At 35.3% G+C, this 144179-nt stretch overlaps 2 protein-coding genes across 3 annotated transcripts; both read left to right on the forward strand.

Moving 5' to 3' along the window:
• Positions 1 to 20404: 20404 nt before the first annotated feature.
• LOC129740300 (RNA exonuclease 1 homolog) lies at positions 20405 to 112203 on the forward strand. 2 transcript variants are annotated; one of them, XM_055731933.1, is made up of 3 exons: positions 20405 to 21301; positions 97808 to 98122; positions 107764 to 112203. In XM_055731933.1, the coding sequence occupies exons 1-3, from the start codon at positions 20770 to 20772 to the stop codon at positions 110085 to 110087; spliced, it is 3171 nt and encodes a 1056-aa protein (XP_055587908.1). In that variant the 5' UTR covers positions 20405 to 20769; the 3' UTR covers positions 110088 to 112203. The 2 variants fall into 2 exon arrangements, with proteins under 2 accessions (XP_055587908.1, XP_055587909.1); XM_055731934.1 differs by lacking the exon at positions 20405 to 21301 and adding an exon at positions 73396 to 75657.
• An 18833-nt stretch (positions 112204 to 131036) lies between these two features.
• On the forward strand, positions 131037 to 140227 carry LOC129737637 (transducin beta-like protein 2). Its single transcript, XM_055728798.1, has 4 exons — positions 131037 to 131055; positions 139097 to 139696; positions 139755 to 139940; positions 140013 to 140227. The coding sequence occupies exons 1-4, from the start codon at positions 131037 to 131039 to the stop codon at positions 140225 to 140227; spliced, it is 1020 nt and encodes a 339-aa protein (XP_055584773.1).
• The last annotated feature ends 3952 nt before the right edge of the window (positions 140228 to 144179 follow it).

Below are 144179 nucleotides of genomic sequence, written 5' to 3' on the forward strand. Positions count from 1 at the left end.
TTCAGATTCATCCGCTTGGACATATCTGTTGCAGCGCGCATACTTTGATTTTCAAAGCGCGCATACTTCAATTTTATCACGTGAGTCATTCGATATTTTTTAAATATTTATAATGTTCTCTCGGTAGAAAAAAAAATCAGTTTTATTCTTAACGATTGTTTTTGTTTTAATTTTGTTTCAGGGCCAGGGATGCTTTCCTCCGTGGTGTTTTAACGGAGCCGGAGAATTTCAACACCGCAGTATTATTGCCATTATTGCGCGCATACTTCAATTTTATCACGTGAGTCATTCGATATTTTTTAAATATTTATAATGTTCTCTCGGTAGAAAAAAAAATCAATTTTATTCTTAACGATTGTTTTTGTTTTAATTTTGTTTCAGGGCCAGGGATGCTTTCCTCCGTGGTGTTTTAACAGAGCCGGAGAATTTCAACACCGCAGTATTATTGCCATTAACTCTCCGGAGAGATTGTTAGTTTTTCACCACTCTCTATCTGCCCACGAAGTACTCGAGTGTCATATACACTAACTTAAACTCGCACCGCCACCAGATCCTCACATTGGAGCATAAATGTTTGCACCGTAGAGCTCCGTAGAGTGGCAAATTTCCTCACCGGCGAGAATGACCTGCGTTTTTTTGTGACTTGGCTTTGCCGAACGTAAGGAAAGCAGGAAGTTGAAAGCAATGTACCATAAGACAGTATCCATTCCTTAGCCATTCTTACGGGGCGTTCGTAAATTAATCGTTTTGAGTGATGCATCTGTTGATCGATTTATTTTGGTAGATGTCAAAAAACCATCCAAAGCATTCACATTTACATTCAAAAAATCACTTCAACCAAAAACATCATTTTATTTCTACGAGTAGATAGCAATTTACGAACGCCCGGTATAATAAGCTTAAAAATTTTAGTAATCTGATGAAACCGAAATCTATTTAAAAAAAAATCCATCGTTGCAACTGGAGACAATTGTCATCAAAGTGGAAAAATGTAATGCAAATATATTAAATTAACAATATTACACTTCAATAATATAAATACGCATTTTCAACATGGATCAACAAAAATCGAAGTTAAAACCCAACTTTTTTTCCATATTCTTTGCATTTTTTTAAATGATTCATGTCACATAAAATTGAACAATTCAATCAATAAGAAATGTTCCAGATTGCCCGAATTTATCCGGGACAAAACTTGAAAAAAGTTACCGGGAATAATGCAATAAGTTCACTCGGCCCGAACTTTTCAGAAAATTGTAATAATTAAAAAAAAAAGTTTTAACGAAATAAACATTTTTATTTATAGAAATCTTTAATAAGATTTGAAAGCAATAGATTTGGATTGGTAACACATTTCTTCTTCAGATAAACAAACTGTTTCTTCATAGCTAGTCCTATTGAAACTGCCGCTTCAAGTATACTATCACTCGAAATACCCCTAAATGTAGACAATCACCTGCAATGTTTACGTGTTCAAAAACTGGATCGATCGGTTTTCTCGGTGGTGTATGTGGTGAACATAAGAGCTCTCACTCTCACGCTCGTTGGTGTTGAATTCAATATAATCTCTCCGGTGGTGTTAGTCAAACATCTCCGTGGTGAAATGCAGAGAAACTCCGTGGGGAATCGAAAAACCCGCACCGCGGAGATTCTCCATAGAGAAAATGCATCCCTGTTCAGGGCCAGGGTGGCGTTTTCCGAGCAAGCAAATTATCCTTCTGGAAACGGCGTAGAAGCAGCATCAATTAAGTTTATTGCATTGGTTTGAACAAAAAAAAATGAAACTGCTTAAAACCGATAAAAAACAATATTCCCATTGGATTTCCTACTTGTCGCGCTACAAAACACCCTGGTATCAGCTTTGTCAAGCATTCTAATGCGCTCAGCATGACAGGTCTGCGCTTTTTCCATGGAGATTAAATGAGAGCAGGTATGTCGCGTAAACGTGTAGCGCTGCTTGTTGCCTCAGCATGACATCAGCCTTATTATGCCGAATTATGCCAGTAGTGCTTTTTCAAATATATCATCTTTGGCACAGTACACTTTTCAGCACATTTTCGTCACAGAGATTTGCTAGATAGGCATTGGATTTTTGAAACCTCTTCTATACGTACACCCAAAATAATCTGCACGTAGCGGCTACGAGAAAAACTACATAATTTTTATCTAATTGATTTCACGTAGATGCTATGAAATCAATATGTAAACGCTTCCCTATAAAAATTTGTGTTTCATGGTACGCACCTACGTTTTACGTGAATTTTTTGTGAGTCCAACGCGGTTTGTTTATGAAAACCATGGGGAATGATTTAAGTATCGGAATGAAAAAAAGGGAGGTTTTTTTTTACTTCTTATTTTTCATTATGACTAAAAAAACTAAATTTTGTTGTGTATAAACTTTATTTTCACAATCTTTGCACAATATATTACTTATTAAGTATTAAAAGCACTTTTATTTTTTACATCCTGCAACACAGCTTTCTTTTAGGAATCCTGTAAAAATTTTAAAGTATGCAATAGGATTTTTTGAATAAAAAAAAGTTTACCTTTTCCGTTGTTTCGCGAATATTGATCCGTTGGACATCTTATAAGGATAGTCCCACCAAAGAACGAGATCGTCATCGAAATGACACTTGCATCCAGAGCCAATGCTACAGAAAAACAAAAAAAAAACAAAAATTAGCAAATTACAATTAAGCATTATTATCGCTTACCAAAACGGCAAATCCAGAACAGATGAGTATCCGATTAAATCCTCCTTACTAACATGTTTAGCTGATGACAACAGACACAGAGGCTTAAAAAAATTTCACAACAGTAAATGATGAACCTCAATTCCATTTTCTAATATGAATTCACCACCATACGCTGGAGAAAAATGCACAAAACGGATTTGAAATCATCCACTTAGACCTAATACCCCCTTATTCTGAGCCGCGCGTGAGGTGAAGATAGTCGAGTCGAGTCGGAGTCGCGTGAGTCTTGTCACCTTATTCCCGAAACCGATGTGACAGAGCATACGATTTGTCACTCACGGTGACTACTAGATTAGGATAATAACTCAAAAAGTTAATTCTAAAAGACGTTTCTCACCTAAAGTGACTACTGGAATCGGGTGACTCGACTATCGTCACCTCACGCGCGGCGCAGAATAAGGGGGTATGTGAAATTCATGAGTCAGTTATGTGGAAGTAAAGAAGCTACTACGGGGGCGTCCTTGATACACTGTGGTTACTACAAGATTCACGTAGAATCGATAGGTGCATCAATAAGTTAGTTTAAGTGAAAAATCTCGTAGAAATAATTTCAAAATTATTTTGAATGTATTATAAAACCGGAGCCAGCGTCTTCACTTGGTCCCAGTCAAGACTCTCGTCGACAGTTCGTATTTTTTTCTGGGTCTGCCCCTTCTTCGATGTCCTTCTGGATTCCATTCAAGCGCCTCTCTGCAAATCTCGTTCTCATCTTTTCGCAGCGTATGCCCAATCCATCTCCACTTGCGTTCCCGAGTCTCATTTTTTAGCGCCCTTATTTGATGACACCGGCTATGTAGTTCCTCATTTGAGATCCAGTTGCCAGGCCACCAAGCGCGGATGATATTCCGCAGGCAGCAGTTTTCGCGTCGTTACCGCATATGTGCATCAAGTTTCGCACCCGTACATCAATACGGATATGATGTTTGAATTAAAAATTCGAATTTTCGTTCGTAGAGATATCTGCCGTGAGCACCAGATGTTCCGGAGACTCGCAAATGCACTCGTTTTTCTGATCCGAGGTTCGATGTCTTTCTTGGTACCACAATCAGGCGTTATCTGGCTACCAAGATACTGGAAGCACTCCACTTTCTCAACCTGTTGCCCAGCTACCATGAAACTGGAGGGATTTCCTGTGTTGATCTTCATCGACTTGGTCTTTCCGACATTGACTTTGAGACCTGCTGCCTTGGATCTTTCGGTGAGGTCGTCGAGTTTGCTCTGCATATCCGGTTGTGTTTGGGCAAGCTAAACAATATCGTCTGCCAAGTCAAGGTCATTCAGTTGTTCCATTGTTGAAGGATTCCACGGCAAACCTCGGTTCGGTGCACAGTCGATCGATCCAGTCAGAATCTCATCCATTACAATTAGAAAAAAGTAGCGGTGATAAGATACATCCCTGTCTCACTCCAGCAGTTACCGGGATTGGATCTTCAAATCATTCATTGCGTTGGTTTGATAAAAGTAAAAAATTAAAAGATCAACTAACTGATCAATCATCTCTTTAGATTTAATATTTGTTAAACTCTTCTTATAATTTCCACGGGTTAAGCCTAAAACACACAAAGTAGGTATAAGTAAACACTTCGCTCGGCCCACAACAAACCAGCCAATGGCCAACGAAGAAGAAGTCCTTGAATCAATATGGAACGGACCATTTCCTGATCAGATCCATGTAAAAAAACCGGTGTGGGCCGGTTCAGAAATTAAATTTACGATCAAAACACTATCATCGACTAGGTATGGACGTTGGCTGGCTAACTAAAAAGCTGTCTCCCCGTATCACGGTGCGAGAGGGGCTTGTCAAATTGTCTGTGACAATAGCGTACTTATAGCAATATCACTGTTTTTTTTGTGTTGGGATTGTTGTGCCAGGTACTGGGACGTCTAGACTGAATAGATTCAAATGCTTAACCAGAAAAGTCGAACCTAACGAGGCGCGAGCAGAGGAAAAAGTCATTTCACTTGCTGCACGCCAATTTCCAAACGACGGCTCGGCGGGCGACAAAGCCAATAAATACTTGTCAAACATGTACCGCCTCTCTAATAATGGTCGCCCGGCATGCGGTCAACAAAGTGGATAAATGCTAACGAGCCAATGCAATGGTATAGAGAGTTCAAAAAAAAACACCTCAAGTGCATAAGTAAGTAACTGCTTGCTGCAGCTCTCCTGCCGTCGTGGTCCGTGAAATGGGTGTGACTTTCACTGGATCTGACCGGCGCTGTCTAAATTGTACAACAAAATAGTGGCCACTGCGCCAGCACACCGCGCAAGCTTAGCGTCAGCACACTCGGAAGGGGATTGATAGCTAAACGATCGGGAATAGTAAACAGATAAATTAAATCGATATAGGAGCGAACATAATTTTAATCTATTCCCTATATTTCAACGTCACAAGGAGCAGCTGGTTGCCAAGGAGAGCAAATCCAAGCCCTTCGAGCTTTAATCGAAAGTCCACCTTCAATGTTGAGTTTTTTATTACTGATCATGTACTCGACGTCAAAGAATCATGGAGTCATGCCCAAAAGTCAATTGATTGTGAATTATGGGGAGACCTAAGTTGGCCTTGCTCGAGTGCAGTCGCGTTTATTTTCGACGGTCGCGTTTTGCATCGTTATTCCTCGTATTTTTTTTTCCTTCCCCGGATTCTCGAGAACAGCGTTCGTGTATTAAATGCATACTTTTTCCACGATGCTCATTGTTTGAATTGTGAAAAATGCAATAAAATGGAAATGAAAATCAATTGATCAAATCAACCAGTAATTTAAAAGTGTTAAGTTCAATGATGCCAGATAGTGAGTGTGAAATGCTTGCTGAGTAACATAATACAGGCGAAGGATCATCATCAAACCATGGAGACCTACTAGTATTAACTAACACCATTAACAACAGCTATGTTTATTTCAAATTTCAACTTTTTTCTCCCAACTGATGATCTTTTTTATAAGCATGATTATTCTAACTATTCTTAAGGCATGAATCTGCCAGTAGGTACGCTTTCATCGTAAAACGGCAGGAAAGTGTGGTTTCGAATAGAAAAATCTTTTATGTGTGGTGTGTGAACGAGCGTTCTGCGAAATCGTCCAACGGCTACTTTGATTGCTTTCTAGTTTTTACTGATACGCCAGGAAAGGTTCTTTTTTGTAATTTTTATTTAAATTGCATAATTAGAGTTCTCGGCGAAATCTTATTTGGTTTTTACTTTTTCTAAGCTTAGGAAATTTGAATACAACATTTTCAAAAATATGATAATTTCATGAAATATTTTTACACTTATTACAAATTTTTCGTTTTTGAACTGTGAAGAATCCAAACGTGCAAATACATATAAATAGGTGAGAGTAAAAGTTCCAAGTGATTGATTACAAGGGATGAAAAGCAACATTTAAAAATCAACACCAATCCAGATATCAAGTTAAATTACCAGAAACGAAAATCCCATTTTAATTGACATTAATTCAAATTAAATTTCATCGTTAGAATCATTCACACCATACGCAGATTTGTGATTGGACTTGAAAGATTTATGAGGTATTAGGGCAATTTTGTCCAAGGATAAGTAAAAAATAGTTATTCGAAAATATACATTAGGCTTTGTCGTGATGCATTTCCTAGTAATTTCGTATATCAGATCAGGCAATTGATATCCTCTATTATTTTATAAAAAAAAATTCCACGATCACATACGTTTAAAAAAACCGTTTGTTATTGATCTTGCTAACCGATAGCCTTTCTTATTCATCTTGCTGTTTTACTAGAAATAAAGAAATCAAATGCGAAATCGTTCTTCCGAAAAACACGGCTCTAATTACCCTTCTCCGAAGGAAGATTTGGGATTTTTAATGAAAAATCTTTTTGTTTAAAATTTTACAAGAAATTTTAGAAAAAAGAGACATTCGATAGTTCAGTTTTTCGATTGGAGGACTTTTTATTATACATTACATTGAAATTCGAAAACAATTTTAATCTCTCTGAGTATTTTTTTTTAAACGAGGCCAAGATTAGTTACAATAGCATATGGAAAACCAATTTCAATAAAATAATCGTAAAACTTATGAATTATTTTGAGTATGGTAAATGAATAATAAATCAGCATTTGAATATGGTTCTGATAAAGATTGATTCATGAATGATAATTCTTTCCTTGATTTGTAAAAGTAATTGTTCCAACGAAAAATTTATTGATTAAAATGATAAATTATAGCACCATAGAATTCTAAATTGATATAACCCAATCAAATCGATTGCATAAATGTGTTATCTAAAGAACATTGGTAATAAATTAAGCACTATTTGGAGTTGGTTTCAATAAGTTTAGGGAATGATTACACAATATTACGTTGCGAAAAAAAACCTTAGTAAGATTTGTTAAAATTTGCTTATACTCTCTGAAAATAAAAATCTCATCGTTTACTAAATTCGCCTCAATAGGAAAAAATAGGAGTTTCGTTAGGAAACTTAGGAATTTGAGGAGCATAGGAGCGTAGGCTTTAGTGGCTACGTCGCTTACCAAGGTGAAAGTCCATGCCACATTACCTTTACCCCCAAACACTCAGCGTGAGATTTGTGGAGGGATGGCGTACAGCCGGTCTCCGCAAAACAAATCATCACATGTGCTGCACTTCCCTTCCTTCTATCGACTACATGGACTTGGCCGGAGTCGTTATTGGTTCATATTGAATAGTGAGATTCTCAAAACTGTACAGTGAGATTGTGATGCTTGTACCCAGCACCTTTCATTTGGTTCATTGTGCAATGTTGATGATCTCGAACCAATCACGGAGTGCAACCATTATGCCATTGGCCATGGGGCCGCAGGTGGACCGTAGTTGTTAGCAAACTTAAACTCAACTGATCATGTACTCGACGTCAAAGAATCATGGAGTCATGCCCAAAAGTCAATTGATTGTGAATTATGGTTCAATAGTCCTATTTGCCGCTGGTAGTGTTCGTGATATTATGTTGGTTGTTTCACCAACACTTATCAGTTTTGGGACAATCAACCTCAAAAACAACCATGTGTGCCCATTTTTTGTACCGAGAGTTTTTGAGGTTAATTGTCCCGTCTCATCTGTACACGCTCAGCAAGTGTGCGTAAGAAATGTCAAAAACAACTCTATACCGTAAATACCGATTTTGGAAGGACGTAAAACCGCTATTCGGTTTACCGGTTTTACTATCTCTAATCCGGATCATCAGCAGAAGAAATCTTTTATTTAGGACCTGTGAGTCGAACTGAGACCTTGAAAAACTATTAAAACCGAAACAAATTCTCAGATGATCGGCTACTTGTCATAACCAGCAATTTGGCCACGTGAAGTGAAACTGGAATCAGTTTTTCAGTTTTTTTTCATTCTATGAATATGTTAACTAAACTTCGCAAACATTACGTTAAGGAGTTGCAAGCCGTATAGAACTTATCTACCCATGGCGTAATTCTAGCACTTCAGAATACGAACAGCTAACAGAATTTCTAACCAAATGAGTTTGGATTCTTTATCATCACTTTGAACCTTTCCAGCTTCCATAGCTGATTTCCGTTATCACCCAACAAAGCTGCTTGGAATTTCGCTTCAAACAATTTGTCCGGGCCAAATAATCAGTAACTGATATTATTAATAAACCTCTGGAAAATTTCTGAAAACGCTTTCCATGATTCATCTTTACCATTCTGTGTGGATTGGCCAACCACTACCACTACTTTGTGTCATTGGCAGAAAACGATGAACCCTTTTTTCTTCTCCATCGAACGCTGATCTCCGTTTATGGCGCGCTTGCTGGCTGGTGAAACATCCGCAATAAAATATTATCATGGAAACTGACTGGCTGGAAGACATCGACAGCGAAAATGGTACATTTGTTGTACATATTGGCGTCAAATTTCACTCTTTTCCACTCACAAGGGTTCAGCATTTACGTTCCGAGTTCTGGTGTAATCACCTTAAATATTTCATCATTCCTGTGAAGCTACTTAAAGTAAAGGTACCGAATAACAAGATACAAGCTCTATGTTGGAAATGTTGAATGTTTGTTACTCATTTAATAAAATAAATAAATAAATTCTACAAATATAAAAATTTAAAAATTTAAAAATTTAAAAATTTAAAAATTTAAAAATTTAAAAATTTAAAAATTTAAAAATTTAAAAATTTAAAAATTTAAAACTTTAAAAATTTAAAAATTTAAAAATTTAAAAATTTAAAAATTTAAAAATTTAAAAATTTAAAAATTTAAAAATTTAAAAATTTAAAAATTTAAAAATTTAAAAATTTAAAAATTTAAAAATTTAAAAATTTAAAAATTTAAAAATTTAAAAATTTAAAAATTTAAAAATTTAAAAATTTAAAAATTTAAAAATTTAAAAATTTAAAAATTTAAAAATTTAAAAATTTAAAAATTTAAAAATTTAAAAATTTAAAAATTTAAAAATTTAAAAATTTAAAAATTTAAAAATTTAAAAATTTAAAAATTTAAAAATTTAAAAATTTAAAAATTTAAAAATTTAAAAATTTAAAAATTTAAAAATTTAAAAATTTAAAAATTTAAAAATTTAAAAATTTAAAAATTTAAAAATTTAAAAATTGAAAAATTGAAAAATTAAAAAATTGAAAAATTGAAAAATTGAAAAATTTAAAACTTTAAAAATTTAAAAATTTAAAAATTTAAAAATTTAAAAATTTAAAAATTTAAAAATTTAAAAATTTAAAAATTTAAAAATTTAAAAATTTAAAAATTTAAAAATTTAAAAATTTAAAAATTTAAAAATTTAAAAATTTAAAAATTTAAAAATTTAAAAATTTAAAAATTTAAAAATTTAAAAATTTAAAAATTTAAAAATTTAAAAATTTAAAAATTTAAAAATTTAAAAATTTAAAAATTTAAAAATTTAAAAATTTAAAAATTTAAAAATTTAAAAATTTAAAAATTTAAAAATTTAAAAATTTAAAAATTTAAAAATTTAAAAATTTAAAAATTTAAAAATTTAAAAATTTAAAAATTTAAAAATTTAAAAATTTAAAAATTTAAAAATTTAAAAATTTAAAAATTTAAAAATTTAAAAATTTAAAAATTTAAAAATTTAAAAATTTAAAAATTTAAAAATTTAAAAATTTAAAAATTTAAAAATTTAAAAATTTAAAAATTTAAAAATTTAAAAATTTAAAAATTTAAAAATTTAAAAATTTAAAAATTTAAAAATTTAAAAATTTAAAAATTTAAAAATTTAAAAATTTAAAAATTTAAAAATTTAAAAATTTAAAAATTTAAAAATTTAAAAATTTAAAAATTTAAAAATTTAAAAATTTAAAAATTTAAAAATTTAAAAATTTAAAAATTTAAAAATTTAAAAATTTAAAAATTTAAAAATTTAAAAATTTAAAAATTTAAAAATTTAAAAATTTAAAAATTTAAAAATTTAAAAATTTAAAAATTTAAAAATTTAAAAATTTAAAAATTTAAAAATTTAAAAATTTAAAAATTTAAAAATTTAAAAATTTAAAAATTTAAAAATTTAAAAATTTAAAAATTTAAAAATTTAAAAATTTATTTGTAAAATTAAATTTAAAAATTGAAGAATTTAAAAATTTAATAATATAAAATTTAAAAATTTAAAAATTTAAAAATTTAAAAATTTAAAAATTTAAAAATTTAAAAATTTAAAAATTTAAAAATTTAAAAATTTAAAAATTTAAAAATTTAAAAATTTAAAAATTTAAAAATTTAAAAATTTAAAAATTTAAAAATTTAAAAATTTAAAAATTTAAAAATTTAAAAATTCAAAAATTTAAAAATCTAAAAATCCAAAAATCTAAAAATCTAAAAATTTAAAAATCTAAAAATTTAAAAATTTAAAAATTTATAAATTTAAAAATTTAAAAATTTAAAAATTTAAAAATTTAAAAATTTAAAAATTTAAAAATTTAAAAATTTAAAAATTTAAAAATTTAAAAATCTAAAAATTTAAAAATTTAAAAATTTAAAAATTTAAAAATTTAAAAATTTAAAAATTTAGAAATTTAAAGATTTAAAAATTTAAAAATTTAAAAATTTAGAAATTTAAAAATTTAAAAATTTAAAAATTTAAAAATTTAAAAATTTAAAAATTTGAAAATTTAAAAATTTAAAAATTTAAAAATTTAAAAATTAAACATTTAATAATTTAGAAATTTAAAAATTTAAAAATTTGAAAATTTAAAAATATAAAAATTTAAAAATTTAAAAATTTAAAAATTTAAAAATTTAAAAATTTAAAAATTTAAAAATTTAAAAATTTAAAAATTTAAAAATTTAAAAATTTAAAAATTTAAAAATTTAAAAATTTAAAAATTTAAAAATTTAAAAATTTAAAAATTTAAAAATTTAAAAATTTAAAAATTTAAAAATTTAAAAATTTAAAAATTTAAAAATTTAAAAATTTAAAAATTTAAAAATTTAAAAATTTAAAAATTTAAAAATTTAAAAATTTAAAAATTTAAAAATTAAAAAATTTAAAAATTTAAAAATTTAAAAATTTAAAAATTTAAAAATTTAAAAATTTAAAAATTTAAAAATTTAAAAATTTAAAAATTTAAAAATTTAAAAATTTAAAAATTTAAAAATTTAAAAATTTAAAAATTTAAAAATTTAAAAATTTAAAAATTTAAAAATTTAAAAATTTAAAAATTTAAAAATTTAAAAATTTAAAAATTTAAAAATTTAAAAATTTAAAAATTTAAAAATTTAAAAATTTAAAAATTTAAAAATTTAAAAATTTAAAAATTTAAAAATTTAAAAATTTAAAAATTTAAAAATTTAAAAATTTAAAAATTTAAAAATTTAAAAATTTAAAAATTTAAAAATTTAAAAATTTAAAAATTTAAAAATTTAAAAATTTAAAAATTTAAAAATTTAAAAATTTAAAAATTTAAAAATTTAAAAATTTAAAAATTTAAAAATTTAAAAATTTAAAAATTTAAAAATTTAAAAATTTAAAAATTTAAAAATTTAAAAATTTAAAAATTTAAAAATTTAAAAATTTAAAAATTTAAAAATTTAAAAATTTAAAAATTTAAAAATTTAAAAATTTAAAAATTTAAAAATTTAAAAATTTAAAAATTTAAAAATTTAAAAATTTAAAAATTTAAAAATTTAAAAATTTAAAAATTTAAAAATTTAAAAATTTAAAAATTTAAAAATTTAAAAATTTAAAAATTTAAAAATTTAAAAATTTAAAAATTTAAAAATTTAAAAATTTAAAAATTTAAAAATTTAAAAATTTAAAAATTTAAAAATTTAAAAATTTAAAAATTTAAAAATTTAAAAATTTAAAAATTTAAAAATTTAAAAATTTAAAAATTTAAAAATTTAAAAATTTAAAAATTTAAAAATTTAAAAATTTAAAAATTTAAAAATTTAAAAATTTAAAAATTTAAAAATTTAAAAATTTAAAAATTTAAAAATTTAAAAATTTAAAAATTTAAAAATTTAAAAATTTAAAAATTTAAAAATTTAAAAATTTAAAAATTTAAAAATTTAAAAATTTAAAAATTTAAAAATTTAAAAATTTAAAAATTTAAAAATTTAAAAATTTAAAAATTTAAAAATTTAAAAATTTAAAAATTTAAAAATTTAAAAATTTAAAAATTTAAAAATTTAAAAATTTAAAAATTTAAAAATTTAAAAATTTAAAAATTTAAAAATTTAAAAATTTAAAAATTTAAAAATTTAAAAATTTAAAAATTTAAAAATTTAAAAATTTAAAAATTTAAAAATTTAAAAATTTAAAAATTTAAAAATTTAAAAATTAAAAATTTAAAAATTTAAAAATTTAAAAATTTAAAAATTTAAAAATTTAAAAATTTAAAAATTTAAAAATTTAAAAATTTAAAAATTTAAAAATTTAAAAATTTAAAAATTTAAAAATTTAAAAATTTAAAAATTTAAAAATTTAAAAATTTAAAAATTTAAAAATTTAAAAATTTAAAAATTTAAAAATTTAAAAATTTAAAAATTTAAAAATTTAAAAATTTAAAAATTTAAAAATTTAAAAATTTAAAAATTTAAAAATTTAAAAATTTAAAAATTTAAAAATTTAAAAATTTAAAAATTTAAAAATTTAAAAATTTAAAAATTTAAAAATTTAAAAATTTAAAAATTTAAAAATTTAAAAATTTAAAAATTTAAAAATTTAAAAATTTAAAAATTTAAAAATTTAAAAATTTAAAAATTTAAAAATTTAAAAATTTAAAAATTTAAAAATTTAAAAATTTAAAAATTTAAAAATTTAAAAATTTAAAAATTTAAAAATTTAAAAATTTAAAAATTTAAAAATTTAAAAATTTAAAAATTTAAAAATTTAAAAATTTAAAAATTTAAAAATTTAAAAATTTAAAAATTTAAAAATTTAAAAATTTAAAAATTTAAAAATTTAAAAATTTAAAAATTTAAAAATTTAAAATTTAAAAATTTAAAAATTTAAAAATTTAAAAATTTAAAAATTTAAAAATTTAAAAATTTAAAAATTTAAAAATTTAAAAATTTAAAAATTTAAAAATTTAAAAATTTAAAAATTTAAAAATTTAAAAATTTAAAAATTTAAAAATTTAAAAATTTAAAAATTTAAAAATTTAAAAATTTAAAAATTTAAAAATTTAAAAATTTAAAAATTTAAAAATTTAAAAATTTAAAAATTTAAAAATTTAAAAATTTAAAAATTTAAAAATTTAAAAATTTAAAAATTTAAAAATTTAAAAATTTACAAATTTACAAATTTAAAAATTTAAAAATTTAAAAATTTAAAAATTTAAAAATTTAAAAATTTAAAAATTTAAAAATTTACAAATTTACAAATTTACAAATTTACAAATTTAAAAATTTAAAAATTTAAAAATTTAAAAATTTAAAAATTTAAAAATTTAAAAATTCAAAAATTTAAAAATTTAAAAATTTAAAAATTTAAAAATTTAAATTTTTTTTTTTTTTTTTTTTTTTTTAATTTTTTTATTGGCTTTACCTCTATAACATAACCGGCCAAGTGTTAATTACTCTTCTACTTACATGTCTATTTTACATTCAATTACAAAATTAGCTATCGTTTTATATAATTCAATGTCTTTCTTTTTTAGTATCAAATGAATATCGGGTGGAATTCCTTTTTTCATTAAAATTCGCCAAATAGGTCTACGAAGATTTTCAAATCTGCTGCATGCGAAGATAATGTGATCAGGATCTGCGATGGATTCGCCACAACTGCACGTCGCGTCCAATAGGATACCATTTCTAGTCAGATGAGCAGGGAGCCGTGAATGATTTGATATTAATTTGGAAAGGATTACAATTTGTCTGCGGTTGAGATCCAAGCTACTAAACCATGGTTGGAGCGAAACGTTAGAGATGATGCTGTGACAGAAACGTCCTTTAGTTCCTGCATTCCACTTTGCTTGCCATTTGTGCACTGTTGTACGCCGAATCGGAAACTGGATGTCGAATGATGTTAAAATATAATCTGCTGTACCACCATTGATGCACGCACTTTTCGCCTCTTGATCTGCCAACTCGTTCATTGGAATACCTCTGTGAGACGGAACCCATATCAGATGGATCTCGTGCCCCATTCTTTGTCCTTCAAGAATGGAAGCTTTTATATCGTACCAAGCAACGGGATATTTTTGATTGATGTTGATTTTTTGAAGGCTCGTGAGACAACTCAAACTATCGGTTAGAATAATATACTGAGCAACAGGAAGGCTTACGATCATTTTCGCAGCATGCCTGATTGCTAGAAGCTCTGCCATATAAACTGATGCTTTACTGTCGAGTTTGATCCCTTCTGCAGGCGCTCCAAAACTATTTACCACAGCATAACCTGTGCCGTGTATATCTTTCGACCCGTCAGTTGCCAAGATTTTCGCGTTGGCATACACTTCCAAGAGATAGTTTGAAACCAAATCAGCTGCCGATGAGTTCTGGTGTTCTGAACATAACCGTTTAACAGTGAGATCAATGGATATTATTGTTCTTACAACTTCACGGTTGACCATGTAGCATGGGAGATTATTTAGAGGCTGTTCAAGTGGAATAAATTCGTTAAGCATTCTTATGGCGCGGTGTATTCCCGTAGCCACTAAGCCACCTTCCAAGATCGGTCTGGAGTATTGACCATGCCAAGAAGAAAGTGACGCTCTTTTATTTACAAAACGCATGACAGCAAGTTCTCTTCTTTGTTGCAGCGGAATAATACCAGCCATCACTTCGAGTGAACCTGTGTGGGTGGTTTTTGTGGAGCCCAAACAGATTCGAATTCCTGCCCATTGTAGTCTATCCAAAACGATGGCTTCTTTTTGTGTTAACTCCGTCATAAATATGGAACCGTATTCCAATATTGATCTCACACATGACTTGAAAATAGCTAACATTGCTGCTGGATGTCCTCCCATGACTGGCCCGATATGCTTCGTAGAAAGTTAAGATACGGAGCCGTACGTTTTTGTACCTCTCTAATATGACACGACCACGACAGATTTCGTGTGAGGTACATGCCGAGTAACCTCAGGGATCTGACGTATTCCAAAGTGCAACCGCCGATATTTATTTCTGGGGGATTATCGCATTGTTGTGTCGAGATCAGAAGGCACTTACATTTCGTGGGCGAAAGTTCTAACCCAAGGTCGAAAATATTTTCCACAACTATATCCACTGCCCTTTGGAGAGATTCGCAACTATGCTCCAGCGAGGTTCCTCTTACAGCAATTGTTGTGTCATCGGCGTAATTTACGGTTATCACATCAGGAGGGACACTGTTGATCAATCCACTGATCACAACATTAAAGCATAACGGACTTAGTGGAGATCCCTGAGGAAGGCCTTTCCACGTTGTCCTAGATATTGAATCTAATCCATTTGAAATGCACAAATTCCTTTCTTCAAAAAGATGGAAGATACTTCTTACTAGGCATTCAGGGACTGTTAATGAGCGTAATTCGCGGACCAGAACATTAATTTCCACGTTGTCGTAGGCGGCTTTGATATCGAGGCTACATATCACCACATGCTCTCTTCTTTTCAAAGCTAAAGAAGCTTCATTAATCAGGGGAAACAACGCATCCATTGTTCCTCGTCCTTTCCTAAAACCGTTGATAGCTGAAGGGAATAAGTTGTTGTTTTCGATGAAATGTTCTAGTCGATCTTTGATTATGAGTTCATACACTTTGCGAAAACATGAAGCTAACGCGATTGGGCGAACAGCAGAAGGAGAAATCGGATCATGACCACTTTTAGGAATCGGTACAATTTTAAAGGTTTTCCAGCTTTCCGGAATTCTTCCTGAAGCAAAAATTTGGCAATAGATTTTTCGCAACTGACTAAGCGCCGCCCATGGGAGATGATTTATGACGGAATATGGAACACCATCCAAACCAGGAGCCGAATCTTTACCGATTTTTAAAACTGCTTGAATATCCGATACTGAGAATGGTAAACCAGTTTGAGGGCAACACGAACATTGTAGAAAAGCCGGGGGTGGATTTTTGGCAGATGAGGGAGCCAACTTGTCCAAAACATCGTTGGCCAAATTGTCCGAAATTCTAAGGTTTTTTGATGGCTCTCCGCGCCCTTTGAATCTTCTAGCCATCCTCCATAAGGTTGTGAGGGACGTAGAACTATCACAACTATCACAAAACTGTTGCCAACTTTTCCTCTTCTTCTCGCGTACCAAATTTCTGAACCTTCGTTCTGTATTAGCGTACCCTTCGTAAGCTTCGGTTGACAGCTCTCGTTTCCAAGCGCGGAAAGCAACTCTGGTGGCTTTCTTCGCTTCTGTTAGCTCTTCGTCCCAATAGGGTTGCGGTATTCGGCGAGTGTGGTTCGAGTTTACTGATGGACAGGATCTGCGCAGTGCTTGCCAAATCAGCTCAAAGAAGACATCAAAGCTATCCGGTTCTCGTTTGAACTACGGTACGTTGCACATCGTGTGTGTGAGCTGAATCGAAATCTAATTTATTTTTCTTCTCTCCTTCCACACGCTATTGTCGAGCGGTGCAATGACCCACAACGATACACCAAGGTCATCGAAAAATGAAGTTCGAGTGCGGAAATATCACGAAAATTATGCTGGGCCATATCTCGTTATGGCTGAAACAAATGTCGGAAATATATCTGCTGCGAAGATTGCTAAAAGTCTGGTGAAGAAATTTGGTGACGATTTTATACGTGCTATGCCGGTTTCTAAAACCAAAATGAAAATTTTGATGCGATCGAGGGATGCTGCTAATGAAATAGCAGGCATCGGTACCTCAAATGAAGTGCGTTTTTTTATCCCCCAACGGCTGGTGGAGTGCCTTGGGGTAGCCTATATTGAGCCGGATATTTGTGATGAAGAATTGAAGTTTGCTAATGCGTACGATAAACGCAAGTCGAATCAAGTTGATAACCCGGAGATAGTTCATGCTCGTCGTGTGCTTAGAAAATTAGCTGATGATAAAGAGGAAGCCCTGTTTACGGTGATTTTTACTTTCGCTGGGCAGAGTTTACCTACTCACATCGAGTTGAATAGAGTGCTTTATTCTGTTAAGCAGTACATTTATCCTGTCCGCCAGTGTGGTAACTGCTGGCGCTTGGGACATGATAAAAAAGGATGCAAGAGTGCTAAACGCTGTAACCAATGCTTGGAGCAAGTGGGCGGCGAAGATCATGCATGTGAAAATAGTGAGCCCCAGTGCGTTAACTGTTTGGGCTCCCATCGGGCCAATGATCACAAGCTTTGTCCGAAAATAATTCAAAAAAAGAAAACCGATAAAGAGCGGCGCGACACTTTTTCACAAGGACGTGTCGATTGGTTTTGTGGAACAACTTCAAATGAATCATCAAACTCACTAACTATCATCTCCCAACCAACAACAAAATCCACCGTGGCAGTTGCTTGCCAAACAAGTAATGTTGACAAGAATGGGTCTAATCCTTCCAGCAAACGTCGTCATAATGTCGATTCGGACGATGAGCTTCCCCAACTTGAAGTTAACATTTCTGACGGGGTTTGCGATTCGATCCGATCGACGATTGAATCTACTGAGGTCATCGATATCGTTGCAGAGGCTCTGGAAGTTCCTGAGGAAGATGTTGAAACTCGACAAAAAATTCAACAAATGGTTTTGGAGAGAATTTCGGATGTTGTAAGTGATAAAATGAAAGGATATTTTGCTAATCTCAGATTATGAAAAACACCACACCGAGCACTTTAACAGCCACCGTTCCTCTGCAATGTCTACAATGGAATTGTAGAGGGATAAATAGTAAACGCTCATCTTTAATCCAGCTCATAAATACACACAATATCAATATTTCGCTTTTGAGTGAAACACATCTCGACAATCACACAAACTTTAGTCTACCGCAGCACACCATTTTTCGTAAAGATCACAGACGAAACTCGATGGGCGTAGCCATCGCGATTCGTTCAGAACTGAATCCCGTAGCATTTCCTATTGCACTGTCAGCGGATATTCAAGCCGTTGCCTGCCAGATCAAATACATCTCCGGGTTGATCACTATTGTATCTGTGTACATACACCCGCAAGCCAACATATCGCAGACTCAGTTTGATAATTTTTTATCAACCGTTCCGAAACCGTGCATCATTGGAGGAGACTTTAACGCAAAACATCACCTATGGGGAAGCGATCATGGAAACACACGTGGAGACCGTCTTCATCAAGCCATCGAAACATCTCATCTCGTCATTCTCAACAATGGTCAGCCAACTAGGTTTGATGTAAACCGGTCGTGGGGCGCAATTGATATCACGCTGGTTTCTTCGAGCCTTAGTTTGTGCTTCGACTGGGAGGTTTTGGATTCACCAAATGGAAGCGATCATTTTCCGATAGTTTTTCATTCGAGTACTACATGCGCGATGAAATTCTACTCTGGAATCAATGTTCGGAAAATCGACTGGGAACGTTTTACCGGAAGCCTCGAGGAATCATTCGTCGAAATTTAAAAATTTAAAAATTTAAAAATTTAAAAATTTAAAAATTTAAAAATTTAAAAATTTAAAAATTTAAAAATTTAAAAATTTAAAAATTTAAAAATTTAAAAATTTAAAAATTTAAAAATTTAAAAATTTAAAAATTTAAAAATTTAAAAATTTAAAAATTTAAAAATTTAAAAATTTAAAAATTTAAAAATTTAAAAATTTAAAAATTTAAAAATTTAAAAATTTAAAAATTTAAAAATTTAAAAATTTAAAAATTTACAAATTTAAAAATTTACAAATTTAAAAATTTAAAAATTTACAAATTTACAAATTTACAAATTTAAAAATTTAAAAATTTAAAAATTTAAAAATTTACAAATTTAAAAATTTTAAGAAATAATAAATTTTAAGAAATAATAAATTTTAACATTGAAATTGTTTTTAGAAATTTTAGAGTTTAAAAATATTAAAATTTTATTTCTTTTTTTAAATATTTTTTGAAAGTTAGACTGTTTTGAAAGCCTTCATGTGCATTATTTGCTAAGTTATCCTTTTCAAAGGAACCGGAATCAGCGATATTTGTATCGAAACGTCAGTAACCCTGATGAATCTCACATAAAGGCACGTTCAGGCGCCGGATGTTCTAAACAAGCTGGCGTTCGTTTGAACTCTACGTTTTGTCTACACAAAGTTGCATTTGTCGTCTGATGATGAAACACGTTCCACTAATGCACCATGCGCAGTGGATCCCTGTAGCTACCTATTTACATCAGCAGCAGCACAAACAAAGAAAAATTAGAGAACGAGGTCATTACCGTAAAACGAGCTAGCTTGCAGTTCGATATTGCTGCCTTTCTATATCACGAAATGCGAGACAGTCCCAAACGAAGCAGGCCAGGTAAAATAGGTAGAAGTCATCGACTTGTCACCACACAATTATCATCAGCTGGCTTCGGCTTTGGATTGGCAGACACGACGCGACACAACAAACCCAACAATATGACGGTGTATGCCCGTTCATGACTTGCTGCGGTTCATTCGCTTTTTGATTGGTTGTTTTTGTACGATAAACGGTACCATCGTCAAGGTGCACCGTTTCTATTATACTAAACAGGAGGTTCGTAGGTACTTCCTTTCTCCGATAGTTCGAATTCGTAAAATCACATTGACGATGTCTGAAACCACAACGCAATGGATGGTAGCCTTTAGCCTTGAAGGATAAAGAAATTAAAACAACCTGAGTGGGAGAATCTTCCCCGAAGGCCGCTAATTCTTGATAAATTCTTTGTTTTCCTGATAAGCGCGCGGCGTGATTTAGCGCAAAGTGCATTCGATGAAGCTGTACGCGTGCATCCATGCTTGAACCAATATTTCAGCGCGCGCGTATTCTGTATACGTACAAGCATGCAAAGTGGGTGGCGAAGATGCACATCTCAAGAGTCGGTAAACAAATCCGCCCGCCTAGCCTCTCACTCAGCGCTGCCAGACGACGGACGGCCAAATCAACACGCTGAGTGCCTTCTATCTACCTACGTGTGTATTCACAACACAACACAGCTCGAACAAGAGCCAGGGAACTACGCTAAGCGTGCACTGTGCCAGGCCAGCCAACCATCTTCGACTCGGTTCATACTCATTCATTGGTGGATGGGCCATGGTGGTAGCATTCGAGCGTACATAGTGTTGGTGCGATGTGGTGTAGTCGATAAAAGCAAAAACAGTTTTTGTTTTCCACATTTACCAAGTACATTCGAACGGAGGAAGTCGGACGTGATTCGACGCCTGGAGCTGCAGTATCGGACCAGATGAATGAGAAAAAAGTGCAACTGTTTACTTTCTTACTGACCACAGTGACACGTTTCCCAAGTCAGAAACACAAAGGAAGAAAGCCAGATTTGATTGCAGTGAAATCTCAGCATCTGAGATTCTGTACATAAGATCAGTGTAGTGAACCAATCAGAATTCAAAGTGTGTATCCAAAGGTCTAACGTTGTGTTTTGCGTTCAGATTTCGAAAGCTGCGTATCAGAAGAAAAAACAAAGAAAAATTTTACCGTTGATCGGCAGAAGACGATGTTACTCATTTGCGCGAGTGAGGTTCAGAAGCACAGAAGATTCAGCAAGAACTTGGTGACACGAAAAACGCAAATGTTAGTGACCGCGGAATCAACGCCACCTTGGACGTTGACCTCCAAAACTACTGCTGAGCACCAGTGGCAGCCAAAGCTGGCCGAAGGATTTCCAACGATTGAATCATCCATAATGGCCAGCTCATCATCGCCACCATCCACTTCCATTACTAATCATCAACGCAGCAGACATGAAGGGTTCATCCAAGGAGGCGGTGGCACTAGTGCGCAAAACAACCGCCAAAATCAAGACCGTGCTGACCCCGATAAAAGTGAACAACGAAAAATGAGAATGAACTATAACAATAATTACTCTACCAGAGTAAAAAACAACAACAACAACAACAACAGCAGCAATAGTAAAAACCACGATTCAAAGAAAAACAGTAAGCAGCAGCAGAAGCAACAACAAACGAAACCCACGAACGAAATGATTTCATCGCGACACCAGCAGCCAGCGTCAGCGGGAAAACTAGGTGAGTGTTGTTTCGCGTTTCCTTATACTTAATTATTTCGTAAGTCTCTCCAAAAAATCAAAGTGTGCCACGGTTCTCTCATGTTTACAACGACCGATCATCGTCCACTCTACTCTGTTGTTTTGATCGCGAAGATGGCCAACAGCAGGCGGCGATCGTAGTATGCAGTGGACTGGTTTCTTTTCGCTACGCATCATGGTCGACTTCGACGTGTTCATATTCGAAGGTACCTACGCAAGCATTAATAAGTGCAGTAAAAACTCGAACAACCGCTGCTCGATAATCTTCTCTATTATGATGGTCTATTTGGAGAAGGCTTCCAATTGAGGCCGCGGCCAACCAAGTGTTTGCACACAGAACTTATTATAGGTATTTCCGTCTCGGGCTGAATTCGAAAATCCATACACTGGCCAAGTGTGTTGTCAGTTCCGTATTGCATTGCAAACATAGCACACAGACCAACGCTTGAAACTGAATTCTTGAAAGCGGACAATGAGTCATCGTAAGCCTGCCTTTCAAACGGGCTTGCTTGGATGATGATAGTAATGACGAAACATTCCTTGAAAATGAAAATTTATTCGGGTAAACTGATCGACTGGCTGATGATATGGGGCGATACGTCATCGGCAGTTCACCACGACGTTGGTTTCCCCAGCAACGCAGCGCGTCAATGATTATTACTACTACGCTGTTCAGACTACTGTCAGAGTCAGCAGCCATCCATCCTATCAGTCTCAGCAGGGTGGGTGGTGGTGCCAGTGAGATCCCTCGTTCCATTCACACTTCTTAACCATTCTTATTGGTCGTCGCATTTGGTAACGTATTCGGTCGTGTGCGTGTGCGCGCCATTGAAGGCTACCCAGGCTACCATCTGTTGAATGGGGTGTTGGTGAATTTGTATGGCTTCGTGAGTGACCTGAGAGGCAAAACAAACTCGGTTGGTTGCGTGCGGTTTCACAGGGGCAGTGAAATTTTTCACCGCTGAGAGGCTGGTTGAATGACTCGACGATTCACACTGCTCCTAACGGCGAAATATTTCAAGGAGTTTTCTTTGAATTTTGGTATTGTGATAAGCGGGAAATCTGACATTGTAGCATGAAATATGAAGTATAGATAAACGAGGGATTTAGAGATTTGTCAGTTTGTTTTCGTTGTAAAACATTGCATAGTTTTCTGTTATAGGTGTATAGAACATTCAACGGTTTCCAGCACACTAAAAGTTCTTTTTTCCTCCAAACGTTGCGTATAGGATCGCAACGTTTGGAGAAAAAAAAAGTCCAGTCTGGTTGGGTTGTCCGAAATTCTTATGAAAATGCCCGGATTCCGTCGGATTTATTCGCGTTTTCAGCTAAATACAAAAAAAACTCAAATGAGCGATGTCCAACAACGAAATTTTAGGAACATGTTTCATCGAACATCAAAAATCTGAAGTACGCAAAAAAAAGTATTGCGATATTACTTCAAATACCTACACATTACTTGAGTCGTAAATGTTACTTAATATAACCTCGTCATGATGTATCCGGCTGTTCGAAACCATTTGACATTTTGAGTACCGCCTATGCTAATGAGCCGAATTTCCTAAAAATGAAAAATACATTTTAATTAAATTTTGGTAGTACTTACAATCTGAAAAAAATACAGCTGAAGTCCGTAATCCGTTTTTTACTTTTTCAAATGAATATAATTTGAACGTCAATTGAGAAAAAGATTGACTGCTTGATGCGATATCACATAGAATGTTGTGATATTATTGAGATTTTTTTCTCGCACTAGACTTATTGCACAAGAATTTCGTCATTCTCCCATTTCGCAAACGATTTCTTACTTTTTTTCTCATCATTCTCATGTGCGTATCTTGATTGTACACAAAATTCGAGCATGTAGTTTCTAATGAACTTATCATCGATTTCGAAGTCACTGCTTTAAATTCTAAGAAATATGCTTTTTTTCTATTCTATTTTGCTACAAAATAAAAGTTGTCCTTAAAACATTTTCAACTGATTTTTTTTAACTTCTTCAAAAAACATCAATCGTAATGGATTTCACTGAAGACCTTTCGATGCAAGGATTTATCGAAAAGTATGAAGTGAGTGATATGCAGGAAGAATATCTTCTTGAGGATTTTGAGAACGAAACCCGAAATGTCGAAAATTAATTTTGCATCAAAATAATGGTTTCCATCAGGGAGTTCAAAGGACAATCGAATTGAAAACTTGAGGGTTTTTGGATTCAGGCCAAAAACCATCTTTTTCTTTTTTTTTATAATTATTTTGTTTTTTTTTTTATTTGGTGTTAAATCAATCCTTTCTGATTTAAAAATTAAAATAATATTTAAACAATTAAATTTAAATTTTATTTATTGTTCCATTTATTCGAATTCTATCTTCTATTCCATTTCCTCAAGTCCCTAATACTTCCTACTGTAGGATCAAATTTCCCACCATGCATGTATCCGCATTATCAAAATAATTTTGTCGAGTTCAAATTACCGAAGGAAGCAAAAATTTCTGCCACGAATTCTTTAGTATTTGCTTTCGATCCTTCTGAATATTTTCTTGCATCTCGCGCTTGGCTAGGCCGAAAAGTATCTCGATCGGATTAAAAAACGGGCAATACGCTGGCAGGAATATTGGCCCCATCCATAATCCAGAAACAGTGATGACCGGGATACCGTTCAACTTTCCCGGATTCACTTACAAACCTTCGATAATTTAAAAAAAAAATGATTTGCGACAAAATGTTTCTTCGGTGCAAAATGCTTCCAAAATACCATGTTGACCCGAAAAATACAATAGTGAAATCCTAGGTTTCCTTATAAAATCACCTCGAAATACTATTTTTTTCTTCTAACCCTACACCCTCTGCAACGTAACATGCCTTTGTTATCAAAAGTAACTTTTTAAAAAATAATAGATTTGAGTACTCTCCAAGCAACCAAAAGTCGCGTTTTACTTAACTCCGAACTCCGAAGTTCACATTTGGCTGAAAAAATGTTTTACGGGAACTTCAGGTGACTCTTGTCGCGTAAAAGTTACTCAGGAACTTCTATCGCCCTTTGAAAGGATAAACTATCGATAACGCAACTTCTAAGGGCGTTTAATGGAACTACTTTCAAGAAGGTCGATAACGTTCGCGTAACATTCTAAAACGTACCATTAAGATACTTGAAGGTGTTTTGAAGAACCTATATGGGAATTCTAAGCGACATGTCAAAAATGTCTTTCAAGAAGGTCGATAACGTTCGCGTAACATCATAAAACGCACCATTAAGATACTTGAAGGTGTTTTAAAGAACCTATATGGGAATTCTAAGCGACATGTCAAAAATGTCTGTCAATTTCATGTCATGGTATTTGTTTTGTTTATATCTGTACTGATATTTACAAATGGAATTCAAGATTTTTTCGAATTTTTCTTATAAATGTTAAGATATTCGAATACATTTTTGATGATGCGAATCATTGTTATTATTCATATTGTGTACTGAAAGTCTTTCAAACGTCATAAGGAACAAACTATTGATCAACCTATTCAATCATCTCAAATGATATTGAGTTTAAATACTTATTATTAAAATGGCAATGAACTATTGCTGGATTGCTCGAGAGGCTGGTGAGTTTCATTGCAATCTAAAGAGCAGCGGTTCAATTCCCTAGGCGTGTAAGCAGCTCTTGTAATCAAAACAATATAATTAAAACCAAAACCAGACCGGCAACCTAGCAATCTGACATTTGGTTATCAGAGCAATCTGTCAATCGGATTTTTTTTTCGGCGCGTAGAAGTTTCTTGACATTCTCTTAGAACCTGAATAGCTTGGGTTGCTTGGGTCCCGTGACCTGGCTTTGGTTGATTTGTAGTGCTCATCGTCTTTCCAGTCTTTTCCAGGTCCAGCACTATGGAGGATTTTCCAGATTGAATAAGGAGATATTTTCATACAGAATTCATTTTCAAACATCACCTTTGCTTCCTAGGGGATGAATAACACGAGAGTTTTAAAATCCCAGAAAAACAAAAAAAAAACACCTTTGCTTCGTTTAAATATAGTGTAGGGTTTTGACGACAAAGTCTTCTCGGTAGTAAATAAATTTGGTTGCATCACGTTCATATTGCATCCATGAAAAAAGTTTATCCACTTCATACAACTTTATCTACGTCGAAATGGTGGTTATAACTTTACGATACAGGATAGATATCTTCTTTTTAAACAATCCAAGAAAGTAGTATGCGTATACAGAGCATTATTAAAGGTACTTTCGTGACCGTAGTGAATTTGAATAAACCGGAGTTATTTTTTATCGTTGCTTTCAGATTTATTTCAATAGAATTTCTCTTCAGCTAAGTCCACGATTTTTGGCTGCAACGAGTCACAGATGCCCCACATTGTTTGGAAGAGTTGCATCATGTTTTAAAGTCTCCCTAAGAAGATGGGAGGGCTGCAACTCGCTTCTACAATAAAAAAAAATCAGGTGTGAACTACAGGCTTTCAATATCCTTTCAATTTCTTTTTCAAAGCATAATCTGACTTGTGAAGACTTCAAACAGACGCGTTACTTTTTATGCTTATGCTTATGATACATACACAGCCAGAATTTGTCAGCATCCCGATGAGTAGTAAAATTACATTTACTACCCATCTTTACACGGCCGTGCCCACTGTGCAGTATTGAACGCAGAGACAACTGGAACACAGGGAGGAAGAAACGTGGACAACAATACCGTACGTTTCTGTGTTAGTTTGATGTATAATATTTGGGAGTATAGACGCTAAGAGCAAGTCCAATGGTGTTGGGGAAAAGTGGTAGAAATTTTGACGTCTGTAGCACAGATGGGAATTTTTCTATCGTGAAATATAGACCAAAAATGTTGGCCGTCCACCGGTCTGATAGAATACGAAGGTATAAAATCGAAAGCAACCAGTGATGCCAAGAGAATTTGCTTTTCAGTAATTTTACTGACTTTTTGTATTTTGAATTCACCGTTTGAAAATTGAAATCAAATTCATTTTACTTGATCATTAACTTGAAATAGTAGTGTCAATATGAAAATTTTATTATTTATATGTGTGAATAAGTATTGTTTAAGTTATAATGCATTCCAATATTAAACTATATTCTGCAGAATTAGGTGTTTTGCATTGGAGTGCATTTGATAACACGAGTTGATCAAGTTTTTTTATCTCTTCCAAAAACTTTCATTTTCAAAGTGATAAATAGAAAGTATAGGTATTTCAGACACATTTCTAATTCCATGAAATCGTCATTCAAATAAAAAATAAAAAAAACTTTTATTAAAACCAAATAACTTCAAAAAAATAAGTTTGCTTTTAAAATTAAAAACTAAATTTTTGTTTTAACTTTGTTAAACTTGTTCATTTAAGGTAAAAAAAAAAAAGATTTCGGTAATCAATTCTCATTACAAAACGTATAAATTGGAGAAGCTGTATTAGGTTTGCCATGATCGAGACGTCATTTAGTCTAATTTATGACCATTGCAAATTTATGTCTCAAAGCATAACTATGTTACTGCTTGGAACTGTTGCATGGGACGATTGTTCGGCAGTTCACTTAAGATAAAAAAACTCATGAAAAACGTATTCAAATCATCAGTCAGTTGTTATTATAGTTATTCTATAGTACTGGTATTGTAACGTTCTACCAATGTAGCACACATGAAAGTGATTTTGGTATTTGAAGGACTATTCGAATATAAAGGTTTTACATATAATTTAAATAAAGAGTTTTTGTTTCGTAGCTTATCAAACAAACTTATATTTCTGGCCGTTTCTTTTTTTGTTCTTTCTTCGAACATCTAACCAGGTCACACCTGTGGAACTTTTCGATTGCAGAATCATTCCTGCCCGTGTTTGAACAGAGGGATCAGAGATCCAACCCATCGGAAGCCAAACTTGGTGCATTCCGGCAATTTCCGATATTTCTTCGTTGGAATAAGTTTCAATTTGTCCGGGTTGCGCTGGGACCGAAAAATTGATTGGAAGCTGAATTTTACTCCCGATACGACGCCTGCGTTTGATATAATGGACACTTGTCAAATTAACAGCGAGGGTTCCGTGTTCTGAAGATGATGGAACCATTAAAGGCGGCGTTCCGAACTTGTCACCGGACATTCCGACGGAATACCTGTTTCAAATTAAAAAAAAAATGAAACACTTTCCTTCTCCCGAAAACCGCTCAAACAAAACAAACAAACCGAATTTATTTATTCACACAGCTATCTGGCATCTCTGCCCCTAAAAATGCATGATAGCCCATTCGATTGGCAAGGGCATGAACAAAATTGGTTGTAAGTTTTAAAGAGTTGATTTACTTCTTTGCAATAAGTATCCAATCAAGTGATAAAAGAATTTTTTTAAAAAGAAAATACCACTTTATGTTTAAATCCTGACATTGCTAAATTTCCTTTATTTTCCCCTCAACTGAGGTTTTCAACATAAGAAAGATGGCAGCACCGAATCGTTTCATGCACGAATACTGTATTGCAACGCCGACTCTATCACTCGGTTCGGTGTTGCAAAACATTGCGTTTTTCTATCACCCTCAGCCAAAAAGTGTTATACGATACAAATTTTGCAGCGCGAAACTGTTCGAATATCAGATTTTCCCAACACCGGTGGACGGCAAATGTGTTGTGATGTGATGTAAACCATCGAAATTTCCAACTCCATCTCAACCAGTGAACTTGCTCTAAGATATTACTATGCTCCTTGATGGTCTTGGCGATTGTTCCTTCAATGGATGGAAATGAGGTTTTTCTGCACAGAAACCCAAAACAAAACGGTTCAGTTAACTAAATCAGGATATGATAATAGTGAATATTTGTTGTCAACAAATATTATTCAATTCTGCTATAAATCTGTATGTATCTATTAGTGGAATTATATGTTTTGGATTTTTGTGCACCACTATTTCTGATGGATGACTTTGGATATAGCGCGTTTACACGCTCTTGAAAAGAAACAGAAACAAAATTAGTAGCAAAATCTTTGGAATAAAAAAAAATTGTATGAATAATTTGTTACAAATATCAAAGTTCAAATTTCGAACTTTGATATTTGTAACATACAATGTTCATTGTTTTTAAACTGTCAATAAGCTCGAATCGAACTCATACCACTGTTGGAAGAATACAACTAACAATAGGGAAAATTTTATCAGTACATATCTGTAGGGACCTCGATCTTCTTAAAATAAAACCACTTAATACACGTTTTAATATGTGCACAAAACTTCAGCAATCCTTTATTAAGCACAACCACATTCGTTGGCTACCTGCCGTAAACTGACCGTTACAATTCTCTCTCCCTCGATTCCTATTGTTATCTCCCTCTTTCAAAGCTATTCAAACGGGGCGTCACTTTCCGTACTGACATAAGCCTTATATTTGTAGCATCATATTTCATTAAGACTCCACATCTCATCTCCTCCTCGAAAAAACAAAACGAATTTATTTCAATTTTAAAAAAAAAAACAAAGTAGCTCCTCAAATGAGAATAAAATCAAAGCAATCCTAAAATTTTCTCTGGCATGAAAATCATTTTCATCAAAATTTTCAGCAAGTAAGGAAGTCTTTCTATTGAAGCCTCAAATACTGAAACTGAACTAAATCTGAATTAAATTCAAGCAACATCTGCAAATGGACTTAAGCAACGACTGAGCCGAAGTTAAGCAATACCTAAGCCGCACTCAAGCACCCGAACTCGAATTGAACTTAAGTACCCGAACTGGAACTGAAGCTTGAAGAAACTCCCCAAATTCATTCCGCAAATCGAATTGGTTTCTTAGGATTTCGCCTTGGCCTCTCCTTCGAAGCTGTGCTTGGATTATCTGCCATCGTTTCCTTCGTCAAATCGGATTCAACTTTCTCGGATTCTAAAAGATAAGTATATGAGTGAATAGTTCAGGAATATTATACGTGCAGAATATATTTTAGAAACCAAACCAAATGTTCAAATATAATATGATCAACCTTACCGAACGATTTCAAAGATTTTTCTTGTGTTTCCTGATCCTTATTGGAAGAAGTGATAACCTGTCGCGGAATTGGCCAAAGCCTAAGGTGACTTACCGGACGTCGGTACACAACGCCATCTTCATTTACTACGCGTACGTCCACTCCTTTCCTTTTAATTACTTTGAATTTTTCCGGTTGGAAGCCTGGTTGTAATTTACCGGAATCGTAATTTCTTATCATCACCCTGTCTCCAACCTTGATACCGGATTTTTTTGCATGTCGACGTTTATCGGCATACATTTTTCCTTTCATTTTTTGGATCGAATCGTTGTCTCGTACTTCATCATCACGGCTCCAATATGCCTCGGTTCTTAATGAGGGCAGAAGGTCCTTTGCAGGCCTACCCGTTAACAATTCTAAAGGAGTCTTACCAGTTACGGAATGAGGCCTTGTGTTGTAGAAATAGACATATTCTTGAACTGCTTTTCGCCAATCTTGTTTCATCGATTTTGCTATGCGCAATGTACGGAGAATGCCTTGATTTTGGCGTTCAACAAGACCGTTCATTTGGGGCCAGTAAGGGATTGTTCGTATAAGCCTGATATTTTTACTGACACAGTAGTTCGCGAAATCCTGACTTGCAAAAGGAGGTCCGTTGTCAGCTCTAATAGTTTCCGGATACGTGTGAATTCTAAACATTCCTTCCAACGCATCTATAGTTTGAGCCGCATTTGTAGTTTTCATTTCTATGACAGTAAGATATCTACTATAGTAATCAACTACGACTAAAAACGTTGCACATTCTTTAGCAGTAAAAAAATCTACCGCCAATTCCTGCCACGCTCGGTCTGGCATTTCTTTGCGTATCATCGGCTCTGGAGGATGCTGGGAACTAACGGCCGCACATCCAGCACACTCTTGAATTCGCCTGTTGCCACGCTTTTTGTTGCAGAGTGGAAGGAAGAACTATTCTATGTTCTCTAATTAGAACGCCATTTATTATTCCAAGCTCTTTAGAAAATGCCTCGTACTGATACAGGTCTGGAGACCACGAACCAGTTTCAACAGCTTTGAAGACTGCCTTTAAAATTTGATCAAGCTCTGTTTCTTTCTTTATGTGTTCTAAAGTTATGGCTGAAAGGCTTTCTCCTATTCCACATATATAATGTTCGGAATTTTCATCAAACGATGTTTCTGATTGTGGGCATAATCTTGAAAAACAATCAGATATATTCATATTACCAGGTATATATTTAACCGAGAAATCATACGGCTGCAGTCTGAGTGCCCAAGCTTCAGCTCTTGAACATGCACGCTTCCCTTCGCGATGTTTTCCACCATAAATATATTCGAGAGTCTTATGATCCGTGTATACAGTGAAATGCATTCCAAATAAATAAGAATAAAATTTCTCCACAGCCCAAACTAAAGAAAGTGCCTCTCTTTGTGTTTGTGGGTACACTCTCTCTGCTTTCGTTAGTCCTTTTGATGCATAACTAATTATTCGTGGCTCATTTGTTACATTTCTTTGGACTAAAACAGCCCCAAGGCCAACTGGAGACGCATCCACATATAGTTCTGTTCTATCTTTAGGATCAAAATAACCCAAACGATGAACGGTATTCGTCAATTCGTTGCGCAGATCATTGAATGCATTAAGCTGTTCTTGCCCAAAAGAATCCACATCCCCTCTGATGAACTTCCTGATTGATTCAGTTCTGGTCGAAAGATGAGGAATAAATTGACCCACAAAGCCATTCAAACGTAGAAAGCTCCTTGCTTCTTCTTTGGTTTCAGGTGCTCGAAAATTTTTAATGGTCATAAGTTTGTCATCCGCTGGGCTTATACCGGCACTGCTTACCTTGAATCCGAGTATTTCTAGTTCTTCAACCCCAAATAAACATTTTTCATGATTTAACATTGCATTATTATTTTTGAGCACGCTTAGTACCTGATTCAATCGTTGATCATGCTCTTCTTGAGTCTTGCCGCTTACGACAATGTCGTCAATATACACTACTACATTGTCTATTCCCGCCAACATTTCACTCATGATGCGCTGAAAAATTTCAGGCGCGCAGTTTACACCAAAGTTGAGTCTTTTGAATCTCATTAAACCTTTTGCAGTCATAAAGGTAGTTATGTCTCTTGATTCAGGGTGTAATTCCACATGATGATAGGCAGAGGTAATATCTAACTTTGAAAAAAATTTCGAACCATTAAATTTATTCAGCAACGTTTCGATAAGCGGTAGGGGGTAGTGTTCCCTTTTGATAGCTTGATTTGGATATCGCATATTGATACACAGGCGGACATCATCGGTTCCCTTCGGAACAACAACCATAGGAGATATCCAATCTGCTGGTCCGATTACTGGTTCTATTACGTCAGTGTCCAGCATTTGTTGAATTTTTTTATTAACTTTATCTTCCATTGCCACAGGAATCCTTAAATACGATATTTTTCTTGGAACAACTGAACGATCAATAGATAATTTTACTTGTACGTTAGGGAATTTTGGAAATGTTTTTGGTTTCTCGTTTACATGTTGCACATCCAGACCTACTTTCAAAACTTTGAGATCTTCGGAAGTTCTCTTGCTTAGTAAGCATCTTCGAGCACCTTGTATTACAAAAAATTCGGCATAGTTTTTTGGTTTTGTTTCATTAATCGAAATCCAGGCTTCAAAAATGACTATAACTTTGAGAGGTTTCTCACAAGCATACGCTGTAAATTCCCTGTCGCATTGGAACTTTTTTTTGAACAATTTTGCGTTGGTTGATAATAACTGCCTCCAAATATTTTCGGTTACGGTATTAATAACCGCACCCGAGTCGATTAAAAAATCCACTGGCAAATGATCGATAAGACAAGTCAAAACCCCATTACTCGATGAGTTTTCCTCAGGATTCGATAAATTGTTGGTTGAATGACCACCGTTGTGATCCGCTACCGTTTCTGGAACTTCCTTCCAGCGTAAGGCGTTGGTATTCTCCGAATTTCTCCATGAATAACGATTTCGAGTGAAACTATTACGACCATTTGGGCACAAACGTAAGAAATGGCCTTTTCCTTGGCATCTGTTGCAATTAGCGTTCCTAGCTGGGCAATGTTGGTCACCTACACGATGTCTCCATGACCCACAGGCTATGCAATCTTTAGTTTCACGACTAACATCCATTTTGCGCCCACCTTGGAATGATCCACGGTTTCTTCCAGTTCTGAATACATGATTGTTACGCCAATTTTGGTTTATCGCTGCCACAGGAAATGAATCTATTTTGGATGACCCACAATTTTCCTTTTGTTTCAACAATACCTCTCGATTCATAGCGTAATTAATCAGTTCATTCAAGGTCATAACGTCTTCCATTCCCTTATCTCTAATTTTTTCTTCATATGCCCCAATCGTTATCTGATGTAATAGTTCTTTTTGCGTGCGGTCTCTAAAATCACATCGTGCCGCTTGTGTGCGTAACCTCAATATGTATCGATTGAACGATTCGCTGCTAGATTGTTTAAGAGAACGAAAGACTTCTAATTCCACCCTTTCATTTCGTTTTCCAACAAAGAAAGCGTTAAGTCTCTTGACAGCGTTGTCGTATTCTGGGACTTCTTGTGGAGCAAACGGAACTTTGGCTGGGGGCGGATAAATTTTATCTGCCACAGGTACCAGATGACAAAAAATTCTCTGAAGTCCCCGACCACCTCGAGCCAGCATAAACACAAGCTTTTCATTTTGCGATTGAAAGTTCATAAGTTGCATAACTAATTCGCAAGACCTATGCCATTCCTCCCACTCAATGCGAAGATTTGAAGAATCAACAGTATCATGGAAAGGTTCAACGTTAACAAACTTTACAGCATCCATCTGTAAATAATAGTTGATGAATTTTTTAAGGTCAAATTCGCTCCCGGTTTGCAACATTTTGAATTCAAAAATTGACTGTAATAATTTTTTTTTTAACATGACTTTAATGAATAGCCTTAATGATGATATTTTTCAAGGTTTTAATTTTCATATTTTATGGTCGGCTGAAACAAACATTTCATTCTATCTTTAATACTGAATATTATTGCCGTTACGGTGCTCAACCGAACTCGGATCTTTTTTTGACTTTAAAAACTTCGTACAATAATGAGCTTCAGGTATACCCTTTTTTTTTTCTTTGCCTCTTCGGTTATTTACCGGTCTCGGATCTTTTCTTTTTTTTTTTTTAAATATTTAACTTGATTGTCACGGTCTTCAGCCGAACTCGATTGTCTTCTTTTCTACTTCATATTTGTTTTTTTCGTTTTAGAAACCTCTTCGGTCTTCAGCCAGACTCAGTTTTTTTTAATGCCGTTTTGGAATTAAACCGCTCTCGGATCTTTTCATTAAAATGCTTCATAATTTTTTCATGGTCACTTTCTCAATTCCATCCAATAACCATTTTTATGATAACTCATTCAGTTTTCATTCGTTTCAGCCGCCATTTAAAAAAAAATCACTAATGGAACAAAGCTTCCGAAAAAAGAGGAATATGAGTTGAAAATCAAAGGAAAAATCACTCACCATCGTACCGGCTGCGCCAAATTGTAGGGACCTCGATCTTCTTAAAATAAAACCACTTAATACACGTTTTAATATGTGCACAAAACTTCAGCAATCCTTTATTAAGCACAACCACATTCGTTCGCTACCTGCCGTAAACTGACCGTTACAATTCTCTCTCCCTCGATTCCTATTGTTATCTCCCTCTTTCAAAGCTATTCAAACGGGGCGTCACTTTCCGTACTGACATAAGCCTTATATTTGTAGCATCATATTTCATTAAGACTCCACAATATCTACTTTTATAAACGTTAAATTATCTTTAGACTGCCGATTTCAATCCATTACACTCATTTAGAAATCAGTTTTGAGGCAAACAGAAAATTTCAGAAATGAAAAGTGACACTAGAGCCTCTTTGCAAATATAGCCACGTGGAAAAAATGGAAGCTTTTTTCTGTTGAGCTTTGGTTGTAGCTTTCGACTTATATCCTGACTTGTGTAGAAGTTTTAATGCAACTGGATAGTAAAATATTACATGCCTCGATCCATGTATTTGATTTGGCGTAATTTTCAAATTCAACTTCTTACGATAAGCAACGAAATTGATTAAATAGATATTTAATAAAATGTATAAATTAAAAAAAGATTACTTATCTTGAACATGAACGCATCTCTCCGCTCAGATTCTTCGTTACGGCTCACATGTTCCATTCCAGCTTTCCATGGTCGATCTGGGTGGCGTAGTACAAGCCGGCAGATGATTCCGGGAAAAAATCACTCACAGGAGACCAAATTTTACGTAGCTGCTCAAAACACTATAACAAATCACCCCAATGTAAACATCATCCGATAACAGTTCAAGTTTTTTCAATAATTCCATTACTTAGAGTAAGTTCACTGGTGTTGGGAAAAAGTGGTAGAAGTTTTGACATTTTGAAAATTTGACCATGCAAAAATGTTTTCAAGATCTCTGGGTGTTGTATTTTTTTACAACAGTGTTTCTATTTCAGCAGTAGGTGATAGAAATATTGCTGTTTTTGCATCACAGCATGCGGAAATACAACACGTGTTGTAAAAAAACTGGAAGGCGACAGATCTCGAAAATGTTTTTGCATGGCAAAATTTTCAAAATGTGCAAAAAAGGGCGAAATTTCTACCACTTTTTCCCAACACCAATGAACTTGCTCTTAAATGTAGTATGTATGTATTGTATGTATGTTTGACCCACCAGTGGCTGATAGGTCTTTCGACCCGAGTCGGTACGGGAAGTCTCGATCGCACTTTCAAATACTGTTCATGCTTAACTCATCAACAATAATTGCAGCACAACCAAGGGGTCCGTTACCACTGGCTTGGGACAGGTTTGACTCATCTTACTCCCTTCAAACTGTTCGAAACAAATAAAGAATCCTGAAAAGGTACCTAAGTTACCCACTCATGATTCCAAATTTGCCGAGATACTCCGGCTGGCTTGAACCCACAATCCATTGTACATCAGTTTTCCGTTTATTCGATGTCCTGTCCTACCCCCCACTAATCCCCAATAATAGAGTTAAGCTATTGTATAAATATATCATGAAGAAGTAATGCAATGAAAGGATACTTATCTTTTAGCTATCCAAAGCTTTTGCAGTTTTTCGGCGATCCACACAAAAAGCTGCATATTCTTCTGTTACGAAAAAAAAACTTAACGCAGCAGTCTAGTTTTTCATACCGACCCATGAACGTGCACGAAAGGATAAAAACAACAACAAGTTTGCTCGAAAAAATTCTAAGTACGCTTCACGTCGAAGCTGCAATTTTTATTTAAAATTTCTTTTTCACTCAATGATTATTTTAGTTTCAAAACAGCTTCAAAAAACACCCCCAATAAAATTGAATTTTCAATTTTTTAGATTTAGTTTTTCAAAGGCCTATTTGAGACACAATTTTAACGCAAATTTTCGCGCTGTCTGTTTTTTTTTTTAATTCTTCTGCTACGCATCACTTGAGCCATACGTTGGTATACTTTTTTTACATTAAAACACTTTTCATTCATAAAATGATTATTTATACAAAAAGTCAAATGCATACGCCATGAAAAGCATTGTTTTTCCTTTGATTTCCACCAAATATCCCTCGCTGCAACACTGAAGAACTAGGATCTATTCAACTAGGAAAACTGAGAACAACGATGATCGACACATTTATTCCACCGATGGTGTTAAAATTTCTCCTGAATATCACTGATAAACTTGCTGAACCGGCCATTCGATTTAGGAATAATTAAACTAATTTCATAATAAAACACCAGCGAAATATTAAAAATAAAAATTTAACCGACGGAGCAAAAAAAACACGTCAGTTGCCAACAAGTCATGGCTAACTTCCCCACCAATGAACTTGCTCTTAAATCAACATAAAATTGAAAATATTGCGGACGGAGAAAAAACGCGTTACTTAGATTACAAAAGTTTATTTTTAATTTGAAAATTCACGAAGTTCAATCAAAAACGTGTCTGCAGTTAAAATATTTGCCTACTAAGATAAAATATTGCTTGACCCTAACAGCAATTTCACTCGTGTTGGGATAAAGTGGTAGAAATTTTTACACTTGTAGCACATTTTGAAAATCTTACCATGCAAAAATGTTTTCAAGATCTTTGGGCGTTGTACTTTTTTACAGTACTGTTTCTATTTCAGCCGTTTGTGATAGAAATATTGCTATTTTTGCATCACAGCATGCGAAAATACACCACGTGTTGAAAAAAAAACTTGAAGGCCACAGATCATGAACATGTTTTTGTATGGCAAAGTTTAAAAAATGCGCAAAAGTGTCAAAATTTTTAACACGTTTTTCCAACACCTGTGAACTTGCTATAATATATTTATCAAAAAGTTGTTTTAAGAAAAAAAAAAAATACTCAACACAGTATCAACAATCTGAAAGAATCAAGAATCTGCGGTAAAAATATGAACCGTCCATCGTTACATTTTTTTTGCTGTGTACGATTTGAACGTTTCTTACATGCTTCAATTAAATATTTACAATTGAAGTGTTTCTGGGTGGATTTTTCCGTACATTGCCCTGTTGGTGAGCTGAAAATTTTGAAATCAAATGTCCCGATTCTGTTGAATCGTTTTTCTCATCAAAACTCACAATCAGAAATTATGTAAATTCAGAATGCATAATAAAAGTATAAGAAAAACAGAAGGAATGTCCCCAATTGCATTGGAATCCAAATTTCATCATTACACAAACGATTTGACCTGTTAATATGCTTATCCGATTAGATTTGACGAATGTCGAAATTATTTGTTGTGAAACCTAAATACCAAGACATGAATGTCGTTTAGTATGCCAATTTGATAATCTTTCAACTTTGATTCGATTTGGGTTATTAACATACTGAACTTTTCCAATAATGTTTTCGCTAGTTCAATATGCAGTTTTTTCAACCATTTTTAACAAACCAAGAATAAAGACAACACTAACATAAACAGCATCACCGATCTCAACGATCTGAAAATTTGAACAGACAGCCACGTTTCTGGGCTCCACCGCAGTATAATGGCAGCAACGATATACACCTATGCGCAAGTATGGCAATGCTAGAGAACTGAAATCATCAAAAGGTTCACATGGCCTTATTATGTTCCTTCAGCAGCAGCAGAGCTAGCACACTTTGTATAAGCGGGCGCGCGCGCATTCACATCGATGATGCGATGATGTAATTTTGTTTCTTCTCGCTGGCGTTTCTTCTATTTAGTTGTTGTTCCATGCATTTGGCTCAACATCTCGTAACTGATCCATCGCGCCGGGGTCTCAGACAGACTCCAATCCAGTCTTCAGCCTCCAGTAGGTGGTTGGTGGGTATCAACCAAGTAATGGGCCATAGTTTCGAACCGTTCGCGCCGCACCACGCCATGACACGACGCTTAGAGAAGGGAGAGAACCTACCAGCGCAGCTCTCAATACCCGGGGAGACAGGTCAAATTGGATGCTAGCAATTCAGCGATGGTTCACTTTCACTGTTGAGATTTACCTACCTTACTTTATCCGTTGAAAAATGTTAGAATATTTTAAGGTCAAGTGTTGTAAACATTTACAATAGATATTTCGATTCTAATTGAGAGCATTCTGTTCGTAGCTAACTTGGCCGAAGAGCTTATTGCACCTCTAGGTGAATTAATCAGGCGCTAGCTTTTGGAGTCTGCAAAGTGAGGATTGATTTCGTGGCTTCGAGATCTTTGGCAATTTGTTGCTCGGAGTTTTTTTCTCCGCTTTTCGCGTGACACAGATAACAAACGATTGGAGTAGAAGCGTATAGATAGATACCTGCCTCCACATCGTTTGTACAACTGGTTTTTCACACGTTGGCGCTATATTTGATAATCGAGCTTTCGACATCATCGAATCGAAACATGACATTAGCTTTCGGTTGTGATGTTTTGCTTTGGGAAATAGTGATGTTTCAAACTTCCAACAGCCAATATAGCTGAGAGCATAGATTTGGTAATCACTTGTTGGGTGGTCAAAATATCTGGATATTTTTGGTCACTAATTAAAGGGTGATACGGTCAAAATTTGGCCAAGGGGAAATGCGTGTAAATCGGTGAAATTGTTTATTTAAAAAACTAAATTAAATTTCTTTTTCAAGTTTAATTAGTATAAAATTCAGGAAAAATATTCAGTTAGGTTTCCGCTTTTCCAAATCCGAATTGCCGGGCCTTACGCTTATTCCCTGCCATCAGATTGTATACAGCCACCTTGTCCACCTTCTTCGCCGCAGAAAGCCAGTTTGCCTTGAACTGCTGCTCGTCCTTAGCAGTTTTTTTGGTCTTCTTTAGGTTCCGCTTGACAATAGCCCAGTATTTCTCAATTGGGCGGAGCTCTGGTGTGTTGGGAGGGTTCTTGTCCTTGGGAACCACCTGCACGTTGTTGGCGGCGTACCACTCCATGGCCTTTTTACTGTAATGGCAAAGTGCCAAATCCGGCCAAAACAGCACGGAACAACCGTGTTTCTTCAGGAAAGGCAGCAGACGTTTATTCAAACACTCTTTCAAGTAAATTTCTTGGTTGACAGTCCCGGAAGCTATGAAAATGCTGCTTTTCAAGCCACAGGTACAGATGGCTTGCCAAACCAGATATTTCTTCGCGAACTTTGACAGTTTCATGTGCTTGAAAATATCTGCTACCTTTCCCCTTCCTTTTGCCCTATCAAACTCCTGTCCCGGAAGCTGCTTGTAGTCGGCTTTGACGTAGGTTTCGTCGTCCATTACCACGCAGTCAAACTTCGTATTTTGTTTATCATCGCGATTTGGAGTCACTACCTTCTTGTAAGTCGACAGTCCGGCTCGTTTTTTGGCTCGATGCACGGTTGTAGACGATACACCCAGCTTATTTGCGGCATCTCGGAGAGAGAGGTTAGGGTTCTGCTTGAAACTACCGCCAACTCTCTTTGTCGTCTCAGCGGCTTCCGGTTTTCGATTTCCCCCCGATCCAGACTTCCTGGCTGTCGACAAACGTTCCCCAAAAACTTTCATTACATTTGTAACGGTCGATTTTGCAACTTTTAGCGATTTTGCCAGCTTTGCGTGCAAGTAGCTCGGATGTTCGCGATGCGCGAGCAAAATTTTGATACGCTGCTCTTCTTCCTTGGACGGCATTTTGACAACTGAAGAGTGAATTCCAAAATCAAAATAGGAGCAACATTCTACACACACATCTTTAAAATTAGGGGTGTTCAGGTTTTTTAAATGCAAAATTGAAAGAAATACGTCAAGTTGATATTGACCAAATTTTGACCGTATCACCCTTTACAATAGATTTTATCGACTTGAAGGAAGTCTGTGCTTCAACTTTTTCTGTAATACTTTGTTTTTTTTTTTCATTTCTAAACTTCATCATTCTCTCCAAAACCAAGGAAAAATTTCAGAAGTCTAATTCACACAGGAACATTCATAAGTGCGAAAAGTTTTGCTCATTGATCTTTTTACGGCAATCAAAGCAGGCTGCAGAGCTCTTCGCATCGAGCATTCAAAACAAACCCATGTGAAAAACAATATTTCCCTAGTATAATCACGTGGTTATCAATCCAAAACTAAACACTTTTTAACATTGATTTACAATTTTTCTGTATCTGGTCATTCTCCATCATTTTTAAGTTATATTTAGTCATTTTAGTCTTTTGTTTGTATTTGTTTTTAAATTCAATGAAATTTTCATTTCTTTTTTTTTTTTTTCATTTATGAGAACTTAATATGTTTTTTTATGTTTGTTTTTGTAGTTATATTTTAGTGAAAACTATAAGGTAATGTCGTTTCAAAAAATTGTTCGATTTGGATCATGTGCCAAAATCGAATATTGCCAAAATCAAATGTTGCCAAAAACGAACAGGCTCTGTATGATTCGTTTATAAGTAAATCAGATTAAAATTAAGACTTATTCAATCGTTCAAAAATGTATAGTTTACATATTAAATTATTCGAAAAAGCTTTGAATTCAGGGTTATAAAATGGTAAAGTTCGATTAGAAAATTAAAAAAAAAAAACGTTGAATAAACGTGAAACTCACCTCAAGGATGTGAAATTGATCAAATTCAAATTCTATAAACGCAGTGAAATAGTCAAAGGAATGGTGCTTTGGGTCAGAAACTCATTATCAATGCCCAAAACTGATGTTTTCTCTTTATATAAAGCTTAGTTCTTTTAGAAATGGGACACTTTCTTTTGCTGATAGCTCATCTACTAGTAATCGGATGTTCAAAGTTTTGATAGCTTTTTGCTGCCTGTAAAAAAGTAATATCCGTCCTTTTTTTTCAAAATTTCAAAATGGCGCGTTTCTGAGATATATACTATAAAGGAGAAAAAGAAAAAAAAATTGCACAGGTTCCTTCAAAATCCATCATTATCAAATTGATAGCCGACAAAAAAGTTGATTTTTCAAAGAATTACTGAGTATTAGTGGCGGAAAAGTATGCAAACACTGTCAAAAAGGTCCACAAAGTTCAAATCAATCATTGGATAGAAGCACATGATCGGCAACTACAGTTCAGGGCCTCCAGAAAATTCAAGTCTCATGCCAGATTTTAAAAATTTTGAATAAGCGAAAAACTAAGTGTAGATTGCTGAAATGTCCAAAAACTTTTCTCCGATATCCCGAAAGTGTTGCCAAGTTATGAGTCATTCAAACCTAATCTCAAAAAACAAGTTTTTCTAGTTTCAGAGCTCGTAAGCTGTATAGAGATGGTACCGAGGCAATGAAAAGATAATTTCTGATGGACGACACCCTATATTAAACAAGTTCCAGCGTTTGAATCCTATAACATTTCTGCTCGTGGCAAGGTCCCAAGCAGATTAAATTATGTTTTGCTGATTGTTTTGTATAAAACATAAAGATTTGCCAAAATTCTGCTCCTGTTGAAATGTATAACAATTTTCAAAACGAAAACTTTGGTTTTCGCTGTTTTTAAAAGCCGAAAAAGAGTAATCCTGGGTGTACCCTTCGCAACCTACGATCTATACTAACCGATTATACTTCAAGTTCAATCTCATGATGGTTTTACTTCGTTATTGACAGATTTTGCCAGAAGAAATTACATTGAAAATGCTTTTAAGTGGCTCAAAACTATTCATGTTTTGTAAATTTCGAAACAGCTGTATCTACTAAATTGCCCTTAGTTTCTTTAAAAAGGGAAGTATTGGACCGAACAGTAACAGAAATTTAAGAAGGAGTATGTATCCACCTAAAATACAGATTAGACATAGCATAAGTTGGAAAAACTGAACAATATCAGGACTGAAAAAAGTGTGCGCTGACCGATGGGAGATACCAAGAATAAAGTAAACATTTTTCTCACGAGACGACAATTTTTTTTTCAATTTTTTCATGAACCATCATAAGATTACCTTCATTTCCTTCATAGAAAGTATTTCGATCAAACGAATGGTTTTTGAGATACACGCATTTGTAACTGTCCATGTCTAAATGCACTAAGCTTTATCAATAAAGGCGCCGGCAACGTCCTAGTGGTTATATGTAGATTTAAAAAATAGAGAATCAATGTTGTAGTTTAGAAAGTAAAATCTGAATAAAGCTTACAAACCAGATAAAGTCTGGCTTATTTTACTAAAATATACTTAGTTTCAGCAATTAGAAAAAGACAGAATCATTACAAAGAATTTTAAAATTTCATTCAAAATGGAAAACATTATCGTAACAAGCGGTTACTGGGCTTTCAAATCTAAATCTATAGGCCTTCTTCAAACATCATGTGCCTTTTAAAAATTCTTGCGCGTTATGATACAGATTATGAGAGTTGAAAGGAAATATTGTAAATATCTCGTCTTCGCTTCTGTTCAGAACTAATGAAAGTGATACAACTCCACTCTGTAACTATCTCAAACAAGACAAAGAACCCTCTCAATGCCAAAAGGTGCGAAACAGTTTTGATTTTGACATTTCAGCTAGTTGTGATGTTCTTTTTTTGTTCGGTATTGTGTGAACCTTTCTGTTTTCGATGAGAGATAACATCAATTATTGACTCGTTTTTTTCCCCACTACCTATCTGTAGCCGTAATTTTTCCATGCCTACTTTGTTTGTTATCTTTAGCAATCCGGTCGGTATGCAAAGTTCATTTACCATCAGCTGCGCAAACAATGAACTCTGTGTGTTGTTTGATTCCTCAAATGCACCCTTCAACCCGCACCAAAAGAATATACCATACTCACGTAGGTATATCAATGAGCCTGGCAGCTTACACCTTAATTAAGTTCAGCGCACCACCTGTAACCTTGGCCGGTCTACGGTCTCTCTGTCTCTGATCACACATTCCACACACACTCTTTCTCTCGTTTTGAGGCCGTTCGCACGAGGAGGAGGAGGTGACGAAATTTCCATTACATGACCTTCAACTGCCGTGGCGATTGCCTGCCATACAAAAACAGCTACAACAACAATCATTCGTTGGGGATCTTAAATATTCAGCCAGCTTTCAGGCGCTAGCCACTCTTTAGCATAAGCCTTTCATCGGCGACTAGGAAAAGGCTCCCAATGGAGCCTTGTGGACATGGACGCCGCTTACTGCGATGACTTTTGGTGGTAGACCTTTTATTTCTCTGAGGCATAAAGCTGCGATCGAAGCAACCAGGTTTACCGTTCTCCAATTGAAGTCAAATGACATCCAATGTGCGCTGCTGACTGGCTGGTAGAAGGAATAGTAGTATGTAGTATGCACAACCTCTCGCGTGGCCTACTGCGATGCGAGGGATCCGATTTAGCCGTGCCAACCGTGTGTCGTTCGAATTGTTACGAAATTCGCATAAACGAACGCGGGTGGGTAGAGACGGAACGACGGTCTTGTTGTTGTTGTCCAAGTCCATACCCCGGCACAACCGATCAAAACTGGTTAAAATTGTGCAATTTTTTCTTCTGCTTCTACGTCCTCTTCTTTTGCTCGGTTAACGATGCTAAAGCGCCAAAACATGGTCGCACTAGTTGACGATGACCATCGCAGCGCGCAGAGAATAAAGTGTGACGCGAAGGAACCAACGAGAGGAGAGCAGCAGTGGCCCAGAGGAGTGTTCAGGGTATGACACAGCCAGAGAGTAGCAGGACTGCATCGACAAAAAAAACTATTCCATATGTAAGACTCTACGCTGGCTGTTACATAACTTGCAGGCAGCGACGGCTACTGACGACAACGCTCAACAAGCTGAGCTGGACCGATCGGACGGTCGCCCCAAGTCGTCGTCATCATCAGTCCTACTAGAGACAAGAGGCTGGTTTTGGTTGGTCAATCAAAACGGCCTGAATCGACTTGCAAGTTGTAGATTTCAAAGGAGCGCAGCACAGATTCAGATAAGTTTCCTTAAGTCAATATTTCCCTACTGAGGGTAAATTAATCAGAGAATTTTATGGTTCTTAGTAGCGTTTCACAATACGCGTAGCTTTCTGCTAGATATACCTACATGGCCAAGTCCAAAAGAGCTCACTCACATTTGATTCATGGAAGGATTTTTGCCCAATCGAGGTGACAGATCTGACAAATCGTTTACTAGCATTTAACAACCCACCATCATCGCCGGCTTTCGGTGAGGAAATATGACCATTGCTCAACAATTGGCAGGCTTGGTTTCGCACATAAATTAAAATATTGCCTCTAGTAGTAGGTAGAGATGAAAAAGTGCGTAGGTATTAAAGTAATTAATTGGCGCTGTTAGGTAGAGTTTGCACCATATGGTTGGAGTTGCTCAAACAATTGTTGAAACATAATGATCGAATATTTTCGGAAATATCTAGATACAGAAAATTTCAGCTGACTCATTGGGAAAGTACCCTAATTAATTGTAGATACATGACTCACGTCACAGAGAGTCAATGCCTTCGTAGCCGAAGAAGAACAAGAAGAAATCTTCCGAGCTCCGTTCCAAATTAAGTCGGCCATTGCTCGGCATCGTGCCCGGCCCGGATGAGTCATTCATTCGAGGAGCCATCCCGAAAACGGAGCTCCGCACTGAACCGGAACGAATGACTGCTGCAAAAGCCAAGCGGGCCGCGGCAGTAGCTGGAAATAAGTATGCGACCGTAACCGTTTCGCAAAACTCCTCGCTCGCGAATTGCGGTGTAAAATGTATATACACTGTATCAAAAAATTGTCCGTACAGCACGTACCTTGAAGCCCAAACAATCAAAAAGTGCACTTTTTCAGTCAATAAAAATACTACAATAACATCATTTGCTGCAGAAATTAGTCCTTTTTGTAGATCAGTATTAAAAATGTTTATAAATTAAACCTTAAAAATAATCTAATTCATTTTGTATAGAAGGTCCCAAAAACGACGTCAAAAAATTGTCCGTACACTGAGGCCTTTGTCAAATATTAGTCAAGTAAACAGTTTTGTGTCAGTCTGTCAAACGAAGAAACGTGAATTGAATCTCAGCAAAGACAATTTCCAGTGGTCTGAGCGATAAATACGGTAAAATGAACTTTATTTAGCATAAATCAGTAGATTTAAACAATTTGTGGATTAAATTAACAGGAAAATGTCTGCTCTTCACAAAAAAAAAACCCGTTGACATCCGGAAACTGATTGTTGACCTGAAGAATGACGGTGAAAGCTTGTCCGAAATTCATTTATTTACTTGTCTTCGAATTACGCATAAAATAGTAAAACGGCCATGATCGTCGGTTCAGTATGTCCTTCAGAATTTTAAGAAGACTAACTCACTGGGGACTAATCGTATAAGCTGATGGTTGGTTTGATCGTATTTTCGGGTCAGAACCAAACAATCATATTTATATTCCTGTAGACGCGTAATATGACTGATAAATCTTTTTATTTTTCTCCGTAAATGAATGTCAAGTTTCCGGTGCAATTTGCGCTGAAAGCATACCACACCATTACATGGCCACCACCGTGCTTAACTGTCGGTCACAAATTTTTCGGATCCAATTCAGTATTTGGATTACGCCATACTCTTACATGTCCGTCAGACCCAAAAATTTTAAATTAGCTTTCGTCCGTGAATATGACGTTCTGCCAGAACTCTTCCGGTTCCAGGACATACTTTCGAGCGTATTCCAGCCGCCTTTTCTTTTTTTAGCAGATATAAACGGCTTCTTCAGAGCAACACGACCTTGGTTTTTTTTTCACATGAAGTATGTTCCGTATCGTTTGAGGATTAACCTGTATATTTTCAAAATTCTTCAGGCTGTCTGCTAGTTTCGGGGCTCTGATTTTAGGAATCTGACTGATTTCCCTGCTAATGATGCGATGGTGACGATCCGTAAGCTTCAGTTTGCGGCCTCTTCCTGGAGTGGTCTCCAGGGAGTTAGTCTTTTTAAAGTTCTGAAGGACATACTGAACCGACGATCGTGGCCGTTTTACTATACCTGCAATTTCGGACAAGCTTTTACCGTCATCCTTCAGGTCAGCAATCAGTTTCCGGATGTCAACGAGTATTGTTTTGTGAGGAGCAGACATTTTCATGTTAATTTTTGTGGATTTAATTAACAGGAAAATGTCTGCTTTTCACAAAAAAATACCCGTTGACATCCGGATACACGAAAATCTACTGATTTATGCTAGATAAAGTTCATTTTACCGTATTTATCACTCAGACCACTGGAAATTGTCTTTGCTGAGATTCAATTCACGTTTCTTCGTTTGACAGACTGACACAAAACTGTTTACTTGACTAATATTTGACAAAGGCCTCAGTGTACGGACAATTTTTTGACGTCGTTTTTGGGACTTTCTATACAAAATGAATTAGATTATTTTTAAGGTTTAATTTATAAACGATTTTAATACTGATCTACAAAAAGGACTAATTTCTGCAGCGAATGATGTTTTTGTAGTATTTTTATTGACTAAAAAAGTGCACTTTTTGATTGTTTGGACTTCAATGAACGTGCTGTACGGACAATTTTTTGATACACTGTAGGTATGGCATTAAGAGCACAGCAACTGAACGAATTCGTATGATGATGCTTTGTGCACAGTCAAAAATTACGGTTGAATACTGTATTGGGAACTTACCTCCTGAGATTCCCGATCAGATTTAGATCCACTGGCCATTTAGGCCACTGGAGAGCATTCCAGAATTTTTCCAGCACGTATCCGGTCCGGGCGATTTTTTTTTTGAAAAACCTGGCGAAAACCGGGCATTTGATTTAAAAATTTCCAATCCTTAAACCGGGCAATATCCGTAAAAATCTGGGCAAAATTCATCTGTTATTGGAATAATTTCAAGAGAAAGATCAGAGATAATCACTCGCTTCCCCCTTCTGAAAGAAGTGATCATAACTAGACCGTCGCAAAAATGGACTCCCATATGTTTTCGATGCCTTTTGTGGGAAGAGTAGGCGATGGTTGAAAGTGTCAGACGCGTTTATTTCGGAGCTAGGAAATTTTCTGTTTTTTTTTTAAATTTAAATATATTTATAGTTTTTAAACGAAAATAAGTGTGAGACTTACGACGACCGGAAGTGTGTTTGACTGTGTTTTGCAGCGGGTCTAGGGTTGTGGAACTTTCGGGTTCGGTTGACTTTTTCCAGGGTGGAATAGTGCTGAAACTAAACTAAAGTATCGTGTCGTGAATGACGTTGCAGCATAGACCCTAAAATTTCAAGATATCCATGAGCTCAGCTGGTAGAAAAAATTGGAGAGATCTTTCCATTTTTATTTGTGAATTTGAGTAATTTTGAAAAATCTTTTGTTCATCAATTTTATCTGCCAAGTAGGATTTCTTATAAACATTAGTTAACCTTCATGTAAAACAGGCATGTCAAACTGGGGGTTCGCGGGCCGCATGCGGCCCGCGGCCTTGGTCAATGCGGCCCGCGTAGCCCCGTTTTAAATTATCACAAAATTTCCTACTACACAGAAGTACGCTGGCTTTTCTGCCACAAAATATAAAAAAGATTTTTTTTTGCTACGAGAGGAAATTATATTATTTTTGGAATTGAAAGATTTTTAATGCGGCCCGCACAATTAAAAGAAGCGACGGCTGAAACATAAAATTCCAATCGATACAAAATCGATTCTACTCGATCCGAGCTTTTATCTTGTCGTAGAGCTTTTAGCTTTCTAATTGAAAACTCAACCAAGGAGAGTATTGTGATTGATGTTGTAGTTTAAAAAAAATATTTTAAAGCTCGACATATGAATTTATGATAAGGAACAATTATAGCAGTCAAAAAACGCAAAAATGGTGTGTGGTTTGTGTCGTGATTTTACGAACCTCAGTTGAGAGATTCACTCGGACACGTCTGTCGCTCACAAGACGACTTTGTTTTGTTTATTTCGCCTAGAGGCCAAAATTTGAAACGTATAGCCTTAGAAATTTATTTTATATTTCTTCAGTGTTGTCGAATTCAACTTTCAATTTTATTTTATTTATTTAAAAACTGTATCTATTTTCTACATATTCTGCATCTCATCCATACAGTTTGTTCACATAGAATATGCAAAAAATCAAGGAATATATGAAATCCAAAGTTATATTTCTTGCAGTCTTCCGAAAATCAATCAAAACAAACACTCAGGATGCATTTCCTGTTGGAAACATTCAGATTGTATAATGGGATAGCGCCTCTCGCAACTGCTTCGCCTGGCTGGTATGCAATCTCGATCAGCGCTCCTATCAGCTATGCAAACCGAGTCGCATCATTCAGAATCATCGGTTTAGCAAACATCGCATATCGGAGATGAGTGAGATACAAACTGATCCATTCTGAATGTAGCTCACTCAGTATCTGCCTGAATTATATGAAATTCAAAATTATTTTTTGCAGGACGAGAAAAATCAAACAGTTGTGCGGGACAGCATAAATTCTCAGTAGTTTCAACGTGACGGACGACAGTACAACAACAAACAAATTTATTAATTTGCTATATATCAAATCAAACAAAATACGCTAATGATCGGCTTCATGTATCACTCACTCACTGCCTGATCCATTCACTCCTGACCGAAGACCAACAAGATTCGCCATATGCATTGCGCATTGGTGAGATTCCAATTTGATGATGGTGCTGCACTGTTTTGACAGCAAGCATCGTACGAGGTGATCTGTATTTTAGCGATGAATTGAACGATCGATGATCGGGTAGGTCCAGTAGCAATCAATAACGAAACCCGACCGTTGTACGTTCAGTTGCGAAGTGCAATCAGAAACATTCATTGAAAATGAGTGATATTCGGAACACTGATTTCTTGAACTTTCAGTACATCTCTGATGATATTTGAATGAAAAATTTACTCAAGACTGAAAAAATCGCTTCCAAAATTTGTATTGCTATTTGTGGTAACAAAATAACAATAAAAAGTTATGGGAGGAGTAAAAACTAATAAATTTGAAACTTCCATACAAAGCTTGCAGCGGTACATCCTCCATGAGGGTGAATGATTTGAGTATTTCACAACTTAAACGTCATGGGAGATGGTTCCTAAATTACTTTCAAACGGCTCCGACTTAAAGAAAGGGGGGCTCCCATACAAAATTAATAAAAATATGACATAGTTCGAAGAATTTTCAGAAACAACTGAACCGATCAATGTGAAACTTGGTGTGTAGCCGTATTAAAGACTGAGAATTGTTTTCAAAATACTTTAAAACCCCTCCGAATCCAAAAAGGGGGGGCTCCTTGTATAGTAAATAACAAAAATTTTACAACATCCGAATAATTTTCGTTAACTACTGAACCGATCAACCTCAATGTGTAGCCATTTTCAGGACCGTGAATGGTTTCTATAATACTTTCAAACTCTTCCAAATCCAAAGAAGGGGGGCTCCCATACAAAATTAACAAAAATTTGACACAGTTCGAACAATTTTTGGAAACTACTGCACCGATCAACGCTAAATTTGATGTGTAGCCATTTTCAAGACCGGGAATGGTTTCTATAATACTTTAATTTAAAACCCCTCCAAATTCAAAGAAGGAGGCCTTCCTTACAAAATTAACAATAATTTGACACGATTCGTATAATTATCGGAAATTACTGAACCGATCAACGTGAAATTTGGGTGTGTAGCCATTTTTGAGACCGGGAATGGATTCTATAATACTTTCAAACCCCTCCGAATCCAAAAAAGAGGGCTCCCATACAAAATTACCAGAAATTTAACACAATTTAAATAATTTTCGGAAACTTCTAAACTGATCAACGTGGAATTTTCTGTGTAGCCGTGTTCGATACTGGGAATGGTTTTTATAATAGTTTCAAACCCCTCCAAATCCAAAAAGGGGGGGGGGGGCTCTCATACAAAATTAATAAAAAAATTTACAAAATTTTAACAATGCTCGAAGGATAATTGGAAAATTGATAAACGTAAGCGTTTTGACTTAATGCGACGATTTTTTGAACTGACAAACAAGTTTTAACCAAATTTGATGATATATTGTATTGATAGACGCTTCCCATTTTAATGAAAGATGACCCTCATCTTTATATAGAAAAAGCAATTTCTGTATGTTTGTTTGTCCTCTATAGGCTCAGCCGTCTTAAGGTCTAGAGAGCTGACATTTGGCATGGATACTCATTAAGACCAGGAATGATGAAAAATGTTTTCCGATTTTCGAATGACCCCTTTTGGAGGGGGTCGTCCATACAAGACAAATATTGATGAAAATTTGCACATGAGCGTTTTGAGGGACGAGCAATCAATTCTAGGTATCAAAATTACCCGGCAAACATGAAATCGCATTAAAAATGATAACTCAAATCATTAAAAACGTTACTGCGAATCGTAATTCCAACTAACGCAAGTAAAAGGCCGTAAAAAGCGTTACTCGAACTCGGATTAATAGGGTTAAATCGGATATGATAAAAAGTCCGCCATGTTTGCCGATTTTGAAGACGGTTTTGTTCCTTTTTTCCCCCGCGTGGGTCCAGTGAGAGAATAGCTTTGATTAGGAACAGGGGTCGGCCGAAGGGGTCGTCCATATCAATTGTTCATTGTTTTTGCTATATATGATGTTATATATTGGATTCAGATGAAAAGTTCCACATAGAAGTTTTAATTGATGAAGAATCAATTCCAAGTTTTAAATTTGGGGTTAGAGGTCGACCAAAGGGGTCATCCATAAAGGGTGATACGGTCAAAATTTGGTCAATATCAAGTTGAAAATCCGAGCTACTCGCACGCAAAGCTGCCAAAATCGCTAAAAAATGCCAAATCAACCGTTACAAATGTAATTAAAGTGTTTGGGGAACGTTTGTCGACAGCCAGGAAGTCTGGATCGGAGGGGAAATCGAAAACCGGAAGCCGCTGAAACGACAAAGAGAGTTGCCGGTAGTTTCAAGCGGAACCCTAACCTCTCTCTCCGAGATGCCGCAAATAAGCTGGGTGTATCGTCTAAGACCGTGCATCGAGCCAAAAAACGAGCCTGACTATCGACTTACAAGAAGGTAGTGACTCCAAATCGCAATGATAAACAAAATACGACGGCCAAAGCGCGATCCCGGAGGCTGTACACGACGATGCTGACGAAGTTTGACTGCGTGGTAATGGACGACGAAACCTACGTCAAAGCCGACTACAAGCAGCTTCCGGGACAGGAGTTTTATACGGCAAAAGGAAGGGGAAAGGTAGCAGATATTTTCAAGCACATGAAACTGCCAAAGTTCGCGAGGAAATATCTGGTTTGGCAAGCCATCTGTACCTGTGGCTTGAAAAGCAGCATTTTCATAGCTTCCGGGACTGTCAACCAAGAAATTTACGTGAAAGAGTGTTTGAATAAACGTCTGCTGCCTTTTCTGAAGAAACATGGTTGTTCCGTACTGTTTTGGCCGGATTTGGCATCTTGCCATTATGGTGAAAAGGCCATGGAGTGGTACGCCGCTAACAACGTGCAGGTGGTTCCCAAGGACAAGAACCCTCCCAACACGCCAGAGCTCCGCCCAATTGAGAAATACTGGGCTATTGTCAAGCGGAACCTGAAGAAGACCAAAAAAACTGCTAAGGACGAGCAGCAGTTCAAGGCAAACTGGCTTTCTGCGGCGAAGAAGGTGGACAAGGTGGCTGTACAAAATCTGATGGCAGGGGTTAAGCGTAAGGCCCGGCAATTCGGATTTGGAAAAGTGGAAGCCTAGCTGAATATTTTTCCTGAATTTTATACTAATTAAACTTGAAAAAGAAATTTGATTTAATTTTTTAAATAAACGATTTTTCCGATTTACACGCGTTTTCCCTTGACCAAATTTTGACCGTATATCCCTTTAAAACGTATCAATATTGCGTTATTTATTCTGTCTCGCTGAATGTTTGATCCAGCATTGTTAAAATTTTAACTGATTCCTTTCTCTTTCTTTCTCTTTGCAGGTGAGCTCCGTCATATATTTTACTACGGCAATTTCACATATATTATGTGAAATACAAGTGATATGTTGGAAATGTTGAAATTGAGGTAAAATGCCAATTAGAATCTAATGTTATTGTAAGATGGGGGTTTTCAGTTTCAGATTCTATTTGATTCTAGACCGAACAGTTTTGTAAAGGTTTTGTAGCAGTCTCGAAAGGACTTTTATCAAATTATTTTCAAACGACGTGTGTGAGGCACTTGTGTATCTTTTTTAAACGCGTATAAAATTACACTTCTTGCTAGAGTTTACTAGGTACTCATCGAAAAAAAGATCATACGTTTTTTTCAACTGTGCGTTTCTCCAAATGATGTGTGCGGCAGATAAATAATTATCAAGAACCATAACGTGCGATACGGGACGCATGACTTGTCCGGAACAGCAGCACACACCGGCACAGAGGTTATTTACCAGGGACACCACACCAGTGAAGTGTTTTAAAACTACATATGTACTACGTAGACTTTGCAAATCTGTACTAATGGGTTGCGTTGTACACATGTTGTCTTCTTGATTTATGAGTAGAAACATACCTAAGTATGTACCTATACCCTTGATCGCGCTCCGTACAAGGAGGAATCAGATGAAACAATTTTTGATATCTAACGGAGAATCGACTCCCTCGATGAACGGTTCCGTTGTTGTGTTCCAGTTCCGAATTGTAAATATTTTGCACCCGGTTGAACGATTTTGCCCTTTCGGATCATCTCAGAAGTTTTTCAATATTTATAAACATAACAGCAGTTAAGCAAGAAACCGTTTTATTTCGACTCAACTTTGTTTGACTTAGTTGGATGAAGATCGCCCATTTTCATACATTGTCACCATACGAATACATTTTTGTCGTTTTATTTTGATTCCAATCGATAGCTCTGCTCGTTTTTCCAGATGACTGGGAATCACCTGTCATTAAGCCACTTAATTTTGTTACCTCGTGGTGACGATGCAGTCATATACAATACCCACATGAGTAGGTAACAATTCGAATCGAGTGTTTATCCGACTATCGGAGGCCTGCCTTGGTTTTCGCAATCGCTTAGTAACCGACCTATCTCTCCATACATACACAGTAGAGGAGGTGGTGATCAGATCGCTCAGCTTCCAGAACACACCGGGCCGAGCGGCGGCGCGTGATGACGAATGGCGGTGATGCAAGAGTTAAATAATAGAAAAAAAACATTCCGCGTCTTGCTTGCGAGTTTGCGAGATAAGTCATACATGGCTTTCGAGAATTTCAGCCACCTTTCCACGAACTGAACCACTCACTCATCTCTTAATGATGCTGCTGCTTAATGTTGGCTCCCTTCCAAATTTAAAACCATAAATTGCCTAAACCTTCTTGACTTTGTCTTTCATTGAATCAGGCTGAAGATTCGACGCGACCCTGTATGATTGTTGGGATAACTTTGAAAGTAACCATCAGTCCACCAGACAGCATCATCATCTCAAGAAGGCTCTTGGCGTCACGAAAACCATAATATTTTGCGATTTGCCCAAAGGGGGCCACGAAGTTTGTCTATTGATATTATAGTTGGCGATCATGGCCACGGTGTCCTTCCGGGAACCTCTCTCAGTGTGGCGGCCTCTCTAATCAAGGCGATTCAGCAAAAACACAACAGTGTTGATCTCTGTTTTGTTTTGCTTCCAGTTGATGGCAAATTGCTGCGCTTTGCATCTATTTCCTCTTCTCATCTCGTCACACTTCAAGTGCCGGTTGGTTTAACTTGCAATCAAAGTGTAAGCAAAGGAAAAATAAGTAGAAAAGCACTATCGAAGAAATATTTATTTACTTCCATGTGGGATGAGTGTGGTGATAATGATGATGAGCGAAATTCTTATCACTGTGAGGCTCCGAAGCAGCTGTCCGAGTATAATTTCATAACTCCTTTCAAGTAAACATTGCCCAAGCTCAAGCCGATTCGCTGTTGATGCCGATGATGCTGGTTGGTTGATGTTGGTGGTGGCGTCGTAGATGTTGTCACGTTTTGCCGGATGACCTTGGCACCTCAACTACGTCCTACGACGACGGCTGCGGAAGTATTTACCTTCTTCGATCGGCAGCAGCTGATAAGGCGCTGCAGCGATGTAATATTTGAGCGATAGTACCTACTTACTATTATAGTTACTGGAACCTACTTGCTACCCAAACAGCGCAAAACGTAATAATTTGTTACAGTTGACTTGCTTGATCGTTCTGCTCTAAGAAAGGAGGAATTCACTGTGAAATCAATTGGAAATTTGGAAACACTTGGTGACGACGTAAATTTTTCAGCATATTTACCTGCGGTTACGAAAACACGCAGAATTCGCATATGTGATGGTTACAGATGAAGCAAGTGAGGTGTTTTCAAAACTTTTCCAACTTAAACGAAATTCTAAAAAAAAATATTTTAAAAACACCTCTGAATCACGGAAGTATCGCAATATTCAATCCAAGGTCAAGATTCAAGAGGTTTAGAAGCAAGAGATTCTATCCGCTGCACTAGCATAGCGACTAAAGTACGATATTTTCAGACTTTCCAAAAATCTAAAAGTTCTACAGTTTCAATTTCGAATATTTTGGGATGTAGGGCAATAGCACTGCGCTGCTTATTGTGGCGCATACAAAGCCCATTTCTAAAAATTATACCAATTTTTGATAATATAAACGGTATGCGATGAGATGAGATGAGAGGAGATAAAAGATGAAATATCCCAAGAAACCTAACGGTTCGCATAATTACATTTTTGTATCGTTCTTTGTAAGAATGATCTTGTTCAGTAGAACGCTACTGTGTAGGTACAGAGATTTCGTAGTATGAAACATGTAATTTGTTTTACTGCATAATCAGGGCGGCCACAGAAACGGGAAACCCAGGTAAAAACCGGGAATTGAAAATCGCACCGGGAAAACCGGGAATTCAGACCCAAAACCGGGAAAAATACAAAGGGAAACCAAAATTCGGGATTGGTTTCAAGAACAGACGTTCTACCAAAAATTCTTAATTGTTATTTAAATTTCCAAGTCAGAACAGTACCAAAAAAATTTTTTTTTGTAATTTCTTTATTTGAAACGGCTCATACCTTTAGCCTTTAAGGAGCCAAACTCGTTTTGTTTGAATACAATTGTGTGCTTATATCTAGTTCAATTTTTGAAGAAAAGATAGAAGATAGATAGGGAAATGTGAAAATCAAAAGAATTATAGACGAAGATCAATAGCTTTTAGGAAAAGATATATTTCGAACATGTAGTCCAAGTCTATCACAGCCAGCACATCTTTCACTGGAACATAGGGTGGTTTTCCTCGGGCCCTAAGGGAGTCTATAAAATTCGTTCTGGCGACAAGATGGACCTCGCACGACCAAACAATATGCTCGATGTCATGGTAACCTTGGCCACAACCACATAGATTGCTGCCAGCAATATCAAAACGATAGAGTACCGCGTCTAAGGAACAATGATTGGACATGAGACGGGAAAATATACGAACAAAATCCCGACTCAAGTTCAATCTATTAAACCATGGTTTAAGGCTTACCTTTGGGATAATCGCGTGGAACCACCGACCCTGCTCATCCTCGTCCCATTTGCGCTGCCAGTTGACAAGAGAGTTTCTTCGAGCCAAATAGTAAAATTCGCTGAAGACGATTTCACGTTGATACGTGTCGCCTTCCATCGCCCCCACCTTTGCCAGAGAGTCTTGTGGTAGATATGAGTACAAATAAGCAGTTCGATATGAAATAAATTATAATATACATATAACATTTAAATCTGTTTATAATTTATGCTTATAAACGTTCTCTGGCAACACGGCATGTTATTTATCATTGGGCCTATGATTCGGTAACGCATTCATTGATCGAATGAAGTGTGGGTGTGAGAAAATGAGCAGAATGAATCCTATTAAGATGGTATTGAAAGTGTCTGTGCGAGGAGAAAGGATGATGCAATCGAATGAAAAAAAAAACGGTCATTCTTTTGGCGTCTTTCGGGAAGAAAAGTTCGTGCGCGAGTGGTTGAGAAACATCAATAAGTAATTCCGTCTCCGGTCACCACAATGGCGTAAGTCATGCTCCCGGAATAGAGAATAAAAAGAAAGTTCGGGCGGTGATAAGTTATAGTTTGGTTTATTTTATGTGAAGACTGGATATCTGTAGTGAAAAAGAAAGTGTTTGATAATTGAAAAAAAGTTTTAGCCAGGTGATTACCAAGTGTTCTGATTTAAAGATCTCTATATATTGGACGGCGGCTGCAAAACCCAGAGCTAAGTATTTTTTGTTTGTTTAAAAGAAATCAATATCTTATTTATTGCACCGACATATGTATGTGAGCGCAGGTAACGCCTTGATTTTTCAGCATTTCCGGAAAATAAATAACAATTTATTCATAATTTTCGATAATTTGAAATACACTGATTAAAATTTAAAGGCAGTAGAAGGCCTATATTCACTTGACTTGATAGTGGGTTCGTTTTTCTAAACTTTGAATGTTGAATAGTTCAAACATATATCTTCGCTTTAAGGTCATTTTTAGGATTCGAAAATCACTTTTGAAAAAGAACCTTCAAAATATTGGTTTGTAAAAAGATTTTTTTAATTTTTTTGAAAGTTTTTTCCACCATTGAATACTTCAATGAAAAGTACTGTGTTTGAGTATTGTTAATTTATCCTGCTGATTAATCCCTTTGACTTCAAAAAAAAAAAAAAATATACATATTTCAAAGTAAATTTTAAAATTTATAAAAAAATTGGGGAAAGTTTAAAAACATTAAACAAAAATCTTGAAAATTTGAACTGCATGGCAAAGCTCGTTATTTATATCTCCTGTAATCATTCTTCAACTTTAAAAACAGATTAATTGTCAACCAAAAAAAAACAGATTACTTTTATAACAAGTAAATTTTGAGCAAAATATTTAATATAAAAATTATATAAATATAAAATACAATATAATAAAACATAATATGAATATAATAATATAATATAAATGAAATAATATAATATAAATATAATAATATATTATAAATATAAGATACAATACCAATTTCATAATCTTATTCAATTAGATAATTAAGTTGACCGGACCTAAAGAATCGATTATTATATTTCTTACACAATTCGTACCTGGGTTGAACAATCATTTTAATCATCGACAGCAATTTAACTTAAAATATTATTAGTGAGCTGCACATTTTAAAATCTTCATAAGTGATTTTTAGTACTTCAAATAAAAATCTTAATAGACAGATATAAAAAAAATTTAAATCTGGGAAAAAAAAACTTCAAATAAAAAAAGGGAAAACGAAAAGAAATTACGTTATCTACTTAAATACGTCAAAGAGAAATTCTGAACGTCCAATCCAGCTTAACTTGATAAGTTACGTCACTAAATATAATAAAAAGTAATTTTTGAATACTTTTTTTCAATTGACGTTAACCATAAAAGTTCTTTTTTTGGCTAAAACAGATTTTTTCCAACGTTTTTTTTTGACAGTGATGAAAAATGCTATTTTTGTATACCAATTATAATGTATTTCATGTCAATCAATTTCATTCGAGAATCTCTTAGAGATATTCTAAGTCAATATAAAAAACACATTGCTTTCAATCAGCTTATTTTAATGAAACTATGACTAGCAAAATGATGGTCTGCTAAACGAATGGCTACAAAAAAAACGATAACGTTCCAATTAAACAGATACCCCATGATTTCTGCAAAGAATCTATTGTTTGTTGAAATTTATTTGATAATGTAACAGTTTTATAGTGGAAGTACTTGCGACTAGCTTCTGAAAGTTCTGCAATGGCTTTTAAAATGATGTCAAGCTCCGCTGATTTTTAAAAGGTTAGAATATAAGAGTGCTTTTAACCTAAGAATAGATCTTTACACATCAACAACATACGATAACATCAGATAGTTTCTTACGATATGTCGACTGGTTTGAACTAAGGTTAATTAATGAGTTCCTAAACATGGCAGATTTTCAACTTAATTATGGTCTGCAAAAGACCATTCTTTTCTTACGAATAGTTTCTTACCTAAAGACGGTTTGCTGATCATACTCGAAGGTGATGTAAAATCTCAAAATTTATTTTTTGGATCTATTAAAAATAAATTGTTTGAATAAACTTGTTGACTCAAAAACAAATTATTAGAATACGGCTTGCTGAGAACAAATTCCCATATTTAAACAAATATTGACCTAATAGACAATTTTCAAAGAGTCCCCGTAAAAGTTTTAAGGTCCCAATTTTTTATGTAGTTTGTCCTTATATTTATGTATTTTGATAAAAATGGCTTGCAGAGGGCTCCTCATGGAAGATTGAAAGAATTGAACTTAAAGACGATTTTCCCCCATAGAAGTTGAATAAGATAAACTAAAATACGGCTTGCTAGGGACAAGTCCCCATGGAAGTTGGAATATGTTGAACTAAAAGACGGCTTGCTAAGGACAAGTCCCCATGGTAGTTTGGATGAATTGAACTAAAAGACGGCTTGCTAAGGACAAGTCCCCATGGAAGTTTTGATGAATTGAACTAAAAGACGGCTTTCTAAGGACAAGTCCCCATGGAAGTTTGGATGAATTGAACTAAAAGACGGCTTTCTAAGGACAAGTCCCCATGGAAGTTTGGATGAATTGAACTAAAAGATGGCTTGCTAAGGACAAGTCCCCATGGAAGTTTGGATGAATTGAACTTAAAGACGGCTTGCTAAGGACAAGTCCCCATGGAAGTTTGGATGAATTGAACTAAAAGACGGCTTGCTAAGGACAAGTCCCCATGGAAGTTTGGATGAATTGAACTAAAAGATGGCTTGCTAAGGACAAGTCCCCATGGAAGTTTGGATGAATTGAACTTAAAGACGGCTTGCTAAGGACAAGTCCCCATGGAAGTTTTGATGAATTGAACTAAAAGACGGCTTGCTAAGGACAAGTCCCCATGGAAGTTGGAATGTGTTGAACTAAAAGACGGCTTGCTAAGGACAAGTCCCCATGGAAGTTTGGATGAGTTGAACTAAAAGATGGCTTGCTAAGGACAAGTCCCCATGGAAGTTTGGATGAATTGAACTAAAAGACGGCTTGCTAAGGACAAGTCCCCATGGAAGTTGGAAAATTTTGAACTAAAAGACGGCTTGCTAAGGACAAGTCCCCATGGAAGTTTGGATGAATTGAACTAAAAGACGGCTTGCTAAGGACAAGTCCCCATGGAAGTTTTGATGAATTGAACTAAAAGACGGCTTGCTAAGGACAAGTCCCCATGGAAGTTGGAATGTGTTGAACTTAAAGACGGCTTGCTAAGAACAAGTCCCCATGGAAGTTTGGATGAGTTGAACTAAAAGATGGCTTGCTAAGGACAAGTCCCCATGGAAATTTTAATGATTTGAACTATGACGGCTTGCAGAGGACAAGTCCCAATTATTTTTCATAGAATCAAGCACCGTAGTGAATAATTTTTTGAATTTCAATTTAATTATTACATTTGTTTTATTTCATACCTGGCGATTTTTTAATACTATAAGATATTTATTTCAAGAGCACTTTTGTTCAACACAAATACCCTACAATTTACCCGTAAATTTGTAAAAGGACTACGACGACTTTATACGGTTTTCGTTTTATTGAACTTAGACCAGCAGTTGGACAATGAATAATTCTCATAAACTTAAATGAACTTCAGAGCGTGTTAAAGCATTGCAATGTTTCACGTTTTAAAACATTGATGATACAATAAGGCAACACAATTTACATTTTCCGAAGTGCAAGAACTAAAGATCGAATTTTGATCTTTTTAAAGGCACTTATCCAAAATATGCAATAGTTTTTTTTCGTACCAGACCTTGTTTTCGAGATAACTTTGGAAAATCTGTAAATAATCAATAAATCAATTTTGCACACAGATTTATAAACCAAATATTTTAAATCAATGACCAATTTTCCCCAAAATCGTGAATAATTTTGACTTTTGAGAAAAAGTTATATAAGTTTTCTTATCGTTTATTTTCACAATTTTGCAAAATACGGCAATTTACACGATTTTTTTTAGAAATTTAAACTCAAATTGAACATTAGATATTTTATTAATTATAAGTAGAATCGTTTGAAGTCTCCAATAAAGTTCTTGAATGAATGAAAATCTTTAATATCAAATATTAAAAGACGTCCTTCAGTGATGTTAGAGAATGTTGTGATACAAATTTTTAAAAAAATATAGGAATTTTTTTTAAAGCGTTGTTTTTCGAAACGAGAATATGGCAAATGTTTTAAATTCAAAACAACAAAATCTTCCAAAATAGCTATTAAAACATTGGTACCATAAATACTATTACAAAAATGATTTGCAATCTTCGTATGGAACTGTTTGTGTCATAGAAAACAAAACGTGATTGAGGAAAGAAAAAAAAAACAGTTTCATCCAACTTTGATTTGCTTAGCGATTTACAAAAAAAGGATTTTCAAATGCAATGATAAAAATATATATATTTTTTTCAGTAGTAAAATTTAAAAAAAATCAATAATTATTTGTTCAAGAACATATTTAAAAATAAATGTGTACCCCGAATCTTTAAGAGTAGAGGAAAGGGCGAATGTGGTAGATATGAGTACAAATAAGCAGTTCGATATGAAATAAATTATAATATACATATAACATTTAAATCTGTTTATAATTTATGCTTATAAACGTTCTCTGGCAACACGGCATGTTATTTATCATTGGGCCTATGATTCGGTAACGCATTCATTGATCGAATGAAGTGTGGGTGTGAGAAAATGAGCAGAATGAATCCTATTAAGATGGTATTGAAAGTGTCTGTGCGAGGAGAAAGGATGATGCAATCGAATGAAAAAAAAAACGGTCATTCTTTTGGCGTCTTTCGGGAAGAAAAGTTCGTGCGCGAGTGGTTGAGAAACATCAATAAGTAATTCCGTCTCCGGTCACCACAAGTCTGAGTACCAAAAATTTGTGAAATGAAAATCATAAGTTTTGAAATAAAAAAAAAACCACTCGAATCTTCAAAATCCATTGCATCTAAATTGATAAAAAAAATCTCACAATTCAGAACTCTTAGTTGCAAACTGAAAAATGTAAAATGAGGCTTTGATAAGGTATAATTATCTGTGATAGTGTTAAATTCAAAAGTTAAACGCAAGACATAAAATAAAAATGAATGTGTAAATCATCTTTACGCACGGTGCTTCATAACAATAAATTTGACATCGCTAAAAATTGGCGGTGATAAATACCCAAGCAACCAGAATTCCCTTTAAAAGGTTCCATAGAAGCTTAATCAGCTCTCGTTTGTGTCTGAAGTGAATGCTAATCAGCCCCAAATTTAAGTTCTTAAAGCTACTTTCTAGTTCGTTTAGGGGCCGTAGAGAACGCTATTCGGCTTCTAAGATAATGTCATGGAACTTCAGCGCGCCGAAAAAATCCGATTGACAGATTGCTCTGACAACCAAATGTCAAATCGCTAAGTTGCCGGTCTATCATGGTCTATCTAATATCTATTTAATTACATATATTGTTTTGATTACAAAAGCTGCTTACGTCTAGAGAATTGAACCGCTGCTCTCTAGGTTGCAATGAAATTCACCAGCCTCTCGACCAATCCAGCAACAGTTCATTGCCACTGTAATAATAAGTATTTAAACTTAATGTCATTTGAGATGATGGAATAGGTTGGTCAATAGATTGTACCTTATTTCGTTTAAAAGACTTTCAGTACACAATATGAATAATAACAAAAATTCGCAACATCAAAATTTTTTTTCGAATATCTTAACATTTATAAGAAAAAATCGAAAAAATTATGAATCCCATTTGTAAATATCAGTACAGATATAAACAAAACAAATACCATGACAAAAAATTGACAGACATTTTCGACATGTCGCTTAGAATTCCCACATAGGTTCTTTAAAACACCTTCAAGTATCTTAATGGTGCATTTTAGAATGTTACGCGAACGTTATCGACCTTCTTGAAAGACATTTTTGACATGTCGCTAAAAATTCCCATATAGGTTCTTTAAAAGACCTTCAATTATCATAATGATGCGTTTTAGAATGTTACGCGAACGTTTTCAACCTTCTTGAAACAAGTTCCATTTAAAGCGCTTAGAAGTTCGGTTATCGATAGTTTAACCTTTCAAAGGGCGATGGAAGTTCCTGAGTAACTTTTACGCGACAAGAGTCACCTGCAGTTCCCGTAAAACATTTTTCAGCCAAATGTGAACTTCGGAGTTCCATCTTTTGGTTGCTTGGGAAAGCAATTATTTATTCATTATTTAACAGGTCATATGATTGACCCCTTTTCTGTCGTCTGTTACAAAGTTTGAAATCAGGAATCTATTTCTCGTGCTGCAAAACTCTCGTGAATGGATTTTCGTCTCAATCCGATGCATAATAACGAAAGACAAAAAAACATACATACAGAAATTGCTTTTTACCTATATATACACTGCCGGCCAAAAGTTTGGGATCACCCGCTTAAAAAACATGCAAATTTTGATTGTTCAAATCTCAGCCGTCTTAGGACATATTGCAAATCTAAAGATCTCATTTGAAAGATAATGAGCAAAAGCTATTTCGGAGGTATTTTGCACAGATATAATGTTTTAGTTTTGCACCTAAAATTTAACCTAAAGTTAGAACATTTTCAAAAAATCGCACTCAATATTCAAAGCCGATCATCTCAAAGAATGATCCCAAAGAATGATCCCAAACTTTTGGACGATAACTTAAGTGTCTATTTTAATCATTAAAATACATTCTTAAATTTTTGCACAAATTTTTTTGATTGTGTTTTGAGAAGTATAGAATAAGGATTCTAATGCATCTCAAATTTTGAAATTTGGTCCACCCTTTCCCGAGATGATCGGCTTTGAATATAGAGTGCGATTTTTTTTTAAAATGTTCTAACTTCAGATTAAGTTTTAGGTTCAAAACTAATACATTATATCTGTGCAAAATACCTTCGTAATAGCTATTGCTCATTATCTTTCAAATGAGATCCTTAAATTTGCAATATGTCCTAAGACGGCTGAGATATGAACTTTCAAAATGTGCATGTTTTTTAGCGGGTGATCCCAAACTTTTGGCCGGCAGTGTAGATACAGTACCGTTCATAATTGTATAGAAATTGGAAGCACGCGCACTGTCACTTCGGCTATGAACTTCCATGACTTCTTACTCTGATAATATTTTTTGATAAAATTTTCTGCGGAAGATAGATCAACTATCACACTGAATATTATAACACAAAATTTGAGCTTTTTAAAGTTCGTGTGGCCTGAGATACAGTAATTCTACGAAAATCGGACTTTTTTGACTTCTAACATTCCAACTGCAATATCTCAGAAACTACGCTACACTTTTTATTGAAATTTTGCAGAGTGATTGTTGAAACATAAAGGTAGTATGTCTGAAGTTTTCAAAAAGTTCTATCGATGGGATCAAAAGTTACGCGAGGTACAATTATTCAGGCATGAACCTTAAAATGCGATTTCTATAGAATTTTGGACGATTCATGAGTTTTGCATCACAAATCAGTCAAAAAATGTCTGACAAAAGCAAAAAAGAATAGAAAAAGTGGAGTAAATGATCAATTTGTGTTTTGGAATCAGAATCTCACGATATCGTTTTGATTTTTTGATTGAAATAGATTTACTGGATATAGAATGTAAAATGGAAACATTCGTCCGAAATTCTATAGAAATCGTATTTTTAGGTTCATTCCTGAAATATTGTACCTCACGTAACTTTTGATCCCATCAATAGAACGTTTCAAAAACTTCAGGCATGCTAACTTTATATTTCAACAATTACCCTGCAAAGTTTAAAAAAAAATAGTGTAGCGTAGTTTCTGATATATTGCAGTTGGAATGGTAAAAGTCCAAAACGTCGGATTTTCATAGAATTAGGGGAGATGAGGGCATAACGAGCACCCAGGGCATAATGAGCACTTCACTTTTCAACGAAAGCATGCTTCCGAAAATCAATCATTTTCACTGAGCCATGCTTGACTACATTCAGAGCCAAAAAATCAAAGCAGTCAAATTTTCCTTCTTCAACCAAATCATACAAACAATCATGCATGACAACGACGCTTCTGTATTTGAAACACTTTTGCGATACATGATGAGGTAAAAAAGGACGCAGACTATCAGCAACGAACGTCTCGATGCTGATTTCCTTCCCCTAACGACTTTCAACCTTTAGGATCATAACTGATATGTATCAGTTCTGAGCGATCTATGTAGGCTATCAGAAGATTTTTTATTTTTCGTTTTGCCTAGAAGGACAAAATCATGACTAGGTTTTTTTTTTTTTTTCAATATGTCATCAATCATGATTACACTTATATTACATTATTGCATTAAACTAGGTGTTCAGCTCAATAATGAACTGTTCATAGCCCTATAAGTAACTAGATTATAAAAATTTATTTATAAGATTTAAATTTGCTGAGCGCAATCAAGTTTTTAATGTAGGAGAACATCCTGTAATAGCAAAAATATTTTATACTTAAAACTAAACACTATCTTAAAATTAAACTAAACATAAAGAGAACGAATCTCTGCGATGGAAGACTGCATCGATTTGCCTCTGAAGTTGGAGATGATGTTGTTGGCCATCTCTTCGATAGATTCAATGCCTGCAATCCGATGAAGATCTTCGGTGCTGTGCCAAGGTGGAAGCCGCAAAATCATTTTCAGAACTTTGTTCTGAATCCTCTGGATGGCTTTCTTCCTCGTCGCGCAGCAGCTAGACCAAATCGGAACTGCATACATGATCGCTGGTCGGAAAACTTGTTTGTAGATGAGCATCTTATTTCGCAGACACAACCGGGATTTCCTGTTGATGAGAGAATAAAGAGATTTAGTGTATTTATTACATTTAGATTGAATATCTTCAATGTGATTTTTAAAAGTAAGATTCCGATCAAGTATGAGTCCCAAGTACTTCACGTGTTCAGACCATTCTAATGAAACCCCATTAAAAGTTATGGAATGATTTTCATTAGGTTTTAAAAAATTTGCTCTTGGCTTATGGGGAAATAAAATAAGTTGAGTTTTGGAAGCGTTAGGAGAAATTTTCCACATTTTCAAGTAATTCAAAAAGGAATTTAAATTTTGTTGCAATCTACTGCGTACCACCCGTAAATTTCGACCTTTTGCTGAAAGCAAAGTATCATCAGCAAATAATCTTCTACCTTTTCCTTCTGGTACATCAGGAAGATCAGAAGTAAAAATATTGTATAAAATTGGCCCAAGTATACTGCCTTGAGGGACACCAGCTCTAATGGGTGTCCTTTCAGAGCATGAATTTTGATAGCTTACTTGTAAGGTTCGGCTAGTCAAATAATTTTGAATAATTTTGGTGAGATATACAGGAAAATCAAATCGAGCTAATTTAGCTACTAAACATTTGTGCCAAACACTGTCAAAAGCTTTTTCAATATCAAGAAGAGCAACACCAGTTGAATAACCTTCAGATTTGCTAGCGTTAATCATATTAGTTACACTCAAAAGTTGATGTGTAGTAGAATGTCCATGACGAAAACCAAATTGTTCATCAGGGAAAATAGAATTCTGATTAATGTGAATCATCATTCTATTCAAAATAACTCTCTCAAATAGTTTACTTAAAGATGGAAGCAAACTAATTGGTCGATAACTTGAAGGCTCTGAAGCACTTTTTCCAGGTTTCAAAATTGGAGTTACTTTGGCATTTTTCCATTTATTGGGAAAATAGGCCAAGTGAAAACATTTGTTGAAAATTTTAACTAAAAAATTTAAAGTGCTTTCAGGCAACTTTTTAAGAAGAATATAGAAAATCCCATCTTCCCCTGGAGCTTTCATATTTTTAAATTTTTTGAAAATCAATTTAAGTTCATCAATATTTGTCTCACAAGAACTTTCAAACACATTTTGCTTAGAAAGAATATCATCAAATTCAAGGGAAATTTGAGCATCAATTGGACTTACAACGTTTAAATTAAAATTATGAGCAGACTCAAATTGTTGGGCTAATTTTTGAGCCTTTTCTGAATTAGTTAAAAGAAGTTTATCCCCATCTTTCAAAGTAGGAATTGGCTTCTGGGGCTTTTTCAAAATTTTAGTTAATTTCCAAAATGGCTTTGAGTAGGGTTTTATATCCTCTACTGCTTTAGCAAAATTTTCATTACGAATGAAATTTAAACGACGTTTGATCTCTTTTTGAAGGTCGCAATAAATTAATTTCAAATAAGGATCTCTAGTACGTTGATATTGGCGTCGACGAATGTTTTTCAGTCGTATCAAAAACTGAAGATCATCATCGATCAAAGGTTGATTGAATTTATGTTTAACTTTAGGTATTGAAGCGGCTTTAGCATTGACTATTGCAGTTGTCAAATTTTCTACAGCCAAATCAATATCTTCTATTGAATTCAGTGGAACGTTTACATCTAAATTACGTTCAATAAAATTCATATATCGCTCCCAGTTAGCCTTTTGAAAGTTAAAAGTTGATTTTAAAGGGTTTTCAATGGGACTTTGGGATAAAGAAAATGTTACCTGAAGGTGGTCTGAATCGAGGTCCGCATGAGTAACTAATTGACTACAATGCTCGCCTAAATCCGTTAGAACCAAATCAATTGTGGAAGGATTTCTAATTGAAGAAAAACAAGTATGCCCATTAGGATATTCAACAGTATAATAACCTGCAGAGCAGTCATTAAACAAAATATTCCCATTTGAATTTGATGAAATATTATTCCAAGATCGGTGTTTTGCATTAAAGTCATCAATAATAAAAAATTTAGATTTATTTCTAGTGAGTTTTTGCAAATCTCCCTTCAAAAAATTTTTCTGTTCGCCGCTGCATTGAAAAGGCAAATATGCGGCAACAATAATAATTTTCCCCATAGAAGTTTCTAATTCAATTCCAATTGTTTCTAAGACTTTTGTATTGAAAGAAGGAAGAAATCTAAATTTGAGACGACTATTGATGACAATAGCTACACCCCCACCTTGTCAAGTCGATCATTTCGTAAAATTTTAAAGAAAGCATTGCTTTTCAAGTTATTGTCTGGCTTTAAAAAAGTTTCAGTGATGGCAGCAATATGTATGTTTTGGGTTTTCAAAAATAAAAAGAATTCATCTTGGTTAGCCAGCAAAGATCTAGCGTTCCAATTCATAATATTCAAACATCTATTTGGATCCATGAGGGAATCGTAAAGTCATAATAATTTTATTAGCATAATTAAAAGAAGTTTGGAAAGCTTCAAACATTGAATTTGCTTTCAACATAAGTTGCATCATTTCCATTAAATTTTGATGCAAAAATTTTAATTTTTCCTCAGTAATCTCACCCAAATCAACAAAATTGTTAGGATCAGAAAATGAAGGAGAAGAAAAAGTATTTGAATTTCGGGGATTTTCCCAAGCCTTTGCATAAACGTTGAGACTTGGTTTTTTCCCATTTTTATTAGTTAAACCTGAAGAGGGCAACCCATTTTCAACCACCTCTGAGAACGATAAACAACGAGTTTGTGGCGCAGAATCAGCCCAGGTAACATTAAAATCACTTCGGGTATTACCCAGCCGTGATTCCAATGTAGGCCGAGGCTGACTGCGAACAGGCAGGTTGTTTGCCGGTCTGACGTGTGAAGACGAAAAAGAGGAAGGAGGAGAAGAAACTTTTCTGGAAACTTTGGGATTTTTCCTAGAAGCAACAATTTTTGCCCTAACGGGACATTCTAGAGAATTCGAGGAATGATTACCTGCGCAATTCGCACACTTAAAAAATTCTGTTTTTGGCTTATCACCACCAAAAAGGCATTTAGATTTTTCATGATCGAATGAGCCGCAAAACATGCATCTGGCATTCATTCTACAATTTTTAGTGCCATGACAAAAAGCTTGACAACGACGACATTGCGTAATATTTTGTAAAAAATTGTTATGGGATTTACGAAAAGGTTCAAATTTTACTCGACAATGAAACATAAGACGAGCCTTTTCCAAAATTTGCAAATTATTGACCTGATCCTTTTTAAAATGGATCAAATAAAGTTCAGGAGCAAAACCAACACTACTGGTATTATTCGTGTTGGTTCTTTTCCTCATTTGAATCACTTGAATTGGAGAAAAACCTAACAAAGAATTTAATTCAGCTGTGATCTCATCCGGTGTCTGATCGCCAGTGAGACCACGAAGTACAACTTTAAATGGACGATCACTTCTAGTGTCGTAAGTAAAAAATTGATGTTTTTTATTATTCAAATAATTTAAAACCTTTTGAAAATCATTAAAAGATTCCGCCAATATACGAGCAGTTCCCCTTCGACCGATCTGAAAAGAAATCTTCACATCCTTAACGGAAGTGACGATTTCTTTTCGAAAGGCATTGAAGTCAGGAATCGTGACCGTTATTGGTGGAATCTTTTCGTTTTTAAGAGTACCTATAAGAAGAAGAAGGTTTCTTAGTACTCTTATCAGAATTAAATATGAATATTTCCTCATCACCGATGTTATGAAGGACATCGAATGAGTTGGAAATTTCAACTTTTTTGGGCGATGGACCTGAATTAGTTTCGGCAATACGCTTTCTACCAGCCCTTGAGCCAGCCGATGACTTCCCCATGCTGGAAAGAAAAGAGAAAATATGAATAAAAGAAAATGAAAATAATTTTAGCACTGAAAAGTGCTGATTGAAAAACAGGTAAGGAAAAAAAGTAAATAATGTAAAATGTTCCTGCAGGTACACAGCAACGATACGATGCTCCGGCGTACGTGTTGACGGCTCAACGGTACAGATGGAAGTGATCATGACTAGGTAACCGCAATGAACTGTCCAGCATGTGCTACAGCTTTTTTGAACATGTGGTCCTGGTATTTATTCAGATTTTTCCTTTTGAAACATTAATGATCGTCTATCAATAACGAGCATTATCAACAATGATGCGAGGATAGACGTTCGGGAATGATTGAGGGAGCGACGTTCAAAATGTATCACCAAGTATGTCGATCACCGTCGATTAGCCACGTGACGAATAGCAACGGTAGCCTCCGGTGGGGCATGGTATATCTTTTTGTATCAAGTTAGTGTTGATTTTCGACATATATTCAATGGGTACTTTTACCACGTGCGTATCACAGCACTCGGAGGTAGCATCATTCTAGCTAGAAACCATTCCTGATTGCTTTTCTTGAGCGATTTTCCGACCACTGAACGAAAGTACGTATTTTCTCGAATAAATTTTAATGAGGATTTGTTTCGTACTTCCTATAGCATTAATTTTTCACAAAAACAGGAATATCCTTATCATCTTTACAGAGATATTAAAAAAAAGGGCTATGTTCTCAAGTAACGATAATATTATAATTTTTGAGCATCACGAAATAAGCTCTTATGATCTTAAAATCACCTTGATCTATAATGTACGCACTGCAACATGATGTACACATTGTTTCTCAATTTTTACCATCATAAAATTTTTGATTTTTCACTTTTATCAATTTTAAAACACGTTTTTACTTAAATTTGTTGACTAGGGGCATATAGAGCACCATATTATCGAGGCATAATGAGCATTTTCTGCCGTAGATTCTAGCAGCAAATTAAAATTGATTTATAGAGCCACACCTTGACTAGTTTTCATCCGACGATTTAGCTTATTGGTAAGGTGTCGGAGAGGTAATCAAAAGACTAGAGTTCGATTTCTGTTCGAGGTAATTTTTTTCCATTTACAATTCATGATCGATTTTTTTTATTGTAACATTATACGGCTAGTAGCATCATCCTTCAAACAAAGCACATAATGTATGAGCGTGCGTGAGTTGTTTGTATTCTACAAACAGACCTAGATTATTTTGTTATTGCTTTGTTTGATGAATCTACGACTCACCTGCCCATCGAGTTGAATTCGCTGCTAGATTCCCCGGCAGAAAACGCACATCTTGCACTGATTAATGGTGCTCATACTGCCTCAGGGGGGGTTCTCATTATGCCTCTACAGTGGCTGGATTGCAGCTTTTGGCAAAAATTTTTAAAATGCATTTTTTAACGTTTTCATCTAGTTTTTCACGTTTCAGCCCGTTAGGGAATAGGCTTTTCAAGTGTCTGAACACGAAACAATAATGTAACCTCCATATTATAGCTATTTTCTTTGGGTCAATAAACGTTTTCCTTAAGGTGGCCATTATGCCCCCATCTCCCCTACTGTATCTCTGGTTATACATATTTCACAAACCTAAAATTTTGTGATATAATAGTGTGATAGTAGATCTATCTTCCGCATGAAATTTTATCAAAAAATATTTTCAGAGTAAAAAGTCATGGAAGTTCAAAGTCGAAGTGATAGTGCTCGTGCTTCCAATTTCTATGCAATTATGAACTTTACTGTAAGTTGTGGCCACCCTCACAAAGTTTAAAAAAGGGAAATGTTTAACAGCAAAAAATGAGACATTTTAGACTTCAATAAAAATAATTTTCAAAACAACATAACAACTTTACCGGAGAGTTCAAAATTGTAAATAGAAAATGGCAGTCGATTAGCCATAGTTTTGAGCTCCAAAAGGTATTTGAGTACGAAAAATATTTCTATGAATTTTAAGTACACACTTCTTTCATGGGGAGCAAACATTTTCGAATGTATATTTCTCAACAACTTTGTTCTACGTTTCATTTACCTACATTTTAGAATGATCGTATGAAACTCGAAAAAACAGCATTTACCTACCAAAGTGGATGCAGTATACCTACATATTTTTAACTTCTGGCTAAAGCGATAAGAGTATACGATTTGGACGATATTTGACACCATATTCATACATACTGAAAGAATGCAAGAGAGCACAAGTTTTTTCTCTCAACGCATGCGAACCATTGCCAGCGACAATATTTGCTGCCTCTGTCATTAGGCAATTATTGCAAATACTCCATCTGATTTTTAGCAATCTGGTTCCACTGATGGTCGCCGAGAGAACAACAAAGCGGTTTTCTCACTTGACTCACGCGTAAGAAAAAAAGGAATGAAATCGTTTTCAAGATCTGTAACATGGCGAACTTTTTATCATATCCGATTAACCATTTAATCCGACTTTTAGTAACGATTTTTACGACCTTTTACTTGCGCTAGTTGGAATTACGATTCACAGTAACGTTTTTATTGACTTGAGCAACCAATTAATTAATTAATTTTTAATGCGATTTTATGTTTGCTGGGTAGGGACGGAAGATAGGACTCCCTTACAGTTTTTTGGGGATTTTTGCCCCACTCAATTTTGCTAGCATAAGGTTTAAATTCGTGCTTACAAAGCCAGCAAATGGAATCAAGTATGACGTGGAAAGGTATTTAAATACGAGATATGTTTCTACGATTGTTATAAACTTTTACACCTTACAGTGCGAAGAGAAGGGGAAGGGAGGGGGTTTCGTAAAACAAAATTTGAAGCTCTAAAACTTATCAACCAATGGAACTAAATTTGATATTAGAGGGATTTTCCATAAGAAAAATCTGTGTATGACCCAAACACCTTCCGGGGGGATAGGATCCCTTCCTTACAAGATTTTTGGCGTAAGACAGAACATATTAAGCAAAAAAATCATATTTGATAAGATAGGCTGTTTGCGTACGAATAATTTGAGGCCCTCCCTTTTCAGGACAGAGCTGGGAAGAAAGAATCAGTTTTAATTCATATTTTATTTGACAACTTGAAAACTCTTATCAAACAAAGAAAGTCAAATGTAGCAAGTGACGTTTTTCAAATCCTTGAAACATTTCTATGATATAGTTCATGAGCCCTACCAGCAATGGAAGATGCTGGGGAATTTATATCAATTAAAAAGTTATTTAAATTTGAAAAAAATTCCACAAAATAATTGAAATTTTAATAGTTTTTAGATAATTTTATTAATTTTCTTTAGCTTGTCAATTCTTTACCTTTGATCAATTTGGTTCTCTTTGTTATTTTGGAAACCGGTACGTCATTAATGTATTTATAATTGTTTCTGGCCAGAACAGTTGAAATAACGCCACAGAACTCTAAATGAGCCAAGTTTATCATCAAAGTTGATATCGACATAATAACTTATTTGAACTCCTTGCTTAGAGTGCAGTTCCAAACGTACGTCAGAAAGTCTGAAAGTCTGATGATGAATACCACTGACTCACGGAAATTTATCCAACATTCTGACGTCGGCAGAATTTATGAGTTTGCATACATCATATCTTGCTTTTCGTAAGAGGAATAGTAGGCGTTGATTGATAGTGTCAGACACGTTTTTTCGGAGCTGGGAAATTTTCTCTTTTTTTAATTTAAATATATTTATAGTTTTTAAACGAAAATAAGTGTGACCTATGATACAGTGGACGACCGGAAGTGTGTTTGATTGAGTTTCGCAGCGGGTCCAGGGTTGTGGAACTTTTGGGTTGGTTTAGCGTTTTCCATAGTGCTGAAACAACTTTGCAGCATCGACCTCATCATTTCAAGATATCCGTGAGCTCAGTTGGTACGAAAAATTGGTGAGCTCTTTCCATTTTTATTTGTGTTAATTTGAAAAATCTTTTGTTTATCAATCCTATCTGCCAAGTAGAATTTCCTTTTAACATAAATAACCCTTCCTTACCTATCTGAAACAGCAACTTTATATGTAGGGTCTTATGAGTTCTCTACACCTGAAAAGTTAATTTGGCTGTTTCAGACCATCCCTATTTGATTACATTGACTTGACACGGTGTGCATTACGGTACCATACCATACTAATCCTCAATAGCAACACTTTAAATGAGGTTGGGTTTGAAGACTTCCACGAATCAGTTCCGAAATCATACCATCTTCATTACACCATTTTTTTTTAAGTAAATAAAAAATACCTAAAAAGGAATAACAATTAGAAATCGATGATAGCGTTGCAACGATCCCAGCTCGGGAGATACTTTTGCTCAAAAACGGTAAAAAATTGTTTCAGTAACGAAGAGCAACTTAAAATTCCGAGGCATGCGAAAAGAAAACTTCTACCCACCTCCACCTGCGCCTGATCGGGTATTCCCAACCGTAACGGAGGCGAGCAAAAAATCCCGTTTTCCACATGCTATCGTGTCACTAGGAGAATTCACCCGTTCGATCGAGTGTTTGTGCTTTTACCTGGTTGATGGTTCTTAATTTACCTGGCGAGGCGAGAATCAGATCAGATCGGGGTTTCCCTCAACCGAACGCCTGTAAACAAAGGATATGGAGCCGAGTTGTTCTCGTCGCCTGACAGATAAAGGCGTAGAAACCGGTCTTGAACCTGTGAAATCCTGCACAAACAACCGAACAAAAAGTCGTTTCCAAAACTACAGAACTTCCACCAGTCCGCCAACAGGTATTGAGTGATTTTGAGACAAAGTAAGGTGACCACGAGATGAGGGCGGCAATTTGTGACTTCGGTAACAGTTTTTCCGGTCATCTAAACACGACGTCACGACGCACGTTTTTCATCATCGCATGGTCAAATTAGCCGCCGCCGGCCGCCTTTGATGGAAATAACAGCCGCCCAGGTGGCGGAGCGAGTTTCTCGCCTACTTGCTGAGACAGAGAGCGAATCGGGAGCGTCGTCCATCGTCGTACCGTTAGCGCGCGCACCAAACTGAGCATTTGTAGCGCTCTCCACAGAGAGAAGACCAGTCCACCTCGAACGCGTGGTGCTGTTGAAGCGGTTGAAGCAAAACAATGAGTATATGGTGGACGTTTTGCGCAATGCATGTGATCAGTCTTTGAGCAGCATTCGTACCGAACAGTTGGAAACCGTGTTTGGCGAAAAAGTAGGAAGCTACCACCCTTAGTTTTGGTTAGTTAGTTGAAATTGGTTATTAGTGACGGATACACACCCCCGCCGCGAAACACTTTTTCCCGGTCTTTTTTCACGTCGTCGGACGGAAGGTTTCGCGAGGTGTTTCGCCTGTTTTTTTCGGTTTGTTCCTCGCTCTCGTTTGGATTAGTAGAAACGACGAAACGCGGCTAGTTGGAATTGATTTGTTTTTTTTTCTGGCTCGGTTCGATGTTACAGAGGCCGAAAAAACAAGGAAGTAACTGAATCGGCGGAGGAGATAGACAAGTAACAACTCAGTCAAGCGACTTGGTTTCTTCTATTGTGTGTTGTTTATTGATTTTGTCGCTGCTTTAGAACGGTTTGAGATTTTTGATGAAAGGCAATTGGCTGGAATCGAAAGGGGTCGGTAAACTGCTGAACCCTGCGTGTGTTCTCCGGTGAGCTAATGTGTGAATATAAATAGATTCTGTTTCGCGTGATATTTGCGCGAGTGGGCGAGAATCTAGTTTGAGCTGCATGTAAGTTGCAAGAAGAAAAAAAAATCGATTTTAGATCGGACGAAACCGTGAGTTGCAGTGACGGAGGTCAGTTAGTCGGACTGTAGGGGGCAATGAATTGAATGTTGTATTTACTTTGTGTGTCACAAGTGGAAGCTGAAAATAGAAAGCTTGCCTATTTCCGGACAGAGTGCAATTGCTTCCTTTCGCCTGTCGCGTACAAGCTACGAGCTATGGCTAGAGAAGCCGACCTGGCGTTTTTATCGGAGTACGGAACGCGTTTGTGTTTGGTTCAGAGTAACATTTTAAAGGGTAGATTTAAATAGGTAAAAACAAATCCGTGTGCCCTGCTGGACTAATTAGATGGAGTGAAAAAATCGATAGAAATCCCTTGCTTTTTTTCCTCCGCAGTACGCCGAGAGAAAAGAAAACAGGAAACTGCGCAGACTCGGAAATTGGTTAAAAATCGGATCACAAACCGCGCGGCGAAATACGCCAATCCCCCCTCTATAGCCCGAGACATTTTAGTGAATGAATTATTTTCGGCAGTGGGCTCCTCCAACAAACAAGTATTCTTACACAACGTGTTGTGCTCGGTCACATGTGAGCAGGGTAGAACGACATTTTCTTTCTTCTTGTTTGTCCGCCGCTGTCACACGTTTCCTCGTCCACTCAGGCAGGCAGCCGAAATCTACCCGCGCTAGGGAGCTTGTATGAGTGTGCGGAACCTATCCCGTGTAAACAAAGGCAAATCCGAAGGAAGCAAAATCAAACAGATTAGATATTCATGTCTATCATTGCTGCTGCTGTTGGCTCAGGCTCCGGTAGTCGGTAGAAAAGAAGCGAAAAAAACGCACACGCTGCCGCCTAACGAGAAGAGGAGTTAGAGGTAGACAAGGAACATCACAATCTATACCACACACAACACAACACACTGTGCATCGGTCGAGAATCTCTGATACCGCTCAGTTGGCTCGGGAACATTGTGGAGTGCAGAACAACACGGATGAGACAAGAAACTGACTGACTGGCTGGTCTTGGGAAACAACGACAACAGCTAACCACGTGGTTTGTTGCAAGTGCCTGCTGTGATTCGATCCATCAACGCCTTCTTTGTTCGTCCGTCGCCTACTTTCGTCGGTTGGAGTGCACGATCGTCGTCGTAGTCGTCGCCGTCGTAGGAGGTGAATTAAGTCGATGCAACGGCAGTGACTACAGCGCGCGAAGAAGAGAGTGAAATTTGACGTGAAAGTGTGTCGTTATACTGAAGAAAAAAGTAGCGTATCAATAGTCGAAACCCGAAATCACAACAATAGGCAAATTGCTTTTGATGTAACACCACAGAGAGTGTTAATATGTACCGAAAACCCGAAGATATCGCTGCAGAGCTCTTTTAGATGATGTGATGATGGTGATGATGATATAACCAGAGTTGAATCGAAAAGCCTTGTGGAGGTTGAAAAATAAGTTAAGCCTGTCTTTCTGGGTGTGAGAAATATTATTATTGTATTGTGCCATTGCGGCACAGTGAAAGTGTTGTGCATTTATTGCGTTCAAATGCGAAAAGTTTAGCATCACTCGTGATCAATCCAGTTTGTCTCCGGGAATACGAAACTAAGCAGCGTGAAATGGCTCTGCCAATGATTTTATTAGCCACAGCCGTGGCGGCAATTGCCCTCGGCTACATCTTCTTCGTCCGGATTCGGTTGAGAGAAAAAAGTAAGTAACGAAAATCATCCATTTTCGGTTGAGAGAAAAAAGTAAGTAACGAAAATCATCCATTTTCCACTGGATCAATTATCCGGCTTAAGATCGAAGGTCAATCGATTCTGTGACACAATATGTACCTACACCATGGTAATTGTATGTGATTTCCGTAATGATCGCATAATAGAAGGGGTAATCATTTCGCTACTGGCGGCGGCCGTGCGAAATCACATGATGTTGGTTTACTTAGTTGATTTACACATAGCCGTCTCTCGGTTTGGAATCGCATCGGCGAGTGTTGGCCCCGGTTAGCCACAGTTGTCAACGATCGGACGGCGCAACCAACGATCATACAGAATCGTTGCGACGAGAGTTTTTCTACAAACATGGGGATGATCGTGTGTCCCCCCGGTTCGTAGCAGTAGCTATAAACTTTAGCAATCGCGCTAATCTAATTCGCAATCGTCAAGGTGGTATGATTTATACATATGTGAGGTTGTGTTCTCTTGCCGCCACACCACACTGGAATAGATCATGCCAAACCTTGCGGTAGAGGAATCTTGACTCTCGCGTTCCCGCAAATCGACAGTTTTCTGTTTTGGTCACTAACAGCTCGCTGACAGTCAGCCACTGGGCTGTACATGCCTCGGTTTGTGTGGCGTTAATTATTGTAACTAACACGTACCGGACCATGTTTGTGTATCGTAATTAGTGCAAAAGCCATGTGTTCCGACGAAATTAACCTCCAGCAGCGACTAGCCTCGACTTGGCTCGGTTTCTGTTTGAAAGTTTTGGTCTCTGTTATGAAATGTAGAATTCCTTCGTTTGAGTTTCTGTCTTTTGGATATTTCGAGTGGGAAAAGTTTTCGTTGAAACAAACAGAAGCATAACTAAATGCAACGATGGGTTTTTACATACGTTGAAAAAAGATTTTTAACAATCCGATTGGCAACAGTGCCGCCAACTGCCAATGATCGTTAACTGTTCGATTGGGTCGCAATTGGTGGTTGGTACGCATTGAAACGTGAAGTAGCAAATGTATTTAAATAAACCTGGCAGAGACAGAGCAAGAGAGAGGAAGCGTACCGTTTCCTTTTCCCATAAATTATTTATTATAATCGATACAACGATGCTACCACGATTCACTAACCAACCGACTAACCAATCGCGATGGTAAAGTATTGATTCTCGGGAAACTCATGAAGCATCAAACCCACGTTTTGCTAGGAGCCGGTCCACAGGTAAGCAGCGATTGTATCAACACAACCATGTGGAGGTACGCGTCACGTTGAAGACCCAATAAAGTTGGAAAGGAAATGATTTGTTTCTGAAAGAATATCAAAACATTTATGATATCACACCCAGATTTTGAGTCCAATGATTCATGACAGTTGAAAACGACGACGCTTCTCGGCAAAAATGTGACCTAATCAAGGTAGCCTGGAAACAGCTCTTGTGTCACGATGCGAATCAAATAGGAGGCGACGCTTCTCACGCCTACTAGGTATTCTGTAATCTTATCATTTTATTTCGGTTTGTCATGCGAACTTCATTAACCAAGGCAGGCTAATCGAGAGCAAAGTCTCCCTCTGTTTTGTGTTGAGCAGGCGAGGAACGCTCGCTACTTAGTAGGTAGGTACAGCGATGGCAGCGCGCTTTCTGGTGGTTTAAATTTGGCTTGCTGGCAGATTACTGCGGCTAATGTCATCAGCCCTTTAATTTTAATTGAACGCGGAATTTGATCGGTACATTTCAGAACAGTTAAACAGTTGCTAGCGATAGTTGTGCAATCATTGGCTGTCAAAATGTATCTTTATTGGGGCTAGAATAGACTGAAAATACTTTTGAAGTTCAGTCAACTTCAACGAGTTCTTAAAATATAACAGCATTTCTGTCAATAACCTTTCAACTCGGTACCACGCTGTATTTCGCGCCAAAGAACAACCGAAACACAGCAGAAGAACCAGATGATGATATCTTGTTTCACCATTTCCATTGAAGTTGAGCTGACTGGCTGGTATCCCGTGGAGCTTCAAGGTGAAAAGGGTAGGCGGTAGATCCTCCTCTAAATAAGCTTAAGTGAGCTGTGGTAGAAGGAGGAGGGGGAGGAAGAAAGAGCGCGCAAGACAGGAACTGGATAATGTGTGTTGAACGAAAGAATGAACGAACGCAAAAATCGTAAACTGCGATGGAAGTGTGTGAGTGCGAGAGTAGCGGATGCCATACGGAGGCTAAACAACGTGGTGGAGATGATCGCGCGCGCACATGGTTCAGGAATGTTGTCTGGCTGGGTCTTGTGAATGATGCCAAAGATTCCAGGGAACGAAACGGGTTTCGACGAGTGATGCCAAACCATGCGAAGGAAGGCTCGTCCCTTTTTGGCGCGCTCGATTGCGCGTGATGAACTTGTACCCACCCAACAGCCGAGCTTAGTGAGACACACTTACAGTTACCCGTTTTGAGCAACGGAAGTGGTGGCTTTTCCAGTTTGCTACAATGTTGAGGCAAGCTTTTGCCGTGTTTTCTAGATGCTGGAATACACACAGAATTGCTCTCAAAATCTTTCAGCTCAAAATCAAGAACTGGTTTTTTCTTCCACGAATGACTAAGGCCTTCAAATTGGAAGGATTGCTTTTTTGCTGATGGTTCAGAACATCGTTCACATTTTTTTTTCTTTGAAAACTTCTAAACTGATTTTCATAAGCTGTGTTATTTTGGAATCCCATTTGGTCTGCTTACTTAGGCTTCTAGAGAAATTATTATTGGTTTCAACTGGACTACAAATTGATCTCAAAGTTAACGTCTCATTTGTCAGATTTTTGTCTAACACAATTTATCATTTTATTATCCTTTTTTTTCAAACATCGTTTCAGATCTTGCCTAGATATTCTAGTTCCAGAATTACAACGAATTACAAAAAGTTAAATTTTTGAAATTTGTATAGATAGCTTTCAAATATTCCTGACATAATTAAAGAAAATCTCTTAGTACTTAATATTGAAGGTTTTTACTCACTTAACAACTTTGTTAATGACTGCGAATCGATTTGACTTATACCTTTGAAATTATCCAAGGGGGTAAATCTTCTTTAGACCCGTATTTTGCAGAATTTTGCAAAATTAACTAAAAGAAAACTTCTATATCTTTTCTCTCAGAAGTCAGAAAATCGCGGTTTTCGAGGATGTTGATTATTGAATTCAAACCTTTATTTTCAGAATGTTTGCTTCTATAGTTTTGCCGAAAAAGTGCACAAATTTATTTAATGAATTTTTCCTGTTTTCAAAAGTTATCTAGAAAACAAGAACCGATAGTAAACAAATAAATGCGATTATTAAATCAGCGTGCCAAAATTAGTGATAAATAGCCCTCTACTTTTTACACCTCGGAGAAATGTGAATTTTGCTACCTTATGTTATTTAAAAGATGCTTTTAAAACAAAATAAAAGCTTGGTTTTAGAGACAACATGTGGTTATATGAAAAAAAAAAACAACTACAACTACTTTAATACTTCTAAAAACTTGTTTATTTAAAATAGAGATGTACCAAATATTCGGTCGGCCGAATATTCGGCGCCGAATGCCGCCAAAAAAACGTTAACCCGAATATTCGGCTCACCGAATAGTTGAGCCAAATATTCGGCCGAGTAGGCCGAATACTTATTTTTCAAATTTTATACACGAACAGACTTGTCAAATTTTTCAACTGATTTATAAAATATCCAAAAGTCATGTTGAAAAAGCTACAAAATCATCAAACTTATGGTTTCAGTTAAAATTCCTTGGTATATCCGTGTATATTTCACTGTAGATAGCTTTATTCTTTGATTGTCGTTTATTACAGATTATCGTTTATTCAGAAAATTCAAATCTGACCGGGATGGCTATATATTATTTGAAATTTTCCAGATATTACCCGGGTTTGTTCAGATTATTTGCTAAAAAAAAACAAAATACCCTAATTTTTCTTTGAAAATTTTTATATTTTGCATTCAAAAACGAATTACTCTAAAATTTAAATATAATCATCAATTTTTCTTTCACCCTTAGATACGATTTTAACATTGCTGCTGTGATTCGATGAAAACATCAAATTTTTAGTAATTTACTTTTCCTCTTTTATGGTTAAATAAAATGCCTAGATTCTGTTGGGATATGCCCTTTTTTTTACAAATTTTTCAAAAAATCGTCCAGACCCGGCCGTGTTGATTTGTTTGGTAGAAAATGTAGTATTCTCAAAGTTAAAGATCGTCGTTTTTTCGGCAACTATTTTGAAGACATCTAGCTTAAATTCGACATTCATCTGATTCAATATAAAATAAGCAATTTCAAACAGCTTGGCACTTGGTTTGACATGTTTTGTCCCAGATTTTAATGCAACCCAATCTCTTTGGTGATAAACGCCAAAGAAGCGACAATTCAGCTGATGTCCTTTTAACTATTGGTGACATTTAGAAAATCAAAGAGCCATTACTTAAAGAAAATCTGATGTACATATTATACATCCGGTAGAGATAATCGATTCAGTAACATAAGGAGTGTGAAGATGGAAGAAGTAGAAGGAAAATGAACTTCTAGCTTTTTAATTTTTTATCAAAAACTCAACAGAATATTCGACCGAATATTCGGCCGAATAGTTGAAAAGGTCAATATTCGATATTCGGCCGTTCGCCGAATACCACTATTCGGTACATCTCTAATTAAATTTTGTGTTAACAGATTATCACCGCTGGTTTATGATTCTAATTTAATGATTAATGGCATTTCGGTGAAGTATACATTCTAATAGGAAGAATTTCAAATGAAAGTAATGAAAATTATAGACGGATAGATTAGATTAGGAAGCATGAAAGGTGTTGAAAATGAGCCAAGAGCGTGATTTGAGAAAACTTCTTGCCGCACAAGACCATTTGTCCCACATCGTATTATTGTCTAGAAGAAGCAAAGTCGATAGGCTGACTTTGCATTGATCTATACAATGATACATGGATGGATCGAAGCACGTGTTTTTTCGTACCCCGATCGGGGTACACCATATTAGCTACCAAAATAGCTAACTTTAATCAATTATAAAGCTGCCTGATTTAAATGCAACCAAAAAATGAACCGAACTCAACCAACCTAGAAAGTTACAGGTGTTCGAAAACAGCTATTTTTTTCTTAATTTGTCCGATCTAACTCGTTTCAGTCTGAATATTTTTGTTTAGTGTGCTCTACAAAACTGTTCGATTTTAAATGACTCAAAACTCTTTCAAACACATCTTGCTTGAATAAGCTCGGCCTGAAAAGATATCGTTAAAATACTGAAAATTTTGATAAAAAAATATTTCTTTATTTTGAACTCTTCTAACTTTTTTGGGTTAACTTCTACGATGTTGACGTCTTCAACAAAATTGCTATTTTTTTACAATCTAAAAACTTGCCAAAGACATAAGTGCTCTAAAATGATAAATACAAAAAATATTTTTTCTATCTCACTGCTAGGTGATTTTATCATTTCTATCAAAAGCTCATTTTAAAGTGTTTTAAATGTAGGTAAAATGTCCCGAAGACACTATGGGTCTAAAACGCTCCGTTTTGGCGTAAACAATTTTGATCACCTTTTTACATCGTTTTCCCTTGTGTGCGGCGGTCAAATTCGGCAAATTGAGAATAAAACCTGGAAAAAATCGGGCCTTCTCCCTCGATTTCCAGGTAACCGGACTGGCCCGCCTGGTCCCAATTTCCCAATTTTTTCTTTGAAAATCCGGGTTAAAACCAATCAATCTGGAATGTTAATGAGGTATCTGTATTCAGTTAATGTATCATCATATTTTTATGTTGTTTTATGTTGTTGTTTTTCAAAAGGGTTGATAAGTTTCAACAAGATTTTGGAAATTGCCACTGATCAATTTTCAAAGAGGACAAGAAAGTGATTGTGAGGTCTTAAAATATTAAATCTGATGAGGGTTACGTTGTTTGATTACGAAACAGAGAACAACTTTTTTTTTGTAAATGTTCAACTGTTTTGGATTTCAATGTACAATAATTTCTGGTCTTTGCCTTTACACGCTCTTGAAAAAAAAAAGAGAATCGGAAAATATGAGTAGAACATAAAACCCTCCGAGGTCTGTTCAGAAATCGAAAAGTTTTGAACTAAAAATGTTACCCTTATAACAGAAATAAATAAGGTATCATAATCTTCAAACTCGAAGCTTTTAATCCGTTCAGTTTTGTCCAAAAATACTAAATTCAGGGTGGGAACATCCAAACTTAAATCCTTATTTTAACGAAATGCAACGGAATTTTAACGAAATAAACATTATAAGCTCACCCAAAAAAAGTAAACATCTGACCTCTGTAAGTTGATAGTGATCTCCTCTTTCCAGTCTGCTCCCAAAGATTTCGACTAAGTAGAACGAGGCTCAAAATAGTCATTGATTCCACCAAGGAACACTAGCACCCTTAACGATCACACTCAACAAATAACTATTCATCTGCAAAATAGTTTCACAGTTTCACAAATAATTTGGTCGCAGCAAGCTAAAAAATGCACTGCAAGGCACTGATTGAACATTAAATATGATTCAGGGGTCACAAGTTTCCGACTCTCATTTGATACCGTTTAGAACATTTACAAAATATTCATAATGTTCCAATGATGCGACATACTTGCACTAGAGAAAACCATATTCGATCTCTTTTCCAGGGACATCAATTCATGTGCTCATTATCGGAGAAGAAATGCGTCTTAAGACGCTTGTGAAATTCGACAAATATTTCTCGTATTAAAACAAATTCTAGGGTGATGTTTACTTTTTTTTAATAAACATAAAATAAAATTTTAAAACAGATGTTGAAAGATGTAGGTCAACGTAAATCATTTTTCTGATGCAACGAGGAGAGATGTGTACTCATCAGAATATCTCTTTCGGAATGTTTGAAGCTTAAGCCGGGGTCAATTTATTGGAAGGTTTTTATTTCAAAGTGCTCATATTCGGAAAATTTAAGAACAACACAAGAAGAAAACGTTGTTATTTTTTTTAATCGCCTCACTTTTGTACCAGCATTCAACGGTCTACTTTGAAATAAATCAGTGAGCTATCACAAAGAAATTCTTGGTGTCCCAGTCAGCCAGAGGTGAAAACATTATTGCAATGATTCAATTCCCATTCAACTAAGTAAGTACCTACCTATGTAAGTATGTAGGTAGGTAACGGCGTTGCTTAGCAGTAGCTGTTGGCTTATTGCTGCGCACCTGGCTAAACAACGAGCTCGCTCGCTCGCTCGAGCACCAAATACCTAGCTAGACACCTACCACCTACTTGCTACTGCTTTGGAATGTATGCAAATAAGACTGACAGGCCAACCGCGAGGATTCCTGATCAGTGAGCACAGCAGCAGCAGCAGCAGCGTCGCAACTCGTGTTTGAATATCTTAAACAACAACAGCACTCGACACCCGATAGCAGTTAGCATTATTGCAGGTGGGATGTGCACGTTTCTCAGATGAAATATTTGCGCTGATTTGATTTTGAACTCGATAGGAATTCCCATCGGAAAGCTTACACACTGTGAATGAGTTTTTTGATCGTGTGCTGTTCATGACGTATATGCGTTAGTAACCGGAGACGTGCTTCCCCGCCGTAAGGCGATAAATTTTCCAACTATCCCAAACAATCCCCGAAGTTGTTGCAATCATAATTCTAGCATCACTTCGTCCGTCTAAAGTTGATTCATTTACACCCAGAAGAATGGACCACCACTAAATGGTGAAAGGCTTAATCACATGTCGTAAATCCGTCGTCCACTAAAATACGTGCGATCCGGTTTTCGGTGCTGCACATTTATAGCGCCCATGATTTATGACCAAAAAGACAAAGAACGAGAGCGGGTCAGGCAGGAGCTAGCTGCTAATACCATACGATTGTTTGTGGGATACTACCAGTAGCGGCGCGGCGTTAGCGTTGTCTCGTATCTACAATATCGTATAAGTCCCAACACCAACCTACCGAAACCCGGAGGCGGACACATGCGGTTCCCGGAGCACCATTATCAGTTCGGGCTTCGAGTCTAATCAGTCTGTGAAACTTTGTGCTACCTCAAGTGTTGTTTGAACCATCATCGCGTGTCCGCAATACACTTCCTCGCTGCTACGCCGCGATAAGCTCCAAGTCGTATACATACTTATGTATCTACCCACATAGACTAAGTCATTACTGAAAACGCATAACCAGTGCCGTCACAGCAAAAAAAGTGGCAATACTAAGTAACTATGTGTATAGTTACGATCGCAACCAGATCGACGGACGACGGACGGCTTTTGACCAACCAGAAGAATGGGCTCGACTCGACTTGCCACCAGAATTGTAATGGCACTGAGAAGTTTAATCAACTTTGTTGTTTCTTTTCGATTCTACGATATTTTTTGTGGCGTAGTTGTTGTGGTTTGGTTCAGCATAATAAAAAAAAATCCTGCACGGTTAGTTTCGAACGCTGATAATAGGAATCGATATCAATCGGTTTACCATTCATGGAACGCTGTGTTGGTTTCCGTATCAGAACTTTTTTGCTTGGGTCCTTTATTTTGTCAAGAGCCAGTGATTGTCTCCAGTTGATGAGGACAATTATGATCTAACTCCCCGCGACAGGAGGTGGAATGTTGACATCTCTTTGAGGTGGCGCGGTAGTTCTCGTATACAGTTAGACGACGCTGTGCTCTGAAACAGGTTTATCGAGAGCACGTTTGTCCGCTTTTAGCACACGGGGGCCAATTCAGGCGCGATCCTACGTAAAGCAAAGTATGTTGTGTTGGGGTATAGCGGCTTACTTGCTGCAAGTCATTATTCACCTGTGCCGCCCCGCCGGAAAGTTGTGGGTACGGTACTTGATTTCACATGAAATTTTGCAATTTAATCCGCTTATGCATGCAAAATAGGAAATGTTCGCCTCGACGACGACGAGTGGCCATCGCCGGGCAGCAGCGGTGTTTAGAGGGAAAAGTTGGTCAACTTTTTGGAAAGCACTGCACAGAATAGAGAGACCCATTTATTTAGTAAAGTAGGTAGTTGATCTGCCGCTCCACCGTTATTGATGGGCGGAAAGCTCTGGCTGATGCTGGTGAAAACAATTGCAATTGTTCGACCGGCACAAAAAAAAAAACAATCAGCAGCAGCAGCTCCTCTCGACAAGCCAACCAATGTATGCTAATGAGAAAGATTGCAACAAAATGAAACATGGCCGGCCAGCCAAAGATACAATAGATTGGGAGCATGCCTGAGCGATTTATGTGAGATAGTTTCATCCGCCAGGGGGAGGGGTCTATCTTTGGCATCTCGATAGCGTATTCCGATCAGAGCAACAAAAAATGAAATCAAAAGTAGTGAATTTTAAAAAAATCCTCTGTTTAGATCATTCGAAAAAAATTAAACCTTTTAGTTTTTTTTTACCAAATTTATTGCTGTTCACTCTGACGTTTTCGTTATTTTCCTTCCTTTCAAGAAGACTTTTTTGAATTTTTAATCTTTTTTTAAAGCAATTTTATGTTTTACCTTCAGGTATCATAAAAGCGAATTGTCTGTATTAAAGTTATTTATTATTGAATTCAATTTCTTTTTAATAAAAATGTAGCATTTTTTCATCATTTCATCTTGAATTCGCTGATAAACGAGGTATAACTAACAATCAAGCCCAACACTAGATGGGAAATGAGTATCTGGGTCGTTAAAATTAACGACGACTGAGCAGATAATTTCCCTCAGCAGCGGTAGAGCTAGAGCATCAAGATTCCGGAATTATTATTATAATAATAATAATAATAATACAAAAATATAAGAAATTAGAAATCCCATACTCTTGTTGTTCAGATTTTCCCTTTTCCAGCCGCTTCATGAGTCAGCTGTTTAAGGACTGTTGATTTTCTTATAAGAATTAACGCAATTGTAGCACAACATGCTAAAAAAAATGTTCTGAAGGGATTTTTAGTCATCAACTTCGACTTAACGTGAAATTCATGTGTAAGTTAGATGGAATCACACACACAACGCACGTAGAATCGATGGGATGTATCAAAAGCTTGGTTTACGTAAGAAATCCCGTAGAATTAATTTCTAAATTATGTTGCGTGTATGTTTGAGGTTCGCAGGTCGTCCAGAGTTGTGGAGTTTTCCCTGGTCAACTAAATTAATATCGGCAAAATTTGTAAGGTTTTCGACAACGTTACTGGTTCCTGAAATATTCATGGGGAAAATAAGAAGATGCATGCAGAAAATCGGAGCTAAGTATTTCTTTTATTAGCTCTTTTTTTCTGAAAAAGGATATTTTGCGACGGATGTCGATGCGAACTGAGTGCGTTAGCTTTCGGTTATAACTTTTAGTTCTAAATTTATTTTTCCCTAAGTTCAAGTTTTCATTTAAGGCGTATAACATTTTGAAATCAAAGTTAAATTCTAAAGAGACAATCTAGCGTTTGAGTATTTTTTGCTTTATATAATTAGGCCGGAACAAATTTCAAATCCATCTTTTGTCACTCGGAGTTTGAACATCGCGAGGGGGGGGGGGGGGGGGGGGTAATTGGAATAAATTGCATGAAATTTTGTATGCAACAAAATTGCATACTGTACCATTGCACAAAACCTACAAATCAAGTAATTTTTTATCGAAACATTTAATAATATCAAGAATACAAAAGGTGAAATAACTCTTATCTTCCAAAATACTTTTTTGGTCTTGTAATCTTTCGGATACTTGATTTTTTTCGAAATTTACAAAAAAATATTTCAAACTTTATTTATTTCCCCCTTCGGGTTTTTTGGAAATTTCGAAGGAAGGGGATGACAATAGAAGATATTGATATTTGTTTCAGCCTTATTGCATTTGACTACTGATTTCACTTTTAACCGATTTTCTGTTTAGAAACAATGTTTAGATCCATAATCTTGCAATTAAAAAAAGATTATGTATGAATAAGATGGAAAAATCATTCGCGTCAATAGGTCTTCACAAAATGATGAGTCGTATGTTCAAATCTGGAAAAAAATAATTGAGATTAAAGACAACGCAAGCCTATAAGTTTTTTTTTTCGGGTAACTAATTATAAGTATCGTGACTTTTGTAAAGTAGGTAAAGACTCCGTTCGATTTTGGCACGCTCGTGAAATCGTTAAATTGAAAGTTGTCAAAATCGAACGGTTTCTTTTCTCAATTGTTTTTCTCTTATCATTACAAAAAACTATTGTTATTATTTGTTTTATTATTTTTTATCATGTTTTTGGTGCATCAAGCATTTTTTTTTTTGTTTTGTTCATAATGTTTTTTTAGTCATATTTGCTAGTTTTGACATTCTAGATTATTTCTAAGTTTTTTTAAATTATTTTTAGTCTTTTGTTAGTATTTGTTTTTAAATTTTATGATATTCATTTTTTTGTAATTTTTGAGTACTTTGTAACAAATCCCTGAACCCACATTCCAAAACTTTGTTTTGCTAGGATAAAGAGGTGACATCGGTCCTAAAGCAAAAATTTCTTTCTTTCATCCTTTTCTCTTTTTTCCTACCCATCAATTGACTACAAGCACTTGGCCGGCGCCGTTATTGACGTTTAAAGACAGAGGATCACTTTTGTGCATTGAGAATCAGTTGCTAATCCCAAGCATCATTCTTTTGACAAAATTGATGGCCTCGGCCAATCACGGATGGAATTCGTTCATTGAGCCACAGCAACGATCGTGGAGCTCAAAATGATATTGTCAATGCAGTTGAAATCCGAATTTTTCGCGCTGGTGATTGGCTACCTTGCCTTCCAGCGACGATGAAATATTCATCAAACAATCATGGATGTTAATCGGCAACGCTTTCTTTTGTTTGGTTCCGATATTTGGAAAATGTTTGATAGATGTCTGGTCAACAGTTATGTCGCAGTTGCTGATGATGACGAAAATTCCAGTTTAAGGATTCAGCAACAATACATTTTTTTTTCGAACAGTCCCACTAAGCCTTCATTGCTATACTCAGCTCATCTAAATATTCAAAGTTAAAAATATTTAACGGATTTTTATCATTCCAATATATTTTTAGTGGAAAAGCATTTTGGATTTTACCATTTAAAGGGGATGTGAGTAGTCAATCAAGCTAAGCTTAGCTAAATAAATTTTTATTTGCTACAACACGACTCATTAGCCGGCGCGCACTTTCATCTTCCATAATTTCAGCTATCTAATTTCACCAGATCTTCATCTGATTGATGTCTTTGACAACCTTCCCCTTCGCCTCGAGTCTCCTCTTCATGATTGCCCATTATTTCTCAATAGGGCGGAACTGAGGACAATTGGGTGGGTCGAGGCTTTTCGAAACAAACTGGATCCCATTCCTCTGCCCACCATTCTTGAACAACTTAGCTGCAATGACAGCTTGCCAAATCTGACCAAAACATTACGATATGGTCGTGGTATCGAGTGAACGTCAAAATTCGTTTTTGGAAACACTCTTTTTGGTGTAATTTCGACGTCATTGTCTTATTTATAACGAAAAGTTTCGTTTTTTGCCACAGCTGCAAATTTTCATGTAAATTTGTCGGCAAAAACAAATTTAAATTTGGCTAGAACATCCCCCCGAGCCGTTTAGAGAGTAAAATTTTTGACCTGGGATTTTCCCAAAGTCAGCCTTGACATAGGTTTCATCGTCCATCAGAAGACACCATGCGAGGAAATGAGAAAGTTTGAGTTAAAATGAGAGAAACCAGTGCTCAGAAAGAGAGAAAATGTGCGAATTGTTGCAATTTGTGAAGCAGTTGTGGAATTTTGATCATTACCATTCCAAATGTAGAGGATTCTATCTCTATTGCAATCCCTCGATATGGCCAGCATCTGGTCGTATAGCTTCCGAGCACGGATTTTGGCTACACTATCCTGTTTTATGGTCCGATTTGGCTGTTTGCTAGCTCGATATGCCTTGATTCCTTCCCGGAGTCGAATTCTCAGTCCGACAGTCCGACAGATTAGAATTCCTTTTCATCATCTTCAAAATCTTACCACGCAGTTTCCAGTCGACAGTTCAGCTCCGACGATTCGCTTGAGGACTCCAAATCATCGTCAATGTTTCCTTATACCGTTTGATAATGCTCCATACGGAAGGTGTTTCTGGGAAATTTCAGCTGTTTAGCTAACCTACACACAACGAAAAAAATCTGTAAAATCACATCACATGTGATGTAAATAAAAAGAAGCATCATATATGACGGAATTTTCAGTGCTAGTTGGAAATTACACGCCAGTGAAATTTAGCAACGTGTAAAATAGAAATGATGTAAAATTTTGCAACGTGTAAAATGAAAATGATGTAAATTATAATCTCACTGAATATTGGAAGAGATACTTTCCAATTGGAATTAGTTTTGTTTTATTTTTGTTTATATGATTCAATAATAAAATTTTCTCATCTCTTCATAAAAATTAAACTTTTTTATAACTAATTTAGTTTATTTTATTTAGCGACAAAAATTTGTTTAGCATTAGCACGCAATTTTTTTTTATTAGGATTCACTTCACCCTTTCATTTTCTTCCCCGGATCCTAAGTTCAGTAAAGTGGAGCCGCTTCCGGAACCGCATCCCTGCTTTACGAAGATCTCCGGGAACCTCACTCGCGGGAAAACTGCTTAAAACAAATACTTTGGTGCACAACTTGACTTGACACTTTGTTTACAGTTTATAATTTTACATGACATTATCATGTTCAGGGTATGTAATATTGATTAAACACAAATTCAATGTCGTTATCACATTCCATGACGTGTAATTTTAATAAACTTCTTATTCAGTGTTGTTAAGAATTGTCTGCGACCAAAAACATTTGTAAAATTACATCACATATGATGTAACGAAAAAGAAGCAACACATATGATGGAATTTTCTGAGCGAGTTGAATATCACACGTCTATGAATTTCAAAAGACGTGTAAAATTTGAAAGACATGTAAATATTTAAGACGTGTAATATTTAATTCGCACTGAAAATTCCGTCATATGTGATGCTTCTTTTTATTTGCATCATATGTGATGTAAATTTACATCAAGTAATCGCGTTCCGTGTCAAGTAAAATTCATGTCATTCGAATTCAGTGCTATTATGGTTTCAACTTTTTTCAATCTATAAATTTACATCAATAAATTGCGTTCAACGTCATGTAATGTTAAAGGTTTTTCAATTTCAGTGTTGTTAAGGATTCAGATTTTTTTGCTGTGTAGATGCAGACCACTATAGATTTTCTAAATAACTATGCACATTTTTTTCCCTTCTTTCGGCTTCCATGTTGATTGTTTGCAAATTACAGTCGATTTGCGGAATGCCAAAAATACATACGTGAAGCAAAGAACTTCCAAATCCGTCCACCAAGAGCGCCACAATATGAGCAAAAGTTTGTTAAAATTCTAAATGAAGCAAGCTTTATGAAAGAATTGAGAAATATTTAAATGAAAAAGATAAGATAATCTATATATAATATTGTAAATCAATATAAAATCAATGTCGTACACAAACTAAAATATTAAATATCTTAAAACCGAACTTGAAAATTTGTGGATTATTTGGGAGAAATATGTAATCTTTATCGGTTAACACATTTTTCCGAAGAATTTTTTTTTGTATAAAGAATACGAAACTAAAATAATTCTTCAAGTCTTTTTACCGAATAAGATATTTACAAGCTATTTTTGACTGTAAAACATTGACATGCCCTCGTGATCGGGTTCCTTGTGTTGGAAGATTTTACTCAATCGAAGCTTCAGATAACATTCAGGTTGCTAAATTGAGCAAAAAAAAAAACGATTCAATACCGTACAATCTCGAACTCTAGATTCAGATAGCCTCAATAGTGGTGAATAAGTACCATGGTGAGCTATAATTTATATCTGCTCCGATCACTTGATCACTCGCGCAAGGTAAGGTGAATTCTCACCACAACGTGCTTTTTTCGCTTTCGAACAGAAGAGCCTCCCATAACTGTTTTTACCGTAATCTTTTGCTTTCTTACAAATACCGGTGCAGTAATTGTCGGAAGAAGCAGCAAAAAAAGGCGAGAGTGAAGTATCGAAGCGCAGCAGTGAATAAAACGCAAAAAAGCACAACAACACCGAGAAGACAGCAAAAAAAAAAAGGCAGCTCAACAGCGAAAGGAATGTGACTCATCTTCGTCCGCTCGATCGCTCGCTTCCGTTGTGGGTCGTTGGTTGTGGACTGGAGACCCTGGCTCGATCGATCGTCGCGTGGAACCTGAAATATACATAAATACAAACCGTGAGAATCCAAACAAGTCAGCGACCAAGTCAGCAAAACCACGCGGCACAGTTTTGGCGGGAACGACCGACGACTGCGAGAGCCTCATTTCACCAGTTCAGTTCCGAATCGAAGAGAAATCATTTGATAGGCCTGGCATGATCGAATCCGATGGAGTTATACCTAACCTACGCATGTGCCAGAGTAGTGGTCAGTGCTGGTGGCGCGATCTCGTTTGGTACACTCGGAAGACTTTCCTGCTTGGTCCCAAGACAACAACACACGGCCTCGCGGAGGCAGGCACGGATGTTGTGGCCCGTTTATAAATAAGCTGGTTTTTTCTGTTGTTGTTGTTGTTTTCATATCCAATCTTTTCTCAATGAGAGCGAGTCTGGTTTTTTTCTGCTGAATGCGGAATTTACGCGCGACATATTTCGAATGTTTGACGTGCTTACGACGCTGTGTGGGAGATGTGGGTCCTACGGTTTATGTGTTGCCTGTTGTGGCCTAGATGCCACGGCGCAGTGCCACGGATCCAACGAAAATAAAAGGCTGAGTTTAATTTCGAATATTAAGCTAAGCTGTAGCTTGATCGATAGACTTTTAACTTTTCCTAAAATTACAGACAAACCCCAGCAAACATTTTTGTAGGTATATTCTTATGTTGTTTTGATGTACGTTCCATATAGAAAGATCGTATGAAAGTTGAAAAAAAGCATTTATCTCCTAAGTGGAGGCGATTTACATACATAAATTTCATTTCTTTCTAAAGCGACGAAAACTACACCAATTGGGCGCTATCCGATACCTTATTCGTACCTATCGGAACAATGCAAGAGAGCGCAAGATTTTGCTCTCATAGCCTTCAAATCGTTGCCAGCGACAATATTTTCTCTTATTGGTCAGTACAACTCAATTACCATCTGTTTTTAGCCATCTGGATGCACTGCTGGTTGCAGAGAGAACATGACGATGATTTTCTCACTTGAAGCCCGCTCGGGAGCAAAATCATATAAATCAATATCATTTCAATAGGTTTAAAGGGATTAATGACATCCTGGAATTAAAATCCTTATGATCTAATAAAAAAATCAATAGGATATTCAAATGATATTTTTGTAACTTTTTTCTCAGAAGTCACACTGGCTAAGTTTTGAGAAAAAAATAATATCAAAACGAAAAGTTACCCTTTTTATTTGCTGACGTCAAATAGGTTCATCAATATTCGATTCGCAGTAATTTGTTTTCCTGGATTTTCGTACTCAGTGATTTTTGTCTTTTTTCACAGTTGTGTATTTTTTTTTCTTGTTATTCGAGCAATTTTGTCATAATTTGAATTGTTGTTTTGAATATTTTTTTTTATTTTTTGTAATTTTTGTATTCTTGATTCGATTTTCTGGATTTACGAGCAAATATTCCTAAAAAATGCTCGAATATTTTTTAAATTTTATCATTTTTATAAGTTTTTAAATTTTTATTCAAATATTTCATTTTTTATGTCTTTTGAGGTAAAATTTAAAGAAATCATGTTTAGGAAAAACCAAGCTTTAAATGTGTTGTAAACATTTGTATGGGTACACGAGAATAAATATTTAATTTTTAACTATATTTTAAAGATTATCTGAATGTTTTTGTCATTCAACTGTACATATGATAGATTCAACTATAGCTGTATGATTGATTTTGTGCATTTCATTATACATATAATAGTTTCAACTATAATCGTATAATTGTTTCTATGCATTTAACAATAAGTATAGTAGATTCAACTATACTAATCTGATTGTTTCAGTTATGAATATTGTAGGTTCAACTATATCCATATGACTGGTTTTTTGCATTCAACTGTATGTATATTATTAAGATAACTATACACAGAGTTGGCTTTAAGCTGTATTCTATCGCCAAATCAAAATTAATTTTAATTATCGTAATGATTTTTAAAATCTATTTTCAATCACTCATTTGTTTTAGTCATCCAGTTTGAATACACTTTGGAAGTACAATAAATATGGCCAGTGACAGAAGCGTTCCAACTAGGGTGAAATGTTGTTCGGAGACCCTCCGGAAGCTTCCAGTGCGAAACCAGTCGGCACATTTAGCCCCGAACTACTGACCTTGCGAACCCTTTCGAGCCGGACAACGAGCTCCATTTCCTTTTGAACTGCCCGAGTACCCAATATAATCCAAGCTATGGAAACAAGAGAGATACGTCGATATTAACACTAAACGTACCGGAGGCGGTCAAATGACGGTTATCGAACTTTAAAGGATGATTGCGCCTTATATAAATGTTTTTTCGCAAATTTAACGACAGGACTATTTTTATTTACAAAATGCAAGTATTTTTGCGTTTTTAAATTTTTTTTAAGTGTTGCGGTTTTCGAATAACGCATGTGGTATACCTATTCATACCGCGAGCGGTCAAATGACGAAAAACACCATTTTCGCTAAAACTTTCTTGTTTCTCAACCGATTTCTACAAAATTTATAGTTTTGAAAAGCTTATAACTTGACTCAAATATGCTTTTCAGACAATTTTCAGCTACAATCAATTATTTTTAAGTTATTTGAAGTTCAAAAAAAATTTTATGAAAAAACATGCCTCAGAAAATAGGCTGCAAATCAGTTATTGAGTGCTCGAAAAAAATTTCACTTAGTGCCTCAGAAAGCTGAAGTTAGAAGCTAAATGTTGCACATATGGAATATTTTTTTAAAAAATTTCTAAGATCATGGCTACAAAAAATGTAAAAAAGTTGTGTAAAACCCGTACATTTCAATCAATCAACCGCCAAAGTTGTTCCTGTTACCGCAGAAAATTTTTAAAAATTTAATTGGAAAGTTGACGTAACTTGTCACATTTTGGCATCTTTAGATTTTTAAAATACGAAATACATAATTTATGACGACTTTTCAAAGGTAGCTATTTTTCGAACTTTTTATCAATTGGGATTTTCTGAGGCAATCCCTACGCCTAAATTCAGCTTTGCACTGGATTTTGAGTATGTTAACGTAAGGTTTAGGCTTGAAAACTATATGCAAAAGAAAGCCAATTTCATACCGGTTCTAGTGATGTATTTGTATTGGCGGTGCAATGCTTGACAAAAATATGATAAATAAAACAGTGAAGTAGTTTCTGAATTTTGAAAAGTCAGCGCAAATTCTTGCTTGGCAGACGGGCGCAGTGGGTGGTAATATCTCAAAGCTATTTTGCACACGAAGACGGGTGAAAGGAAACGAAAAAACAAACAAACATTAGCGCAAATTTTCTGGTTTTACATTCAGAAATATATTTATTATATTTTTGTCAAGCATCGCACCACCAATGTAGTCACACCACTAGAACCGGTATAAAATTTTCATTCTTTTGCATATAATTTTTTTGCCTAAACCTTACGATAACATACTCAAAATCCAGTGCAAAGCTGAATTTAGGCGTAGGGATTGCCTCAGAAAATCCCAATTGATAAAAAGTTCGAAAAATAGCTACCTTTGAAAAGTCGTCATAAATTATGTATTTCGTATTTTAAAAATCTAAAGATGCCAAAATGTGACAAGTTACGTCAACTTTCCAATTAAATTTTTAAAAATTTTCTGCGGTAACAGGAACAACTTTGGCGGTTGATTGATTGAAATGTACGGGTTTTACACAACTTTTTTACATTTTTTGTAGCCATGATCTTAGAAATTTTTTAAAAAAATATTCCATATGTGCAACATTTAGCTTCTAACTTCAGCTTTCTGAGGCACTAAGTGAAATTTTTTTCGAGCACTCAATAACTGATTTACAGCCTATTTTCTGAGGCATGTTTTTTCATAAAATATTTTTTTGAACTTCAAGTAACTTAAAAATAATTGATTGTAGCTGAAAATTGTCTGAGAAGCATATTTGAGTCAAGTTATAAGCTTTTCAAAACTATAAATTTTGTAGAAATCGGTTGAGGAACAAGAAAGTTTTAGCGAAAATGGTGTTTGCCGTCATTTGACCGCTCGCGGTATGAATAGGTATATACAAAGTGTCGGTATGTTTAGTGTTAATAAGATAAAAAAACAAAAAAATCTTAGCTGTTGCCGTCTTATTTCGTCATTAGTAGACACCAGCTGCCTGCTGTTGAGGGCTAACTATCTACTCTTATGTACATTAAATGTCTGTATGTGTAGGTATTTTGTCAAGTATCATACAGTCAATCATTGAAATTTATTTGAATTTACTGTATTTATAGCATATTGCATAGTTTCAATCATACAATTCTAGTTGAATGTATCACATTTAAAGTTGAAACAATCATAAATTTACTGTTGAATCTATTATAATTATAATTAAATTTGAGAGGACAACCATACATTTCTAGTTGAATCTATTATATTTAAATGTCTAAAACTGGTGCTCAAAAACCTTTTTTTATCTTTTGCTTTTATTGGCTGGGGTGGCTCATGAACTGTCATAAAAAACATTGTTATTATTTAAATAAAGCCAGTTTGCTCATTTGGCTCCATTTCTTTGATAAGTTTTCGAGTTATGCCCAATAAAATATTTAAAAAAAACTTGTCTTCTTTTCACCTCCACTCCAAAAAAAAAGGGACGGGCCAAAATTATTCGTACGCAAATAATCTCTCTTATAAAAGATGGTCCGTTTTGATTGATAAGTGCTCGATTTATGCTAAAGATGGTTTTTTCTTCCCTTCCTCCACAATTTGAAAGAGGTAGGCGTTTCTAATAATTATGCCCATTTTTTTATATAAATTTTCGAGTTGGGCAATAACTTGTATTGGAACCTCCTAAGGAAGAGGGGAAGGGTCTCAAATAGGCATAGAAATATTCTTTGTATTACTTTTACTTGAATAGTTTTCCAGTTATGTGAAAAAAAATTACACGAGCCCCCCTCGCTCTCCCTATCACCCCACTGGAATGATAAAGGGTTACCGAAGATTCAGGGAAACATTTTTCAAACATTTGATTCCATTTGCTCGATTTGTTCTTTAGTTATACAAAAACTTATATGGAAGCTCCCCTCCCCCTCTCCTATCTCCCCACCAGAAGGAGGGAGGATTTCAAATAATCAAAACATTTATCGTTCCCAAATATCCTCCCATGCCAAATTAAGTTCCATTTGCTCGATTAGTTCTCCAATTAAGCAAAAAAAAATGTAAGGGAACTCCCCTCCCCTCTTTTTACCTCCCTTATCGGATAGAGGGATCGGTGCCAAATATTCATTTAACAATTTCTCGTATCCTAATACCATCCCATACCAAATATGGTTCCATTTGCTTGATTAGTTTTTTCGTTATGTACAAATTAGTAAGAGAGGCCCCCTCTCCACTTCCTATCCCCCTACTGGAAAAGGGAAGGAATCTCAAATAGGGCCCTATTACATAAAACGAGTCGAGTAACCTCGATGCGACTCCAACCACTGTCGAGTCGAGAGAAATGTCGTATTATGGTAGTCGAGCGAAGCTGATTGAATTAATTTGAGTGCTCGTATGGCGGCTATCATGTTTTAATTTTTCGCAGTCGACTCAGTTGAGCTATTCGACTGAAGTTCGACTCGACTCGACTACTGTAATACAAAAATGGCTCACTCGAGTAAAATGACTCGTGACTCGTCTTACGTAATAGGGCCCATTAATCATAGAAATATTTCTCGTACCCAAATACCCTCCCACGCCAAATTTTGGTACCACTTATTTGATCGGTTGTTACGTATGCAAACATTTGTCTTTTGTTTGTCTCCTCCTGTAAGAGGGAGTTGCTCAAAAAATAGATTAAATCCCAGAAAATCGATATTCGCCCTTCTTTTGATAACACACGATCGTGACGTGTTTAGCATTTTTAGTTTTCCATAGCCCATGCTTTTATCACAGAAAACTGCAAGCAAAAATTTAAGAAGTCCACACAAACATGTTTTCGTCCAAAAGCTTTTATTTCACAACCTGACGATACAAAATTTGGTCTACCAAAACGCGGAAATTATTAGTATACATAATCGGATGCTGGGAAGCAGTATTCCAAGAATTTATTTGCATTATTTATCAATCAATATTGCCAAAGTGGGTTAAAATACTCTTAAGGCTGAATCTGCTCCGTTATAACTGCTAAGCCTATTCGAGGCAGTTCCTTCTTAAAAATTTATCGAGAGATAGAAAAGTCTAGATTGTGTATAATGTTCTAAAGACCAATTCGAATAAGCTAGATTTATATACTAAACCGCCAATAGTATAATCAATTCCGTTCCATCGTATCGAGAACCGGTTGATTTGCCATCATCGCCCGCCCAGCTGCCTGTGCCCGTGGTGTGGCACATGTGGTGACGCAAATGTTAACCAAAAACCTAGCTCAGCGCAGTAAGAGAACAGCGCTTTTTCGGATGTTTATTTTCGGTTGGCCATTCGTGTTTCGTCGTTGGTGGACATAAATTCGCACGGTTTCATGTTGTCGACAGAAATTCTGTGCCAACTCGAAAATCGACATGCAATCAAAGGTGGCGTGTCTTAGGGCAGGGAGACAAGAATGAACGAAGACAGAATAAAATGTTTACCTACATTCCTTTTTTCACACTGTAGGTATGTAAGTTTCTCGGAATATGTTTGGGTCTCTAAATTGCGCTTGCATAGTTAACACTTAAATTTTGATGTTTATAACAGGGACGCGCGCCGTTGTTTTAAAGAGGTAGAGACAGTTGGCAAATTGTACGCAAATTGATATAGTACGTTAATTCTCGGCTCAAAAATTCCATTTCTGTTTTAAAAACCTCATTATAAGGACGCGGTAGGCGTGCGAAAAGACCGACCGAACGTGAAACCATTATGACTCATGTAAAAACTCTGCCTTAATTCGATTATTTAATACCAATTATCCACGTCTCACTCAAACTAATGATTCTAATCCGCGTGTTTTTTTCTCTCTCTCCATTCCACTCCACCAGGTGACGCAGCCAATCGAAACGAGAAGAACGCAGACCGAGGAGGCAAGCACAGAGGAGGAGTAGCCGGCAATCAGAACCGGCCCGTGAACGAAAATGCAGCAGAACAGCAGCAGGCAACAGCTGCTTCCGGTGGTGGTGGCAGAGCTGGAAGAAAAACTGCTGCCGCCAGTGTCACCACCAACGTCAAGAAGCAGCGAACGGCCGAGGCGAATTATCAGCATCCCTGGCTGTACACGACCCTCAAGGGTCATACCGGCCAGGTGTTTGATATGGATTTTTCCCGGAACGGAAAATATTTGGCAACGTGTGCTGAAGGTGAGCATATTTGGGTTTTATTCTGTCCTGTGTATTCTATCTTCTGTGCATGGATCTTCTGGAAAATCGACTTAACCTTATCCAAAGAACTGAAGTCTAGAAGCAAAGAAAATCCTTTGTATCAAGATTTGCTTTAACGTGATCTTTGCTAACACAAAAAACCATCGAAGAGAATGTGAATTGAGCTCAACGAATCTTGGCAATGATTTTTGGCAAACTTGCTTTAATCTGGCCATCTGGCAAGGCATGTGTGCAGCTCAGCTTACGAGATTGACTGATTCTAGTTGTAGCCAAAACGACGTCACACATTGTTGAATTAAGTCGTTCAGCCCGTCAACAACATGTTCGTCAAAAAACGTACCAAGCGTACGTTTAAGTTCAATTAAAATCGTCAGAATCATTTAAGGCTCTCAGAGCCAAAGAGGTATAAGGGACAAAATGGTCGATTTTGAGTTATTGATGCCAACCGAGCCTTCACATTTCAAACTATATTTGATGATTTTTTCGGATTTTTAGAATTTTTTTCAACATACTTTTACATTTGATTCGGAAAATATATGGATAATGGCCAAATACATAAATTTGAAAGCGTGTTTTCTCGAAATAAGATTTTATGCACTTATACTTCTTTTACTCTAAGGGCCTCATTTGGAAAGTTTTCTACGATAATGATGTTTAAAATGTATTTTAATCCGTGTTTTGAAAGCTAGAAATCAGTTCCTGTCTGGTCTGCACCCCCTTGATGCACAAAGAGCATCCTAAGAGCAAGTTCACTGGTGTTGGGAAAAAGTGGTAGAAATTTTGACACTTGTAGCACATTTTGAAAATCTTACCATGCAAAAATGTTTTCAAGATCTTTGGGCGTTGTATTTTTAAAGCCCTGTTTCTATTTCAGTCGTATGTGATAAAAATATTGCTATTTTTGCATCACAGCATGCGAAAATACAACACGTGTTGTAAAAAAACTAGAAGGCCACAGATCTTGAAAATGTTTTTGCATGGCAAAATTTTCAAAATGTGCTGTGAGTGTCGAAATTTCTACCACTTTTTCCAAACACCAGTGAACTTGCTCTAAGAAACATAGAATAACTAGTAGTAGATAAGTAATCCTATACTTCATAATCCTATACTTCATAATCCTATAGAGCGCATTGTCAATTCAATTTAAAAACTTTCATTACCCTTTACTCTGGTGAAATAGAGAGATCTATAGGTCAACTTGATTTAAGCTTTCCAAAACTTGTGTGACCTGAGCTACAGCAATTCTACGAAAATCGGACCTTTAACGGACCTTTTTTTATTATTCAAAACGCAATATCTCAAAAATTAGGCCATGCGTTTTAGGGGAAATACCCAGTTTTCGACAGCTTTGCTTGTTTTGTCAAAATATCCAAATAAATAAATTAATTGATCAAACTTTTCCATCTCAAATATGATTTGTTCCATGACTTTTTTTCTTTATTCTTTTCCTTTTTTACATAATGATCAAATGTTTCAAAACAAAGTTTTAATTATCTTTTTACTAAAACCTCTCGATGGTCTAGTTTAAGATATTCAATTTAAGTTTTCGACACCAAATGTTTAAGATTTCGACAAGAACATTTCCACTTCCTTTGTTTGCAAAGGAATATGAATATTTGCATAATGGAATTGTCTGTCTTCTTAACGGCGTTTTTCACACCATGGAAACATTATAAACATACACAGTAAGATGGGTGTCAAATAATAGATTATTTGGTGAATTTAAAGCGCTTATTTTCGACAGCTTAAAAAACACTTGAAATTTCATAAAATGTTAGCAAAAATATGAATTGAATTACCGAAAATATTTAATTAAAATCCTTATCTATCCATCAATTCCTTTTATGTTGTTTTTATTCAAATAAAAGGTGATTCAAAGGCATTCTTATCTGGTCGATGGCATTGAATTTAACAGGTGATTTAGAATGCTACTCTTAAATTTATGATACTACTATTAAACAACTTATTTATCGTATGCTAAACTGGGAGAGCAAAATTATAAAAATAGGAACATATACAGCTTGAGCAATCGGAAAGAAAGATAAACCTTTTATTAAAAATCTTTCGAAGATCCTATTGAAATCACAGATGGACAGATGTTCAAGCTAAGCTTTGAAACTTGTGTTAAGTCCCAACGATCGTTTTGAATCAATTTTATGTTTTTTGGTTGAGGCACTAGATGTCTCCAAAAAGACCGGAGGGAGAGAACTGTCAGGAAAAAGGTGCAATGTGAACAAAATAAAATAACAAACAATAAGTTAGTGATGATGAGGTCGTATTTCTATTTGACGAGTTTCGAGCAAATCGATTTTGAAGTTTCGTAACATATTTGTGATTTGCATAATGAACATTTTAAGTTAAAAGCTGTTTCTCTAATTGATTTAAACTAGCATGAAGTGTGGTGGGACTTTTAATTTTGAACTCATCTGGATTAAATTGTTCAAAGTTGTTAGTTAGCATCTTAATCTAAAAAGGATGATGGGAAAATAAACCAGATAAATTTGCCAACACTACATATCAAATAAATTGAAACCGTTCATTCTACCACGATGCTAGTTAATTTATTTTTGAGATACTTGTATTTTCTAACTATCGTTAAAATACATTAAACTCGTTTCAATATCGCTTTAAGTTGATAACATAAGAATTTATTTTCGGGTCTAGGAACTTCCACTCACAGTACTGCCCCTACTTTCATAACAGTCCCATATGCAAAAACGAGCAAGCGAGAAAATCAGCTTTTTCTGTTTTGGAATCTTTGAATTGTGACCACAACTTTCAACATAAATGAAATTCGTTTAATGGTATGTGCTCTAGGTTGTCATAATAAATCGCAAGACCTGAAATTTTTGAAATTGGGCCATTGGTTATGGGACTGTTATGCGGGTATATTCGAGACCTTTTCAAATCTACTCGCATAACAGTCCCATACAGAATATGTTTTGCTCACCAAGCTACTTTCTTAGACTTCAATTCGATCTTTTTTTATCTTCTAAATGCAGAATCAAAAATAGAAACAAACTTTTGGAAAAATTTCGTTGTAAGTGGACTCTTATCATGATTATTAGTTGTGACTTATAGTTTTACGAAGGAAGAAATTTCTTCCTTCTTTTAAGCCTGCCTTCGAAAATTATTGTGCATAATTGGCATCAAGTGTGTTAAAACTTTTTGAAACTACTTAGAGCGATAAATCAATGATTATTTTACCGAAAGAAACATTGTAAAGTAGCTATATCCGCGGTATTTCACATATGGGACTGTTATGCGGGTATATTTCATATGGGACAGTCAGGAGTTGATATTTTTTTCGAAATTTCTAGAACAAAGTCTCTTTTTTATTGTTTTATATTGAAGTCTTATGTTCAAAATGACGAACTGTCAGGCTAGATGAAAAATGACGAAAATTCATATGGGACTGTTATGCGAGTAGGGGCAGAGTAACTCAAGATCAATGCGAACATCTTGCATCTGAACTGTGAACTTTTGAATGTCATCAGGAAACAGTAGCAGCGAAAGCGAATAGGAGATCAAATATTTAGATCAGCGGTGAGCAACCTTTTAAACACACGGGCCTATTTGAATCTGATTTTTTTGCGGCGGGCCGAACTGACAATAAAATTAATTGAAAACTAGCAGCACCTATACATTTTTTTTTTTTTGACAAAATCAATTCTAAAAATGGAAAGATAAAACGATAAGGTTTAAGAAAACTTAAATTTTACATCAATTTTCTTCATGCAAGGCGAACAACACCAGCCAAAATTGAATAGCTACATCACTTGGTATATTTTTATTATTTTATATTAGTCCTAATTTTCAAATTTATTTGAACTTCTCGGAATATTCGTTCTCCCAAATAGAGACATCATTTGCTTTCCTTTGATATCCAAAACGAAAATTTTTGAATGAAATCACTGTCTTTTCAGCATTGGACGTTGAATCGTTATTGAACATTAATTCCTTTTTTCTGTGAGTATTTTCGAGAAATTCTTTCACAATATAAATTCGTCCTTGACGTTCCGATCTTTTCAAATTATAGATTTGCTTTTTATGCTGGGTCATGCCGATAAAAAATATAAAATTGCCCACTTAGGCTTTATTATTAAACTTTTCTAATTACCGTCAGAAAAAAAAAATAAATCACTTGTTAATTTTTTTTGCAAGTATTTGAGTGCTAACAGAACTGATCTTTTTTGCAAAATTTGTTAAATAACTCAAATTTAAAATAAATCTGCTGAACATTTCTATCGTAATTTTAATCATTGCTTGGAACGAAAAAAAAATGAATTTACCAACACGTTTAAAAATACCTGTGCCTGTGATCATCTGTAGCCTTTCGAATTTTCATTTGCTATTCCAGCTCCCTTTTTTAGATTTAGATTTTGAAAGTGGTGGTTTCAATTTTTTATTACACAAGTATAAATAATATTATATTGATGTTTTTAAAAGAACACATTAAATGCTCCAAATTCTAGAAAAAAAAGTTACAGATATAAATAGTTGAGGGGAAAATTCTGCTCCAAACAATTGAAGTGCATATTTGTTCACAGCATTGACACACCATTTTTTTTTGGTTTAGTATGTATTAAATGTACTATTATTTCATACTTATTAACAATCTATCGTAGAAACAGTAATATTAAAAAAGTATAAAAAAGAAATAAATTCAATCTGAGAAAACATTCATACCTTAGAAAATGTACCTCGCATTAATTTTGATGTAATTGATAGGATAAAAATGCTTTTTTTTTGGAAAAAAATATATGTTTGTTCACAGTTTCAGACTCGATGAAAACATTTTAAAAATCAGATTTTCTTGAACCGTAAATGTCAATTCTAAACAAAAATTTCAAGTGGTTGTTTATCAAATTTGGTTGAAAATTTAAGAAGATATGGTAATTTTACTAAAACAGTAATATTTGCCTTTTTGAATAATTTAACGAACCGCAGTGTACTAATCTTCGTATAGAAAAAAATTAACATCATAAATTTCACCCGTTCCATACTTTAATCGATCATTAGTTTCCCAGAAGGTCACATGCCAAATTTCAGCAAGATATGACCATGGGTAGGAGTTGCTGGAGCCTCAAGGGTGAAAGAGATTTTAACAAATTTTGCTCGAGAGAATCTTAAAATACTGGTTTTTGCACTAATACTTTTTTCTTCATTAAGATTTATTATGTTTAATTCTTTCTTTTCTTATATTACTACACTGCGGTTCGTTAAATTATTCAAAAATGCAAATATTACTGTTTTAGTTAAATAACCAGAACTTCTTCAATTTTCATCCGAATTTGAAAAATAACCGAGTCTAGAATTCTTGATAAAACATAATTTTCTCTAAAAAAATCCTTTTTTGTTATTTTTTCTATTATAAACTGACTAATATCAAACGCAAAAATAAACCTGAGATAATCAATGGCAAATTTATTTACCTTCAATATGCAAAAAATAGATTCCAAATTAATGCTATGCAGTCCGAGGTATTTGAATATAAGTATAAGTACTCTTTAAATTTTCCCAAAATTTCATATTTGAACCTCACTCAAAAACGGTTCTACTGAGATTTTTTTTAAATTTCATTTTCGAGTTCAACGTCCAATTTCACTTCAAAAGTGATCATTAACTTACTTAGTTCAAAAATGCTGTAAACTAGTGTAAACTTCAAATAATTGGCCTTGTGTGTGAAATGTTTTAAAGTTAGAATGATAAAAAATGATCAGAAAGTCCGAAATTCATGTATCTCAGGTCACACATATTTTGGGAGTAGGGCTTGTAATATAGCTCAGTTGGCAAGTCTGTTGTCTCCTGAGCCGATGTCCGCGAGTTCGAGCCCAAGAGTAAACATCGAACGCAGTTGTACCGGATAAGTTTTTCAATAACGATCCGCCAACTGCAACGTTGATAAAGTCGCGAATGCCATAAAGATGGTAAAACGACTATAATCGAAACAACAAAAAAAAAATTTTAAGAGTATAAATTTTGTGAGATAAAAGTGAATTTGGTGATAAAATTTAAACTAAAATATTATCAGAGTAATGAGATATGGAAGTTGAAATTTGAAGTGATTGTGCACGTGCTTCCCATTTCTTTCGAGTTATGAATGTGGACTGAGAGTTCCATTATAGGTTTTGTAACTGGTGTTGCACAACAGTTGTTAAAGTTTCGTTTGAATTTTTTTCATTTTTTTTGGTATTAATTGTGTGTTTTTAGAAAATTCCTCAAAGAAAGTAATTAAATTTGCGAATGGTTTACCAAGAAATCGAAACTGAAACCAATGCATTTTAAATACTATCCTAAGTGTTGAACAAACTATTAAATGAAATTTAAAACAGTTAACCTAATTGAAGTTGAATCAAATTTTCATACTTTCAAACAGTAAGTACCCCAATTCTGCTCCATCCTTTCTGGGCCGCACGCAAATCAATCTTATCGGTTTTGGGCATCATTTTAATTCGGTTGGACCTACCTTGAATTCCATTCAAATTGACGCTTGAGCTTTGATTTTGACACAAGGTCGCACGCTCCTTCACGTTGCTCTTCTTCTTTGCTCGTTCGCTCGCTGTGTTTGTACTTTTTTTTTGTATCAGTCAGGAGGGGCTTGATTGTTTGACCAAAGAAAAAAAAAACCTACGACGAGCGACGATGTCAGAGACATCAATTTGTATACTAAGCTTGACGATGTGGACAGTCCACTACACACTTTACCATAGTAAGTTGGAGGGGGTAGCAGTAGGAGGACGATAGATGACAAAAACGGCGCAAACTGCCGCCAAACGCGCTGATAACAGAATCATCTTTTTCGACTCTCGACTCCGATGGCGTGCTCCTACCTACGTAAGTAGGTACCTACCCATAAAAGTATTTTAGTTTACATAACAATTGTGACGACAGTTCGTGCTAGAATTTGTCCAAACATCGCAGAGCACAACGAAACCGACCGCAGTCCACTGTCCACCTTGGGCAACGGACGAACTGCTCAGGGATGAGATTCGCGATTTGGGAACGATTTTTATTTTTCTGAATTCGTTTTGAAGGATGACGATTTTAATTACAGCCTGTCGAGGTCACTGAAACAAGAACAAACATTCGTCGAGATTGGAGAGCGTTTTTCGCGGAAGTTAAAATTACTCGGAAGGTTTGAAATTTCTTCAAAATTTGCATAAGGCGTATTACTCACCTTTTATGGCTCGACCAACTTCAACTGAAGCGCAAAGTGTAATTAAATAAGGCAATTCACTAAAAAATAAACCAAAATGTAAATTTCGGACTTAAATTGTCAAATTATGGAATATATTTCAATTGGATAAGCCTTAGGGGACAGTCAGGTAAGACGAACACTTTCAATATTTCGAAAATTACAATATTTGCCTGAATGTATCAACACTTTCAAGATTCTTTGTTGGTTCCCAGCAAGCAAGGTCTCATGATAGTAAACAAAACAAACTAAAACTTTGAGGATATATTATTTGATGTAATTTTCTCTACTCACAAAATAGCCCATAAGTCGCAACGTTTTCGGAAATTTTAACTGTTTTCAACGATGGAATGTTTATAATGCTTCTCACCTGGATCACATGGAGGAAAACCAGCAAATTCTGGTCGGTTTAGAAGACTTTTTTTTCCAAAATTTTACAATAACACAACTATCTAAACTTTTGAAATTCAATTTTCACCCATCAACACGATAGCAAAAAGTCACCGCCTTCTTCCTATTTATGATGGAATCCGTAATCTAGTTATATTTAGGAAAAAAAAGCGAAAATTTAGAAACTCTCTCAAATTTAACCTATTTTATGCATCCTTATCTAACTAATTATGCCGTGAACAACTGGATCGATGCTTATTACCCACACTACTCGTCAGTTTGGATTAACCGTTAATTTTACTTTGCCGACCCAAATCGTCGGCCGCTCTCCACTAACAATCAGTTTTCTCCTTGAGGCAATAAAAAAAATAAACCAAAACAAAACTAACCGAAAACAAAATAATTCAAAATTTAACCATTACTCACTTTGCTGCTGCTATGAGCTCACTCAGCGTACCACATATTAGTCATCGACAACATCATCATCACCACCATCTATCGACTCTTGCTTGACTTTTGTTGTTGGTAATATCGAGTTTAATAAATCGGCACTGAATTGAAAGGGGCAAGCAGCCAGGCAGGCAGGCAGGCCAATGAGGTGGCGGGAAACATGATGCGGTTTAATGTGGGTCACGCGAGCTCATCATCATCCACAGCCCAGCCCAGGCTGAACCAATCGACGATGGTCGAAGTGCGATGTGGTCATTGCATTTGGGGTCATCATTGAGTTACTCGAAAATCTGAAAGGTCTAAAAATCTTCCAAGAGTTTTCAAGTAACGTTCCTTGAGTAAATTTTAGATTTTAGGTTTGTTTGGGGAAATTGAATGTTTTGTTCTGAAAAATCAACATCATTTTTTTCTTCAGTGGAACCGAGCCTGCTGATGTTTTTGTGTCAGTTTTCCCTTTAAGAAAAATTTTCGCTGAACAACTTTGTTCAAGAGTAACTTCGTATCTTAGTAGGCAAAAAAGTTATTAGCTGTTGAAAAGCGATATGTCTTCCAGCATTGAAAAACAATCAATTCAACTGGAATCACTGCTAGTGTCTAAGAAAGTATTGCATGAAAAAGTAGTCTCTAGATATCAGCAGTGATGTCAGTTAAATTGATTGTTTTTCAATGCTAGAAGACATATCGCTTTTCAACAGCTAATCACTTTTTTGCCTACTTAGATACGAAATTACGGGAAATTCCCTTGAAGAATCTATGAATTTGCATAAAAACAATTAGCAGCCTCAGGTCCACAGAAGAAACAATAATGATGTTGATATTTTCGAACCAAAAATATTCAATTTGACCATACAAACCTAAAACTTAGAAATTTACTCATGTAAACGTTACCTAAAAACTCTGCAAAAAAAAAATCATGGATGAGTTTTGAACCGAAACAAAGCTTTCAAGACCCCTGGGTTTGAGAAATCCAAAAATGATCCCAAATCGACTCAGTCTAGTGGACATCTCAACCAACCCTCTAACGAAAATGGTACCTACTAACTATCTCCAATATTTAACATGCATGGTTTTTTGTTTGTTTTCCGATTGCTGGTACTCACCAGGGTTATGATTAATGCAATTATCAAGCAGTTTTCCTGGATTTTCCCGGTGTTGGGGGCCAAGTGCGGGTGCTGCTCTTAAGTTTTAGTGCTAATCGTACCTACATACTTGCTATGCTGCTGCTGTTGTTGTTGGTTGGTCGGTGGTTTGGTAAACACAAACTCTCAATGTGCTCAAATTCATGATTAACCATCGATCATTCTGTGTGTAGAGGATAGGCTTCATTCGTTACTTATTCGTTTCGATATAGATATTGATGAGATAGTTATGTAGGCTCTCTGTAAAGAATCGATCGCAGTTAGACACAGTTTAGGACAAGGTTTTTTTTCCGAACGGACGAAACGCCGATGCGGAACGTCGAACTAATTGCCAGATGATCAGAACAAATCAAATGAAACTACCTAACTCCTACTGAATGTGAATGAACAATGTCGTTCTAAAACTTGTTTTTTTTCTTCTTTTTTCTTTTTCTTACTTAAAGATTCGCCTTCAGCACGGTTGAGAAGCGGCAATCATTTAATTAATGGCAATATTAATGGAAATGATGTACAGAATACTACCACCACACGCTCGCTATCGCCGGCGTCGTCATCGTCGTCGTCTTCAGCCTTCAGCGGCGTTAGCGACGGTAAAATACTACTAGTAACCGGCCAGAGTAATGATGCTAACTGCGGTACGAACAGTAGCGGAACCAATAGCAGCAGCAGCAGTAGCAGTAGCAGCACCCGTGGCGAAGATTCGCCAAATGCCCAAAACACTGCAAATAAAAAGCAACGCAAATACACAAAAAAGAAGCAACAATACAAGCGTACTAACAATAATAATGGTACCAATAACTCTCATCATAAGTCATCGGCTACTTTGCAAGTCCCACCAGCAGCAGCGGTCCAAATGTCCGCCGAGGGCGATGATGACAGCACATTGTTACAAGAGCCCCATCATCACATCACTCACACGCAGTACTTTTACAATTCGACGTCGTCTCCCCTTACATCATCGAAGGTGGCCGCGTCGTCGTCAGATGGCAGTGTCAAAAAAACACAGCGTGCTTCGATCGATTCGACATCGTCATCGTCATCCTCATCCTCATCGTTGTTGTCGTCGTCGTCGTCGTCGTCGTCTTCATCAGTCAAAAATGGCAAAAACTCGAGTTACCAAGGTCGACAAGATTTGAGCGGCAGCAGCAACGTTTCTGCTCGTGTCGTGGAGGCGAATGGTGGCAAAAAGTATCACCAAGCCAATGCGACAAGCTCAAAGGCAGAAACGGCGAGTGAAGGTGCAGGAGGAGGAGGATCTATTTCGACGACGACGCCGCTGCGCCAGTACGTGAAGCTCAACCTGTGCGAAAACGAGCTGGTCAAGTACCTAAGAAGATACGTACTCGATAAGGATGTGATGAAACAGCTAGGCTTTCCCGTTGAGTACGGACTGGACACGGAAAAGGCAATCATCTTCAAGTTGCCGAATGACTTTTATCGCACAGCGGCCACTAGCACTGCTAGTTCGACTGCAAAGAAATGTCCTCTAGAGAGCAACTTAGCGGTCAGTGCGGACAAAAGTGACGATAATGATAGTGGCCAGGGAAGCGGTACTTCTTCGCCGACCAACGTTGATGATAACGATGCCCTGTTGATGTATCGGATGGCGACACAGCCCGGTGGATCGACGTCCCTGACGTCACCATTGAGCGATGCCCAGCTACAGCCAAGCGAAGAGCGGGAGTGTTGTCGCTGTGGAAAGGGTTTCTTTTTGACTCTCGATGGGGAGTACTTGACACAAGAACACTGTATCTATCACTGGGGTCGCCTAATCAGCGTGTACAGTGGGTCGGATTTTAAAAAGATGTATTCTTGTTGCAATGGCGATTCCGATGTTAAAGGGTGCACCATCAATAAGCTGCACGTTTGGACGGGGCTATTGTCCGGTTTCAATGGCCCGTACGATGGATTTGTGAAAACCAAACCATCGCCAAGGAAGCAGAAAAAGTTCCAAAAACTTTTACGGAACAAATTCTGCTACGACGACATCAGCATGGACTTTTCGCTCATGCTACAGGACGATCTACTAATGGACGATGATGAAAACGACGGTGTGTTTGCCCTCGATTGTGAGATGTCTTACACCGGACGGGGCCTAGAACTGACCAAGGTGACCGTGGTTTCGGCCGACGGTAGCCTCAAGTACGAAAAACTAGTCAAACCGGACATTGAAATAGTCGATTACAATACTCGCTTTTCGGGAGTTACAGAGGCCGATTTCGCCGATCCCGGTAGCTATGTAACGCTGAAACAAGTACAAAAAGATCTCCTAAAGTTCATCTTCGATGATACGATACTAATCGGGCATTCCATCGATAACGATCTGAAAGTATTAAAAATCATCCACAAGACTGTGATCGACACGTCCATCACGTTTCCGCACATGAACGGTTTTCCGTTCCGGCAGTCGCTCAAGTCGCTCACGAAAAACATCCTTAAGCGCGACATTCAGATCCAGGGAGGCCAGCAGCCGGGAAGTGCGGTTATGCAACCGCTCCACAGCTGCACCGAACTCGTGTGCGGTGTCAATTGCAATAGTAGTAGTAGTAGTAGTAATAATAGTAGTAATTGTAAAAGCAGTACTAGCAATAGTAACGAAAAGGGTAGTAGAGGTAGCGGCAAAATCAGTAACTCATTCGGCCACTGTTCCCTTGAGGACAGCCGGGCCAGTCTCGAGTTGATGCTTTGGCGAGTGCGCAAAGATAAAGCTGTCTATGACAATATCTGGAGTAACAATTTCAATTGTTATCGAGTGCAGAATAATTGAGGAGAAAAAAGCTGTGATTTTTTTTTAATTTATTAATTTTAAAACGTTTTTTTTTCTCTCGTGCGCTACACTCATACACACATTTTACCCCCAAAACAACAACAACAACAAACACACATCACGAGAGCGAAAATTGCGCTGTATATTTTACAACACAAAATTATACACTTGAATAAAATAAAAAAGATACTGACTAGTTAGATCTTACTTTTCTTGTTTCGCACAAACACATTCGCAATCATACTATTCATTCATCTAAGGTACCTCATACCTCATTAAATCTGTGAACCTTCAATAGTTGCAACACTGCCAGAAAGCTCATCATCATGATCATAGCGCGCTCAGCGCGATTGTTGCCCAACACTTTCCCAAGCTATTTAACAGTAGATTGCGCCTACCTCCGACGACCGCAATTTGTCGGGACAGACGACGAGTCCTCGGGGCAGATTTGCATTTTTCAATCGGGATTCCATCTCAAATGTCTTTAATCAGCAGAACAATGGGTAATAATTGATCTGGCCGGCGCGCCATGAACCGAATCCGTCCCACAAAACCGCAATTTTTCATTCGGCTGTCAATGCTGAAAGCTCTTAATCATCATCATCAACAACAACAATCCTCCACATCACACCACGCTCGCGCTCATTGCATAGGAAAACACTCTATCTATTTAGGGAAACAAATTCATTCATCTGCCTTCAAATTGTTTATGCGTCAAGTTCATCTAATGTCTTGTTCCTAGAAGATTAGATTTTTTTTTAAATTAGTTAACTGACTGTCTGCGAGCCCCTTTCTGCAGAACAATTTCGTTCGCGAGAGGAATGAAACCATCGTCACAGGTCGCTATCGTTTGCTTTCTTTCGATACAGACGCACGTAGAAGACAGACCACAACAAAAATTCGACGACAAACAGAGGCACACACGTAGAGTAGTGTGTTTTTCGAGTAGTAGTTGAAACAAAAAGTAAAAGACTGTGTTTTATTTACATAATACCTAGTTATTATTATTATTTAGTAACATTTTACAAACTTCTCAAGAGACGATGCTCAAAACAGAATACCACCACGCGTCCCCATCGCCAAAAACGTTTTATTTATAAACAACAGCCACAACACAGACACCCTACAAAAACAACAACAACAAACGAAAGAGAAAAACAAACAGCAGCACATCCCCCCTCACTGCTACTTATTCTAGGAGAAGCAAAACTAAGGTATGGAAAGATGGGTGCTGCCGGTAGGCCCAAACGCGCAAAACTATAACACCCGGAAGGGCTAGGGGATGGAGGAAGACAAAGCAAAAGAACCGTCCACCACCCACAATTTCGACATTGAAATAGATCAAAACAATAGAACCATGCAGCAAATTTTTCCCCTAGATTTCTTTCTGCACTCGAGTCCCACTCCTATGGCCTAGCTAGGCCGTCGTAGTTATGTAGAGGTTTGTTGTCGGTTTTCTTCGCGCTACCTTTAAATCAAAAATGCGTAACGCATTTTTCCGACTCCAACCGACAAAACCCGCACTCTGCATCAGCCAGCGCTGGCCATCAGCAACCTTGAGCGTTTGTTATTTTATTTCCTTTGTCTTGATAGTTGATTTCGCGCTCCTTCTTCGGAATGCTGAGCTGAGAGATCGAGCAGCATTACTTACAAACAACTTATAAAAAAAGAAGATAAAGAGCCGCCAACCCCAATCCGCATAATATCACATGTATAAATGTAAGCACTCAGGACCTACCGATAAACGCCATGGAAGGACAAAACGAGCTACATATTTGTAAAGCTCGCCGTTTCTAGAAGTGAATTTTATGTAACTATTGAATTAGAATTTGCAACGCATTTCTAACACTTATACTTATCTAGAAACAAAAAAGATTGCGGAAAACTAATAAAATCAAATTCAAATACAAATATTTTACATTTATAAATATTTCTGGTCGCATTCGACCGTTGCTTACACCCCCTGTTGAAAGAGAAGAAGAAAAGGGTGTAGGTACGATGTTGTTGTGCGTTTGGAGTACGCGTGTCCTGTTGAAAATCATGTTTCGATTATAGAGAAAAAAAAGTCCATCGTGGAAAACGTTTTTCAATAAACTGTGGACATATTTGATGAAAACATTCTACTACTGATCACTTGTTTGAAAGAAAATCCCTTGCTTCCCTACCCCGCTCGAGATTGTCCGAAAAGAAAACCTTGAGGTTGTCCGCTTTAGGAGTTCAAGTTTAAGCACCAAACATCCAGCCTTTATGTCTACACCTAACCTACCGCGGTTGTTAAATTTATTATGATTGTCCACGAGAACCCATTTCCGATGTTTTTTTTTATTGCGGATTGCGGGTGTCGTTAAAACAATAGATCCCATACACACTTCACACCCAAGCATATCATCCATCCGCCGTACGACAATTTCAATTACCCGCGTGGCCGCCGATGCCCAAATCTCACTTCAGGCGACCTACTCAATACTCCGATGCATGGTGTCTAAGCCATTTGCAATCGATCATCATTCGCCAGCCACCTATCAACACTCTAGTTATTTTATCCGCGCAATGTTAGACCGGTTCTTTTTATTAAAAACATTAAAAAAACTTCTTTACATTAAAAACAACACTCTGCGAACATCAATTTTGGTTTTGAATAAAATCAAAATGAAAAACTACCCTTCGAAACAAATGTGAACCGTTCTAGTGAAGTTACTCGTGATTGAGGTATTCCGATTGACGTGTGCAAATTCCTCGTTCCAAAGTCCTCCCAAGGTAGAAAGCTTAAATTGTTTTTCGACCAACGAATGATTCGCAATCTCACTTATCAACACTAAAATTTAATTACTAGGCAAGGGATACTTGATGCAGATTCAATCAAAATTCAAACTAAGATTTCAAATTCCGATGTCAGATTAAGATTGTACATTCGATTTCAAATTCAGATTTTAGATTCAAATTTCAGATTCAGATTCAGATTTTAGATTCTTATTATATGTATATTCAAAATTTGGATTCGAAATTAAAATTCAGATTTCAGATTCAGATTTCAGATTCAGATTTCAGATTCAGATTTCAGATTCAGATTTCAGATTCAGATTTCAGATTCAGATTTCAGATTCAGATTTCAGATTCAGATTTCAGATTCAGATTTCAGATTCAGATTTCAGATTCAGATTTCAGATTCAGATTTCAGATTCAGATTTCAGATTCAGATTTCAGATTCAGATTTCAGATTCAGATTTCAGATTCAGATTTCAGATTCAGATTTCAGATTCAGATTTCAGATTCAGATTTCAGATTCAGATTTCAGATTCAGATTTCAGATTTCAGATTTCAGATTCAGATTTCAGATTCAGATTTCAGATTCAGATTTCAGATTCAGATTTCAGATTCAGATTTCAGATTCAGATTTCAGATTCAGATTTCAGATTCAGATTTCAGATTCAGATTTCAGATTCAGATTTCAGATTCAGATTTCAGATTCAGATTTCAGATTCAGATTTCAGATTCAGATTTCAGATTCAGATTTCAGATTCAGATTTCAGATTCAGATTTCAGATTCAGATTTCAGATTCAGATTTCAGATTCAGATTTCAGATTCAGATTTCAGATTCAGATTTCAGATTCAGATTTCAGATTCAGATTTCAGATTCAGATTTCAGATTCAGATTTCAGATTCAGATTTCAGATTCAGATTTCAGATTCAGATTTCAGATTCAGATTTCAGATTCAGATTTCAGATTCAGATTTCAGATTCAGATTTCAGATTTCAGATTCAGATTTCAGATTCAGATTTCAGATTCAGATTCAGATTTCAGATTCAGATTTCAGATTCAGATTTCAGATTCAGATTTCAGATTCAGATTTCAGATTCAGATTTCAGATTCAGATTTCAGATTCAGATTTCAGATTCAGATTTCAGATTCAGATTTCAGATTCAGATTTCAGATTCAGATTTCAGATTCAGATTTCAGATTCAGATTTCAGATTCAGATTTCAGATTCAGATTTCAGATTCAGATTTCAGATTCAGATTTCAGATTCAGATTTCAGATTCAGATTTCAGATTCAGATTTCAGATTCAGATTTCAGATTCAGATTTCAGATTCAGATTTCAGATTCAGATTTCAGATTCAGATTTCAGATTCAGATTTCAGATTCAGATTTCAGATTCAGATTTCAGATTCAGATTTCAGATTCAGATTTCAGATTCAGATTTCAGATTCAGATTTCAGATTCAGATTTCAGATTCAGATTTCAGATTCAGATTTCAGATTCAGATTTCAGATTCAGATTTCAGATTCAGATTTCAGATTCAGATTTCAGATTCAGATTTCAGATTCAGATTTCAGATTCAGATTTCAGATTCAGATTTCAGATTCAGATTTCAGATTCAGATTTCAGATTCAGATTTCAGATTCAGATTTCAGATTCAGATTTCAGATTCAGATTTCAGATTCAGATTTCAGATTCAGATTTCAGATTCAGATTTCAGATTCAGATTTCAGATTCAGATTTCAGATTCAGATTTCAGATTCAGATTTCAGATTCAGATTTCAGATTCAGATTTCAGATTCAGATTTCAGATTCAGATTTCAGATTCAGATTTCAGATTCAGATTTCAGATTCAGATTTCAGATTCAGATTTCAGATTCAGATTTCAGATTCAGATTTCAGATTCAGATTTCAGATTCAGATTTCAGATTCAGATTTCAGATTCAGATTTCAGATTCAGATTTCAGATTCAGATTTCAGATTCAGATTTCAGATTCAGATTTCAGATTCAGATTTCAGATTCAGATTTCAGATTCAGATTTCAGATTCAGATTTCAGATTCAGATTTCAGATTCAGATTTCAGATTCAGATTTCAGATTCAGATTTCAGATTCAGATTTCAGATTCAGATTTCAGATTCAGATTTCAGATTCAGATTTCAGATTCAGATTTCAGATTCAGATTTCAGATTCAGATTTCAGATTCAGATTTCAGATTCAGATTTCAGATTCAGATTTCAGATTCAGATTTCAGATTCAGATTTCAGATTCAGATTTCAGATTCAGATTTCAGATTCAGATTTCAGATTCAGATTTCAGATTCAGATTTCAGATTCAGATTTCAGATTCAGATTTCAGATTCAGATTTCAGATTCAGATTTCAGATTCAGATTTCAGATTCAGATTTCAGATTCAGATTTCAGATTCAGATTTCAGATTCAGATTTCAGATTCAGATTTCAGATTCAGATTTCAGATTCAGATTTCAGATTCAGATTTCAGATTCAGATTTCAGATTCAGATTTCAGATTCAGATTTCAGATTCAGATTTCAGATTCAGATTTCAGATTCAGATTTCAGATTCAGATTTCAGATTCAGATTTCAGATTCAGATTTCAGATTCAGATTTCAGATTCAGATTTCAGATTCAGATTTCAGATTCAGATTTCAGATTCAGATTTCAGATTCAGATTTCAGATTCAGATTTCAGATTCAGATTTCAGATTCAGATTTCAGATTCAGATTTCAGATTCAGATTTCAGATTCAGATTTCAGATTCAGATTTCAGATTCAGATTTCAGATTCAGATTTCAGATTCAGATTTCAGATTCAGATTTCAGATTCAGATTTCAGATTCAGATTTCAGATTCAGATTTCAGATTCAGATTTCAGATTCAGATTTCAGATTCAGATTTCAGATTCAGATTTCAGATTCAGATTTCAGATTCAGATTTCAGATTCAGATTTCAGATTCAGATTTCAGATTCAGATTTCAGATTCAGATTTCAGATTCAGATTTCAGATTCAGATTTCAGATTCAGATTTCAGATTCAGATTTCAGATTCAGATTTCAGATTCAGATTTCAGATTCAGATTTCAGATTCAGATTTCAGATTCAGATTTCAGATTCAGATTTCAGATTCAGATTTCAGATTCAGATTTCAGATTCAGATTTCAGATTCAGATTTCAGATTCGGATTTCAGATTCAGATTTCAGATTCAGATTTCAGATTTCAGATTCAGATTTCAGATTCAGATTTCAGATTCAGATTTCAGATTCAGATTTCAGATTCAGATTTCAGATTCAGATTTCAGATTCAGATTCAGATTTCAGATTCAGATTTCAGATTCAGATTTCAGATTCAGATTTCAGATTCAGATTTCAGATTCAGATTTCAGATTCAGATTTCAGATTCAGATTTCAGATTCAGATTTCAGATTCAGATTTCAGATTCAGATTTCAGATTCAGATTTCAGATTCAGATTTCAGATTCAGATTTCAGATTCAGATTTCAGATTCAGATTTCAGATTCAGATTTCAGATTCAGATTTCAGATTCAGATTTCAGATTCAGATTTCAGATTCAGATTTCAGATTCAGATTTCAGATTCAGATTTCAGATTCAGATTTCAGATTCAGATTTCAGATTCAGATTTCAGATTCAGATTTCAGATTCAGATTTCAGATTCAGATTTCAGATTCAGATTTCAGATTCAGATTTCAGATTCAGATTTCAGATTCAGATTTCAGATTCAGATTTCAGATTCAGATTTCAGATTCAGATTTCAGATTCAGATTTCAGATTCAGATTTCAGATTCAGATTTCAGATTCAGATTTCAGATTCAGATTTCAGATTCAGATTTCAGATTCAGATTTCAGATTCAGATTTCAGATTCAGATTTCAGATTCAGATTTCAGATTCAGATTTCAGATTCAGATTTCAGATTCAGATTTCAGATTCAGATTTCAGATTCAGATTTCAGATTCAGATTTCAGATTCAGATTTCAGATTCAGATTTCAGATTCAGATTTCAGATTCAGATTTCAGATTCAGATTTCAGATTCAGATTTCAGATTCAGATTTCAGATTCAGATTTCAGATTCAGATTTCAGATTCAGATTTCAGATTCAGATTTCAGATTCAGATTTCAGATTCAGATTTCAGATTCAGATTTCAGATTCAGATTTCAGATTCAGATTTCAGATTCAGATTTCAGATTCAGATTTCAGATTCAGATTTCAGATTCAGATTTCAGATTCAGATTTCAGATTCAGATTTCAGATTCAGATTTCAGATTCAGATTTCAGATTCAGATTTCAGATTCAGATTTCAGATTCAGATTTCAGATTCAGATTTCAGATTCAGATTTCAGATTCAGATTTCAGATTCAGATTTCAGATTCAGATTTCAGATTCAGATTTCAGATTCAGATTTCAGATTCAGATTTCAGATTCAGATTTCAGATTCAGATTTCAGATTCAGATTTCAGATTCAGATTTCAGATTCAGATTTCAGATTCAGATTTCAGATTCAGATTTCAGATTCAGATTTCAGATTCAGATTTCAGATTCAGATTTCAGATTCAGATTTCAGATTCAGATTTCAGATTCAGATTTCAGATTCAGATTTCAGATTCAGATTTCAGATTCAGATTTCAGATTCAGATTTCAGATTCAGATTTCAGATTCAGATTTCAGATTCAGATTTCAGATTCAGATTTCAGATTCAGATTTCAGATTCAGATTTCAGATTCAGATTTCAGATTCAGATTTCAGATTCAGATTTCAGATTCAGATTTCAGATTCAGATTTCAGATTCAGATTTCAGATTCAGATTTCAGATTCAGATTTCAGATTCAGATTTCAGATTCAGATTTCAGATTCAGATTTCAGATTCAGATTTCAGATTCAGATTTCAGATTCAGATTTCAGATTCAGATTTCAGATTCAGATTTCAGATTCAGATTTCAGATTCAGATTTCAGATTCAGATTTCAGATTCAGATTTCAGATTCAGATTTCAGATTCAGATTTCAGATTCAGATTTCAGATTCAGATTTCAGATTCAGATTTCAGATTCAGATTTCAGATTCAGATTTCAGATTCAGATTTCAGATTCAGATTTCAGATTCAGATTTCAGATTCAGATTTCAGATTCAGATTTCAGATTCAGATTTCAGATTCAGATTTCAGATTCAGATTTCAGATTCAGATTTCAGATTCAGATTTCAGATTCAGATTTCAGATTCAGATTTCAGATTCAGATTTCAGATTCAGATTTCAGATTCAGATTTCAGATTCAGATTTCAGATTCAGATTTCAGATTCAGATTTCAGATTCAGATTTCAGATTCAGATTTCAGATTCAGATTTCAGATTCAGATTTCAGATTCAGATTCAGATTTCAGATTCAGATTTCAGATTCAGATTTCAGATTCAGATTTCAGATTCAGATTTCAGATTCAGATTTCAGATTCAGATTTCAGATTCAGATTTCAGATTCAGATTTCAGATTCAGATTTCAGATTCAGATTTCAGATTCAGATTTCAGATTCAGATTTCAGATTCAGATTTCAGATTCAGATTTCAGATTCAGATTTCAGATTCAGATTTCAGATTCAGATTTCAGATTCAGATTTCAGATTCAGATTTCAGATTCAGATTTCAGATTCAGATTTCAGATTCAGATTTCAGATTCAGATTTCAGATTCAGATTTCAGATTTCAGATTCAGATTTCAGATTCAGATTTCAGATTCAGATTTCAGATTCAGATTTCAGATTTAGATTCAGATGTCAGATTCCGATTTCAGATTCAGATTTCAGATTCCGATTTCAGATTCTGAAATTAATTTTTACGGCCTTATCGGTGAAAGTTATGTTCTCATAGTGAGAACATTTCAAGAATTGAAAATTATAGATGGATAGAAGAAGATTAGAAGAAAATTATAGGTGTTGAAATGAGCGGGTAGAATTTTTTTTAAGAAGCATTTTCACCACATACTTAACTTTTGTTCAATCACGGATCAACTATTTTGAAATGTTAGAATCGGACAGGGTTGAGTCTAACACAACACAATAGTTGATCTTGCGTGGAGCGATTGGCGATTGGATCGCTCGCAAAGATAACAACCGGTACAAGTCTGACGTCGATAGAACCGTTGTACTGTTTACGGGAGCTTTTCAGAGCGACCACATGCTTTCCTTTTGTTCGTTCGCACTGCAAGTTTCGCGGTGCGAACCACTCAAGATCAACTATTGTGTTGTGTTAGACTCAACCCTGTCCGATTCTAACATTTCAAAATAGTTGATCCGTGATTGAACAAAAGTTAAGTAGGGTAGGTGTACCCTCCTCCGTCGTATCCCTCTGATTCGTCGCAATTCAAGAATGCATTTTTTAGAGCCGAAAAATCACTTTCCACTTTAATTGGCTACTTCACATGATAAACTTAAGCTTGTGAATTTATTTTCTATCACAAATTTGTCACTTTTAAAACTATTTCTTAATTTATTTGATATTGAAATCGCGAAGTGAATTGAATTATTGATGCACTCCGCCATATTGTAAAACGAACTTAGTGATCCCCCCAACGTGTTTCTTTATTTTATCGCTTCTTGTCAATGCATATAACGATCAAAATCATAAAATTCGACAGAAAAGTGTTGAAATAAAATTAAAAAAATGATTTCAAACTAAGCTTATCTATATAAATTCGTCAATATTCGATTGAAATCGAATCGCTCGGGTCCCATAATTCGTCGTAATTTTGCGACAGGAATAGGAAACCGTTTTGCAAGAATTGGAATTAGACCGGTTCATTTTTACTATTTTTTGCTGAACACAGTCGGACTCATAGAGAATGAACATAATAATGGATTTCCAAGTAATGACAACACAATACAGTAATTTTGTTTATTTTTAAGCTAGGAACTTGATGCGCTGGGAGATAAGTGCAAAAAGTCTATTTATATTGATAAATTACTTGAATGTATTCAGCATTGCTTATAATGCATGGTTTCAAATGAACAAAGAATTGATGGATTTTTTAGCTTAGTGGTTGGTGTTTTACAAATTATTTACTAACAGAATCGTGCATAATTTAATAAACGTTTGAGTACACGCAAGAATATCTCCAACTTTACACATTTCTAACGTTCAACTCCAATGAAATTTTTTCTTCAAAATTATTTCATATTTTAATATTTGATTATTTTTGGTTCTTTTATCTGATGACACTAAACCTTTCTCAAGTGTTTGAAACTTGAGATACATCAATTATTTGAAAATTAGACTTTTTAAGCTTCTTGCATTCAAACTGCAATATCGCACATACGACCAAACGCTTTGCTCTACAGAATGGTCACTGAGAGATCCTTGAAAACCAAAACTAAAACTTCTCCAGTTTTCAGAAATTCTCTAAATGGGGATCAACTCGAGGAAAAAATTTCAATTCCTGGACCGAAAACCTCGATTTTTATTGAATCTTTATGATGCATGGAAAAACGATGAAAAAAATTCCCGTTGAAGGTCAAAATGACAAGAGAATTTGGATGAATGAATCATTTAAACTTTGAAATAAGAGTTCATGAGTCTCTGGTTTGGATCTCAATACAAGTTTGGATAAAAAATCGGTAGATATGATTTTTTGTACATATAGTCGATCAAAATTCAACAAAATCAAACCCGCTTATATTCTGATTTCTATCATATAAATTTTAATACTTGACTCATGTTTGCTGCATTTTTATAAATTCTCAGTGAATTTTCAACAAAAGATGTTTTGTCGTTTTTGACATATTACAATTTGAATGAAAAAAGTCGAAAAGTTTAATTTCAGTTGGATTATTCTTCGTCATTTCCTAAAAATTTGAACCCAAGCAACGAAATGTTAGAATAACGAAACGTCAATTTCCGAAAAAAAAAAAAAACATTTTTGCAAAAACTTTTATCGCTCGCAAAAAAACTTGAATAGGTGAGCTGAACCAGTCTAATGCGCACTACACGCATCAACGTGGCGTTTTTTTGTGTCGATATTCTTCGCCAGGGTTCCCACATGCATAAGAATACACATGTTGACAAAACGCAAGTGTGATTCTGCCTCTCCTCAAATGTCTTACTATTCAGTCTCATTGCGTAGAAAAACATATAGTACTATTAAAAATGTTGATGTTCTTTAAATATATGCAATTACTTTGTAAATTTGTGCCATGTAATTCATGTAAAATGTCTGTTTGAATGTTATAAAATCTTATTTTACGGACAATTCCTGGATCATGGCAGCCCAGTCCGTTGGAGAGTGTGTTGGTACAAAATACATTTGCAGGGTGGATTCAATTGAAAAGGTCTAATATTGTGCTGCCTGCAATTGCCTTAGCCAAGCAATGGTACCTAGCGACAATAACGTTACCTTGAGATTTCTTGGCAAGACCATTTTATTGCGACTTAGATCTCACTCGAACTTTGCCGTTATTCTGCGCGGTTGATCCGTGCGAAGTAAATAATAGCATTTGCATGAACCGCAACCGCAAAATTTCAAATTTCTACCTCATGAGGGAGGAATAGTTTGAGACAATTTCGGTATAATTGAATAGAAGGTATAATATTTTGCTGCCTGCAGATACATTAGCCAAGCAATGGTAGACCTGTTTACAATAAAGCTATCCTAGTTTCATGGCTTATTGCGACTGGTTACTTGAAAGAACTTCTGCTGTTATCCTGCGCGGTTGATTCGTTCGATGTAAGCTAATGCCAATTGCATGAACCGCAACCGCAAAATTTTAAATGTATTTCTGAAGAGGGTGGAATAAATTGAGACAATTTCGGTCTCCTTGTACGACGGAATTAGGAACCTGGTACGACAATGAAGGAACTTGAATGAGGAAAATAAATCATAAATTTACTCAAAAGTACGTAATGGATTGATCTATTTCCTACATAGTTTCATAAAACAGTATTCGAAATAAAGTTTAATGAATAAATATCAGTTTCAAATCAACATGCAAGGCAATTCTATTGAATTAATGAAAAAAGTTTCCTTAAGCCGTTGTCTTAGGTACACTTACCCTATGTGGTGAAAATGCTTCTTAAAAAAATTCTACCCGCTCATTTCAACACCTATAATTTTCTTCTAATCTTCTTCTATCCATCTATAATTTTCAATTCTTGAAATGTTCTCACTATGAGAACATAACTTTCACCGATAAGGCCGTAAAAATTAATTTCAGAACATAAATCACGGTGATTAATCTTAATTAATAAGATTTCAGATTTAGATTTCAGATTCAGATTTCAGATTCAGATTTCAGATTCAGATTTCAGATTCAGATTTCCGAATCAGATTTCAAATTCAGATTTCAGATTCAGATTTCAGATTCAGATTTCAGATTCAGATTTCAGATTCAGATTTCAGATTCAGATTTCAGATTCAGATTTCAGATTCAGATTTCAGATTCAGATTTTAGATTCAGATTTCAGATTCAGATTTCAGATTCAGATTTCAGATTCAGATTTCAGATTCAGATTTTAGATTCAGATTTCAGATTCAGATTTCAGATTCAGATTTCAGATTCAGATTTCAGATTCAGATTTCAGATTCAGATTTCAGATTCAGATTTCAGATTCAGATTTCAGATTCAGATTTTAGATTCAGATTTCAGATTCAGATTTCAGATTCAGATTTCAGATTCAGATTTCAGATTCAGATTTCAGATTCAGATTTCAGATTCAGATTACAGATTCAGGTTTCACGGAATCTAACTAAAAAAAAAAATAAATATAAATGTTAGAAATCTTGAAAAATACTTGTGTTTTTTAAGTCGTAAAAATAATCCAAATTTTCAAGTTTTAGGAAGATCTAAAGACCCCCGGCGCAAATTGTCAGATTATTAAAAAAAAATTCTGTAGTGTCTTATTGAGTGAATAATAAGATCATATTGAAGGATTTAATTCGGGTACTTTGAATAATGATATTAGAATCTTAAGAATTTTGCAATCGAATGTTTGTAGTATGAATAGTTTAAATAAATTCGATTGCATGTTTCAAACTATTTATCATTTGAAGATTTGTATTGATGTAATTGTTATTTGTGGAACATGGCTTGTTGATAGTAATTGTAGTATTTATAATATACTAGCTGACTCGGCAAACTTTGTTAAGCCTGTAATTTTTGAGTATTTTTTTTTATATTTTAGCACTGTTCCTTAGTCAGCCTTCCTTTTAAGTGTATAAAAGCTAGTGGATACCTTTGTATCAGAAAAAAAAATCCAGAATTATGGTTCGTTATTCGAATTTCATTATTTTAAGTTCATTCAAAAAACCGCTAAGGGAATGGAAAATATCATACATAAATTTATATTCAAAACCGGCAGTTCGTGACACAAAAACGCTCATGCGATTTGCTCTGATAAATTCGCTAACTTTTGTTTAGCGAACTTATTTTCTTGTTGAGGTAGCGTTCGCTAATGATCAGTTCCGGTAACTTAAGAACGCTTAATCAATCAAATTCCAATTGAGTTTAGTCATCATTCCTATTCAAAAACTCCTATCTGATAAAGTATTTTAAAAATGTTGAAGATTGATTTCAACAGAAAAAGGATCTTTTTTGCTGGAGTCGTCATAAATAGAGTTGTATTTTCGATTTGCGTTAACCTCTGTATTTAAATATATTACAGTTTTCTTTAAACATGGTCGTTAGAATAGAAAAATTAAAAATTTGACCCGGAACATTTAAAGAATAATGAATATAAAATTAATTTTTATTTTTTTAATTATTTCAAATGTCTTTTCGAACATTGCACTAAATACACTAATTGAACCTTATTGTGAATTTACAGAGCTGAGTTTGACAAATATTTAACAATTCAGAAAAAGTTACTATTCATTTCATTTTACAGCAACACTTTTCTAATCAATATAATGTTTGAAAATGTTTCGAAAAATGTGTCATCATTATCTTTTTACAATTTTCAGTTAGGGATTGGTAAATTACACTAAGAATTAAAGAATTTAGAAAAAAAAGAATTTAAACTTTCTTGTATTTAGATTATTTTTCTCTTAACAGGCAAACTTTGAATGAAAGCAAATCTATTTTGAGTTTTTGGAATAAAAATTCAAAATATTCACAAATTACTTAAATTTATAGTTTATGATCGTAAGATAAGAAACTGTAATCCAGACAGTTAAATTTAATTCTGCATTTTATTGTTAATTTGAATCAATATTCTAAATTTGGCTTCATGAATCTGGATTTTAAGTTATATTAAAACGTTAATTTAAAAGCTGAATTTTCGTTGATCTTGATTTTTTTTTTGGTCGAATTCAAGTGTTTATATTCTTTAATTTACTTATGCTTGACAGATTGTTTTTTTTAGATCTTATATCTGGTACGAAACTTTTTTTTGTATTTTTGTATATTGGTTCAGATTTTTCTATATACTTAAATGTTCGAGAGTTTAAGTGGCATGCTTTTTAATTAAAATTTAATTTTTATATTCTTTCAAGTTTTCAGTACTTGATGATATTATTAATTACGATCCTTTTTTCTGACTTTTGAAACTGAGAGTTGGATCTAATATCAAAATAAAGTCCTATATAGCTAAAATTTTCAAAAGTTCCGATTAACCACTGAGCATGAAAGGTAGTGTGGATTTTCCAATGTTTCTTGATCCTCCAATTCGTTTTTATGATAATGATTTAATTTACATGGAATCACAAAATTAATAACCTTCAATTCTCAAACTAACTGGATAAAATCAACAAAAAAAAATTAAGGTGATCTTTTACCAGTTATATGACTTTCTATTGGTGTTACCAAAACTCATAAAAAATGATTTGATAATGAAATGTTTCAATTCAATCTCATTAAGTTGTTTTGAGTCTATTGGAAATTTTACAGCCATATTGCTTAAGTTGCTAATAGAATATGACATTTCAAAAAAAATTAACGGTGAACGAAGAAACATCTAAAAAAAAATCTTAGAATTGCCTTGATTCTGATGCAAAAAACTACAAATTTTGTCAATATTCTTCGTACAGGCTTTGCTATGCTTCGTAGCTGCGGAACCCCATAGGGAAAATCACATCCAAGTATCCATTTTACTGGTGCCACGTGAAAAGTACACTTGCAACGAAAATGGGCGCCAAAACTTCCTATAGAGAGATGGATGCACATCAGTAAGCCTTGATTGCTTTTGGCGCCTTCCTACTCAGGGTGATTCGAATGAAGAAAAAAAAAATGGAAATTGGGCGCCATGACTTTTATTTGATACGAATAAAAACTAAAAATTTATTTTCAAATTCCACAAAAACATTTTCGAAATTATCTCTCCGTTGTGTTATTCTTCGCGTGAAGACGAACACAACAAAAAAAAATCGCATGCAAATCGGATGATCCAGTGAAGAGTTTTGCGTGTTCGCACATTTCTGTATGGACTGTCTCTCTCCCTGTTTTATATATATAGATCAGGATATATCTCGATCTTCTCTTGTCGTGATCAAAATCCAGTGTAAATTTGTATTTAAGTGCATGAAAATCTGAGAAATTTTTGCCAAATTACGTCGACTTTGTTTTTTTTCGGATTTTCTTTCTTAGACTTAGAATAACGGAAAACTGAAGAACTGTAGATGGATAGTGTCTGAAAAACATATTTGAGTAACATTAAGAGGTCCAAAACAATAAAACAATAAATTTCGTAAAAATCGGTTGAGAAACAAGAGAGATATATTGGTTTTGGCAAGATGTGTCAAATTGACATATTGTATGAAAAAATGCAAAAATTTACAAAAAAAAGGTTTTTTTATTTTCGTAGTATTTTGTCTTGCGATATAACTTGACGAACATAATTCTTTTGAAAAAAAACTCAATCGAATATACCAACACTGCAGAACAACACAAACTTTGAAACAAATGAAGTTTGTTATTTTCTTGCAGAGACGTTTGGATTTTGAAACTAACGATTTTAACTTTTTTTTATAATTTATTGTTGATGCTCTTAGCCTAGTGGTCGGCAACCTTTTGAAAAAGTTGAATCAAAAAACTACAATAACGAATATTATGTTTGGAAGAGCCACGTGATTGGAGGAGTAAGCCATGACTTTTGGGCGACACAGGCGTTTTTGTTTTCGTTCATCAAAATTTTACATTAAATTAAAGTTACACTAGACATTTTAGAACTAAACAGGGGAAAATGTCGAATAAGTGACTGGCGGACGTTCTCGGAGTGGTTTGTGCTTTGTTTCAGAATGATTAACCATGTTACATAACGCCAACATATAGATGTTAAATCGACTTTAATAATACTCAGCTGTTTGGAATAAAAGAATAGGGGAGAGTGGGGTATCGTGGGCCATGGGGAAACTTGGGCCACTTTTAATATCTCAGATGTGTGTTGAGATAAAAATCTCAAACCAACTGTCATCGTCGTCGCTTTGCGTGAGCATATATTCCTATATGTTGTTGACTGAAATACGCATCATATGCTTCTTTTATTTATCAAGCTAAAAAAAGTTAGAAAAATTTATTTACATAATTAAAAAAAAACACCCGCTAATTTCATCGATGGGGAACCTAAAGTGCATAACAAAAATATGCTCATACGCTTATGATCTTAGTTTTGTCATGATCTTTCACGTCTAAAAGGAATTTTTGATGAAACATCAATAAGTCACACAAACGCAAACAATTTGTAAATCATAGCTTGTGGGGAATCGTGGGCCACACATCGTGAATCACCTATATTTTTTTGTTTTTATACACAATCAGAACTTAAAATACGTTTTTCCTATCTGCAAAGTTTTCTTATTCCAAATGAAGAGTTATGAAAAATATTTTGTTCATCTTATATAAGAAATTTTGCCAAAACGTTCGCGAGCCAGGTTTTGGAATCTATGCGATCATACACAGCTCTCTTTTTTATTTCATCATCTGAAATTTCTTAAAAATAACTAAATGAATTAGGAAATCACAGTTTTGAGTCAACTCATAAACTTTGCATGTTATTTGGTCAATTTGAATTTGGTGACCCACGATTCCCCACGATTTTTCAAAATCCAAAAAATATTGCTTTTTTTTAAACAGTCAGAATTACGTGAAAACAACTTATTAAAAAAATTAAAAAAGTACCTTATGATACCTTGAAAATGTGGAAAACCAAACCATTTTTTATTTTCATTTTATCTTTTATATTAAAGAAGTTATGGAACAACGAAAAAAAGTGGCCCATGATTCCCCACTCTCCCATATAATTTTTTCCGCTGATGCAGATGGGCTACAAAAAAAAATTGATTTGTTTTTATATCTTTTATTAAGAATTTTAAATCTTTTTTTAGATTTCAAATTATCTATTTGAAAATAATGTTTAATTTATTTTTTTGAACTTTAATTCAGAATTCTCGATTCCATTCCTAAGCATAAGATCTGATTAAAGAAAAGTTTACTGAATGAAAAAAAAAATCTAAGATTAACCTATCGGTCTTCAGAGCTGATTCTATTATACAGAATTTTGAATTCTGGTTAAAAAATTAAACACAAAATTATTGTGTCTTAGATTTCGTTTTCTTAAAACAAAATTTTTTGTTCAAATTCTCAGTCTACATTCAAAATCGATTTATATTTTAAGTGGTTGCTTCTGAATATTCATTTTTCTTGATAAATAATGCAAAATAAACTTCAGAGTCTCTCATTTATGGTGCATTCTGAATCATATTTCTATCAAAGTTTCAAAGAATTTTTATTTCGAATTTTCAATTTCAACTTTAAATATAAATACCTAATAGTTTGAAACCTGATTTATTTAATCTCTGAAATAAATATTTGAATTTGAATAATGCGTGCTGAGTTATTGCTCACGAACATGGCAACATTCAAATTTTAATTATTTTATTTCTTCTTCATATCTATTTAATTAAAATAAAACGCTTTTTTCTTAAAATGAATTTCTCCAAAGGAGATTTTTTTCCAATGTGGCCAATTATGTCAATATTTTAGAAGTTTTTAGAAGTTTGGTTATTTTAAAAAGTTTTTTATACCTTACAATCTATGTCGATATTGTCAGTTATGTAACTTTTTCAAAATTTTGTAATTTTGTTTATTTTGGTTAAATGGGTCTATATTGTTAATTTTGTCAATCTAATGTTCTATCTGGTCAATCTGGTCAATCCCGTAATGATAATACTGTCATCTGAGATCGTAATTATACAAAAAAACGTGATTTTGTTGAAATTTGAATTTTTAAAGACTTCGATCTAACCCATGAATCAAAAACCAAAAGAACAAACACTTCAAAATTATCTGCAATATAGAGAGATGAATATTTAAGATCTTCAGAAAACCGATGACTTCGGAATTATTTCAAGTTGATTGTTGATACATTTGGGATCTCAGAATTCATAACATGTTTTGAGATCTGATTTGAGAAACATTATTTGATTTAATTTCAATCACTTTGATATTTTTCAATTTTTTGTAGCTTAGCTAACCTTAAAAAAACCACAAAATCCGAAATGGTACACTTCACGCAATGTGGGCATCTTCTTCAGTTTGAGATCAACTCTTTGGTGAACTAGTTTACAGCATCGCCCGATTGACCTTGCGTAATATTAATGATTGCATCTTATTTCCATTTCATTAAAACTGGATTTTGGGATGATAAACAGAAAACACAAAAAAGTGGTTCGGTCACTGAAAACAAAAAAAACTTTTAAGGATGCAAATATTATGGAGAGTGCATGAATTCGCAATCATCCCCGATTAGCCTGGCTTGTGGAGTTGAAGAAAAAAAAATGGTTTACCTCTTCTTTTGGCAGTCTGACTGTTGTTGTTGCATCACCCTACTAGTTTGGTATCTGTTGCGATATGCTGGCACCTCTGAGTAAAGCCAATTAAGAAGAGTTGCAAGAGGGCAGAACCGGCCGGATCAGAGATTTCGTCTTACCTCTCGAGGACCCAGGCCCAGATGGTTGTTGGCAAACTGTAAGAAGTTGTTGTTGGTATATGCATGTGAAAGTAGTCGGCCAAAAGTGAAAGTGAAAAATGGACCAATGAATGGCGACATTTTTTTTCTGCGCTATCCATCGTGTTAACTGACCGATGCAACATGCAGCTTTTAATATATTTAAGTGGGTATGTGGGTTATGCAAATATTGTCTGATGGCCTGATGCAGAGTAGAGCAAAAAAAGACAAACTATCAAGAGCTGGGTTATTCTGCACGTTCCAGGCCATAAAGATCACAGCAATGGAGACTGGTTTTACGTTACCAATTCACTCTTTTTTGGTTACGAAAGCTGGCTAGCAGGCTCCAATTCGATGAGTTTTATACATATTTAGGTAAGTACCCAACAGCCAGCACCGGTCGGTTAAGTTTCTCCCTTTTTCCAGTACCTTCAACACGAGAATGACGCAATGTCGGTCAGTGACTAAGTGACCAAAAAAGGAAATGTGAACCAGGTTTCGACCCACTTTTGCGGATTACGCAACGATCTGTAACAGATCGGCAAGCAATGGCTGGATAATCACCGAAAATCAGCAAAACAAATGATAATTGACTAAAGTGAAGTTAAAAAGTCTGTCTTTGATTTTTTAAATACTCTGTTCAATTTCCTTGTAATGAAGTAGGCTGCTACGTTTTGAACAAATTGCCCTGTCGAATGATAATGCATGGCAATTTTTTAAACATTTTTGTTCGACCGGAGTGAACTGGGTGCAAAAATAGTGCTATTAAAATTCAGTTTTCAGCTTATTGTGTAGTCAGGAATCGACCAATAAAGCCTCGACGGCTTTATAAGAGTCTATATTCTGATTACCATATCCCGCAATGCTAAATAAAAAGAGAACAATGAAAAAAAGTTCCGAAAGAGAGAAAACTTTATAAAAAAAAAAAAAAAAAAACAATTCATTCAAATATTTCCAATTTGTTGGGAGTAACAAAGCTTAGTTCTTTTAGAAATGGGACAGTTACGAATGCGTGTATCTCAAAAACCTTTCGTTTGATCTAAAAACTTTCTATGAAGGAAATGAAGATAATTTTATGATAATTCATGAAAAAATTTGAAAAAAAAATATTTATCGTTTTTTGTAAGAATAAATTCTACTTTATTCTTGGTACCTCCCATCGGCTAGCGCACACTTTTTTCAGTCATGATATTGATCAGTTTTTCAAACTAATACTTCGTCTAATCTGTATTTTAGGTGGCTACACCCTCTTCCTTCAGTTTCAACCGCTGGAATTCGTTTAAAATAGGGTATTTCATAAGTTTTATCGTTCATCAGAATTCTCGATCGAAAAGAGTACATGGACTCTTAACAGAGTACGTATGGTAACCTTAATCATTTTAGCATCACATTTAGACTCTAAAGCTCACTACACAGACTGCCTGTCACTACAGCAGGACCTCGATAAGCTTATGCTTTGGTGCAAAGTGAATACGATGGAAGTGAATCTTAAAAAATGTAAGATCATTACGTTCACCAGAAGTAGGGTTGTAATTTCGCATCAATACACAGCTGATAACGTGGCTATTGAAAAAGTTGAGTCTATTCGAGATCTCGGTGTTATTGTGGATAAGTCCCTATCATTCAAGGAACATTTAGCTGTAACGGTAGCAAAAGCAAAAACAGTCCTAGGATTTTTGGTCAGGAATACCAAAGGATTCAATGACACTACAACTCTCAAAGCTTTATATTGCTCGCTTGTTCGCTGTGGATTGGAGTACAATATTCAAGTCTGGGCACCAAACACGATCGGAGGATTGAAGCTACTCGAGTCAGTTCAAAAGCGATTCCTGAGATACGCACTGCCTAACCTACCATGGAACGAACCTCAACGCCTTCCACATTACCATGCTCGATGTGGAATCTTAAACATCGAACCGATTGGTTCACGTATTATACTACTTCGTCGTCTGTTTATATTCGACGTCATATCCGGTAATATTGATAGTGCTAGCCTCGTGGAAATGATACCGTTTCATGTCCCCTCTCGTTCCTTACGGGGTTTTGAGCCTCTGAGATTGAACAACTATGGTAGGAACGAATTTTATAACCCGTTTGACATATCTTGTAAATTGTTCAACCAAGTGTATGTATATTTTGATTTCAATGTAAGTAAGGATAGTTTTAAGATAAGATTAGGTAATCAGTCTGTATGACATTAAATTGCCGTAGACAGTGACCAATAAATAAATAAATGTGATGCTAAAATGATTAAGGTACACCGGGGTAAGTGTGGACGATGGCTATTAAAACAATACTGTGCTCTATTTTTTTAAACTTTTGATGCAGAATTTTCAATTTACTTGTAATCTATCCAATAACTGTGAAAAAGATACGATTCCGACAATAACGGATGTTCACAACGACTTTTTGCGAATTTTCTATTATCACCTAAAATGTCGAGGTGATATGCATATTTTTCAATTGCAAATTTCTCGTAAACTAGCTGGCTCTTGACGAAAAACTGCATTGAAACAATCCTTACATTGCACAATGGTGCAGAACATCAATCTAGATATACGAAATTAATAGCGCTCAATGATGAAGAGATAGATATTTGATGTCTTCAGCAACATTGTTCAGTTTTACATGGAGCATATTCTGGTATCAAAATTTTTGCCAAGGGGTCCACCAATAGCGAAATAAAAATGCCAACTTTTTTGTTTTTCAAATTAGGACTTTGTTGTCTTCGACAAAGTTGTTTATCTGATCAAAATACATCAGTTCGTTGAATATGTCAAAGTCCTATCACATCACCTCACATCATCAGTAAACAAAATATCCTGAAAAAACAGTTTTTTGAACCTGACACGTTGTAGATTGAATAAAATGGTTCGCTGTCTTTAAAACAAAGTTGTAACAAGCCACGATCTACAATTGTCTCATACATTATGATAGGTTTAGAAGTTACTGAAGCTTTATAGAAAGCATTCAGTGTATTTTATTGGCAATTTTTGAAGGCTCGTCCATCGAAAAGTGCACATTTTCGCAACACCCTCTTTTTTGTGATTATTTTTGATGATAAGCGAAACCATTTCCATTTGAAGTTAGCGGGGAAATCGGTGGAAATAGTAGCGATTTGAATGATTGAAAATACACTTTTTATATAAAAAGTTATGACAAGTAATGGGATTCAAACACTGAAATTTGTTTGAAATAGAGGTTTTCTTAAGTTTTGTCGTCCATCAGAAATCATCTGTCTCATAGCCTCGGTTCCGTTTATTCAGCTTACGAGCTATGGGACGACTTGTTGTTTGAGGTTAGATTTCAATGACTGATAACTAGGCAACACTTTTAGGTTTTTTTTTAGATTTTCTTTTTTGAACATTTCAGCGATCTACACTTAGTTTTTCGCTTATAAAAAATAAAAAATTCTGGTATGAACCTTGACTTCTCTGGTGACCCTAAACCGTAATTGCCGAATAAACCCACGCAATCAGATGAGTGAAAGGCGGGTATTCTAAACTATAAAAGGCAAGGGCGGCCAAGCGCAACTCTCATTGGGATGAATAAACCCAAGAGGCTTAAAATCCCCAAAAAAAAACAAAAAAACGCAACTCTCAGTCTGGAGAGGACTTTCAATCTGTCTACATCAGGATATCATAATGTGCTTCTCTTCAATGCTTGATTTGATCTTAGTGGACAAGTGTTTGCATACTTTTCACTTTTCACTAATTAGTAATTCTTTGAATAATTCAACGGTTTTGTCAGCTATCAATTTAAATGATGGATTTTAAAGAAAACTGTGCAAAGTAATTTTTTTCTTTTTCTCTTGCATCGTAAATATCTCAGAAACGCATAAATTTAATATTTTCAAAAAATAGGTCTGATAGTACTTTCAACAGGCAACAAAATGCTGTTAAAACTTTGAATGTGCGATATCTAGTAAATGAAAGCAAAAGCAAAAGAAAGTGTCCCATTTCTAAAAGAACTAAGCTTTAGCACCAAGAACTTTTTTCCAAATTTTGGAGGGTTCGAGCAATGAAGTAACGCATTCAACCAGGAAAAAACAAATTTGTTGAAAATTTCCTGAAAAATCATAGATAAAATCGACCGTCCACACTTACCCCATAAAGCGGGGTAAGTGAAGACACCAGCAGTCCATAAAAATTTCCGTGATAACTTTTCTCGCTTTGCTTCTTTCAAGGTCATCTCTTCAGCGTTTGTAAAAAACATGTTCTGCATCGCATTGAACGCAGTTTTATCAAAATTTATCCACTGCTGATTTTTTAATTGAACCATACGAAAAACCGCCCACACTTACCCCGGTGTACCTTAAATGAGATATCTGATGAAATGATATAAATTGGCTGTGAACTTGAACTCGATTTTCTCGAAATCAAATTTATGGCGTTCAGTTCGGTCTGGGCGTATCCCGACCAGGTGTGCTTATAATTTCTGGAACAGTCTATATTCCCTGTCTGTAAAGTTTTCTTATCCCTATTCTCCTAACCGGATGTCCGTGGAAGTGGACAGATATGAAATTCTTTATTTTCCGAAAATATATAATTTGACAGTTAGAAAACATTACTTTATGCCTTTTTGTTATTGAAATGGCTGATTTTGAAAAAAAAAAACGAATAAGCATTTCCTTATATAAAATAAATTTAAAAATTTTAAATTTCTAAATTCTCATATTTATCACTTGCTTGGCCACTTTTTGTTTAAACTTAAACTGTAAAGCTTTGCAATTTTGAGATTTTGATTTAAACATCTTTATATTTATTCACCTTTAAAAAATAGTTTGGAATTAAGTATGTCCACGTGGACATGACCCCCCTTCTCCATGCACAAGTGTGAAAATTTCTATACATCCCGCCCCTCCTAAGTTGTCCATGTGGTATGTGAACGCCCCCTTGAAGGGTTTAAATATAAAACAACATGTTCAATTCCAATTTAGAAAACATTGCGCATCGAATCGTTTTCCAAACTCTCCATAGATTAATTAGAAAAATTATGATCAATTCAAGAAAGATGATTTAAACCAGGGGTTTTCAGATCATTTGCTCGGCGGAGCACTTTTTTCAACCAAAAATTTTGGCGGAGCACCTACATTTTTGAAAGAATGAAAACCCCGAGTTCTGAAAACTTGAAAGTATTTATCGATCTCAAGATGTGTCCTGTCATCTTAGTCAATTAAATCAGTAATGAATGACTACTTTTTGAATAGTTTGTTTTTATTAACAAAATATGTGTCATCGAAAATTCATGATTTCAATAGAACAAATACGCTTTCTTCGATTTTTCAAGCGGTAAAAAGTTTGGTTAAATACAGACCCATTTCGATTTTGGCAACATCCGATTTTGGCACATGTGCCAAAATCGAACGGTTTTAAGAAACAACATAACCTTTTAGTTTTCGTTATAATAGGACCAATTTATTTTAGACAAATACCATAAATACGTTTTTATGTTCTGAAATGGTGATAAAATGCAACAATGAAAACAAAAGTTTTTTAAAAATTTTATAAAGTACTCAAAAATGACAAAAAGATGAAAAAATCAAAAAGTTGAATAACAAAGTCAAACAAAAGACTGAAAATGACAAAAAACATCTAAAAAATTATGAAGAATGACAGAAACATCAAATATGACAAATTAAAACAAACATTATAAACAAATTAAGAAAATTGCAAAATGCATCAAAAACAGATGAAAAAATTAAAAAAATGACTACAAATGATCGAAAATTTACTAAAAATAACGTTTTTGATAATTTTAATAGTTATTTTTTTTAAATAATTGAAAAAAAAGTTAAGAAAAAAAACCGTTCGATTTTGGCAACATTCGATTTTGGCAACACAAAATGTACGAGCGTGTTGCCAAAATCGAACGGGGTCTGTATGTCAGTTGTAGCCTGACGTCTGGTTCCGCGTTTAGTCGGGATCGATATTTTGTCTTCGTTGCGATATATGTGGAAAATCCAGACTCACATAGATATGTTGTGGGAAACGGCAGAAGAATAAGTTTTGCTTTATCGGAAGAAATTTAAAATTTATTTTTCAGTTGACACCAATACTCCTCCAACGACTTTTTGGATACGAATCTTTCCTGAAGCTTTGAATCCGATGTCATACCTGTCAAGCATTCATATTCTTGCGATGTTGATGATTCTGGTTTCTTTGACATAAAAATAGGCTGTTCCACGAATTTAAAGTCTTCGATCTCTTTTGTTATTTTATTATATTCTTCGGGGAATTTTGCTGGAGCTGTTCAAAATATCCTGCGGCAAAACATTGTAATTGTAATTGTAAATGACTTCATTAGACACGTGGGCCTGTTAGTTTAAGTTTACACCAAGGGATACAAAAATAAATTTATCAACGAAAAGTGTTGTGATTGTCATAATTCTTGGAAATTTTCGGATGATAACTTCAAGGTTATTTCTGTATGAATGCTTCTTAAATTCGGAAAGCTGTCCAGGTTGCGCTTTTCGAACGAATCTGCCAAAATTTGATTTTTCTCTTGATAGTCATGATTTTGCCGTTTTAATCGAAGATTGTTATTCCTTTACCTTGCATTGAAAGACGGAATTCATTCTTAATTCAAACAGGCGAGACAACTTTTTTCTACGAGATAACCAGCGATCTTCGGTCTGAAGTAGTAGGGTGGAATGTTGGCTCACCATCTCTTCGCACAGCGCCTTTAACCCTTTCCTTCCCGTGGTAGCACAGGTGATCCACAACTTTGCACAGCTCGCATTTGAACTGGGCGCTTTGGATCAACACTATTTTTTCCCCAAAAGTGTAGATATGAGTGAAGAAACATCGCACGAAATTTGAAGAAAACCGGTTGGTTAGGTTTTTCTTGGCAGATCAAAAGCTGCAAAAAAGTCGGATTTTTTTCAAATTTAAATCAAGTCGTCATTTGTTGTTCAATAACTTGACAAGTTTTTATAATTTCCTTCAAATAAAATTGCTGACGTGCAGAAGGTTGCTTATGCAAGCAAAATCAAATGATGGTTTACTTAGATTTCAACTAAAACATATAAATTTTTGAGTAAGTAAAGTGGATCACTGGTGATACACTGGGAACAAAACGTACTTTTCTTCTTGTGGAGCTTCTTATCAATACTCAAGAAATGGGCTTGTGATATAGCTCAATTGGCAAGTCTGTTGTCTCCTGAGCCGATGTCCGCGAATTCGAGCCCAAGAGTAAACATCGAACACAGTTGTACCGGATAGTTTTTCAATAACGATCCGCCAACTGCAACGTTGATAAAATCGCGAATGCCATAACGATGGTGAAACGACTATAATCGAAACACAAAAAAATACTCAAGAAAATCATTTCGTCAACAAAAAAATCGCTTCAGGATAGTGTCGTAACCGTAAACGTTTTCTTTTGATAATTTTATTTCACACTGCACTTTCACTTCCACAATCACAAACATCCGTTCGTCTTAAATTTAGTTAGTAGACTGACTCCTTTCCCGATCTCTATCGACTTCGAAGCTCGATCTATTATTCCTCTCTCTTTTTTTCTCACCCAACCACACTAGCTCATCCTTTTTTCAGAAAGACAGAGAAAGCTTCCTTCTTATTGGGATTGGGCCTGCTGAAAAGAATAAAGCTTGCTCTTTACTCCTTCACAGATTTCCATAAGATTGACAGCTAATCGGAGTGAAATCGGAGTGAAGGCTATTTCTCTCTCTGTTCATCACACGAGAAATCGTATACCGGGACTGCGAGCGCGCCCATCGCCCATATTCCCTTTTTGCTTTCCGCAAAGTAACTTCAACGTACACTGATAAAATATCGTAATCATGGTATTGCATGAATTCAATGTGATTTTTCTCAACGCAAAACCTGAATCTAATGATATATTTATTGTTCTATATTTCCATCCCTAGAATTTATTATTATATGCTATTGATCTCTACAGATAGTTATTTCATCTGCTTAAATGAACACATATCTCGAAATATTTCTAAATGTTCGTGATGTTCTCGAAAAACGGCATGTTTTGTTTTCCTTGCGCAAAGTGTCATGGCGGCCAATTGTTCAAGGCAAAAATGATAATTTCAAATATTTCAATAAATAAACTTTCGAGGGATGCGTATACCAAAGAAGTTCTTTATCAAATAGGATCGTTTTAGTTTGTGATCAATGAAGTGATGAAATTCCATGTTTTTTTGCAATTATTTCCTGTTTTTCATTTGCACCCTATGTGTATTGTTATCTTCCCAATAGAGCACATATGATCCACCTCAAAACCCAAATTTATCAAATGGATCATTAAAGTAGGCTTAAATTATGCATCTTTTGTTCTAGAACTTTAGCTGTAAATCAATATTTCTATTTTGAAAACGTGAAAAACCTCGTGGGAAGGAAAATGTTAATAACCCTGAATTTTTCGGTCGAGCCTTAATAAATTTGATTATTTTTATGCTTTCGTCCAAGACATCCTTCAAAGATGATGATAGTTTCTTCATTGCGAGTGCATGTCGATGAAGGCTGTAATGACTACTACCGCAACTTTTGGTCTTTTCTTTGATCTTGGCAACGACTCCAGCAGTATTTCCAACTATAGCTTTCGTACCGACCATACATACATCAATGCAATTTCCCCATGGAATATTGTTGTCCGTAACATAATCATCAATTATTTAGCTTGAAAATTTCAGCCCCCGACCTGGAACTTGGCATCGGTTTGCAAAGGAACAAATCTTCTTCGAAACATTCAGAACCTTGATAGCGAACAAATATCATCAGAATTGCTAGTCCTGCTACATCTATGGATTCGTCAAGCTGCATGTCGAATTTTGAAGTTCTCAATCGCTTTCAACATCGCCATGTCACAAATTCGCCGAGAAACCGCGTTGTCGACACGGGAATTGAATTTACCAATTCCACTGTTTTATTATCAACCATGATACGGACGACTTCTTGAATACAAGGTTTGATTAAGTTTTCAGCAATAGTATGCGCTTCTCCAGCTTTTCCAATCGGTAGCTCGCCAAGTACGGCGCAAGAACAGTCTTTTCATTGAGTGTTTTGCACACTCAATCTTGCAACACAACGCTGTATCAAAGCAGTGCATTTTGACAATCCACCATTCTTTGCCAACATCCCTGCAGGGATTCACCCGCCAGTAAAAACAAAGTAAACAAAATTTATTCGTTCGTACCTACTGTATGCCCTGTGAATTATTTTTGTCATGTTTCGATAAAAATTGAAAGATAAAAAAAAATATCAGAGTTGGTTTATGATTTCAAAGTTGGTTTATGATTTTCATTGCGTACGTCGCGGAGCACTTTCAAAAGCTTCGCGGAGCACGATCTGAAAACCCCTGATTTAAACTAATAAAATGGAAGGAAGGAATGAAAAACAAAGACAAACTTGCATAAAATAAAAAAATGACTAGAACATGTGATTAAACTAAAACTAAAAAATTCTATGAAATTCGGTAAATTTATTTTCAAAATTAAAACAAATTATGAAGATAAAAAAGGTAAGTTTTTTAACAATTTAAAGGGAATCTTTTCCAATAGAACATTCTAGCATTTTACTATTTCTAAAGACCTTTTGGGATCAACTAATATCCGGTTACTATGTAAGTTAATTTCTTAATTTGAAAATTTAACTTGGAAAATATCTCCGGAGAGGGTTAAACCCATGAACCACCTGGAAGTCGAAGTCATCATCATCAAGATCGCATGAAAATCATAAAAAATACGAGCATTTTAAAAATAATACAAGTAGTTTTAAGTTGTTATTTAATATCTTTTTAGTACCTATATGATTAAGAAACTTGTCAAATACATATTTCAACTTAAAAAATGAGGGATATAAAAAAAATGTCCAAAATATTACCCTTTCTCTGAAAGTTATAACCATAAGAGTTTGGTCGAGTTCGTAAAAAATTTTGAGTGCAAACTAGCAATCAATAATAAGCTTTTTATTCTAAAAACAGCATAAATTTCGGGGTTTTTTCTTCGAATTTTAAGTGTTTATAACTTAATAACTTTCACTCTGGAAATTTAAATTTGTTAATCCGTATCATGTCTGTATGTTAATCCACTTTGGCTAAAACAGTCAGTTGATAGAATATTGTTGAGACAGACGGACGTGCTGTAAACTTCTGCATCAGATTTTGGATTGTCCAAAGTAACTCCGAAATATCTACCAAACTGGATAGAACTTTTGCAAGTCCCTCATTCAGGACTAACCTAAAACTCTTTTCATGCAGAATTGTTACACTAATAACATTATCATTTGATATAATTTTATAGGCAATGACACATTATTTTCTCTTATTTTCCCAGATCGCATAATTTTCCTCTGGAGCAGCAAGGAGTTTGCCAACACCAAGGATCGTAGATTTTTCCGCATCAACGTGGAATTCGACCATGCCGTTAGGGCTCGCTGGAGTCCCGATGGCCGAGCACTGGTGGCCTACAAATACAACGAGGGTTGCATCGAGGTGTACAAGGTGGACAAGGCCGACGGATGGTTCCAGAATCCGGCCAAGGGCATTACCTTTCCACGGGCCCACAACTTGGACGATATTGTAGGGTTTGGAATCGCACCGGATGGTAAATTCCTGATGAGCTGCTCGAATCGCACGGAGCTGATAATCTGGGACGTCAGGGGAAATGTGCTGGAAAAATTGGACACCTTTCTTATGAACAACTATGGGGCCAAGATATCACCCTGTGGAAGATTTGTAGCCGCCTGTGGATTCGCTAGCGATGTGCCTCTGTGGGAGGTCAAGTTCAACAAATCTGGCGAGTTCCAGGGCGTTCAGAAAGCTTTCGACTTAACCGGTCACAAGTCTAGCGTCTACGATTTCGCCTTCGATCAGGATACCTCAAAAACCGTGACCGTTTGCAAAGATGGAACTTGGAAGGTTTTCAACACGAAAAGTAAATACCCGACTTCTTCAACTTTGTAGCAACAAAACTTAGAAATGCTTCTTTTCAGTTGAATACCAGAAAGGTGAAATGGCACGATGTGTGGTCAGTGGAACTTATGAAACTTCAAGCTTCCCGGCCTTGGTCGCAATGAGTCCTAATGGAGAAACCGTAGCCATATCTACTGGAAAATCCGTTCAATTTTTTTCCGCCATCTCCGGTAACGACGAAGGATCCACCGATCATATAAGCAGCAGTAAGTTATCAATTTACTTATTATATTCGCAGAAAATTGCACACTAACCTGATAAATTTCGTATACTTTTAGGTCCCATAACGGCTATTCAGTTCGATTCGATGGGCAAGTTCCTACTGGTGGCGGCCGATCGTTACATTCGCATCTTCCACAATATACCCGGCTACAAGGTGGCCATCGAGAGCGGCCAGGAAAAGCTGAAACAGTCGAAAATATCGGCTGCCATGCGTGAGCGAATCGAGTCGCAAATTTCCGAAAACGAAGCTTTCCTGAAAAAGTTTCAATAGCTAGATGGAGAAGTGGAGCAGAGACTGGCCGAAACCATAGACTGATTGTGCAGAATTTCAACATTCAGTTAAATATCGATTAATGTTTTAATTTCTCTTTCGTCTCAAAAAGCTGACGCCTCTTGGCTCAGTAGCATTTATAGATTAGTTGTCTTCAGAATTAGTTGAGTTAAATACTAAAATTTTTGCCATAATGTAATCGTTTCAAATTTAAAATAAACTGCCTAATGATGTAATAAAATTATTTTAGATTTTTTTAAAAAAAACAGTCACTTAGACCAAGCCCACCGCAAGTTGCTATTTCGGTCGGTATTTTAGATGTTTTGATTGGTTGCGCTTTTATCGACTCACTTGTTTTCGCACCAATTGTTGCGATCCAGGTTGGTTTTTGTGTTTGTTTATTTTCTGATAGCGACTACCGGCTGCGTTGCTACCGGGTTGCTACATAAACGCATCCTGTAACAACCTACTGCTCGAATGCTATTTCTCGAATCAAGTTAGCAACTGTTGGTGCGATGATGGGTTGATAAATATGTTGCTGAATGTACTCGATTCGAGGTTTAGCAACCATTGGTGGGCCTGGTCTTAGCGAGAGAAGTTTCTCTGATGAACAATATTCCACCAATTCACTCGGTCTCAGCCCAGCCTATCCGTCCAGCCTTCACCACTTTATGGATACTGGGTTCGCCGTAGAGTCACGGGAGCTCGTGTTTCATCCATCGCCTCCACACTCTGTTCTCTTACACGCAGCCAAAGATGGTTCTTAACACTCGTCGTTCGAATACTCCGAGTGTGCGCAGGTACTCCTCGAGCAATATCTACGCTGTAGACAAAAATGATCATAATTCGTCATTATTCGTAATTAAAAACCTTAAATCAGATCATTTTTATGATTTTTTTAAAAAGATTGATTTAAGAAGACGTTCTCAATTTCACTGTTATTAAAAAAAAAGTGCAATACCCTTCTCGAATTGACTTTTGTGCAAGCTGGTTATCCAACAGAGATCACCCACCAGGATATTCTCAGCTACTTAACGGCGGGCGCGCCTCACTCAGTTGGCGATTGCGTCATTACTGAGGTAGATGGTCTAGCCGTCTCGGAGAGAGTGTATGGTTAACCCATACATTCATTCGTGCACCACACATCTCCCTTCCTCTCAGAAGAAAAACTGTTTCAACAAGTTTTGTTAAAAAAAAACTATTCGTAACCATATTAACACGTTTGAATTATCATGCTCTGCCCAAAAAGAGGGCGAGCACGTCTAAAATGATGATTCATTCTGTCATTAAAAACTTTTTTGAGTTGCATGTTATGTAGTTTTACTGAGAATTGCCTATGCTCTCGTAATGATGACTGCAACGAAAGTTTTACCAAATCTGTACACTCATCCGAAAAGAAAACGTTAAATCCACCTGGATTTTCACGTAGCCACTTATTACGTGAATTTTTGCTTGAGTTACATGAAGCACTTAGAAGGTAATAAAAATACACTTGATTCTTACGTGAAATTCACGTAGCTGAATGCTGTCAAAACAAAGACACATTCAATTTACGTGAAAATCCAGTGATCCGCCAAGTACAGAGGGATTTGGTGCATTCTATGTGATGTTCACTTAACCCTGGAATAGTTTTTTCACGTAAAGTCTATGTGAAGTAAAACAGTTCTCAATATGGCGTGGTTCCAAGTGCTACGGCTGAGGGAAACTTTTAAGGACATGGAGAAACTGTTTTTTTGTAAGAAGTGAATATTTTTTAAATATTTTTGTTGTTTTTTTTTATATGTTTTGCTATTCCAACAGAATCAGGGATTCGAGCACCTGGTCAGTCAAGTAACTGCAATGGAGGCGCACCTAATACAATTTTCTTGACGGGCATCGTAAAGTGAAATTATATGTGAAGTGAAGTGAAATATTTATAAATAGTATGTGTAAATGAATAGTTATGTTATGTGATTTCATCGGCTAAATAAAATTTCCTTTCAAAATCAAATTTTTCTTATTTCAAGAGGACAAAACAAAACACAAAACGTTAATATTTTATTGAAATCTACGTGAATCCTCATGTAGCGAACAAATCCCTCCCTCGTATGCTTCAGATGGATTTCACTTACAACTCATATGAAAATTACGTGAATTTGACTTGCTCCGCGAGCTCTGTTTGCTACCTGAAATTCACGTAGGTCTCACATGATTTTCAGGGTGGCAAAAATCTATGTACATTTTCACGTAGCGCTAATGTGAAAAGTTTTTTCGGTGTAGTTGATACGCGATAGTAGATGTGGTGGATTCGGAAGAGAACTTGAGATAACTCTTTTTGGTGTTAATTCTGAATAGAACCGATTTTGCATAACCACTAACTACCGGATTCAGGCGAGAACGGAAAAATGCCCCTTTTCTTTCAGCTTATGATTTCCTTTATTCTCTCTCAATTACTTTCGTTCACTCGTGCACTATCCGAACAAGTAAACATAACGTGTGGATTACAACTGATTCATTTCTTTATTTGCTCACGCCCTTTAATTAGCACGGGATTTAATACGCCCGTGTGTATACACCTTCTTTTAAACGCCTGAATGTATTTCTATTTCCATCGACCACATGGTTTGGTGGTTTCCGTACGCGTCTTGAAATTCTAGGTGTTACTGCTGTTAGCGCGTCTGCACCGCTCGCTTTCTCTCTCTCGGTTGAGAAGTTCCCTTGACCCTTGGGACTTGGCATATTCTTGCGACGCTGGTTCGCGCATTCGTCTCTAGCTAAGAGAGTTCGTTGCGAACACTTTCCTTTCCTCTCTCTCTTTCTCTGAGTTTCGTTCCCAGAACGAATGACGCTCACGACTTCCTACAACGAACTACCAGATACGCTTCCTTTCTCTACGAGAAATGTACCAATTCGGAATTCGGGTGCCAAAAACGTTGTTTTCATGATTCACAGATCTGAAAGTTCTGAGAAATCGGGGTGGGTTCTTTTCAAGTTTAGTACGGTTTGCTACCTTTTTTCTACAAAATTGCAGCGAAAATTTAATGATTTTTTTTTAGCTATTAACTAACGTCTCGTTTGACCTTTTGCTGCAATGATTATACATGCAACCAACGTTGCCTCTTTAAAGTCAGTCATTGTTTTTATCTATTCACCGCATTCTATATGAATAGCAAATCGAAGAAATGTTCGAATTTGGCAAATGTTAAATTTTTCAACATTATACTCTTAATCAAAATATAATCCATGCCTTCATATATCCTTTATTAAGGAGACATTGTTTTCCGAAAACTTTGTGTGTAGTTATATTATCAGTGCCGTTGGAATTGACGGTGACGATGAAAATTTCATCAAACATCTCGGCAATCGAAAACCTCTTTCTTTTTTTTTGGTTCCGACACTTGGAAGGTATTTGATAGATGTCTGGTCAACATGAAGTGTCGTCAGGAATTTTTCCGTCGCTGATATTGACGAAAGCTCCGGTTTGGAGATTCAGCGACAATGCCATTCAACAAAATGATTGACATGAATCTACACTTTTTCAAGCAACAAGTGGTTTGATTTCCTTAGTAAGCTTAGAAAATTATTCAAATGTTTTATTTCCTCAGGTCGAATCAGACCAAATCTGTACTTGTGGCAACCATGATTGCAACACGAGTTTTGCCTCACTAGCTCTCTCACATTTCTAATGAAAGAAAACTCACACACACCACCAGCGGTGGAACCGCATGGCTCTTCCGCAACTGTTAAGAGATGTTTGACAGGCTTGTCAGACAAATTTTTCTTCTCGTATCTAATTTATTATCATGTATGTCATCAACAAAACCATACATTATATTTCTGGCTACCTAGTTACTTGAAAATTATTTGTACCCTCTAATTTGGGACCTCTGGTACAGATGTCTATTCTAATTCGTTCTTATTCTGATTCAGTTCTCTATTTTGAACATTTAATAATTCTTTCACTTGTTCTTTT

The sequence above is a fragment of the Uranotaenia lowii genome, chromosome 1, assembly GCF_029784155.1.
Source record: "Uranotaenia lowii strain MFRU-FL chromosome 1, ASM2978415v1, whole genome shotgun sequence".
NCBI classification, from domain to species: Eukaryota; Metazoa; Arthropoda; class Insecta; order Diptera; family Culicidae; genus Uranotaenia; species Uranotaenia lowii.

Coding starts and splice junctions, on each gene's coding strand:
- LOC129740300 (XM_055731933.1), top strand. CDS start 20,770: ATGTTACTCATTTGCGCGAGTGAGGTTCAGAAGCACAGAAGATTCAGC. Junction 21,302..97,807: donor AGCGTCAGCGGGAAAACTAG/GTGAGTGTTGTT, acceptor CCACTCCACCAG/GTGACGCAGCCAATCGAAAC. Junction 98,123..107,763: donor TTTGGCAACGTGTGCTGAAG/GTGAGCATATTT, acceptor TCTTACTTAAAG/ATTCGCCTTCAGCACGGTTG.
- LOC129737637 (XM_055728798.1), top strand. Junction 139,697..139,754: donor GAAGGTTTTCAACACGAAAA/GTAAATACCCGA, acceptor GCTTCTTTTCAG/TTGAATACCAGAAAGGTGAA. Junction 139,941..140,012: donor CACCGATCATATAAGCAGCA/GTAAGTTATCAA, acceptor GTATACTTTTAG/GTCCCATAACGGCTATTCAG.